Below are 102,620 nucleotides of genomic sequence, written 5' to 3'. Positions count from 1 at the left end.
AAAGTGCAAGGAAGGGTCACGGCATCAAAGTCTAAAAGGGACCTTCAGGATTAGAGAATCACAGCATTATAGAATTAGAGCCAGCAGTGGCCTTAGAGCTCAACCCTATCATTTTACAGATAGGGAAACTGAGGCCCAGAAGGCTTAAATAACTTGCCCAAGGCCACATAGGTAGCAAGCAACAGAGATAAGGGATACTGAGTGGTGTAGTAAAAGAACAACAGGGGCAACTAGGTGGTGCAATGGCTAGAGCACCAGCCCTGCACTCAGGAGGACCTGAGTGCAAAGGTAGTCTCAAACACTTACTAGCTGTGTGACCCTGAGCAAGTCATTTAACCCCAATTGCTGAAAGAAAGATAGAAAGAAAGAAAGAACAATAGACTTAGAGCACCTGAGTTCAAATCCTGCCTAAACCTCTTTATCTTTTGGGGGCTCACTTTTTTCATCTGTATAATGAGAGGTTGGAATAAGTGTCCACTAAAGTCCCTTTCAGTTTTAAATCTATGGTCCATAATCCTGTCTTACTTGAAGAACCCAACAGGACAAAGCAGGGATTTGAGTCTAAGGCCTCAGCCTACCAGATCCAAAACTCTTTCCATTGTACCTCCAGTGTCTGGAGGAGGAGAGAGGTCATTTCTGGCTGTGGGGATTTGGGAGGATCTTTTGAAAGGATCTTTGGAGACACGTCATGAGAATGAGTCATGAGACTCTGGCTCTAAGAACAGTAATTATATCTATGATACCATAATGGACATTTCAGTCCATTGCCTTAAGTCTCCCCTTACCATCTCTCTGACTTCCCTGTCTAGAACACCTCTTCTTGGCCATCTCCCTCTGTAAGGGCTGTCTTCCCTTATCAATAGATAAACTTGAAAACAGGAACTGTCTTGCATTCCTAAATTTTGTATCCCCATTGTTTAGCATGGCACCTGACCCGTAGCAAAAACTTAATAATATTTTTTTCCCTTTCCTTCAAAGGCAGAAAAATTCACTTGACCAGTCTCTATAACCCATATAAAGCACTTTTAAGTAACACTGAGGCCAAGAAATGATCTGGGGAAGCATCAGATGTTTTATATGGAGGTTAGTACCTACAAAACCTCCTATACCAATTGAGGGGAAAATGACCCAGTTTGTTTTATGGAGAACTCTAAAGAGGTGGAGTCCTTTTCTTTCATTGGAATGACTTATTGCTGTGGTGAAAGGCATGATAAAGAATATTGATTACCTGGATAAAAACACTCGGGATGCAGGCGATTTGTCCCTTTCTGAACAGACAGAATCCCTGAAATGCCGTTTGTCACAGGGAAATGCTCAGTTTTTCTTTGCCCAGTCCTACCTCCGATGAGGAAGAATTTGACCCTCAGCACTCGGGGGTGCAGGAATGTAACAAATGTCTAAGGGCAGAGAAGTCTGAGTGGTCAGGGCACAGGCAGTGAGTGGGCTCTTTACAGTTTTGCATACCACATTTTGGTAGGTAGCCCAGAATTTTCTATTTAGAAAGCTATTTTACAGAGCAGCACAGAGTGGGTCAATGGTATCAGACTCAAATAGAAACAGGCCACCATTTTGCACAGAAGGATCCCTGAAGGTCACATATTGGCTTAATTTTAAAATGTGATGTGATCTATTTTTTAAAAATCATATTTTTATTTATTATGTTAAACATTTCCCAACTACATCTTAATCTGGCTCAGGCCCCATTGAGAGTGTGCTGTATGTTTGACATCTCTGGAGTAGGGGATAGAATGTTGTGTTTATGTATGCTAAAACATGGCATACATACACAAATACACACCACAAACATAGGAGACAAAGCACCACGTAATAGATTGATAGGTAGTCTTGGAGATCTGGCTTGAAGGGTTGACTTTGACACTTTCTGTGTGATTCTAGGCAAGGGATTGTCCAGCCAACCTCTGAGTGCCTTAGGGAATTTCCTGAGACTTACCTACCAAGTCATATACCATCATCTTTTTTTTTAAAAAAAAATATTTTCTTTCCTAATTACATGTTAAAACAATTTTTAACATTTAAAAAAAGGTTTTGAGTTCCAAATTCTATTTCTCTCTCCCCCCCTTTTCTTTCCCCTCCCTGAGACAGTAAGCAATCTGATATAGGTTATCATGTAAATCATGTAATCATGTAAAACATTTCCATGGGTTTTTTTTTTGTACAAGAAGACTCAAACAAAAAAAAAAAAAGAAAATTAAAAATACCATGCTTCGGTCTGTATTCAGACAGCATCAGTTCATTCTCTGGAGGCAGGTGGTATGCTTCATCACGAGCCCTTTGAGATTGTTTTGGATCATTATACTGCTGAGAAGAGCTAAGTCATTCACAGTTGATCATTATACAGTATCGCTGTTGCTGTGTACAATGTTCTCCTGGTTCTGTTCACTTCACTATGCATCAGTTCAAGTAAGTCTTTCCAGGTTTTTCTGAAGGCATCCTGTTTGTCACTTCTCATAGCACCATAGCATTCCATCACAATCATACACCATGGTTTGTTTAGCCATTCCCTAAATGATGGACATCCCCTCAATTTCTAATTGTTTGCTACCACAAGGAAGAAGTCATAATCTTTGAGCAAAGCAAGTCTAGCCAGAATTTTGTGCTATAAATCTCCGTGTAGGAATGAGCCTGTTAACTTAAAGAAATTGGAGCAGGAAGGGAGGCCCCTTAGGGTTCCTCTGTCCAACTCTTTGCTTTGTAGATAAGGAAACAGGATTCCCAGATGGTTAAATGACTTGTCCCAGGTCACAGGAGTAGGAAGTAATAAGCTTAATATTGAAGCCGCCATCTTCTGGCTACTCCAGAGTGCCAGGATTGGACAGTGGAAAGAACAATGGATTTTGAGTTAGAGTATGTGGATTGAAATCCTGACTTTGCCACTTTTTAGCTCTTTGGGGCCTCAGTTTTTTCACCTATAAAATGAAGAGTTTGGATTCAATGGCCTCTGAGATCCCATCCAGCTCTGAATCTATGTTCCTATAACCCCACACACTTGCCCCTCTGCCATTTCTTCAAGTTGTTTCTTTTGGAGTCTGTTAAACCAAATCATACTCACATGCCCCTTCATTAACATTGCCAGGTTTGTTAATGTTTAGGTTGTAAACCTTTATGAGGCATCAGTCTATTTCTTATATTTAATTTTTTTCCTCTTTATCTGCAGCAATCAATGGTTTCAGCGGTGGTTAATATGTATTAAGTGTGTCTAAGGTGGAAATGTAAGTGTCAAATCATTGGATCACATGGAAAAAACATTTATTAAGTGCCATTTGTATGCCAGGCACCATGCTAAGTGCTTTACAGATGTGGTCTCATTGGATTCTCACCACAACTCTGCATGTAGATGCTATCATTTTCCCTATTTTACAACTGAGGAAACTGAAACACACAGCAGTTAATGATCTTCCCAAGATCATCAGAACCAGGAAGTATCTAAGGCCACATCTGAACTCCCCCCAGTCCCAGGGTCTGTCCACTATGCTAGTGGGTTGCCAGTGACATGACATGAAGGATACATTTCAGGGAATTTTTCATATCTCTAGCTTATCGTCTCCTCCAAGAATATTGGAGGATCTTGCTATATGACACCACCCAGATTTGCTTTTGTTGTTGTTCAATTGTTTTTTCAGTCATTTCCAACTTTTTGTGAACCCATTTGGGGTTTTAGTGGCAGAGATATTGGTGTGGTTTGCCATTTCCTTCTCCAGCTCATTTTACAGATGAGGAAACTGAGGCAAACAGCGTTAGGTGGCTTGTCTAAGGTCACCCAGATACCAAGTGTCTGAGGCCAGATTTGAACTTAGGAAGATGAATCTTCCTAACCCCAAGTCCAGTGCTCTATCCACTGCACCACCTGGCTGCCCCAAGAGTTGCTACCGGTTCCCTTCACAAGCTCAGAGTTCACAAAGCTTAAATGATGAGGAAAAAAAAACAGTTAACTTACAAGTCAAAGAAAACAGACATAACTCTTATCAGAGCTCATAGAAAAATATCCAGCATGGCAGAGGAGGACTCCTTCCCCAGAGACTGAATGGTCTCACTCATAGTCATTCACTCAGTAGGGTTTGCTTAAGGCACTGTCTCGTAGTTCCTCAATGTGTTCATTTTGCCTAAGGAAGCTTTTTGCTGCTGCCAGCAACCGGAACCCATCACACAATTATTCAACCAACAAGTGTTTATTAAGGGCTTACTATATTCCACAATAACAGCTAGAGGTAGCTAGATGGCTCAGTGGATAGAGCACTAGGCCAGGAAGACCTGAGTTCAAATTAATCCTCAGACACTCACTAGCTGTGTGGCTTTGGACAAGTCACTTAATCTCTTTTTTTCCTTAATCCACTGGAGAAGGAAATGGTAGACCACTCCAGTATCTTTGCCAAGAAAACCCCATGGACAGTATCTACATACTATGATCCTCAGGGTCACAAAGAGTTGGACACGAATAAACAATTGAACAATATTTCGTGTGCTGGACTAGATGCTGGCAATAGAAGTACAAAGAATAAAGCAATCCTTACTTTCTCAAGGAGTTTACTTTCTATCTGGGTAGAAACATCTGCAGAGAGGTCAAGAAAGGTGAGGAAAGAGAAAAAAGCCATTCTGTTTGGCAATTGGGATCATTGGTAACTTTGGAAAGAGCTGTTTCAGTTGAATAATAGGGATAGAAGCAAAATTGCAGAGGATTTTTTTTAATATATTACTTTATTTCATTAAATATTTCCCAATAACATGTACATTTTTAACATCCATTTAAAAAAAAAATTTGAGTCCCAAATTCTCTCCCTCCTTCCCATCCCTCCCTTACCCATTGAGAAGGCAAGCAATATATGGCATCAATTATACATGTGAAGTCATGCAAAACATATTTCTGCATTAGCCATGCTTGCAGAGGATTTAAAAGAAAGTGGGATAAGAAAAAGTGGAAGCATTGACTGTAGGTGGCTTTCTCGAGGAGTTTAGCCGTGAAGAAGAGGCTATGTTGGATACTAACTAACCGGGATGGTCTGAACAAGTAAGGATTTTTTAAGAGAGCCTTGAATCAGCTCTGGATCCAGCTCTCTGTCCTGTGGCCCCTTCATTCCAGAGGCTTCCCAGAGAGCCTTGTGTTAGGCCCAGATACTACTGAGAAGGCCTTTTTCAGATCAGACCCACCCTGAATCACCAGGTATGGCCTTCTGTCCAGACTCTCTCAGCTGGTACTTTTTTCTACTCCTGCCTGTTTTGATTTTGCCCTCTTGGGCCTCAAAGGAATTAATATCTCCACCAGCTACCACAAACCTGGGATTCAAGTAAGAGCCTTGAACAATCTAATCTCCATTTTTCAATGGACCTCTCTCTAGTCACTGATAATCTGCCTGGATTTATTCCTCAATGATTAACATATTCCCATCCAGTCACAGTCCCTTCATTCCAGTGATTCTAAGCCCCTATTATACAAACTCCATTCCTTACCATTGGCTTCCTAACTCTCAGTCCCCTCAATTCTACTGCCCTGCTTCAACCCACAATGTCCCACTCCAAAGCTACTGATTCCTTTCTGCTGTGCTCTCTTGGGATGCTTGTCTGCTCCATAGTAACACAATTGCTTTCACCTTAAGAGTGTTCCTTTCCCATTCCCTCCACCTTCTGATTCTCACTGATTGGTGCTCTTTCAGCCCTGGTTGTACTTTCACTGATATTTTCCAACTCCCTGGTCATGGTGGGGGAATCAAAAATACTCCTTGCTCTCCAAAGCGACTTCCAGACTCTCTACTACTACCACCACTCATTACCCTTTCCTTCTAGGTTCATTCAATCCAATTTGATCACCCAAATTTATCAAGATTCTGATAATTGTAATCCATCTGTCCCCAGTCACTTCCCTTCTTTCCTCAATGAGTCCGGTACCTGGATCACAGTCTTTCTCTACCCAATTTCTGTCCTTTCCCTGTGGGACTTCAGTGCATATATTTACTGTGCCCTCAAATCCATATTACTCCACCCTAGTTTCTGAGTTTCTCAGTCTACTCAGTTTTCATGACCTACTACTCCTCCACTCAACCTTAGCTACACATAGAAATGTTCATACCCTTTTTCTTACCATCATTCACAGTATTATACCTCCTTGTTTATAAACTAATTTCCATTATCTGATCTTACTCTTTTACGTTCTATCTTTCCCAGTTCTTAGTCCTCACAGTGCCTTTCAGTCCCTTCCATTCCTCAGTCTCTTCCCACCCCACTACCCCTACATTGGCTAAACTTTCTTGCCTTCCTTAACTTGACCCCTTTGTGAATCAGTTCAACTCTACATAATTCTCCATAATTGAGTTCATTACCCCCCTTATCCAGTTACCATCATGCCTTGCCAAGCCCCAGACTTGGATTACTTCCATCATCTACTGCCTTCCTTTTCATTCACATGCTGCTGAATAGAGCTGGAGAAAACTGTGAAAATGTACTGACTAGGTCCACTACAAATTTGTGTAACATAATCTCAACAGGAGGCTCAAAGCTCCCGCAGCACCCCTGTTCCCCATGTCTAGAATGCTTTCCTTCCTCATCTCTGCCTCGTGGCTTCCTTCAAGCTCAACCTCCACTTTCTGTAAACAGCCTTTGTCTGCACCCCACTCTCTGCCTTCCCTCTGAGATTGCTTCTCTTTTGTCTTGTATATATCTTATATGTATGTAGCAGTTGGCATTTTTGTTTTCCTCCTTGGAATGCAAACTCTTGAAGAGAAGGGACCATGTGTCTACTTTTCTCTGTATCCCCAGCATTTAGCACAGTGACTGGTATATAACGAGGAAGACATGGGCATGTTTGCAGGCAGCTGGGAAGGACTCAGTAGTTAGGGAGAGAGTAAAGATGACAGCGGGGGCAATCTGTTGGAGCTGTTGGGAGGAAATTGGATCAAAGGCAAATGTTGGCTTTGACAGCCAAGGGCCAGCTCATCTGAGGCCAGAGTGAAGTAGAAGGTGGTGGGGGAATATGTCTAAAGAATGTGAGATGAGGAGGAGGAGAGAAGGGGAAATTCTTGGTGATTTTTTGGGGGGGATAAAATATGAAGCAAAGGTTCTCTGCTAAGAGAACCCCAAGTAGGTGGTGCTGTGGGAGCCTTGATGTGAAATGGGAAGGTTTAGAACAACATTTGTGGGGAGTTGGATAGCAAATTGATTTGTGAGGGATAGAATGTTTGTCTTGCCCAGCTGAGATTGGATAACATAAATTGGTCCATCCATCCTGGAAATTATGTAAGAAATTATGTAAGAAAGGCAACTAAATTGTGTGTAGCCTTTAACCCAGTAATGCCCTAACTGGGTTTATACTCCAAGGAAGTTAATGAAAATAGGAAAAGACCCTATTTAGCAAAAATATTAGTAGCAGTACTAATTATAATAGCAAATACCTGGAAACAATACGCACACAAAGATTGGGGAAACGCTTGACAATTTGTGATAATCAATGTAATGAAATATCATTGCACTGTAAGGAGTAATACATGTAAAGAATTCAGGAAACATTGGAAGATATATGAAGTGATTCAGAGTGAAAAAAAGCAAATCCAAAAAGACCAACGGGCAAGGAAGACAGCGACTTAATTACCAGTGGAATAATAGGACAGACAACTGTTACTAGGCCCACCCAGTCTTGCTAAATCTCAAGGTGACTGGCCAGATTGGGGGGGGGGGGGCTGTCATGGGTTTGGATAACAACAGAACTGAGCTAGCCTCTAGAGCTATGAGCTAAAGTAACACACACTCTGCCCCTTGAAGCGAGCAGGCTGCAGAGCGGTGGCAATTCAGCAGAGTACCAGCAGATGGCAGCAGAAATCAACAAGCCCAGCAAAAATATACTGGGAGGCTAGAATTGGCACTGTGTTCAAACAGCAGGGGATAGTAATAGGGAGAGTAACCTACATCACCATCTTTCAGCTTGATAACATTACCAGACTGGCATATAATTAGTAGCTCTGCAGGTGAAATAAGTGTCAGTGTCCGAGTCAGAGCCAAGATTTTGTTGTCCTCGGTTGTGTGCATTCACTTTTCGTGAGTTTTCTCCCATGAATATTCCTGTCCATGTGTATTTCCTCTACCACTGGTGATATTAGAATCAGTGGGACAATATACCCTTATGTGTAAGAGAGATGGGAAGGGCAATTGTGCTTGTGATTAATTTTGCTTCATCACTATTTGGGGGGGGTGTTTGAACTAATGTATTTAAGAAAAGAAACATGGTTGGAGACTTTTTAGATGGTTCTTACATAACGTATGCCTAAAATCTAGCATCACTTTTTTGGGGGGGGAGGCATGGATGAGGGAGACTTGAACTATATATCCAATGACTGAAATAGTATAAATGAAGGTAATGTTAAAAAGCAATGAAATTCAGGTTGTATACTGATGAGGTGGGCACCAAATTATGAAAATTAAAGTGCCCCCACTTTTCCTTTCTGGTAATAAACAACAAACTCTAAAAACGGAAAGCAGCAAGTATTATCCATTACTCTCAGGCAGTTTTACTTAACTGTTAAGAATGTTGAAGGGGGGGCGGTTGGTTAGAAGTGTCAGCTGTGTCAAAGCAAAATTTATCAACGAAAACCAATAATTTTTATTACATTATAAAGGGAAAAAAACCAAGAATTAGGGGAGAGTGAGCTACATTTTAGAGCTAGCCCAATGTTTTAACAGCTGCTCAGTGAAATTGGGAGTACAGGGCCTGATGGTAAACACAGCAAAAGAGGTGAAGAGGAAATCTTGGAAAAGACACCAATGGATAAAAAACAGTAGGTATGTCTATGGGCTATGACATATGGAAGAGGGGTTAGGTTTGTTGTGTTTAGCCACAGAGGGCAGTTCCGAGAGTAATGATGGAAGCTCTGGAAAAAAAAAACATATTTAAGTTTGATACTGGGAAAAATATTTTGACAATTAGAGCTGTTTAAAAGTGGAATGGGGGGAGGTGTTTCCTCATCAGAGGTCTTCAAGCAGAAGCTGGTTGAGCGCTTGCTTTTCCACTTATTTATTCATGTTATAATGGGGATTCTTTGTAGGCGTGGGTTGGCTTAGATGGCTAGTGAGGCATCCCTTCCAACTCTTAAATTCTGTGATTCTGTGATTCTGTGATTCCATTGTCTTTGACTTTTCATCACTTGTTTTTTTGATCTGTCCCTGCCGGGCTGTAACCCAGCTGTACCATAATCTTTGGAATCATCGAAATCAAACTCATTTGTGCAGAGGGAAAGGAGGCTTCAATGTCTACTTAAAGAGGCGTGTCTATTGTGTCTCAAGGAATGGGTCCATGTACACTGTTTCCATAGAAATGCGTCCCTACTTACATAATGAGGAACCATGGAAAAAGTGGACAGATAGAATTTCATGTTGTGTACAACTTTCCCGAAACATAAGTGTTCCATATGTTGAGAGATTCCTGTATCTCAAAGACTGTCCTCAACATCTGGAAATACTGCCACACTTTAGAATTTGGGTTGTTAGGGGAGACACGCAGAATGACAAAGAACAATGACCGCATTTTAAGATTATTACAAATGTTCCACATGAAATGAACAAAGGATTTATCTTGCTTTCTTGGTCAATAATTTTTTTTGAAGTTGTAAGGAACTGCTAATGACTTTATGGTAGCAACTATTATGTGTTTGTAAGCTGGGGATTACTGTGTAAATTTTTAATGTTTTTACTATACTGTGGTTTCTCAAAGAGTAATCATCGATTTTAGATACTTATGCCTAATTTAACCTCATATAGTTAAGCTGAAAATAATAATAGCACCTCCAGGTCTGCGAACATTTTTATTAGAATGCAAAATTTTCTTTTTTTTATTCATTTATTTTGATTTATCAACAATCACTTCCATATGCTTTTGAGTTTAAAATTTTTCTCCCCCTTCCTCCCCACCACCCTCCCCAAGATGGCCCACAATCTGATATAGGCTATACATATACTTCCCTATTAAACATATTTTCACATTAGTGATGTTGTAAGTAAGAATTAGAACCAATAGGAGGAACCACCAGAAAGAAGAAACTAAACTCAACAGAAGAGAAAAAAATAGTATGCTTCAATCTGCATGCAAATTCCATAGTTCTTTCTTTGGATGTGGATGGTATTTTCCATCACGAGGCCTTTGGAGATGTCTTAGATCCTTGTATTGCTGAGAAGGGTTAAGTCTATCAACATTAGTCATCGCACAATGTGGCTGTTGTTGTGTACAACATTCTCTTGCTCACTTCACTCAGCATCAGACCATACAAGCCTTTCCAGGTTTTTCTGAAGTCCACCTGCTCATCATTTCTTATAGCATAATAGTATTCCATTACATTCATATACCACAACTTGCTCAGCCATTCCCCAATTGATGGGCATCCTCTCAATTTCCAATTCTTTGCCACCACAAAAAGAGCTGCTAGGAATATTTTTGTACATGTGGGTCCTTTTCCCATTTGTATGATCTCTTTGGGATATAGCCCTAGAAGTGCTAGTGCTGGTTCCCATTTTAAAGCCCTTTGGGTATAGTTCCAAATTGCTCTCCAAAATGGTTGGATCAGTTCACAACTCCACCAACAATGTATTAGTGTTCCAATTTTCCCACATCTCCAACATTTATCATTTTCTTGTTTCGTCATCTTGGCCAATCTGATAGGTGTGATATGGTATCTCAAAGTTGTTTTGATTTAGAATGCAAAACTTTCAACAGCGTATTTTGCATGGCTGACATTTTTCCAGATCTATATTGCAGGGGCATTCCAGTCTCTTATCTTGGTTTGCAATCAGATCAATTTAAATGCACACACATTAATTAAATACAGGACAAGAAAAGGTGTGGCATATTGGACAGAAAGGCCAGTCTTGGAACTGGGAAGACCTGAGCATCTCAGGATACACTTTAGCATAATGGAAAGATCACACTGTCTTCAGAGTCAGAGGACTTGTATCCAAAAATCCCACCTCTGATATTTATTATCTCTACGGACTTGGCCAAGTCAAAATCTCACTGGACCTCAGTTATCTAAAATAAAGGGTTGGTCTCTGAAGCTTCTTCTCACTCTAGATCAATGATCCTGGGCCTCTGCCTCTGTTGCCACAGATTAATCATCTCACTTGTCAAGTGCCTATGCAACTTTCTAGGGCTATAAGTAATAGGCAAGTCAAAGGTTTTCATTGATGGAAAGAGTGTCTGTACTGAGAGTTGTCCTACTCTGATGAAATCCTAGGGCTGCACAATCAGCCTCCACACCCTCTCACTCCCCCCTAAATATGCAGATTACTATGCTGAATACTGGGGAAAGATTTCTTTAAATGATGATCCTTTCTCTTAGAAAACCTCATGATTTAGATACATTAAAAATTTTTAACTGTGAACCTTAGAGAGTCCTTGGTACTTTCTTGTAGGAAAGTCCTTTAGTTTGTGTGAAATGAGATGTTCTTTGTTGGAAGTGTGGCTTGAGCCCCGGTCTTCCTGGACTCAAGGCTAGTTTCTGCCCACTAGTCCTCAGTGTCTCTCTGATTTCTATTACCTGTATAATCCTAGTTGCAGAGCAGATGACCATATGCATTAGTGGTCCTGTACTGACCAAACTTTTATTTTCCATTCCCATCACGGTGGGGTTTTTTGTTTGTTTGGTTTTTTTGGTAAGGCAATTGGAGTTAAATGACTTGCCCAGAGTCACACAGCTAGTATGTGTCTGAGGCCAGATTTGAACTCAGGTCCTCCTGATTCCAGGGCTGGTGATCTCTCCACTGCACCACCTAGCTGCCCCTATGGTGTGCTTTGTAACACTATAGGAGTCAGTCTCATTCAGAGCTGGACTCAGACACTTACTAGCTATGTGACGATAGGCAAGTCACTTAACCTTTGCCTGCCTCAGTTTCCTTAACTGTAAAATGGGGATAATAACAGTACCTACTTCCCAGGATTGTTGTGAGGAACAAAGGAGATATATTTGTAAAGTGCTTATCACAGTGCCTGGTGCTTCATGAATGTTTATTTCCTTCTTTATTTCCTAAAATTGGTCTTCAAACAGCATTGGATTTACTAGCTTAGGGAAGGGTACAAGAGAGAGGATTGGAGGATGATTTTGGTAATGCATTATCAATACATACTCAGGCAACTTTGATAATCAAACAGACATTTAGAAAGAAGGAAAAGAAGCTATGGACACTAGGATTTTACATACAGTATTTTACTTTGGGGACCACTTTTCAAGAGTCTAAGTGTTCAAAATATTGAGTCTCTCCCCTCTTTTATTCTATCTTCCACTCATCTGCCAAAACGATTTTCCTAAAGTATTGATCTGACCTTCTCACCCCACCACCTACCTCAATATCCTCCAGTGGCCCTCTGTTGCTTCCATGATAAACTATACAGTTCTTTTTTTTGGCATTTAAAGCCCTTCACAACCTAACCTGGGATGCTTGGCTTTGATAAGTGAGTTTTCTCCTTTTATTGCGATGATGCAGACCACCACCGCACTTCAGAGTCATTTCCACATCATTCTGCCTTTCCTGCCCCTGCCTCTGCCTTACTCTCCTTTCCTCCTGCCTTCTCCCACTTCCTCTCCTTCTACCTTTTCCCCTCCCGGCGTTCCTTAAGATGCAGCTCACGTGCCACCTTTCTCGGGAGGCCTTTCCCCATCCTTCCAGCTGCCAGAACCTTCATCTCTAAGGTTCCCTTCCATCTACTCTATATGTCTCTTATTCGTGCCTATCTATATACATTAGAATATAAGCTCTCTGATGCTAGGACATGTTTTTGCCTTTCTTTGTAGCCCCAGCACTTAGCACAGAGCCTTACACATAGTAAGCATTTAATAAATATTTGTTGATTGATTGAAAGTATGACTCTTATCTACTGGTACTGTGACCATCATACTTAGGGGAAACTCCAATCAAATTAGTCCTGCAAATAATCAAATGAGATTTATTTATGGGCATAAAGAATGTTGTAAAGGGCCTTCTCCTATCTGGGGAAGGACACTGATTGAAAAGCTGGAGACTGTCCAGAGGAGAACAACTAGGATGGTGAAGGACTTTGAATTCATGTCTTAAGAGGCCTGTTGGAGGAACTGGGGATGTTTAGCTGAGGAAGAGAAGACTTAGGGAGCCCTAAGAGTCATCTTACACCTGGCATAAGAGAGAGGAATCGGCCTGGGTTTGCTCGGTCCCAGAAGGCAGTGCTAGGAGTATTGCATAGATGTTACACCAAAACAAATCTAGGCATGGTGTTTAAAAAAACAACAACAACCAATCAAAGTTATCCCAAAGTGGAATGCACATCCTCAGAAAGCAGTGGATTGTCTTTCAACAGGTAGTTTCAAGTGAAGGCTCTATGATCACTTGTCAGGTGTTGCAAGGGAATACTTTTTTTCAGTTATGTGCTATAGAAGGCCCTTCCAACTCTGATTCTATGACTGAAACCATGGACCAGTTGATAGAAGTTCATCCATTCAAACCTATTACTAAAAAGAAAAAAAGAAAAAAGATATTTCAGAGGAATAGACAGAAAATTATGATAGGCATTGCTTGGCTGGCTATAGTTGCAAGTCTAAGTTCTTTGTGTAGGGAGATGAGAAGGAATTCTCAATGACAACAAAACATCTCTCATAAAGTATCCTACTTCAGGATAACAAGACCTGAAAGAAACTTATAGCCATAGGCTTTGAAGGTGATCTAGTCTAATCTAAACCCTATAAGTAAGTCACATCGACATGAATCCTATCATTTACTATTGTAGTAAATACTCTCAGAGACTGCTCTATTTCCGCCTCTGGGTTCTAGGGACACCCTTGAGAAGCTGGGGTGCTTTTTTAAATGCCATCAGCTGGTGCAATTCTTTCCACTATTAGCCACCAGGGACTAGCATCTGTGCACTTTTTAATGAATTAACATCAACTAGTTTTTACAAAGAAATATTTACTTTAAGGTTATAGTAAGAGCGGAGTTACAACACTCCCCCCCAAACCCCTCAAGTGCACTCTATCTCCTATTCCATTTCAGTCTCTGGGTTGAATGGGCTTAGAATGAGCAGAGTTTCTACATAGCCTTGGATCTCACCACATTCATGTCCAGATTTGGCATTGGTACTAGTCTGGCTAGGCTGGTACATGAGGTTGTTCTTAGATCCCCAGGGCATCGGCATGAGGCCAACTGTACGACCTGGCATGGACTCATTTCCTGGGCTCCTAGACCTCTTGGACTTCCAGATGGCATGCTCTACCGATCTTTTGAAACTCACAAGGTCACAGCCTCCAGCTTCCATCACATAAAAGGAAAGAAAAAATGTCCAGGCAAAGAATCAAGGCTCAGGTTAATGGAATCACATGTCAGCGTTAGAGGGAGAAGACCCACTCCCCATACAACACTGTTTCTCGATGAATGCTGCCAGGAAGGAATTGAACCAAGGAAGAAGTGCAACCAAGACCCTTTTGAATGCGTCTGCAGCTAGCTAAAGAGCCTCCAATATGCCACGTGAGTTGTCAACCAGAATCAGAATTTCTACAGAATATGGATTGTAGAATATCTATCTCCACATGCTCCTAAGTCTCTCCAAGATGCTTCTATTACTTGCCATTACAACTCTCCCCCAAGTGGGTTCTCCAGTCTTGTTGCATGTGAGGAATCGTCATAGTGGCAGTTCACCTAGCTACATGATTTCAGAAAACCATTTAATCTTTCTCTGTCTTACTTTCCTCATCTATGAGATTAGGATAATACCTTCCTTGCCTACTTCACAAAGTTGTATGGAGAACCAAATGGCATTTTGTATATGAACATGTATGGTAAGCTGTTACATAAAGGTGAAATCATCAGGATTAGAGGATTATCAATTATATTATTATTATTTATATATTTATAATAAAACACTACATTTTTACATATTAGTTTATATTATTATATCATTTATAATAATTAGTATTATATTATTATAATTTATTATTAATTTAACATGTGAAAGGAACTTGGAGATCCTCTAGTCCAATCTTTCCTTTTCTCAAATGAGGAAAGTGAGGTTAAATGTTTCACAGGTGACCCAAGGTGACACAGTAGGTAAGTATCAGGTAAAGACAAAATTTGCCAGATCCCATATCTCCAAATCCATTTCTCTTTTATCATGCTGCCTCACCAGGTATTTTTATCATTATTGTTGTTACTGTTATTGGGTGATGATCACACTCTGAGAAATCTCTACAATGGTGATTCCACATTGTCTTTATCAAAATCTACTAGTGTTCAATTAACCATGAATTTCTTCCATTTGCTTGTGTTAAATCCTTCATGCTTTAATCCTCATCAGTCTCCTTCATCTCTGTCTTCTGTGGAGACAGAAATGACTGGTCACTAACCCCTCGAAATACTCCTGAAGACCACTGAAAACCTCATGACATCTGTTAAATTACCCCAGCTCTCATCTTTCCTCTTTCTCTAGATTAAAAAACTTGAACTAGGAAATTTCCTCAGAAGCTTTGTTCTTCATATCTTTGTACATTTCAGAGGCTTTTCCCTCCTCATTTCTCAATATATCTCTTAAACTGCAGAAACGAAATCTAGACATGATAACCTGAATAAGTACAGAGCACAATGGAAGGATTATTTCCTAGCTGTTTGATGTAATAGCCCAGGCCCTCCTAAGAGCCAGGCTCCCACAGACAAGTGACATGGGAGCCAAAAAAGTAAATGCAATTTTAGTCCATCTTCCAGGAGGCTGAGTCAACCTAGTCGTGAACCCCTTGTCTCTCTGAATATAGCCGAAGTTTGCATTAATGGTTTTTTTTGGCTCTTACATCACACGTTTGGCTAGTATTGAGTCTGTAGGCTGCCCAATTCCCCTCTATCTTTTTGAGGTGATCTGCTGTCTATGGTCATGTCTCTCCCCCCCCATATCATACTTGGGAAGTTGACTTTTTTAACCCAATCATAAGACTTTGCATTTATCACCATTATCTTTGTCTTATTTTTAGTTAGCCAGGGCTCTATCTCATTGCGATTTCTTTGGATCCTTGCTCTATCATTCAAAGCGCTAATTATCCTTCCCATATTTTTGTACAAGACCTTCTATTTCCTGACTCTGGGCATTTTCATTGTCTGTCCCCCTCACCTGGAATGTTCTTCTTCCTCATCTCTACCTTGTGGCTTCCCTGCTTCCTTGGCTTCCTTCAGGCCCCAGCTAAAATTCCACCTTCTATAGGAAGTCTTTCCTTTATGCTAGTGCCTGTACTCTGTGATTACATATTAATCTTGTACATATCTTACTTGTATGCAGTGGTTAGTGTATTATCTCCCTCATTAGACAATGAGCTGCTTGAGAGGAAAGACTGTTTTATGCCTTTCTTTTTACCCTTGGCTCTTAGCACAGCACCTGGCACATAGAAGGTACTTAAATAATGCTTATTGACTTGACTTTCATTCTCTAATTTTGTAATGCCTTTCTGGGTCTCCATGATAATTCAAAGGTCAAAGGATCATAGACTGAGAACTGGAAAGGACCTGAGAAGCCCTCTGGTCAAACCCCTTCATTTTATAGATTAGGAAACTGAGATCAACAGAAGCCAAGTGACTTCTCTAAGGTTACACAGATAGTAAGTATCAGAAGCAGGATGTTAACTGAGATCTTTGGGCTCCAGATACAATGCTTTCCCCTGCTATACTATGGACTCAGCACACACATCTGTCCCTTCTTTCAATACCCAAAGGATGTAGTTCACTTAAGCCTGATAGAATATGCCTCTATTAAAAAAAAAATTCTAGCAAAAGGCCAAATAGGCAAGATTTACACATGAGGACTGCTCACTAGACTGAAAAGAGGTAACCAGGGATGGTGGCCAACCCATATGGATAAATAATAATACCAGATGACATGACTGCATTGCATGTATCCTAGTAACCATGGTCTCTCTGTGATGAAAGATTACCCTGAAGTGTTATTTATAACTTTCTTACCAAGAGGGATGAGAGTGATTTATTTCTATTTAGTGACACGTGATGGGAATGTCCTGAGCCACCACCTTTAAATGGGCATGGGTTTTATAGACTCAACTGCTAAGAATTGAGAGGATGATCAACCCACTGTCATGGACAGCTTTGTCCTGGTTACTAACAACAAAGGTCACATATAGCAATTACAGACTGTCAGATATAAATAACAGATGGTGTGTGCAGGCTGAGGAGGGAGCAGATAGATCCCTATTACCCACCACTGACAAAGGCATTATGAAAAAAAACCTTTCCGCACTTTGTTCATTACTCCTACATCCAGCAATGAACCTGACTTTGTGAGTTTTTCCTACTTCGTTGTGCCCCAAACCCAGAGCCCTCCCCCCAATATGATCTGCTTTTCCAGATTGACATGGTTTTATCCACCCCAGAGAAGATCTGATAATTTTGATGTTGAACAAAATAGAAATAGCCTATCCAAAGAGTGGAGATGACTTCATGAATCCCAAATCTGCCGACAGACTGATAACACGAAGATGGTGACTGAATTTGGCCATAATCATTGAATTTGCTGGGAGGGACATGGGAGATTCTCTAGTCCAGCATTCTTATTTTAAAATGAGGATGTTGAGGTCAGTCAAGTTAAAATAACAATGCAGTAGAAGGCATTCTGTGTTTGGAGTTGGAAGACCTGGGTTGAAGTCCCAAGCTCTGCCACATACTGACTGTGTGATCTTGGACAAGTCACTCAAAACTTGCTGGGCTTGAGTTTACAAGAGTTGGACTATATCAGAGGTTCTTAACCTAGAGTCTTTGGGCATTCCTTCGCCTCTCCACCCAAGGCATGTGTAGATAAATTTCAGGGGGTATATGAACTTGGATAGGGGGAAAAAATCATATTTCAGTTTTCACTATCCTCTAACCAGAATCTATCATTTCCTTTAATTGTGAATTTAAAAAAATTATTCTGAGGAGTCCATGGGCTTCAGCAGATTGTCAAAGGGGTCCGCAACACCAAAACAGGTTAAAAACCAGTGGAATAGGCTATTTTTAAGGTGCCGACCAGCTTCAAATCTATGTCTGTGGCTACTTAGCAAAGCTAGGACTAGTTTCCAGTGCCCAGTATAGGGTTGTTTCCACTTCACATACCATCCACTGGTACAGTGTTTATAAGATGATCTCCATATGCAGCAAGTCAAAGTATTTACATCTTTTTACAAATGCAATTCTTCCTTTCATCCTCCCAGCCCCCATCTCTGTTCAGGAGGCAATATGATTAGTGGAATATTTTTCAGTCTGTGCAATCAGACGGCATTGCCAATATCCAAAGGCCCTTAAGAGAATTCCATGAAAGCTCCCTGAGGGCAGGATTCAAGTCTTATTTATTCTGTATCTCTCCCAGCACTCTTTATATAGTAAGTGCTCAATAAATTTTGCAGACAGCTGGCCTCGAAACCAGGAAGAGCTGAGTTCAAATCCAACTTCTAACACATACTGGTTTGTGACCCTGGGTGGGCCTACTTTGCATATTACCAGCTGTCTACACAAATATTCACTTAGACACATACATGTGTACACAGGTGAATGCAACTGGAAAAGATAAGGATGCCAAAAAGGAAGAACACGAAGAATTCAGACACCATCGACATCAGTCAACAAAAGAGTAGGATGAGGGGGAGAAACTTGAGGATTGGAGATGTGGATCATGTTGACGTGAGTAGGAGAGAGGCTGGGAGAGAAAGCTGCTGTCAGATCACCTTCCTGGGGCATGGCTTGAATGAACTCATCCTTATTAAGTGAAGGGCAGCCCTTTCACCGAAGTCACAGGGCATTCTCAAATAGCAACAGAGGTGCGTCAGATGATTCTGGTGATGAAAGTCCCCTTCTGCTACCAGGAAGAGGGAAACAGACCTGGGACGATTGATGAATAGACTTGGATTCCCTGGGGCCCAAGGATTTCTTGGAAGCTCATTGTAATCTCTCTCTCCCTTCCTCAACTCTGATCCCAAGACGATGAATGTGTTCACAGGTCTAAGAGGAGAGCCTGCACCATCTCACATTGAAGGCAAAACATACCGGGAAGTCGTCTTTGCATTTTGATTCTCTGTCTCCACATCCCCTTGTTAGCACTCGATTGAAAATGCAGCCTAGAATTTGGGAAAGAGCTCATGTGTCTCTAGACAATTTGTTGCCCTGTGATGTAAATCCCTATAGATTCGTGTAGTTAAGGTGTTGAACACAAGAGAGGGCGGTGGATATTTATCTCATGCGTATCTCATGAGATACAAATCTTTAATGGGATTTCAAAGGGCAGCTGGGTAATGCATAATAGAAATATATTAAACCATGATCTCAGAGTCTTTAATTTTCTAAAAAATATAAATGTCATATTGGTGCTTCCAAAAAAAAGATCCTGTCACTTCCCAATGACTCCCTTTACCTTCTCCACCCTAAACTTCTCTTGGAATAAAGTACAATTAAGCAAAACTAATCAACATATTGGCCGTGTCTTTCACCTCCTTGCAGTATATATGTGCCTAGTAATGGTATCATTGAGTCAAATGGTATGTATATATAATTGAGTGAATTTTTAGTATAATTTGACTCTCCCTAAGACAGGCAGTATGACTCATCTGACAGAAAAATGACTCAGGCTGACAAACACTGGCTCAGTTTTCTGAGACTCTGAGTTTCAGAGAAGGTACAAACCTGAATTGGTAGAGGAAGTTTTCTTATCCAGGAGTTTCTCATATCAATTAAATCATGTCTAGTCCCTAGCTTTATCCAAATTCTGAGTCTGTCAAAGAAATATGTTTCTGCAGCTCCATACTGTTTGGATATCAATACCAGGCCAGTTAGCCCGTCTTTTAAAAATCAAATTAAAATGTTTTAGTTAATTAAAATCAGTTTTTTTCTCTCTCCCTCCTTACTTCCTCCATTGAAAAAAGAAAAGAAAAACAAACCTTTGGAATGAATAACATAGTCAAACAAAATTTCCCACATTGGACACATCCAAAAAATGTATATCTTATTCTGCACCCTGAAACCATTCCTTCTTTGTTAGGAGGTGCAATCATTGGTCATTTGGCCAATAAACATTTATTAAGTTCCTGCTATGTTCCAGGCACCATGCTAAATAAGTGCTGGTCCTCTGGAATCATGAAATTGATCAGAGATCATAAGTCTTTCAAAGTTGGGGGTTTTTTTTTTTGGTCATTATAACGCTGTTGATATATACTTTGTTTTCTTGAGTCTGCTCACTTCACTTTGCATCAGTTCATATAAATCTCACCAAGTTGCAATGAAACCATCCCCTTCATGATTTCTTATAGCACATTAGCATCTATTACATTCATTTACCATAATTTATCCAGCCATTTCCTAATCAATGGGGATCCCTTTAGTTTTCCATTCTTTGCTCCTACAAAAAAGAGCCACTGTGTTTTGTAAATATGGGTCCTTTTTCTCTTTGCTTGATCTCTTTTGGGTATAGGACAAGTTGAGGCATTTCAGGGTCAAAGGAATGCACAGTTTAGTGACTTGTGGGGAAACAGTCCAAATTACTTTCCAGAATGGCTGGACCAATTCATGAATCTGCCAATGGTGCATTAATATGCCTGCTTTCCTGAAAGTCTGCCAACATTTGTCTTTTGTCTTTTCTATCACCTTTGCCAATCTGATGAGATGAAGTAGCATCTCAGAGTTCCTTCAATTTACATTTTTCCAATCATTAGTGATTCAAAGCATTTTTTTTTACCCATATGGCTATTGGTGGCTTAGATTTATTTCTTCCTTAGAAAACTGCTTGTTCATATATTTTGATAATTTATCAGTTGGTGAATCAGACCACCCAAATTCACGAAACTCTAATCTCATGCTGCATGAGCAGAACTCCAGCAATGCTTTTTCTTTGCTTTATCCCAACAGTGATTCTTTTTCCTCTCAAGTCTGGAGTAGTATGGGTATTCGAGGAAGGGGTGTTGGGTAATACAGGACAGAAGAGGTTTCCTAGAGAAGAGGGGCAGGAAGTTGTTGGAATTTGGCCTGGGAGAGAGATGTCCGATTGGGCAGGCAGGGCAGAGCATGTTTGCAAACAAGGGTTGAACAGGTGGTGACAACTCCGGAGTGTGTGTGTGTGTGTGTGTGTGTGTGTGTGTGTGTGTGTGTGTCCTGTCTGCACAAACAGGCATACTTTCATTTGAGGGGCTGGTGATCTGGGCTATGCGGCAGGCTGCCCACTTCCCTCTCCTTTTATAGCCGACCATTTTAGTAGATGTTACTAAATACAGGATGGGCACTTTGGGCGTAAAGCAGTTGACTGACACAGCCAGGACAGACATCTCTGAATTAGAGAAGCTCTTTCCACAGAGAAAGTACATGAAAACCCGTAACGTGAGACGGCTGCAGTAACGGTCAAGGATTGCTTGGACTGTGCATTCCTGCTTGCTGGTGAACTCAGAAATGGCATTATTCCCGATGCAGAGCCGGATCTAGGGACAGGCAAGGTAGGCAGTCTCTAAAGCCCAGCAACACACAGCGATTCTGTTGGGGGCAAGGCATGATTTAACAAAGGGCATGATGTAATATTACTTTCTATAAATGGACCTGTATGTAGTGCCAGATAATTTCACTCTCTATTTGTTCTAACCTAGGCTGAGTCTTATGCATTTCTTATGGCAAAGTCTCAATTCTGGAGGTCTGTAACATTCCGGGGGTATTATTTTAAAATCTCTTCTGCAGCATACAAAAACGCTGCCTTAGTCCTGTACCACCAGAGTCTGCAATTCCTCATGGGTATCAGCACCTTCATTCTATCTACCCTCTATACAAAGCTGCCTGGCGAAAAGAATGAACCCATCAGTGATGTTCTGATTCAGCTTGTCACTTCCCAATCAGATTCTCAAGTGACAAGGTAATGAATATATATTCTTCCAGCCCTGTGAAGCGCTAACTGAAGGATGTTCCAGAAGTGAGGAGAGGAGCACAGACGGGGGTCTGCCCTCCCTCTGGGCACTTAAGTTAGGATGGGTTTAAATGCTTCTGGCCAAATTCCAAATAAGGAAACAAAACACCTCGGACCTTTGGCCCTTTTATCTCCAGATGACTTCTACCATAAGAGTACAAAAGGTTTTGTGTGGTCTGGAAAGTGATTTTGGTATTCTATGATTTAGTCTTGCTTTAAGTTTTTTATTTCATTATATCTTAGCATTTACTGGAGAAGGAAATGGCAAACCACTCTAGTATCTTTGCCAAGAAAACCCCATGGACAGTAATGGCATGATATGGTCCATGGAGTCACTACAAGTTGGAGTTCTAAACAACAATGTATCTTATATTGACTATTTATACAGAGCTCTAAGACAGAAGTAATTTAATGTGATGGAAAGATCACCAGAATGTAAATAGAAGGAACAAAAATAACAAAAAAATAGAAACTGAGGGCTGTGTAATCATAAGAGGTAGCTAAATGGCTCAGTGGTTATAGCCTGGAGTCAGGAAGACCTAGATTGAAATCTGGCCCCAGAGGCTTATTAGCGATGTGACCTTGGACAAATCACTTACCCTCTCCCTCAGTTTCTCATCTGTAAGATGGGAATGATAAGAGCACTTACCGCCCAGGGTGGTTGTGAAGATCAAATTAGGTCATATTTGTAAATCACTTAGCACAGCGCATAGTAAGTGCTATAGAAATGTTAGCTATTATTATTATTAAAGCACTTAGTGTAGTCCCCAGCACATAGTAAGCTCTTAATAAGTGTTTGTGAGGATCAAACGACTTAATATTTGTAAAGCACTTAGCATGTAGTAAGCTGTGTAAATCTTAGTTATTATTACTATTATTATAGCACATAGTAGGCTCTCAATAAATGCTTCTTCCCTTCTCTTCCTCTATAATGACCAGGCCTGGACCCAATAGAGAAATGTGAGAACTCAACTTTTTCTCTTCTTTGCAGAGATGAGGGATTATGAGTACAGATCTTGGATATACCACAACTCTGTTGATATTCTTGTTAGTTTTGCTGAACTCCTTCCCCTCCCCACACGTTCACTCCTCTTCTTTATTCTTTGCTACAGGGGATGGCTTTCTGGTTGGTGGAAGGGTGATATATTGGGAGATGAAGAGAAAGTTTGGAAAAAAAAAAAGGAGCATCATTTTTAAAGAAAGAAATGTTGATATGTATAATAGGTATCATATTGCTTGCCTTTTCGATGGGTGGGGGAGAGCCTGGAGGGAGGGAAAGAATTAGAACTAAAAACTTTTTTAAAAAAATGAATGTTAAAAAAAAAAACCACCTTGGAGTCAGGAGAATAAGGTTTCAATCTCAGTTGTAGCAGTCACTATCAGTGTGGACAAATTGGACAAATTGTGTCACTTCTTTGCACCTACTTTTCCTTTTCTGTAAGAGAGGAATAGTAATCCCTCCACTGCCTGCTCCACATACTGAGCCTAAGGAAGGTATTTGGTAAACCATGTATCATCCGCTCAAATGCGTCAGTGTTGCTTGTAAATGAGGATGGTGGTCCCTTAAGGAAAATTGGGAGGGTCTGGTCTGCAGAATGGGACCATAGGATAGTGAATTGTCATGGCTTTTCAAAGGAATGGTAGTTTTGATTTCATTGGGTGAGCCAGAAAATGAAACACGTTGTGGTCTAAATACAGTAGACTTGCTTCATTTGTACTCACTCAACCAGATGGGACATGTAAGCCCCAAGATGAAGTACTGAGGTTCAGTGAATTAATTTCCTCACAGAATCAGGGTGGGACATAGTCTTTGGAGACCTGGTCCAAAGTATACTTTCCTAGGTGGGAAGAGGAGTGGATGCAGCAGGGCAAATGGCAAGATTTTAATGGATGCCTAAGACTCAGGAAAGGACGTGTGTGTGTGTGTGTGTGTGTGTGTGTGTGTGTGTGTGTGTGTGTGTGTGTGTGTGTGTGTATGGAGGATAAGAGGCAAATCCAGGACCAAGAAGTGTCTCCAGGAATGTTATACCATCATCTTTAATGAAGCTGGCAAAACCCAGGAATCAAAATTAATTTAAATTCATTTTAATTGAAAGAAAAACATAACCCAAACTATTCCATGCAGCACTTTTAGGAGTTTGGGGTGAGTGGAGAGGGCCTAAAACCCCAAAGGAAGATTAATCACTAGGCTGAGTAGTTGAGGGGAATATTCCATTGTAATAAAGAGCAGCTTTAACGTGGGACAATAGTGAGGACCCTTCCTACCCTTATGAGACACCCTGTTCTTGCTTCCTGTTCCTGGTAACCCCAATTCTAACCTGTGGACAAAGGCCAGGGGAGACACAGCTTCGTGAGTGCTGACTGTGGGACCTAGAGAGAAGGAGGGCTTCCTGGCCTTTAACAGCATCCCTTAGGACCTGGGGGTGGTGGAGGGAATCTGTTGAAATCTGCCATTGTTGATCCTAATTATAAGAACATCTGTCCTCCTCTTCACAGATGTTCTGTTGCTCTGGGAACAGGTTTGTTTGTGTGTTTGTTTGTTTGGGCGCTAAGCAGGCAAATGTAGGCAAGACTGCTTAGAATCCAGAAACTGAAACTGGCCCATGTCCTGGGACAGTTTCTTGTTTGAGAGAGAACAGTTTTGCATCTTAGTTGTTGAAAAGGGAAGAAATTAAGCTCAAACTGGCTAGAAAATGTCTGGCATAAGCTATGCCAGAAGTCGTAAGGGAGTAGGTAAAACCGGTACCCAGGAACTCTGGTCTCTTTCACATAGTAATGTACGTGTTTGAACTAGGTAGCCTCTGGAAGTAAAGTGCTAGAGCCAGCAGCTTTAGAAAGCCAGTTGTTAAATTTTGAGTGTGAGCATTTACACCTGGGAAATTAAACACTACAAAAAACACTAAAATTTATTTTAAAAATTAAAAACCAGGCGGAGGGCCTGATTCAGCCCATTGGCCATATTTGCCGACCCTTGGGTTATAGGATGAAATACAAGCACTTTGGTTTGACCTTCAAGGCTGTTCTCAGTTTGGCTCCCACTTACCTTTCCAGTCTTATTTCATACTTCTCTCCTTCATGAATTCTCCATTCCAGCCAAAAGAGACATAAGCTATCTCCTCAAATCAGCACACAACCTCTCGATTTGTGGCAAAGTATCCCCTCTGTGCCTGAAATACCCTGCTTTCTCGGCTCTAATTTTGAGAATTCTTGTCTCCTTCCTTAGCTCAATGGACCACCTTCTTTGTGAAGCCTCCTCTGATATCTGAAGAATCTTGTGCTCTCTCTCCCTCCTCAGGTTTCCTTGTAACATCTTCATCTGTGTACCTGAGGCCTCAGTTTTCTCATTTGTAAAAAGAGGGAGCTGGACAAGATTTCTTGACAATAATAGCAAGGATAGGGCACTTTAATATCTCACGTGCAAAGCTCTTTGCTTTTGTGATTTGGTATCATCCTCGTGAAAACCCTGGGAGGTAAGATCTATTCTCATCCCCATTTTACAGTTGAGGAAGTTGAGGCAAACAGGAGTTACATGTCTCCCTCGGTTTCCTCATCTGTAAAGTGGAAGTACCTACCTCTCAGGGTTGTGAGGATCAAATGAGATACTTACCCTAAAACCATAAGGCACTATATAAATGCTAGCTATTATTATATGGGCTTCATCCTAATAAGCCCAAAGTACTATTTCTATGGGGTCTAATGTCCCAAGTATTTTTTGCCACCCTTTTAACCCCAGTCTACCCACTTGGCCAGCACTGTGACTTGGTGAATGGCGTTTGTTTTAATTGCCGTGAAGGGATCTGCCCACCTTCCCCCAATGTTTGCTCTCCAAAAGCCAGCAGGGGGACCTCTACCCATAGGAGAAGACCAGTTGGCTCCATGGGGTGGGGAGAGAGGCCATCGACACTTGGCTCACCTAGCATAATGAATGCAGAGCCCCAGCAATGCCTTTGATGGCCACACAGAAGTAGCCAGGTGAAGCTGCAGCCCAGAAACCCTTTTACTGGAGATAAGTGGCAGGGCCATTGGAGGGGGGCTGTGTTTTATCCTTCAGAAAAGAGAAAGAGACTGCTGAATTGCTGCTCTCAAGAGTGCCCCGATTTCAGCTCATTCATTGGATACCATTGGCTGTGCCCTCCGTGCCCCTCCTAACAGCTGCATCTGGGCAAACGTTGTTAATTTCCTGAGGGGGGCCTGCTCATTAGGTTTTAGCTGCATCTATTGAGCTTTCTTTTCTATCTCTCCTTTTCTTAGATAAAGAATTAAAAAGAACAACCAAACACTTGTTTTCCAGAGGAGAAAGCCCATGGAATTTTTCAAACCCCTTGGAAGAGCGAGGGAGGTCAGAGAGCCCTGGTGCACTTAGCAGTTCTGTGACCCCAAACCAATTATCCAAAGCCAAATGGATGATGTGATTTCTTTATTTCCTTTTTGATTTACAAATGCTTCTGCCCAGAACCATTTCTGTATTGAAATGCTCACCCCAGCCAGCCCTACATTTAATTTTGTTTCATTACCAAAATGAACCCCCCCACCACCCCTCCAAGTTTCATGCTTATTAGAAGCATGTGGCTTACTGGATAGAGTGCTGGACCTTGAAGACAAGAAGTCCTAGGTTCAAATCCTGTCTCTGAGAGTTCCCACCCCCAAACTCTTTGCTTAGCAGAGGCGCATGGCTTAGTGTATAGAGTGCTGGACTGTGAAATCAAGAAAATCTGAGTTCAAATCCTGCCTCCTATGCTTCCTAGTCCTTTGGCCATATGCAAATCCCTTCACCTTTGTAAGCCTCAGTGTCCTCATCTAAGAAATGGGGTTGATACCTGCCACACAAAAAAATGAGCTAATGAATGGGACTTTGACAGCTTTAAAGCATTATACATACATATATTACATAACAAATAACGACAACAAGCTAAGGATTTGGGATTTCAGCAGTACGGGTTATTCCCTCCAGCCTCAGGTTACGATGCTGATGTGACTTAGTTCATCAGAGGATCATAGCTTTAAAGATGGAAAGGGTCTTCAGAGTCCTTGAGACCAACCTCTTCCTTTTGCAGCTGGCCTGAGAGGTTCAGCATCTTTCCTAAGGGATGATTTTTCAGAATTGCTATGGATGAAGAAGTCATTGTCCTGTGGCCAACCTCTCCCAACATGGCAAGGCTAGTCCTCAAAGGAGAGACATCTAACCTGTTGCCTCTACAACACACAGTCAGTCTTCCTCTTATCAGACTCAAGACAAGTGGCCTTCCTTCTCTGTGCCTCAGGCTCCTCATCCGTAAAACAAGTGGGTTGGAACCAATGACATCCAACGTTTGCTCCTAACTGTCTATCTATGACCCCATGACCTGGATTGGGATGACCAGAACTTGTTCTCCATTTTGTGAGGTAGTGTCAGAGAGGAAGATGCCAAGGGAAGAGTCTTACTGATGGGGATTAGAAAAAGAAATGAATAAAAAGAAAAAACAGCCAAAAAATGAAAATCCCAGCTATGGTTGCTATTTCAGTTGTCATTGTTTCTTGGATATTAGTAGGGGCAGCGAGGTGGCAGAGTGGATCGAGCACTGGTCCTAGAGTCAGTAAGACCTGAGTTCAAATTTGGCCTGAGGCACTTACTAGTTGTATGATCCTGGGCAAGTCACTTAACCATTGCCTGCCTCCGTTTTTTCTACCGTCAAATGGAGATAATAGCATCTACCTCCCAGGGCTGTTGTGAGTATCAAACGAGACAATAATTTCAGAGAGCTGAGCACAGTGCCTGATACATGGTATGATTGTTGCTGTTCAGTTGTTTCAGTTATGTCTGACTCTTCGTGACCCCATTTGGTGTTTTCTTGGCAAAGATATTGGAGTGGTTTACCATTTCCTTCCAAAGCTCATTTTACAGATGAGGAAACTAAGGCAACAGGGTTAAGTGACTTGTCCAGGGTCACAAAACTAGTAAGTATATGAGGCTGGATATGAACTTGGGTCTTCCTCTCTCCAAGCCCAGCACTCTGCACACAACCACCTAGCTGCTTCATGGCACACAGTAAACACAATGTAAATGTTGGCCTTTGTTATAATTATTACTTCATAGAATTGTTGTGAGGGTCAAATGAGATAATATTTATAAAGCACTTAGCACAGTGCCTGACACATAGTAGGTACTGCATAAATGCTAGGTATTATTATTAGCCCCAGCTCTTATGAAATGAAACCTTATTGCATCTTGTTGGTACCTTTTTGGCAAACAAGTATCACTGAGGTTCAGCTAATTCCATGTGAGACAATAATACATGCACTGGAACTTGCACTGAATTGGGTTTAGCTCTTATTTCTGCTATAAGACTATATTTTAGGCACATCATCTCACCTTTCTGGGTCTCTGTTTCCTCATTTGTAAAATGACGGGGTTAGACCAAATGACCTTGAAGGTCCCTTCTAGGTACAAATATTGGCTTCTGGAGCTGAATACAGTCTCACAGCATTCTAGAGACATACATTTCATACTTGGATAATCTCAACACATATTCCATTGCATAGAACTTTTGCAAATCACTCCCACATATTTTCCATTCTAAAATGGAATGAAAACCTGTGGATGAAGCTTTTGTAGTTTATGACGATATGCAAGAGTCCCACTATTTATCACCTTATGAACTGCGATCTGAACCCACAGACTAGGTGAGGAATTCCTATAGATACATAAGAGGGCACTGAAATAATTTTCTCTTCCCCTTCTCCCTATTAGTGACTGAAGAGATAAACAACATTCTCAGTTAGAGGAATGTCTGATGGAGAAGTGGGATCACCAGTGGGGAAATGCCATCAGCACCTGCGGTGATGATTCCAGTCATTCATTAGCCCTGATTTCCTGGGTGGGGACTATGAACTGAGCAAGAGAAGTGAGGAAACCCACCAAATGGAATCAATCCCTTCCTGACACAAGGATTGTATGCCATTTGGTTTCTTTTTAATAAACTAATTAGAAAAGAAAAACAAGATTAATTTTTAAAACCAGTTGTCTTCAAACAAATATGACCTTGGGGGGTATAGGGGAGTGTCGTCAATGAACTGGAACATATGGTCAGTTATTCACTGGTATGCCCTTTGTGGAATGCTGCGATTATAGCTATATAATATATATCATATGTGATATGATATGATGTTATGTTATGGTGGTGTGATCTGAAACCTGTAATATGGAGATTTCCCACTAATTTTTTGACTCATTTTTCACTAATAAATCAAAACCATTTGTAAATTGAGACAACATCTTAGTTTGTTTATATTATAAGATTCTCAGATGAAAAAGAAGTCTACAAAACACAGTGGCAGTATTGTAAGTTCAGAATTTAACTTAATGATCGTTTGACATATAGAGGTATCTACAGCTTGTGATAGGATTCAGTACTTTGTTTGAAATGGTCCCTAACGAGTCATTTCCATGAAGACATTGTGGAAAATGTGCTGGCTTTGTAGCCAGCAGACCTGGGTTCAAATCCTGCCTCTGATGCTGAGGCAAGTGGTTTAGCCTCAGTTTCCTGATTTGTAAAAACAAAGGGACTAGTTTAGATGGTCTCTGAGGTTTCTTCCAGATCTAAACTTTATTAGGATCTTCGGTCAGTTCATTTCATCTGAAAAATTAGGAGCTTGGACTAACTGATTTCTAAAGTCCATTTCAGGGCTAGCATGTGGTAGAACACAGAGTAATAGACTTGATCTGCTTGGTCTCAGGGGGCTGAATGAGAAGTAGTGGGCGGAAATTGCAACTTAGATTTAGCCTTGTGGTCGGGGAAAAAATAAGCAAAAACACTTCCCAACAGAGCAATCCAAAAGTGTAATGGGCCACTTCAGAATCCTGGGGGCTTCTCCTCTTGGGAAGTCTTCAAGTAGAAAGTGACGGCCATTTTTCCTGGAAGGGGCAAAGGGGCTTTCTTGTTCTGGCATGGTTTGGAGGAAACAGCCTCTCTTCCACCTCTGAGACTCTCTGATTCTAGACATAAGTCTAGATAAATTAGGAGTCCCAGACACTGTCCATCAGTTTAAAAAGAGAGTTTTCATCAGCCTTTGATTTATGCAAAGAGCATCCTTTTTTGTGTCTTGGCCTCATGGAGGGAAGGAGAACCTTGGCTTCTTCCTTCTGGTCTTTTTCAGGGTATGAAGGCTCCAAACCAAAAAGCAGGGTAACTGAATTAGCAGCAATCCAGACAAATTTTGTCAAATCAGTTGATATATTTTTCCCCCAACACAGAACATGCTTCTTTACTGTACGGCTGTCTTTAAAAAAAAAAAAGGTTCTCACTCTCTGCTCTGATTGCTGGTACATGCATCATCCGTAGATTGCCCTGATCAAAAAACAAGTTTCTGTTCGGCATGTGTCTTCTCAAAGCAGACATCTTCTGACCCCCTCATGGCAAAAGAGACTTTTCATCAGCCTTTGATTTATGCAAAGAGCATCCTTTCACCGATTCCAGTTCATGATTCCCTTTGAATACCTGGGGAAAAATGGCTTCCTGCTGTTTAAAGCATCCCTTCTCCCCATGCCAGGTTCTTCCTTCTGCCACCTTTCTTTTCTTCCCTTGCTGCTGCAGAAAATAGCCATTTACCCCAAAAGTCCCCAGTCAATATATATTTTCTTATTTGAATCTATTTAGATCTAATTTTGGGGCAGAATTGCCAGGAGCCGAGGATGCCTCCTTCCCTATGTGGACGATGATAAAAAAAAAATTCATCTTTTAGTACATTAGATCTGCTGCTGCACTAGTAGTGTCAAAGTCTTTAGATTTTGCAAAAGGGAACTGAAACCCAGCAAGCCGGATTAAAAGCCCATTCAGAATGTGCACAGAGAAGCACATGAAAATGATCCAGAAGGAGGTGGTGTATTTTTCACTATGAGTTTTGTATATGAAAGTCCCTTCTTTATAATTTGCAATTTTCTCTGAGAGATGGTGCATCTTCACTTCAGAGGCAAACAGTATCATAACAAGACAACCACAGGAACCTAAAACAAAGAGAAAAAAAACAAGAGGAGGAGATGAGCAAATACTTCTCAATCCTAGTGTCTGGCTGGGGCCAAGAGAAATGGGGAGGGAGAGTAAAATTTAAGAAAATATTTCTTGTATTTGTAATGATGCTCAAAAAGTCATGAAACCTTGCAAACTCTTTAATCCAGCAATACCACTACTAAATCTTTACCCTAAAAAGAGAAAAGGAAAGGAAAGGGGCCCATATGCACAAGAATATTTATAATAGCTCTTTTCAAAGCAGCAAAAAACCTGTCCACTAAAGAGTGCCCACTTCTTGGGAAATGGCTAAACAAATTACAGCACATGAGTGGAATGGAATGTTATTTTGCCATGAGAAATGACAAAACGAACCATTTCAGAGAAAATTAGGAAGACATCTATGGAACTGATGCAGAGTTAAGTGAGCAGAATTAGGAGAACAATTTGTACAAAGAAAACATTACACAGAAAAAGACTTAGAAAGACCATAGAACTCTGACCAGTGTAGTGACAAACAATTCCAGAGGACCAGAAATGAAGTCTGTTACCCATCTCCTAAGAGAAATGTGATGGATTCACAGAGATATAGATTTGTGGACATGCCTAATGAAGGCATTAGTTTCTCTTTACTGTGCCTATTTGCTATGAGAGTTCTCTCTCTCTCTCTCTCTCTCTCTCTCTCTCTCTCTCTCTCTCTCTCTCTCTCTCTCTCTTCTTTCTCTCTCTCTCCTTTTTCCTTCTCCCTTTCATTGTTTCTTTTCCTTTCCTTCTTTTCTTCCTTCCTTCTTTCCTACTTAGCTATCCTTTCTTATGAGCAGTTTTAGGTAGGGAGAATTGGGTACATGAAGTCTGAAGATACAAGATAGCAGGAGGGCCCAGAGAAGGAAAACTGCCAAAAACAAATCTGTTACTTTGCTATTAATTCTATTTAATCAATCGCAATTTTAAAAAATATAATAACCAGATAATAAAATTTCTTTGAATCATAGACTCACAAAAACTTGGGGGTTGGAGCCCTTAGTGGCTATTTAATCCAACCTATACCAAAAAGGAGTTCCCACATCCTTTGCATTTGACTTCTATTTGAAGACAGCCAAGGTGGTGGCTCTAGGCAACCCATTTCCTCCTTTGAAAATTTACTTTCCACTTCTTCAGAGCATAATTATATAATTCCTTGTAAAAATGGTTTAAACATTTTGTATTTCATTCTGAAAACCAGAGTTCTCCCTGAATTAAAATTACAACTAACAATAACAATGGAATGCTTTCTCTTCTTTCCTTTGAAAGTTGCCGAAAAATATCACTGCCTTCTTTCTACAAATGCTATCTCTGTGCCATGCAGTGAGGGCACATCTTTATAAGGATGTGAAATCCTGGCACTTACAAAGAAAATTCAAGCTTGGTTTCCTTTTCAAGTTGTTAACTATTTCAAAAATGCAACTTTATTAAGGGAAATGTCTCTACATTGAGACTATGCTTTGAACTAAAACAAGATTGGTTTTGAAGTCTTGAGAATCAAAGCTTTCCCAAATTCATTTGGCCGCATCCTTCTCAGATATGATGGGAGGAGGGAGCCACTGAGTACAAGAGACAATGCTCTCCCTCTTTCGGTTTCAGTTTTAGCAATCAGCTGGTGAGCAACCAGAGGAATCCACCAGGATGATAAAAGGCCTCAGATCCATGCTATGGGAGGGTCTGTTGAAGGGACTGGGAATGTTGAGCCTGGGGAAGCCTGGGGCGCATGTGTGTAGCGATGGGTAGTAGGAAGAGCTGTCCTCAGGCATTTGAAGGCCTGTCATATGGAAGAGGAATTAAGCTAATTGTGATTGGCCCTAGAGAGTAGAATAGGAGCAATGAGTGTGGGGAGGCTAATTTAGACTCAGTGTCAGGAGAAATTTCCTGTCCATGAAAGCCATGGCAAAGTGTGATGGGCCGCTATGGGAAATGGAGAATTCCCACTCCCTTGGGTCTTTGAGCAAAGGCTACATGAACGTTTGTCAGATATTTTGTCAAACAAAGGAATTCTTTTTCATGTATGGATTGGATTGGAGGGCCACAGAAGTTTCTTCCAACTCTAAAACTGGTGATTCTCTGAACTGACCATTGGCTCATTGAAGGCCTTGAAGGAAAATGTATTAAAAGTAGAATGATTTGGATTCCAAGGGACTGGGGAGAAAATAGGGGTCCTATGCCCTATTTGTCCCAAAATCAACAAACATTTTTCAGTCAACCAAATTACAAAGTAGTCATTAAATACCAAGTATGTGCCAAGCACTGTCCTGGGTACTGAAGTACAAGTGCAAAGAATGAAGTAATCAGTATTTGCAATGAGCTTAGATTCTAATGAAGACAAGTGTGTGTGTGTGTGTGTGTGTATACACATATGTATACATGTATGTAAATGTATGTACATAACCTATATAATATAAAGTTAAATACATTCAGTAAGGTCTTACTTGGTATAGAGCAATGGACTCTAGTCTATTACTGGGGGGAAAAGACTATGTTTAGATAGATTAGACCATTGTTCCAGAAGTCAGGCAAATAAAGGAAAAATACCTATGGCTGAGGTCTTGCTTTTTTCCTTTCTCTGCCAATGATGCTTAGGGGGGCTTAGATCAAGGTAAAGGTGTCAAAGGTGGCATGCAAACTCGTTTATAGTGGTTCTTATACTTGGGCAGAGAAGAATCCATGGACGGATGTACCAGTGAAGGATAAGAAGACCTCCATCTTCCCTAAGCCCTGTGGCACCGCTTCAGAAAGGTTGTCGGTTCCTGCTTTCCATAAAATTCAGGGAAAACAGAGGCACATGCTCTCGACTGCCTAGACTGAAAGCCCACTCCCTAGCAAAGGAGATCTTTTGCTTCATTTGTCTTGGACCTGACATGCTTTGAAGCCTGAATTATAGGGTTATACAGGCAGAGCTGCAAGGCAGCTTGGGGATCACCTGGTTGAACTCCCTCATTTTACACAGGAGGAAACTGAGGCCCAGAGACGTGAAGGAACTTTCCCAATCTCACACAGACGAGGTGGCAAAGCTGGGATTTGAAGCCAGCGTCTGACTACAAAACCAGGGTTTTTCCATCATAAGAAGCTGCCAGGGATTGCTGAATTATGGGGTTGCCACACGGTGACATACAATGGCTTTGGATCCATGTTTATTAGTTTTTAGGAACCCAAGCAGGGCCCTAGGTCACATCTGGATGTGGAATCATCCCAGATTGTTGTCATTATTGTTGAGTCTCTCTGGTGTGACTCTGGAATGTTGCCATGTTTCCTTCGGGTCACATCATCATCATCATTATTATCATCACCAGCATTTATATGGCACTTGAAGGTTGGTAAAGCACACTTGTAAGTACAACCTTGTTTGCTCCTCCCAACAGCCCTGGGAGGTAGGTGCTATTATTATTCCCCATTTTACTGAGGAGGCCATGAAGTGACTCCTCAAAGTCACATAGCTCTTTGGTGTTTAAGGCTGGATTTCAATTCCAATCTTCTTGATTCAAGATCGAGCCCTCTATACATGGCATTACCCAGCTATAACAACATCCATAGCCATTTTTGTATTTCCTTTTATTCTATTTTATTGATGCTTTTTGTTTTTATATATTATATATTGATTTTTAAGTATATACTTCCACACTCCCCTGCCTGAGGAGCCCTTCCCTTGTAACAAAAATTTGAAAAGAAAGAGAAAGGCAAGCAGTTCAGTAAAAATAATCAACAAACACATTGACCACAGCTCACAGAATATGGAACATTCCATGCCCATTAGTTTGCCACCTTTGCAGTGAAGGGAGGCATTCAGCAGGTGCTCACTGAGCCCTCTTGCCTGTCAGCAGGAACAACACATACATTCTGCTCATCTGGCAATTGCTCAAACATTTACAATTGGAAACCCTGGCTCTGGTGTCTGAAAAAAAAAAAACCACACAGCCTTGAGTTGGTGGCAACCGATTTAGTTGCCACCTACAGCATTCCAGCTTTTCTCAACTGTCTGGGGAAATAGTTAAGAATCCTGTGGGTGGTCCTACCCTCAGATCCCTGGATGTGGAGGAAATTGGGAGTCAGGTGGGTCTCCATCGCTATGGGCCTGGAAAAGAGAGGCAATCTCTTTTAAACACTGTGTACGTGACCAAAAATACTGCCTGGTTTATTTCCGTAGTGCCAAGCCAAGCACATTTTGATCATCATTTGGTCGGGGTCAGAGGCAAGATTCAACACCAAGCCTTCTTGACTCCAATTCAGCCTCTTGCCTCTTGCCATTAAGCTCTCCTCCCTGCCATGGTGAATGCCTTGGCTGGAGAAAGAAATATCTGCCTGTGGTGAGCTCTGATTTTCTGTAAAATTATGCAAAAATCTCTTGAAAAATCAGTCACTGAAGATTATGTAGTCAACAGAGAATTCCAAAAATGGAAGATGTTATCTTCTCCTGGGGCTTCATTTCAAATGATTGATGGCTGCCACATCTATAACATGCAGATAATGAGCAATGGAAAAAAAAGAGAAAGGGGGTTCATTTCTTCAAACTCTGCTAAAATAGGTAGATGATGGCAGGTGCCTTTGCTGTGGGTTCCCAGGAAGGCTGTGGTCAGGGAGCAAGGACAGCGGGTTTGGGTCTTACTTTTATTTAAGGAAACGAAGAGCTCAGGCAGGTATATTTAAATCACAGCAGCAGCTACCACTTGGCGTCAGGAAAAGGGAACAGCTCCATGTAGAAGAGGGTTAGATTAAAAAGCAATTTTTCTAAGTTGATGAGATTGTTAGAAAAAAATATAGTCTAATTTTACCAGAAAATATTCAGTCATACAAACAGTATACAGGGGAGGAAAATTAACACTGCGGCTATGGCATGAGGAAGGGCTAGCTTTCTATAATTATGATAGAAAATAATATGGGGCCATAATGATGTGCACATAATTCAATTCAATTAAAAAAATAATTTATTAAATCCCTATGATGTAGATGGCCATATACCCCACGAAAGAGATACAAAAATGAAAAATGACAAACTCTAAGCCCTTATAGAGCTTACATTCTACTTAAGGGATGCAACATTAAAGCCAATGAGATATAATAACTTGAGTGCTAGAACTGGAGTTAGGAAGATCGGAGTTCAGATTCCTTATCTGATGTTCTATGAGTTGTGTGAGCACAGAGACTGGGTAGCTTGATGGTACAGTGGATAAAGAATGGGATTTGGACTTAGGAAGACTTAAGTTCAAATTTTGATGTATGACCCTGGACAAGTCACTTGACCCTGTTTGCCTCAGTTCCCTCATCTATAAAATGAGCTGGAGAAGGAAATGGCAAAACACCCCAGTATCTTTGCTAAGAAAACCCCAAAAGGGGGTCACAAAGAGTTGGATATGACTTTCAACCTCAGTTTCCTCATCTGTATAAATGGAGATGATAATAATAGTACCTACCTCCCAGGGTTGTTGTGAGGATCAAATGAGTTGGTACATGTAAAGTGCTTTGCAAACCTCAAGTAGGTATATAAATTCTAGCTATTCATATTATTTACTTCTCTGACTTGAGGTTTTGCCATCTGTAAAACGAGGATAATTTTAGCCTCAAGGGGATATTTAGAGGCTCAAAAGGGATAATATATGTAAAAGGCTTTACAGACTTTTAAACATTGTGCAAACATCCACTGTGATTCAAGAGTGTCATGTAAAGGATGCGTTCAATAGGAATTTGTGGTGAATAGAGATTACCTTGCTCATTTACACCCTTCAGAAACTGACTGACCTTTTCTGGACTGAGGTCTTACCAAAAATAGGAGGAAAAATATGGATCATAGATTAATAATTAGTTATTGATATAATAGCATAATATTAATTTCTCTCAGAATAAAGAAGAGCTACAAAGTACCCTACGAAAATCTGAGTTGGTAAATAATTCTTTCAATTTTAGCAATTAGGGAAGATTTCATTAAGGAGGTGGAACCTGAGGTGAGCTTTGAAGAAAGAGAAGGATTGGCCAGCACAGATGAGGAGGGAATGCCCACTGGGCATAGTAGATGGCATGTGGAGTACAGGGAAGAGCCACTGGTCCAGACTGGCTAAATAGAGTGTATGACACAAGACTGGAAAGATTTAGTGGGAGGCTTTAATTGTGACTGGTCTTCCATCAGGCCCTCTAAAAAGTTAGCTAAGCTTTCAAGGATAGTTCACAGGATCATTGACTTTTTGATCTGGAAAAGGGACCCTAGGGATCATCTAATCCCATCCCTTCAATAGACGGCTGGAAGGAAATGATTTGAGTGCCCTCTTCTGAAATCCAGCATCCATAGCCTAGAATTGTCAGTCTCTAGCCCTGCAATTGGGCCTCATATCCAAGCATGAAATCCCTTCTCCTCACCTCCACGGCCTCACTTCAGGCGAAAAGGCTTCCCATCTCTTCTGTTAAATGCTTTCTCGCAGCAAGGACACCTCTGGGCTGTTTTTTGTTTGTGATTTTGCCCAATTTTAATCTATCTTCTCTCATGTTGTTCTCTGGTCACTAGGCACTGCCCTTCCTTGTCCGCCAAGCACACAAGACCTTCTGTTATCCACCCTTCCCAGCAAAGCCCAAGAGGAAAGTAAGATACAAATCTTCATCCCTCCAAACTCTAAAATAGTTATCTAGGAACGCAGCTTCATGCTACCAAGGCCTGGTTATTGCGGACAGCATCACTGACGCAAAAGGTGAGCTTTCTTTTAAAGTGCCTTATTTTCTTGTCTTTTTTTTGTCAATTATATTTTGTGGCATATTCAAAATTAATTATACAAATGTCAAAAGCATCCATTTTTAAAGGACAAGGGAGAACACATTTGTTTAACCCATTTTGTATAGCTCATTATAGATACTTCTAGTCTCCCCTCCTTCCCAGAGACTCTCCTACCCTGTATGTATAAGCAGTAAAGTATAAGTCTATCCTGGTATTACAGGAAAGACCCCTGGATGGGGAGAGTCAGGAGACCTCAGTTCAAGTCTTGGCCCTTCCATTTACTAGCTGTGTGACCATGGGCAAGTCAAGTAACCTCTCTGTCTACCTTTCTAAAAGGGGATAATGATATTTGTACTGCCTGCCTTGTTGTGGGAAAACCTTGCATTAATGGGATGGACTGTTATGATCTGTGAGATACTCTGGGGAATTCTGTGTGGTGAAATGGATCAACGGCCAGCCTTAGAAACAGTAAGTCTGAAGATCTGCCATGGACACCAGATATGCATATGTATGTTTGCATGAATATGTATAGAAGTAGGTAGGTAGGTAGATAGATGAATGGATGGATAGATAGATATAGATGGATAGACAGACAGATATAGAGAAATATTCATATATATACAGATAGATGGAAATATATATATATATATATATATATATATACACACACAATGGATAGACAGATAGATATAGATATAGAGAAATATATATATATATATAAATGCATACACACATCTATGTTATATTTATATCTGCATATACATATATACACAAATACACAGTATTTTGTGTTTATTTGGGAGGAGCGGGGAACACCATACTTGTAATTTCATTGGTATAAGGAATGTCTTTTGAGAAAAAGTAGCTCAGCACCTGCTCTGTTACTGTGAATGGTAAACATTTGGCTAATGTTCTGAGAATTTAGTTGGGAGGTAGCTAGTTGGTGCAGTGGATAGAAGACTGCATGTGGAGTCAGAAAGACCCGTGTTCAAATTTAATCTTAGATATTTACTAGCTGGGTTATCCTCGGCAAGCAACTTAACTTCTGTTTATGTTTCCTTAAATGTAAAATGGTGATAATAATAGCACTTACTTCCCAGGGTTTTTGTGAAGATCAAATGGGACATTTGTAAGGTGCTTTATAAATCTTAAAGTGCTCTATAGATGCTAGCTGATGCTATCACCACCACCACCACTACTACCACTACCACCACCATCATCCCCATCACCATCAGTACCATCATCCCAATCGCAGAGTCAGAGTCAGGATTTGAACCCAGGTCTTCCTAGACCCATAGCTGCATTGATATTTATATATGAAATATGGAGTATACCAAATACTGTTGCTTCTTGACACCAAACCTTATCATATTAACACCACTGCTCAGAACAAAGTGTGGTATAGTGGATAGAGGATTAGTCCTACAGTCAGGAAAGACCTAGGTTCAAATTCTATCTCTGTTTTACCTGTGGCCAATGACCAACCTTTCAGGACAGCTCCTACCCCCCCCCCCACAATATTTTATTATAAATTACAAATGAGTTGCTGATATGTGTGGAGCTGGTTCCACTAATGAAATCACACTTCTAGAAACCACTGTCCCTATCCCCATCCCACCAAGTACAGTTGCTAACATCTTAAACAGTTCGGATATGTAAACTTCCACTGAAGTCCTATTCTGTTGTTAATTGTGGTGTGAAGGTGAAGGTGCTAATTTCTTTATGCCTATGTTAGTCAGCAAAAGCTCTGACAACTCTTATATCATCTTGGAATGGCTCTGAGTGTGGGTTTGGGGTGCATCAGTCATCAGAAGACCACCAAGTGACTCCCTCTGGCAGTCAATCAGCAGGTATTTAGTAAAGGTTTACTGTGTGATGCTATCTACCTCCTGACCAAGAGAGATGGTAGATTCAAGACACGAGATGGAGATCCACATTTTTGGACACGAACATTGTGGCTATTTGTTGTACTTGACCATGTGTATTTGTTACAAGGATTTTGTTTTCTTTTTTCGCCTTCCAAATTTGAAGTGGGGGTAGGCAGAATGGAGAGTAAATAAATGCTTATTAATTGAAAAATAAAATAAAATGCAAAACATGCATTCTATGTGCCAGGTAATGTGCTAGGTGCTGGAAGTGGCTTATCACTACATATATAAAATCCAGGTAATAGATTTACTGGCCACAGCAATTCATTAAGAGAGTCTACAAAAGGCAGATAAGGGGTTGAGACCTACATTATTAGAGGGAGGACCCATGCTTGTGGAATCCTGGCTCTTTCGTTGTCTTGAAATGTGTTTTGGTTTGTCTATTTGATAGGACCTTTGTTTTCATGGGTGTAGGAAATTCTTTCTAGCAATTCAGAACTCTGCCTGAAGCTTTGAATGAATGAATGAATGAATGAATGAATGAATGAATGAATGAATGAATGAATGAATGAATTGGGCAGCTAGGTGGATAGAGTCTGGAGTCTGGAAATGAATGAATGAAAAAGCATCAAGTACTTATCACTGGAAATACAAACACAAAAAACCTCCCAAAGACAGCTGCAGCCCACTGGAAGTTTATATTCTAATGGCGCAGACTTCACACAAAGGGGATAGGGAGGGGCACTGTGTTTTGGAAAGCTGGTGGTGGTGAATGGGGCCATTAGGAAGTAGTTTGACGCACCCCTTCCAGGAACAATGGCAGAACTGATTTGATAGTTCAGAGTTCTAGAGCTAGAGGGTGGAACCAGGAGGGAAAGAATGCCATGCCAGGGGTAAGGTGACCACTGAGGATGGACTGAAGCATAGCTGGAGGCCTTTTCTGAAACAGTGAGGAGTTCACCAAGACGGAAATTTCTTCAGGTTGGGAAGGAGGCTATCCAGGCTAATGATGATGATGATGATGATGGTGGTGGTGGTGATGATGGTAATAACTAGCATTTTATATTGCACTTTAAGTTTGCAAAGAGCTGTACATGTGTCATCTCATTTGATCTTGGCAGTTAAGTACTATTATTACTCCCATTTTACAGATGAGGAAACAGAGACTGAGAAAAGTTAAGTGATTTACCTAGGGTAAAATAGCTAGTAAGTGTCTGAGGCAGAATTCAAATCCAACTCTTTTTAGTTTCAAGTTCAACACTCTATCCATTGCCCTCCAGATGCCTCAGGGTCGAGAAAGGGTGGGAAGCTAAAGCAAGGTTGAAGCTTTTTGACTTGGTCTTAGGGCAGCTAGGTGGAGCAGTGGATAGAGTGCCAGATCTGGAGTCAGGAAGACTTGAGTTCAAATCCAGCCTCAGATACCAGCTGTGTGACCCTAGGCAAGTCACTTTACCCTGTTTGCCTCAGTTTCTTCATCTGTAAAATGAGCTGGAGAAAGAAATGGTAAACCATTCCAGTATCTTTGCCAAGAAAACCTCAAATGGAATCACAAAGAGTTGGACATGACTGAACAACAACAGCAAAGACTTGGTCATTTGGAGTTGCTTGCTGTACTGAAATAGTAAGTTACTCCTTCCAGGTATATAGCTAGTACATGCTATAGGCAGGGATGGAACCCAGCTCTTCCTGACTTGTAGGTGGTATCCAATAGGCTGTACTGTTCTTCATGTTTGTGTGTTTGCATTTGTGTGGGTATGTATGTATATATGTATGCATGTTGTTAAAAATGATTTCTCTTGGTAATCTGTGTCCTGGAGACTCAGAGTTCCACCCTGCCAGCTTTCTGTCCAAAGTTGTTCAGAAGGACATCTCTGACAATGAGATTGCATCAAACCTTCTCATTTTGGTCAAACTCCAACCTAGGCCTGAATTGGCTTTATCCTACCCAGGTTTGGACTTCCAAGACTGGGGGGTGGTATTTCCTTTGATGGGAGGCCATATTGGGCCCCATGGACTGAGTGATCTAAGGAACCCGCCCACCTCCTAGTTTGTCAACCAATCATGATGGATTGGCACCCCCTTGGGAACATCTGCTCTTCGCTGGGAATATAAGGCTGTACCCCAAAATCCCAAACTGAGCCGGTTCTGAACTGGGCCCCTTAGGGGCACCCAGTTTTGAACTGAACTCCCATGCAATGCATGCTAAGCCACTTTGAGAAATTAAACCGTGGACACATGTACCCCAATTTCATTTGTCTCCTTCTTAGAGCAGACTGTTTCAGATTAGGGTTCATGGTGTTCATGGGGTTTGGGGTTCACAATGTTTATCATTCACAAAGGCTACATACATCATAAATGTAACTCAAGGCAAACTCGTTTTTTCCAGTTTTCATGTCATACTCTACACGGTCTGAATAGTTGAATTTCATGTCATTATAAAGATGTATCTATCAAGCACTTAATAGAGTGTGGTCTTGTACAAAAGAAATTAACTCTTCCCTGCCCACTAAGGAGCATAGCATTGGAATAAAAATAGGCAGCCCCAGACTGTGGTCTTCTGGGGGCTGCTGGGTATCTTTCTGCAGATATTGGGCCTTGATAATCCTTTACCCTTGGAGGCACCCCTACCCCACCCTAGCATGTTGGCCCATACCCTGAAAGGGTCCCGAGTCCAGGACAGAACTCCTCCTAGGGCCTGGCACACAGGCTCCAGAGGTTGTGACACCCCTGACTGTGAATTCTGGGCTCTCAGGCACCCCATGGGGTGGCACGAAGCGCCAGGGATCTCAGATGTGATGATGAGGATGACTATGAACAGCAGGGGCTGTCTGGAGGATCAGCTCTTCTGCTCATGAATATTCATCCGACTTCATTGCTCACAGAGGGCCACCTTCCCACAGAGCTGCTTTTGCTGGGAAATTTTGAGAGTTTTCTTACCAACTGGTTTGTGCATGAGTGCATGTGTGTGTGCGAGTGTGTGTGCGCGTGGGGGGAGGAGGGGGTGTGTGTGGCTGTGGGTGTGGGTGTAGGTGTGCGCATGTTCATGGTAGATAGGCCCTGGCCTTTGGGAGCCAGGAAAACCTGGGCTTAAATTCTGTCTCTGACACTTAATGGTCATATGCTTCTGGACAAGCCACTTTACCTCTGTCTACCTCAGTTCTTTTATTGGTAAAATGGGAATAATCATAGTACTGGCCTTCCAAGGTTGCTGTAATGAGATTATGTATGTAAAGCACTTTGAAGACCTTAATTAAGGGCCATTTAAATATCATCTAAGATTATTAAACACCACTGAGTCTGTTTCTAACCTTAGTCTAGAGGTTAACCTATAGGCCTAGGTGTGGTTGGCCTCAGATGTTAGCATGCATGGCTCTGACTACAATCAGGAAGGCAGGAAGGAAGGAATGGAGGAAGGAAGGAAGAAAAGGAAGAAGTTAAGGAGAAAGGGAGGGAGGGAAAGAGGGAGAGATAGAAGGAAGGAAGGAAGGAAGGAAGGAAGGAAGGAAGGAAGGAAGGAAGGAAGGAAGGAAGGAAGGAAGGAAGGAAGGGAGAGAAAGAAGAGAAGGAGGGAAGAAAGGAGGAAGAGCTGGAAGAAAGAAAGGGAGGGAAAGAAGGAAGGAAGGAAGGAAGGGAGAGAAAGAAAGGGAGGAAGGGAAGAAAGGAGGGAGAGATGGAAGAAAGTTAGGGAGGGAAAGAAGGAAGGAAGGAAGGGAGAGAAAGAAAGGGAGGAAGGGAAGAAAGGAGGGAGAGATGGAAGAAAGTTAGGGAGAGAAAGAAGGAAGGAAGGAGGGAGTGACAGAAGGAAGGAAGGAAGGAAGGAAGGAAGGAAGGAAGGAAGGAAGGAAGGAAGGAAGGAAGGAAGGAAGGAAGGAAGGAAGGAAGGAAGGAAGGAAGGAAATAAAGAGGGAGAGAGGGAGGGAAGGAAGGGAGGAAGGAACCAAGCATTTATAATGCAACTGCTATGTGCCAGGCACTGTGCTAAGCATTTTAACAAATACTTCTCCATTTCCCTGCGATTCTCTTCCTCTTCAAGTCTCTGAACTGACTTTGAAATGTCACTTTGAGGCATGACCTATAATTCTTCATCCTTTGGACTTTCTTCCTTTCTGATTCACTCTAGGGATTAATTCACACTTCAGAGAGGGATCACTTGGCCTGACTACATCTTTTACAGTTGGTTTGACTCCTCCTTGTTTGATCTCTTTTCTGTGATCAGGGCTTGGGCTTCCGGCAACACTCTCTTGAATAAATCTAGATGGAGTATATACAAAATGAATCTAAAGCAGTTTGCAGAAGGAGCGCACTAGCCCCTAGGGGAATCAAGACAGGCTTCCTGATAGTTAGAATTTGATAAAGATAGTAATGATAGCTAGAATTTAGATAGCCCTTTCAGGTTTGCAGGCACTTTACATATGTCATGTCATTTGAGCCTCACAACACTGCAGTGAGATAGATGCTAGTATTATCCAGGATCACCCACAGCTACTGTCTGAGATAGGATTTGAATTCAAGCCTTCCTCCAAGCCTAGAACTCTGTCTACTGTGTCACCTAGCTGCCTAAGCTTCCTGCATCAAATACATTTTCTCTGAGTGTTGAAGGGTGTCAAGGACTCCAAGAAGCAGAGATAAGGAGGTAGCACTTTCTAGACATAAGGGGACTCATGTGGGAGATGGAATGTTGTGGGTGTGTGAGAGTGGAACTGTGAATATGGTAATATGGTGAGATCACAGCGTGTGAAGGGAGTAGCAAATAGGTAAGAAGACTTGAAACGTAGTGAGGGCCCAGGTTGGGGAGGGTTTTAAAAGCCAGGTGGTGGAGTTCATATTTGATCTGAGTGATAATTGGGAACTGATGGGGTTTATTGAACGAGGAGGGTAATCAGACTTGTGCTTGAGAAAAACCACCTTTGTGGCTGTGTGGAAGATGGATTGAGGGGCGATTAGGAGGGGGGATGTTTGAGATAATTAAATAAGTCAGGGGACCATTGCAATCATCTAGATGAGGGGCAATGAAGGCCTGTAGTGCAACTGGGTGGCGTGGTGGATGGAGTGCCAGTCCTGGAGCCAGGCAGACTCATCTTTCTGAGTTCAAATCTAGCCTCAGACTCTTACTAGTTGTGTGACACTGGGCAAATCACTTAACTCTATTTACCTCAGTTTCCTCATCTGTAAGATGAGCTGGAGAAGGAAATGGCAAACCACTCCAGTATCTTTGTCAAGGAAACACCAAATGGGGTCATGAAGAATCAGATAGGACTGAAAATGACTGAAATGAAATCAAGGCCTGAACTAGGGTGATGGCTCTGTTATTGGGGAGAAGTGAATGTATTAAAGAAGTGTCATGGAAATAGAAACAACAAGAAACAACTGGGAAAAAAAAAGACACTGGATTTGAAGTCAAAGGACTTGTGTTCAAACCACATCATAAAATTAGAACATTGGACTAGATGAACTCTAAGGCCCTTCCAGCTCTAGATCTCTGGTTCTGTGCTCTGTGGTTCTATGATCTAATGACCTATTCAATGTTGTACAACTAGTAGGAAGCTAAGGTCTGAACTCAGGTCTCCTGACTCCACACTCATTGATCTTTCTAAGTCACAGTGCCTAGCTCAGTGTTGGACACATAATAGGTATTCAATAAAGACCACTGATTGTTGATTGATAAAAACTAATTCCCAGGTCCCAAGTTTAGGGTTACCAAGATATATTGGTGCAAACTCACCTGAAGTGGCCACAGTCTTGAATGCACTATCACATCTTAAAATTAAACTTACATTTTAATGGAAAGGAGGAAGGCAGATTTGTCTATGAACCTAAAATGGAGTACTTACACGAAATGAAGCTCCAGAGATACAGTCCAAGTGGGCCAAGAAGAGTTTCATAGGGCTTGCCAAAAGCATTGTACATGAAAAAGGCTGTCCCGGCCATTGTCAACACAATAAGAATTGTTGAGAATAGAATGATATTCACATGGATACTCACTGGGATGGCTTTGACCAAATCTGGAAAAACTGAAGATTGAGAAAAACACAAAGGATTAAAAGAAGTCTTGTTTTCAATGGACTAAAAATAGATTTCTTTGTAAAATCTTCCGTCCTCCCCTTCTTCCTCTTGGGGACCATTTCAAGCTTGTGCAGGGCACTCCATCTCTCAACTCTGTGTATGTTCCCCATTCCTGCAGCTCTCTCCCTCTCCTCCTTTGCCACCTGGCTTTCCTGGCTTCTTCCTTCATGTCTCAGCCAAGGTCCCACTTTCTGCAAAAGCCTTTTCTAGTCCCCCTTAGTGATTAAGAGAAGAAAGGAAATCTAGGACTAGTGCCTTGGAGTCTGTGTTTGGGGGTGGTGGTGAAGATTTCAGCCTGAGATTAGCTCCAATTTATTCTGTATGTGTCTTATTTGTACATAGTTGTTTGTATATTGTCTTCCCCATTAATGAGATAGTATTTATAAAGTGTTTAACACAGTGTCTGGAGCACAGTAGGTGCTTAATAAATGTGTCTTCCTTTCCCTTCCTTTCCTTTTCTCTTCCCTTCCCCATTCCCTCTTCCCTTCCCTTCCCTTCCCTTCCCTTGCCTTGACTTCCCTTCCCTTCCTTAATAGAATATGAGCCCCTTGAGGGCAGGAACCACATATATGCCTTCCTATCCTCAATGCTTAGCACAATGCTTGGCACATAATAGATGAACATAAATTCTTATTGGCTTGACTTCAAATAAATGAGATGCTCTTTTCATTGTAATTATAAGCAGATTTACAAGAATATTTAAGGACAGTTCGAAGAATTCAGCACTGAAAACTGGCAAAGAGTGCCATTAGAAGAAGAGCTTTGAGGGAAAAACTGATGTGACCCTGAACATACCTTATGTCAGTAAATAATTGCTCCCTTTCCCATCTCGGTCACTATGTGTGATGATAAAAATTTTAATGGCATTTCTCAGTAGTTCACTTCATTTTTCTAAAATTAAAATTCTGGCTTAAGCCAGAATCATTTCCAGTGTATTGCTATTCAGACACTAAAGGAGGGTTTGATCTTGCCCTTAGCTCTGTGGAAACATATTTCTTGACCACATTGAAAGCCCAAGAAGTCCTTAGCAACTGTCAATTTTTTTTTATGTAACATGGATCTATGGAAAATGAATTTATGTGATTGACACAAGAATAATTTGATTTTTTCTGCCCAGAAGAAATAGCAAATTAATTCCTAATTTTTATATTCATGGCAAGATTTAATTGTTAGTGGATATAAGATGATGAATGATCAACCAAAACTCATTCCTGTGACCTGACAAAAATCCACGTGACATTTGCACAAGTTGGTAAGACTGTTCATGGAATGTTGGGTATGTCCCCAGTATTGAGATAGGAAAAAAGAACTGAAACGCAGCTCCTCACCACCAATGAGCATGAGAAATATTGGCATTATTCATTTCATAAGGAGTCATCTCTTGATTTGTCTATTTGTGTCTGGTTGAATCACTTGGTTAATCCATGGTGTTAATGAGACTAAAGTTTTATGGTTTTCATTCCCGCACAAACTAGTTGCCATTACTTTGTTCCATGACCACATGCTGTGTCTCTGACCATGGCCACCCATCTCACAAGTACATATCATTGGCTATAAGGAGAACTAGGTAAGGAGGTATGGACAGAGTAGTGAAATCCAACCCCACTGCTGGGAAGTCTTGTTTTCTTATGGAAAAGAGAAAAGTAAAGGAGAGGATAATACAATTAGGTGGATTTGGAACTGGTTGAATGGTGAAGATCCCCAAGAGGAACCATTAGTAATCTGATGACACTTAGAAGGAGATTTCCAGTGGAGAGCTGTACTTGGCCCTGTGCTGTTTAACATTTTTTTTTTAAAAATCAGGCCTAGAAAAAGGTGGCATCTTTGGCAGATTTGCAGATGACACAGGCCTGGGAGGTATGGCTAGCTAATACACTGGGTGACCAAGTCAGGATCCGAAAAGATCTTGATGGAATAGAACAGAAGACCAGATTGAATAAAATGAAATTTAATAGGGGTAGTTGTAAATGCAACATGAGGACCAGTGGATCACGTGCAATAGGCTCTCTCTTGTATCAGCCCATTGGAAGGACTGGTGAGCCTGTTTGGGGAAGTAGGCAAGCAGGGAGGGATTCAGAGCATGTGCAGGTATTCTCTCTCTGTTTCCTCGCAGCTTACTCCATGGTGGCAAAAAGCTTTTTAATCAACTGCCTCGCTGGAACCGAGTGTGCATACAAAAAGCATGAACAGATGAAATTTCTCTGCTCCCTGATGGCTGTGAGTAAGCAGCTTGCTCAGGAACCTCTTCCCTATGTGGTCACCAGATAGCCTTGCACGTATTGCTGTTACATTTCTTTTTGTCTGGTTGAGTTTATTCTTTCCTGATATTCAGAGAATGAGGACCAGAGAGAGAATGTGGACTTCCAAAGGCTCCAGGAGCCGCCTGGTCATGGGCTCAATACCCAGAACCCACGAATGATTCTGCTCATAGCTACAGCAGCCCAGGCCAGTGAGGAGCTACCTGAATGGTTTGGCTCATCACTGAACCAACACAGCACCTGAGACACCCTGACTTGCAAGCAAGGGAGTTATTTACCCATCAGCTATACTCGATCTGGAAGTGAACTGGGTGGGGAAAATATTGATAGTTACCTCTTTTTTTTTTTTTTGCAATTGGGGTTAAATGACTTGCCCAGGGTCACACAGCTACTAAGGGTAGTTACTTCTTGAAGTGTGAGTCCACTCTCTTTGAGTGTGAGTCCTGGGTCCCCAGAGTTTGGCTACTGCTTCTCCCTTCAAGGTTCTTGGGCTAACTTTAAGGGATTGTCTGGGTTTCTCTAGTATATTTGCTCATGACACCCCTTCCAGAATATTTCCCTCAATGACACTTCCAGTTAATATTTCCCCAATATCACTAATAACCAATTAATACAAATTAGCATCTATAAAAGGATGTTTACTAAGAAAGTATAGCAAAGACAGAACCATAAAAAGATCCCTCCCCCAAAAAACAAACCAACACAACACTGGGGCATGTTCTTGTCTGCCACTTCAGAACCTGAAGAGAGTGGATTCCCACTTACAGTAGTGGCTATCCACATCTCCTCCTGGTTGCCTTTAGGGTGTGACGTAACCAATGGATGAGTCGTTCCCTTGATTTCCAGACAAGTTGTGCTGGCTCCTGGGAAAATCACTGTAGGGCTAAGTCAAGCGGGCACTCCTCACTGGCCCTGACTTTGGTCCCTTCTGACCCTGAGATTCTGTGATTCTTTAAAAAAAAAAAAATCAAATGGGTTCTATTGATTTGGTACCAATAGCATCATCTTCTCCTATGTGTTTTTTGAGGCCCTACATCTTCTAACCCCATTTCAGAGAAATGGCTAACCTGAGGCCATCATTGCCATCTAGGAGGAAGAGTGGTAGGCTAGCTCAGCTTCAGGCACGCTCCTCATTCCTGAATCCATTGATCTATACCAACTCTATCCAAAGGTAAACCACTGGCTTTATTGCTCCCTATGGCCCCATTCCTGATCTCTAGGAGCATACAATTTCTGAAATGATGCCAATGGTTTAATATGGAATTCTTCTCCTGGGCCAGCTATTAATTCTCCCTATACCTCTACCTGTGATGATGAGTCAGGCTACCTCTCTTTGTCCAATAGACATCCTATGCCACAGGAAGGATCTTACTTAATTTCTTACTTAACTTGTGATTTGTTACTTAAAGCTGTACAAAAGTTGAGGGCGTGTTAGTAAACTGAAGCAACTTAGAAAGATGTATGCCCTCTTACCATACAGGAAGTGAATGCTTAAAATATATGTACATACTTGTATTTAATCCTCATGAAGGTTTCATCATCAGAAAGTTGTGCACCAGGAGACGAATTGCTTCATGTTATGCTTACTTACCAGGCTGCTACTTTGTCTGATGAAAAATACCTGGATATCTAATGACTATCTACATGTATTAAAACTAATTTGTCTTTTCCCTGACACGCCTTTTTTGCCTGAGGCTAGATAAGGAACATCCAGAGAAGCCCTGGGAGAAGTCATGTTAGCAAGCTTGGTCTGGGGTTTTAGTTTATTGGCTATTTTAGAAACAAGAGTTGGGTGGCTTTTCCTTTTTTGTTTCACCCCCAGCATGCGAAATGGGCAGGGGACTTGGGGCTTTCCCCATGTGTTTCTGGATCTTTTATAATCCTGATCATTCCTATCTGGTCTTCTGCTCTAATCATCTGGTGAGCTATCTGTAAGGCAAAGGAAGGTATTCATTCTTTAAAAAGGGTGAACAATGTCACCACTGCCATATTGTATTTCTCTACATGGTATATTTTCCCCCTCTGCTTACCAATGTGCTCATCTCTCTTTCTAAAAACAAACCCTGCTTCTCTCTTGATTTCTATCTAAGCGAATAGTTTATCCTTTGGGTACTAGTCTCTAATGTAGGAATGGAGGGGCTGGGGAGCCCCAGAAACATATCCATCACTTGCTTACTAGTAGAGTCTGTGGCCTGCTTCCTCATTGCCTCTGTCTCAGGGGACGGGGCTAACTCAAGATCATCCCTGAGATCTCCCTCCCTTGCCTAGAAGCAAACAGTGACAGTTAAGTGGCTCACTAGATAGAGGGTTGGATTTGAAGTCAAGAAGACCTCCCTGCGACTCAGCTTTCTCATCTATAAAATGGAGATAATAGCATCTTCATCAAAGGTTTGTTGTGAGAACAAAATGATCTAACACTTATAAAGTACTTTGCAAATCTTAAAATTATGTGATATAATAATATAATTATTATTAATACACTATATAATACTCCTAAAGTACTTTGTAAACCTTAAAACCATATAATTCTGCTGCTGCTGCTGCTGCTGCTACTACTGTTGTTGTAGTTAATGGAACCTCGACCAGAGAGGGATCATTGGCCCAGATCCCAGAACAATAAAAGTAACTCACACAGAAGAAAGGGTGCAGAAAGACATGTTTATACTTATAAGGAGTAAAAGAGAGTCTCCCCTCAAGGATTTGACTAGCTTTTAAATCTATTCAATACAAAACTCAAAATGGAAAATACCTCTCCTGCCAATTGATGCTGATGAGAAGGGTTGTCTACTTGATGATAAGAGACCCTCCTTAACTACTGCTCTTATGGCCTGGCCTTTAATCAGCCTCCAGGAGAAATTCATTATTACAACAGAGGTCCTTAACCTGAGGTCCAAGGACCCCACTTGGGTAGGGAGAAATACTTCAAGGGAGCAATAGGGTTGGGGGAGATGAGCATATTGAAGGGGAAAAAATACCACATAGAGAAATACAACATGGCAATGGTGACATTGTTCACCCTTTTTAAAGAATGAATAACTTGTAGACCTACTTGTAGTGGGTCTGTGAACCTGGACGGGAAATATTTATATCTATATTACTATCAATATCAATCTAGATACATTTTTATTTTCACTAATCTCTAATTGAGATTTAGCATTTGACTGTAATTTTTAAAAAACAGCACTAATTTGAGAAGGGATCTGTAGGCTTCATTAGCTTGTCAAAGGGTTCCATGACCCAAAACAGGTTAAGGTCTCCTGTCTTGTAGAGAGCGGCATCTTGCTGCCGCATTGAATCATGTCTGCCTTCATGATTAAGAGCTCATCTATTAAGGCCCAAGGCTGATACTGCCTGCTCGTGAAGCCATTTCTATTCAGGAGAACTGAAAGTCAAATCAGTTCAGGTACCATTAGTGCGAATATCAACGGTGCATTCTTTTCTATCTCATGACATTTCTCACATACAGATAGGTCTCCGTTGACGCGACTAAGGAATCCAATGATGTGACCCCAAGTATTCAAACTCACACTATTAAAAGTTGTGATTGTGTAAAAACATGCTATTGGTTCCAACTCTGCGGAAATAAGCAATGTGAAATAAAATAATTCAACTATTTCATTATTCACACTAATGGGGACGGAAGCTGTAATGCTGTATAACACAGTTATTTGAATAACAGTGTTGTCTGTCCATGAGATCAGGATCACTCTTGTAGACCCCCATCATGCTGCAGTGAACTGATAAATATCTAAATTGACACTTAACTGAGGGCACTATCATGTAGGAGCTCCTATCAGCAGAGGCATCCTTCACCTTTAACAATCAATCAGTCAATCAATTAAGCAGTTACTATGCATTAGAACCTGTGCTAAGTGCTGGGGACTTCGTTGTTGTTCAGTCCTGTCCAACTCTTGTGACTCCATTTGGGGTTTTCTTGGCAAAGATACTGGGGTGGTTTGCCATTTCCTTCTCCAGGAAACTGAGGAAACAGGGTTGAGTGACTTGCCCAGGGTCACACAACCAGTCTGAGGTCAGATGAGTCTTCCTGACTTCAGGCGCAGCTGACTCCAGGCCCAGCACTCTAACCACTGTACCACCTAGCTGCCTCCCCCCCCCCCCCCCGGGGACTTAGACAAAGACAAAAGCAAACCAGACTTTGCCCTCAGGGTACTTCTGTTCTATCAGGCTGGAAGGCAGAGCAGGGACAGCATTTATGTAATTAAATATATTTGGAAATAAAGACAAGGTAATCTTAGAGGGGGAAACCCTAGCATCTGAGGAAATAAATCTGGAGGGGCCTCATGGAGAAAGCATCCCATGGGCTGAGCTTTGAAGGAAATGTGGGATTTGAAGAGATTTTAGGAAGTACATTCCAGGCATCAAGCCCAGAGACCAGAGATGAAATGCAGAAAGGAGGAGGGAAAGCCAGTTTGGCTTGGCAGTAGTGTGCATAAAGTGGGGAGGAGAATATAATGAGGCTAGGAAGGCAGTTTGGGACCAGGATGACAGGGGTTTAAAATGCCAGAAAGAATTTGGATTTGAACCTTTAGGTAACAGGGAGCCCCTTGAACTCTTTTGAGTGTGGGATGGATATGGTCTGATTTGTGATATCACTTTGGCAGTTATGTGGAAGGGTATGGATTGGAGAAGGCAGAGATTAGAGGCAGGGAGACTAAGGTGACAAGACCCTGAATCAGGCTGGTGTGCCTATGAGTAGATAGGAAGGGATCCATGTCAGAGATGCAGCAGAGGCAGAGTAGACAAGGCATCGTACACAAACTTCAGGACAGAAACTTCAGCTTTCTGTTCCTCTCTCTTCCCATTCTCTCTCTGGTCTTTCCTGTCCCCATGCAATTAACTGAGAAGATTCCATCTGGGAGACACTTCTGGCCCAGGCTTCTTCACACCACCAGCCTAATTAGAACCTCAGGGATAATTTACTCTACAAGCTTTTAAGGACCGGTAATTCCCTCTCCCCTATGGCTGGCAGATTCTTCCCTCTGGCTTTTCCCATTGTCATTCAGTTTTCCTCTCTGGAGAAAAAAACTCTTTTCATCTGTTACCCCTCCAGTAAAGCACTGTCCCTCTCCAGATCATCTCAGCTTGACCCCACTCCTTGTCCTGCCTTGGGTTTCACTGTGCCTTCTGGAGCTCCCAGTCTGTGTCCAGCTTCCCTTTGACCTCTCCCTGTTATAGGCCCTCCAGTTGCTGGCACTGGCTTTCTTCTTCTAAAGACCCTGAATCTTCAATACTGGTCATTCTGTCTCTCAATGTTCCTCATCCCTGAACCTCCCCACCCAGGGCCAAGAGGAAGAACCACCATACTTCTTGTTCATCCCTGCCATTTTAAGACCTTCCCTCCTCGATTATGCTCAGCAGCTTGTCCCCGTTTGCTATTCACGCGATTTTTCTTCTCTCTGCTGGGTGGATCCTTGTTGCTATTATCTACCAAACTCTAGCATGCTCTCCTTCCTTCCTCAGTGAGTTCAGTAGCTGCTTTGTTGCCTTTCTCTCCATCTCAACCATGGCCCTTATTATTGGGAACTTCAATATTTCTAATGATTACCCTTTTAGCATTGTGGCTACACAGTTCAACCTCAACCCCACTGACCTTGGTGACCTCTCTACCTCAGCCACCAATTAAGGAGGTAGGACCTAAGAACCTATCATTGCCCCCAACCTCATCCTGAACTCTGAAATTTTCCTTTCTGATACAGATTCGTCTTTTTTCAGTTCCTCCTACCATCTTATTTCTCCTAAACTGTAGTGGAGAGGGCACAAGATTTGTATTAGTCGTGATCTGGGTTCAAATCCTTCCTTGGACATTTACTAGTTGTATAATTCTGGACAAGTCACTTAACCTTTGTATGCCTCATTTTCCTCATCTGTAAAAATAAGGGTGTTGGACTCAATAGCCTTCTATTTAGTCCTATCATGGAGAAGCAAATTTAAAAAAAAACACCCTTATTTGCAATCCTGAAAATATAATAAGATAATAGTTTCTTTAGCCTAATAAAAAGCTCTTTCCTTAATTTTCTGGTTTGAAGGTAGGATAGATCTGAACAAAAGGGGGAAAACTGCCTTTTATTAGGGAAGAGAAGGGAACACAAATTTATTAAGTGCCTACTATGTGCCAGGGTTGTGCTAAGACTTTACAAATATTATCTCATTTAATTAGGTGAATAGATTAAAGGTGATAACCAGAAATTTAACAGAGTACATCGTGTTTAAATAAAATCATTGTCTTTTCCCACCCCTCTGTGAGCCCAGGATATGGACCTATCTAAGGACAACCTTCTTTCTCTGATTCTGGAAGGAAGGAAGAGATGAGAAGAAGGTTGAGAAGTAGTTTCTTCATTGCCCCTCCTATTCAACTTAAATTCTCAATATAGGTCTGAGGGAGGAACCCCATTGATTCTTCAGTGAGAGGGTTCCAAAGGAGAGAGAGGGAGAGGAGGGGTTATGATATGTTAACCAAAAATTATATTGATTTTCTTTCTTCAATTCCTACAAATATTACCTAAAATTGTCTTGAGGCAGAGACATATCAGAGGGCAAGGGATAACTCTGCCATACTAGACAGCTCTCCCTCCAAGTCAGAAATGACTTGGAATTAGGTTAATCTAAAATTAAATAAAATTGTTTCTGGCAGACTGGTGGCAAACTAATTCCTGACAGTATTAATATTTTTCTTTAACACAATGATCCTATAAATGAATACATACATGCGTGTGTGCATGAGTGAATGAACAAATGAATGCACAAATGAATGAAAAGCACATTGTGCTAAGTACTCAAGATTCAAATACAAAAATTAAACAGTCCTTGCCCTCAAAGAGCTTCCATCCTAATGGAGGAGACAATATATTTGGAAGCATGTTGGCCTGGGAAAGAAGTGATGGATTGGGAAGTCACAAAGATTATGAATAGAATAACAGAGCAGTCCATTACCACTCTTTCCAGGGGCAGTGGTAGTGGTGATTTGATTACAATTCTTTGAGAAAGGCAGGGTTTGCCGTGGTATCATGTGGTGAAAATGGCCAAGGCAAGATGCACTGTTCCAGGGAGTGTAGAGTATAGAACCAAGTGGCTTAACACCTCTCAAGCATGGCTCTTGGTGGTCCAGTTTAGAGAGAGAGGCAGCAGCAGCAGCACCTGCAGTAATTAAATGGTCTTGGTCTCTCAGTACCCTCTTGTTCTCCTACAGTATCATCCCTGTGGTATCCTCATATTTGCCCCTTTGTGGTCTCAAGCCTGTAATTAGCTCAACGTGGTACCATCTTCTGCCCTCCAGTTTCTCCTGCCACTTCATCTTTATGCTGTTCGCTTCCTACCAAGGCTGAGTCCTGGGTCACTCCCACCATCTGCCTTTTCTACTCTTATTCCCTGGCTGCTAGTCATGCTAGAGGAAGTCAAGAAACCATGCAACAAATTCATGTTATTTAATACAAGTTGGCCTCAAGGCTCCATGTGGCATTCCTGTTATCTATCTTTGATTGAGAATCACAATCTTTCTGGCATTTATGTGAAAACCCTTCAAGCCTCCAGCTCTACTGACACCACACAGCCTTGGGAAATGACCTTCCCTCCATCTTAACTGAAGATTAAGGCTGTTCACCATGAGCTCCCCTTCTCTATGCCTCAAAAACCTCTTTCCATTTTTATCTCTCCTCCCAGAGGGTGAGCTGTATGTTTTAATTCAGCTACATATGGCCTTGATCTCTTCCCCTCTCACACTCTTTAGGATCTTGCCCTATTGATAATTCTCTCTCTCCAACTCCAACTTCTTCATAGCTGCTGTTCCTTTTTTTTGCTACCCATAAACATGTTCAAATATCCCCTCCCCTTTAGAAAATGGGTGAATTTTTTTTTTCCCTTTATGCTACCATGGTCTCCAAAACCATACTACTTATTTACTCTTCAACCCCTTATTGGCCTCTGGTCCCACCACGTGGCTGAAACTGTCTTCTAAAAGATAACCATCGACTTATGACTTTTTCTCACTACTCATCCTTCTTGACTTCTGTAGTGCACAACAGTACCAAACATCCACTCCATGGATGTTTGGGTTTCTGTGACACTCCTAGTCCTTTGCTTCTTCCATTTTGCTTCTGTTTTCTTAGCCAAGAGAACGACCTTTGCACTGGAAACATCAGAACAAAAATAGCTTCTTGGAAGTTGTTACCCAATATAAATAAGTAGATAACTAGAGAGAGCCTAGCTGCTCTTGATGAAATCAAACCCCCTGGGTTCAATGAACTGCATACTGGGGTACTGAAAGAACCAGAGGATGTGACTGCTGAGACACAGTCAATGGGAAAATCATGGACAATCAATGAGGTTCAAAGTTATCTAGATTTTCAAGAAAAGGTATGGACTTATCTGCAAACTGTAGTTCATTAAGCCTGACTTCAATTTCTGGCAACATTCTAGAATGTATTATTAAAGGGATGGCTAGTGAACATCTAGAAAAGGAAGCAACAATCACAAAGAACTGACTTGCCTTTATTAAGCACAGTCCTGCCAGACTCACTTTATATCCATTTTTGACAAAATTCCTAAGCTGGAAGATTAGGACAATATTGTAGACAAAGTTTATTTCGATTTTTGCAAAGCATGCGATCAAATAGTTCATGTCAGTCTTGTGAAAAAGATGGTGAAATGTGCATTAGGTAACAGGACAGTTTGCTGGATTCAGAACTGATTAAATAGCCTGACATAGAGAATAACAATTAATGGTTCTATGTCAATTTGGAATAACATCTCCAGTGGAGCGCTTCAGGGATCTCTGCTTGACCAAGTGCTGTTTAACATTGGTTCCAATGACATAAAGATATCAATGACATGCTTATCAAATCTGGAGATGATACTAGGTGACAGAACCAGGAACCCAAAAAGTCATGAAAGCATAGAACATTACTGAATGAGAAGAATATTAATAGGAATCCATATGAACCTTTACACCTGGGCACAAGAAATGGACTTCAGAAATAAAAGATGGGGGAGGGATGGTTTGACAACCATTCGTCTGAAAATCTTTGGGGGTTTCAGCTGATTGCAACCTCAGTAGGAGTTTCCTACAGAAACCTCATTTCCTTTAAATATGACTTGGCCTCAATACCACCTCTTCCATGAAGCCTCTCCTGTTCACTTTAGATGAAAGTCTTTTCTCCTCACATTTTCTTAGAAGACTTCATCTGGGTCTCCCGTTCTCCATCACTATACTCCACACTTTCCATTACACCTCTTGGTATAGAGATTGTGTGTCCATTTTTGATCTTTGTATCTCCAACTCTGAGCACCATGATTGGCATGACAGGCCAAATGGCCTGATGGATAGAGGGTTCATGCTACGCCTTCAAATGAACTAGCCATGTGACTGTGGGCAAGTCGCTTATCCCCTCAGGATTCCAGGGAGTTCTCTAAGACTCTTATATTGCCAAGAAGGTATGATCTAGATAAGTAAAGGAAAGTCCTCACCAGAGCTCCTTACATTGATTGTTTGTTTGTTTAATAGCAAAAATAACAGCTTTTACTTACATAGCAAAGTCCTTAACATAATGTCACAGTGCCTGGTACATAGTAGATGCTTAATAAATGCTTATGAATTGATCAGTTGATTGATTTGATCCTTGCAACAATCCTGTGAGGTGGGTATTATTATTACGCTTATTTTGCTAATGCAGAAAAAGCAGCTTAGAAAGTGACAAGTCATTTAAATTCTCTACATTTAATTTTCCTCATCTGTAAAAACAAGGGGGTTGGAAGAGATGGACTCTAAGATCCTTTCCATTTCTGATTCTATGACCTTATGCGTTGCTCACATCACAAATCTAGTAAGTGTCAAAGGCAGGGTCTGACCCTGGTCTTATTGATAATTGCTCTAACACTCTTTGCACTATGCCAGGCTGCCTCCTAGGTGCTTAATAAATGTTTCTTGAACTGAATCATTTAATGAATAAAAATTATGAGAATGAATAATTCATTCTCATATGAATTATGTCTTTTACAAGAAATGATTGAATTATACCATGAAAGGTTAAATGAATCTGAAGGGGAAGGGGGCAGGTAACTAACTTTTGAGTTACTAAAATAAATGCCAGCGTTATATTCCTCCTCCTAGCTCTAAATCTTATCTTCCTCTGATCTTGCACCCTCAGATATCGATGTCCCTTTTGCACCTTTTTGGCAAAGCTTGTACTAATGTTTTCAAATCCCTCAGACCTCCTCCATTTCCTCCATAGTATATCTTTGCTACCATTTAGGTGACTGCTATGACTAATAATGGACCCACCCAGGACCCTTCCCCATCCTTTGGTGGAAACAGTCAGTTGTACAATCTCAGAGAGGGGATAATCCAATTATCTGAGGATGAAATAAGGCTACATCCAAGTCAAAGGCATTGGAGTCACAACAGAATTGGGATATCAGAGCTGAGGAGAACTTCAATGATTAATCCAATCCCTTCATTTAGCGGAATGGGAAAATGAAGCTCAGACAAGGAACAGACACTCAGGCACAGCTGCCTGTGAGAAACTATATTATCCTGTCTAGTTCAAGGGCTCTTAACTTGGGATCTAGGAACATTTTTTTAGAAAAAATTAATAACTTTCTCAGTAACTTTATAATTTTGATACACTCTCTTAAAAATTTTTAATATTCATTCTTTATTTTGAGGTTCCACTTTCTCTCCAGATCTGATGCATTTTCAAACATTATTTTGAGACAGAGTCATAGGTTTCTCTAAACTGCCAAAAGGGTCCCTGGCACACAAAAAGTCAAGAACCTCTGTCCCAGTTGCTAGCACTTTATTTCCTCTCTTGCACAACTATAATTATCAATTAATTATGATTAATTTTCTTGCACTATTATACAGGATCCAAAGACAGGTTGTTGTTCAGTCATATCCAAAAAACCCCATTTGGGGTCTGGTTTGTTTTTTGGATTTTTTTTGGCTGAGATACTGGAGTGGTTTGCTATTTCCTTCACCTCATTTTACAGATGAGGAACTGAGGCAAACAGGGCTAAGTGACTTACCTAGGGTCACCCAGCTAGTAAGTGTCTTGAGACCAGATTTGACCTCAGGAAGATGAGTCTTCCTGATTCCAACCCTGGCATTTTAGTCACTGCACCACCTAGCTGCCCACTTAGTCATCTTTGTCAATATTCTACCCTCTCTCCCAAGAATTTGCTCTCCTGGAGGGGAGGGAGGGAGGAGCAATTTTTCATTCTGTCTTTGTATTCTGAGCATTTAGCACAATGCCTTCAATGTAGGAATGAATTAATGAATGTATCAATGAAAACATATTTATTAAGTGCTTGTTATGTATGAGGGACTGTGCTAAATGCTAAGCATATAAAGCGAAATGCAAGACAACTCCCGCTCTCAAGAAGTGCACATTCTACTAGGGGGAGATACTCATACAGGAAGTCTCAGCCACAAACCAGATGGCCCAGCCCCTTGGCCCTCAGAGGGCAGCAGCCAAGCAGATAGCGATGTATCATTTAGAGAGAACACAATTTGTTTCCGATGTTGAATCAGTTGACGATACCAAGGACTTTGGTGACAATGAGTGTGTGTTGTGGGTCATCAGAATTTGGCACACTGGGTCCCCTAGCCGCTCAGGAAGCCAGTGCTGCAGACCTATAGAAGTGGGTGCCTCGGCTGATCGTCTATAGGGATTACCAATTCCCTGGTTGACGTCTGCAGGGGCTGGGCTACCTTGGGGTCAGTGAGGGGAAGGGTGCTCAGTTAGTGAGCACTGCCATTCCCAGGGAGCTTGGGACTGAACAAATAAAACGATTCACCCGAAGTCACACATCAAGCTAGTGGTAGGTTTGAGCTAGAACCCAGGTCTCCCACCAGTCTCTTCTTTCAATATAACATTACATTCAAATAAAAGAAATGCTCCGCAGAATCTGGGGCTCCATACAGAAACAGTCCGCAGGAGCCTGGTGTTCCTTTGGCAGAAGAATTGTGTTCTCAGTCACAAAAGCTCCTTTTGGACATTTAAAAACTGGCAGGGGTCCAGAGCTCTAATTTTTCATGGGGATCAGACGTGGGGAGGCAAAGAACGTTGGCTGATGGCTATAAATGAGCAGATGAGCTAAGCTGACCTCTAAGGCCTTCCTGGCCCTAACATTCTATTATTCTAAGCACTAACTGGTCAGAGGGCTACATGAATGTAGCCTATTTTCCCATTATTTTTAAACTCTCCAATTCTAAGATTCTTTGATAGAATTCTAAGCAGGCAATGATTGTCACCTGCATCCCTGCCTCTTCGGGTACATATACATATATTAATTTCTTATGTGATGCCTGTCGCAGACCTTTCTTCATACCTGATATATTATCCCCATTCCCTTTTCCATCTCCCTCCTGTAATTTCTTGGTCATTCTCACTAATGACCTGTCTGAAATAATCTGTTCACAGACTCGGACTGATGGCGTGCCTCTAGGAAGCACCCCTGTTAGTCTCTTCAAAAGGAGCACAGATAAATGATTAGGAGAGGGCTGGCCTCTGGAAATCCATTACAAGAAGAATCAGACTTTTGTTTGACCCTACGGGGAGAGGTGTCTCGCTGTACCATCTGTTCTGCTCTATTAACATTCACCCTTAGAGCTGTAGCTTCCTGGACATACCTAGGTAAGAGGCAACTGGGACTTTGCCTCAGAGTACCAAAGTTTACAAGGTGCTGACAGTGCTCAAGCCTTTCAGCATCACAGAAACAACGGAGCTCAGAAGCTAGTTAGCAAGAATAATTGGTTAAAATAGGAAACTATCAGATGGTGTCCTATCTCCTCCCAAGGGAGCTTCTTCTTTGCTCAGTCCTCGCCTGCCTCTCCCCATAGCTCCCTCTCTAGTCCAACTGTCTGGAAAACAATTGGGAATTACATGGAAAAAACTCACTCATGCCCCTCTGACCTAGAGATCTTATTGCTAGGCATATAATCCCTTCATCAAGCTGCAACTTGTTGGCCCCATGGGGTATCTGCTGCCACACATCCATTTTACTTTCCCTCCTGCCCCCACCAAAGGCATATTTGCTCCAGGCCCATATAATGCTACTTGCCTGAGATATGGTTCTGGAAGCCTCTATCCATGCCCTGAGCAGAAAGACTGATAGCAGAAAGTGGGGCCCACGCTGGAGAGTACTCCCTAGTGACAAAGGCAACTTTCCATTGTTCCCTGGAATCTATGGCTCCATGCAATTAGACAAGGACCTCAAGACTGAAGGATTACTGAGGGGCTTCATCTGAATGTGCCTGGAGAATTCCCTTCTAGTGTAGCCACCAGGCAGAGCCATGCTAGGGGGCAGAAGCACCTTTCTGAAGATTGGCTGCCCTTTTCAATAGAAACTCTCCCCTTGGCCTCCATTGAGATAGCCCTAGCAGGGCAAATATCTTGGTTGCTTTTCAAGCCCATCCCTGCACTGGCCTGCTGCTTTGACCCTGTGATCCCTCCATGCCCAAATCCCTCCAGGTGCAAGATGCAGGTAAGCTTATCTAAGCCTTCAGAACTTGAGGCTAGGAAAATATCACTGTCTGCTATAAAGCATCTTTTCTCTCAATTAAAGTGAGAGATGGAAGATTCCAGGGCTCTTTTTTCTCTTCTCCACTTTTCATTCTTCACATAAAGAGGCTTGTGGGTGTGCGGGTGTGAACAAAAGATTGTATTTGGTCCCTGGTGACTCCACGTTCACTTTCTTTTTGAGAGAATGAGGCCAGGATCCTTTTTTCTTAGAGGAAGCACTCTCCATCTGACCTTCAGCATAGACCATCTGTAGTTAGTCATTCTGAAAATCCACTAAAAGACATTCTCTGATACATGCTTATTGTATTTATCTTTTTCTGTATGTCTTCCCTAATATCCCATCCAGTTATTGAGTTCTACATGGTCAGGGGAAAAGGAATTTGGAACCCATTGAAGCAGAAGACCAGCATTGGCTTGGCAGAAGTTTCATATTGAGTTGTGAGAGTTATCTTTTCTGAAATCCTCCAGCCACAATGTGAGCTGATGTGTTTCTATCTACCTGAACATATATCTACAGCAAAGACTATTCAGCATAAGTGAGTGAGTCTTAATCACCTGTGGCGGTCTAGGGACAACAGATGCTTTGGTAAATATGTGTCTCTGATAATAGAACACACTTCACTGCTTCTAATCTGCAGGGGTATGATTACATTGGGGTAATAACTCCCTAGAACATCTTTGCCACAGTTATAGCACACTGGGAGAGCTAAGTATGAGCAATGCATAAATTAATCCACCCTGTAAAATGTTTACCAGCAATCAGCTCTACTGGTCATGCAATAAAAGCATGTTATTTGACAGCAAATTAATGCATTATCTATGTGATCCAATGAAAGGCCAGTTATTTATATTTTTGTTGGACTGCTGTATCCCCTCGTAAAATCTGCCTGTAATGTTTTTAATGTATCCCGCAGAATGCCATTAAGTGCACAAGTGAGTGTAGTAAAAATGATCTTTTAAACTCTCCAATCCCATTCTAGCACAGTGCTGAACTCACAGAGTGGGCACTAAATGAAAGCTTGCTGCATGGAGTTAACTGGAGGAGACATTCCCTATCTATTGCCTATGTCTAGAGGGCTGGTCATATTGTCTAATGAAAGACACGATCGTTTTGATAATTGCCTTGGTGACTTTGTAAGTGATCTTGGTTCTATTTTGGCAATATCTACCCTAGAGGTGTTTGTTAGCAAAGACTCTGGGCCAAGCTACTATAGTTGTAAGAGAGGGCTTTAACTAGGGTAAGGATAGCAGGCCTTTGCCTCAAGGTGCTGAATTTAGAGGGTACCTGGAGCGCTCACTATCCTTCAGAATGACAGAGCTCAGACTCTAGCTAGCTAGAATGATTAGTTGAAATAAGAAGCTAGCAGATAGCAGGCTGGGGGTAATTCTACCCTCTATCCGGCTACCCTGCCTCCCCAGAAGCAACCTCACCCCACGTTTGGATTCCCCCCATCCCACCTGAACGTTTGCTTTGTGCACTTGCCCAAAGTATGATAATATCTAGTTATAGCTGTAACATGCGGAAACGTATCCAGCCTCCAACATTAGTTATCAAAGTAATTTGACGGTATGATGGAAAGCTTTGCAGTAAGCCTTTAATATTTATTCCTTCAGTGATTCAGCAAATATTTCTTGAGCACCTACTATGGGCAAGATTTATTATTATTATTTTAATACAAACTGTAAACCATGCTGGAGCCGTCATTTGTCTTCATAGACACTTGTATACCTAGGCCAAGTAGGAGGCAGGGACTTGGGGGGAAAACATTACAGAAATGGGAAACCAAGTGGACCAATGCTATTTTCATTGGTTTAGGAACCTCCCAGTGTGGGAACTCCCTTTATTGATGAAGCCTGGCAACTTGTCTTCAAATTGCCGATGACAATTCAGTGACTGACTTGCTCAGGGTCACACAGTTCATTTGTGTCAGGACTTGAACCCAGGTCATCTGTGCCATGATGTCTCTCTAGTTGTGAGATTAAACCTCATTAACACTTCGTCTCCATGTTCCATGTCTTAGCACAGGCTATCCCTTAGGCCTGGAATGCTCTGCCCCCTCACTTATACCTCAGCAGAAGACGTTTGCTGGTGCCCCCTCACTTCCAGCTGCTGATGCTTTCCCCTCTCTGAAATACATGTATATGTCTTGCATCTACCTACAATTTATTAGCATAATGTCTCCCCCATTAGATTGTGAGCATCTTGAGAGCATGGGACTGTGTTTTCCCCTTTCTTCATTTCTCTGCCACTTAGCACAGTGCTGGCATATAGTAAGTGGTGTTGACTTAAATTTAGACCTCAATCATTATAAATTTGTGGAAAATCAGACAAGGGCTGAGATGGACACAGAGGTGAACATGCTATGAAAATAAGTATTGGTTAAGTAAGCAAATAGTGCGATGCAAGATCAGAATGGTAGTTAATCTCCTCAAGAGGAGGACTTGAACACAGATCTTTAAGATACCAATGCTGACCATCCACCCACCACAACAGGCTGCCTCTTCTTTTCTTGCTAAGTGTGAAACAGGCTTGCTTCTGTTTTTCTATGCCTTCTTCCTTTGGCTGCCTAGCCCAATAAGGTTGGATGGGATGGGGATCAAGGAAAAGTCAGCTCCAGAGATGCGGGAAGAAAATGGCCAGAGATTGCAGAGGGACTCCAGAAGGAGTCTGTAACCTGCCTCAAACTATGCAGCCAGTAGATAGCCTCCTTGATGTGCTCAGCTTACCTGGGACTTAGAACAAACACCTTTAGAACACTCATCTGCTGTGCTAGGGGGTTAAGGAGGTGCCAGAGTGCTGGGGCTCAGAACACAAGGGTGATTGAAACCATCTTATCTAGTGACCTCTGCGAATTGAGACGAATGGGGCATCTGCTCCTGGAATAGTGAAAGCTGGTCCCTTGGGGAGAGACTTAAGGGGAAAAAAACCCAGAGTAGAGAGAAGGTTCCTATCTTTTACTCACTCCCCCTGACCTAGGAAGAATATTTGTCATAGGTTTTTAGTTAACTTTTTTTTATAAATTTTTTTTAGTCAATTGGGGTGCTCTATCCACTGCACCACCCAGCTGCCCCTATTTTTTAGATTTTTTGTTTGTTTGTTTTTAGTTAACTTTGAGGCACGAGAAAAATGTCCAAGTATGGAAAACAAGGCAGAGGTGAAAGGAAAGTCGAATAAGAAGGGCTGCCCCAGACAAAATGGGCAGAACCTGTGCTCTGGAGAAGCCCCAGGAGGCTTCATGAGACTGTATGACGCTTTGGTGAAAGTAGAAACCTAATCTAGTCATAAGCAAAGCAGCCTGGAATGCCGAAAAGATCTCTGGATTTGGGGCTAGAAGCCCGGGATGCAGATTCCATCCCTGTTCCTACCTGTGTGATCTTGGAGTAGTCACCATGACCTCTCTCAGCCTCAGTTTCCTCGTTTGTAACATGAGGGCATTGGTCCGGAGCTTCTCTCAGATCCCAGCTCTAAACCATGTGATCGTACAGCCACTTTAGCCGTTCCTCACCTGAGCCTTCCCAAGAGGTGCACTCAGCGAGAGAGAATACTAAGGAAGGGAGACCGAAGGGAAAACAGCATCAGTTGCCATAGGCAACGGCTGTGGGAAAAGCCTGCAGCTCTAACAGCACCTGCAGCCTCCTCAGTGAAGCGGGGAGGGAGGGGGAGTGACCCTGGGAGGAGGACTAGCAGCTGAGACTCAGAGCATGAGACCTTAGGGTGCCTCCTCAGCAGCAGAGGGAGGAAAGACCATGATTCTGAGCATCCCCTAGTCAGGACCTTCCAGCAGTGATGGAAACCCCCTGGCCCACACAACCCCCTCTCTATCCCCTTCCCAGTAACAAATCAATCAACAAGGCTTTGTGAAACGCCTACTATGTGCTGCAGGTGCCGTGCTAGAATACAAAGGCAAAAATGAAACAATTGCCTACCCTCAAGGAACTTACATTCTATTAGTAACAGGTGAAAAAAGCCGGAGAGGGGGAGAAGGAAAAGGAAGAAGGTTCTTGTCAGCAATTCCAGGGATGAAAGGATCTCTACAATCTTCTTCTGAGTTTTATAAAATCAAATCAACTCTGAGCTGAAGGCAGCTAGGTGGCATAGTGGATGAAGGCCTCGAGTCAGGAAGACCTGAGTTCAAATTTAGCCTCAGACACTTATTAGTCGTGTGATCCTGGGCAAGTCACTTGACCTCTGTTTGCTTCAGTTTCCTCATCTGTAAAATGGGGATAATAATAGCACCTACATCCCAGGATTGTTGTGTCAAATTATAATAATAATTGCAAGCACTTAGCATGGTGCCTGGTACATGGAAAGTACTATATAAATGTTAGCTGCTATTATTATTATTATTATTAATTATTATTATTGTAGGCCTAGAGCTAATTACTACTGGGAAGGGAGGGTCTACAGTCTTTTGAAATTTTCACTGAAAATGTCTGTGATTCAGAGTCTCAGCCTGCCTATAGGCCTCAGATCCCTTCTCCTGCCCACCCCCACCCTCATTGCTCACAGTTCCATTATGCCTATCCATGTCAAACCTACCCCTCCTCCATCCCTTTTTCTCCCCCTCTCTTCTATTGTGTGCCTTATGAAACTCTTATTGTATTGTTAACAAATAATCTTGAATGCTCATCCCATCTTCTGGCCTTCATGAAAACCTGGCTTATCTCAGCAGACAGCGGCACTTTCTCCAGACATACCATCCCCCCACCCTACATTACACTGGGCCAGCAGGCTTCTTGTTCATTATTGCCACTCAGCTCCCCCCAAAAGACCCCCAAATCCACATATTCGGCCACTATCACTCTCCTGAGCCCCAGTCTTGCATTTCCAGTGGCTTATTGGGATTACCGCTGGATTGGACCCTAAGAATCTCAAATTCAACATGGGTTGTGTTTTGGAAAATAGGCCTCATCTTTCCCCATAAACTCTTCCCCTGCTGCTGGCTTCAAGGTTACCGCCATTTTTCCCATTGTCATCGTTTATAACTTGAGTCATCATTAAATTTTTTTCTCTCACTCACTTACAATATCCAAGAAGTTGCCAAATCCTATTATGGTTCTGTTTCCATAATATTTCTTGCCCCTGTTCTCTCCTCTCCTCTCACACTACAATAACCATAATCCAGGCCCTTAACACTCTTCCAGAGGCCAATGCAATAGCAGCCTCCTGTATTAAGCCTCTTTCCCCTCCAGCCTGACCTCCACAAGGCTGCCAAATTTATATCCCTAACGCTCTGATCTGATGACATTCCTCCCATCTTGCAGGAGCTTCAGTGCTTCACTCTTACCTCAAGGTGAAATACTAATTCCTCTATATGGCATAGAAAGCCCTTCATAATTTTGTTCAAATGTATGTTTCCAAGTCAATTACAAACTCCTCCTCCTCCTAGGTTCTACTCAGCCTGGCTTATTTGCTGTTCTCTGTATATAATGTTCATCTCCCATCTCCATGTCTTTCACGCCTAGAATATTCTCTCAGCTTCCTATACCTCCAGAGAGATGCTAAGCCTGTTGGACAGTAGTAACCCTTTGGTACTCCCATCAGGCTAACACTACCACCTTGCACTGATGACTTCGGCAAATGAAGAGGAGGGCAAGAGAGGGAAAGAGTGAGATGAGTGCCCCTGTACTTGTTAGGATAGGTCAGCCTTCTGCTGTCATCTCACCTTCCTCTTCTTTTCTCCTCCAAATCTCTCTATACCCCCAAGGAAATGCCGAGGGCTACTTCGACTTCCCCTACTCCCAACTCAACCTACTGCTTGCCTTGCACCATTTATTTATTTTACTTCTGAATAGAGAAAAAGATCTGAGATGGAGGAAAGAGTATTGAGGTATAGAGTGTCACCTGTAAATCTGATAAGCTTTCCATCTATGCCTTTATCCGAGTCACCGATAAAAATGCTAAGCAGCACAGGCTTTAAGGACGGATTCCCAGGCCAGTCCCCTGAAGACCTCCTTCTAAAGTTGACATCAAACCACTTATGATTATTCTTTGGGCTCAGTCATTTTGAATCTATATAATTTTGTACTATTATCAAGGCCAGAGCTCTCAAACTATTCATAAAGAATAACATGAAAGACTTAGTTAAGTACTTTGGAAAAATCCATGTATATCATATTTACAACATTCCCTTTATCTTCCTATCTGCAACTGATCAAAAAAGAAAATGAGACTAATTTGGTATAACTGGTATTGAAGGAGCTAGGTTGATTATTGGTAATCACTGATTCTTTTCCAGATGTTCACCAACATCCTCATTAATAATGTGTTCTCAAATGTTGTCCCTGGTTTATCATCTTTAGACTCTATTCTTGTCTTTAACCAAAAAAAAAATGCGACATTTGTCTTCCAATCTTGTGGTACTTCCTTGGTTCTGGGAATTCTGGGAAAGTAGAGTGGCAGATCTCTGTACCAAAGACATGGGCTGATTTTTTATTTTTATTTTTGGCCAGTGTGTCAGGTAGCCAGTCTGGAGGCAAAGAGACAGAAGAAAACTAGCGTTAGGCTTCACGTGGAAGGGTGTATTTGCAAACAAAGGTCAAAGGCTCTAGGGTAGACAAGACTTCTGGTCACATGTCAGTCATTTCAACCATATCTGAACATGTCTTTCATGTATGTTACGGCCAAAGACAGAATTTTTATTAATGTTCATAGGGAGGGAAGACACATTTGCAGATTTATACATGAAGTGTATGCAGCTGTCATGCATAATGAAATCAATAACATGCCTATTCTCAATCTAATTTTAAAAATCACAATTATTATCATCAGAGCTGGACACAGAGAAGGCACTTAATACTTGCTGACCAAAAAAAACCCCCAAAAAACAAGTGTTTAAAGAAACAAAGACTACCATTTTTTCAGGAGCATCATGGCAGCAATGGTGGAGGTATAGAGAGCTAATCTCAGAGTCAAGAAGCCCCTGGGTCCAAGACCCTCCTTTGACACATCCTAGCTCTGTGATCTTAAACAAGTCCAGTGCTGGGCTTGGAGTCAAGAAAACTTGAGTTCAATCCTGCTTCAGACATAGCGAGGTATAAAGGACAGCTCATACACAAAAACAAATTAGAATGTGGTGAGTTCCGTAAAACACTTTGAGGATTTGGCAGTGGGAGAGACCGCATTTTACAAGAAAGCATCACGGAGGAGTTGGCGTTTGAGATAGGCAGGATTTGAGGTGTCATGGGTGAAGAGCAGGTAGTCCAGGTGGGTGACTCAGGGAATGTTTCAAGAACATGAAGGTGACCAATATTAGTGGAATAATGAGAGATAACATGGGAAAAGTTGAATAGAACCAGAGCAGGAAGAGCCTAGAATACCAGTCTAAGCAGCTGATACTTAACTAGGCCAATGGTGAGCCACAAAAGATTTCTGGGTGGTGGGTGACCAGATGGGAGTGAAACATCAGGAAGATTACTCTCAAAGTGGATCAGGGAAAGAAGAAAGGTTGCTAGCAAGGCTTATGTAAATGGGAGTTTCTAAAGTGATTGCAGTTTGTTCTCCTGAACTGTGTATAATACCCCTTCGTGATCTTTCCACTATCGTTTAATAACTCAACAAAACTTTTTTTTTCCATTTACTAAACCTAGCCCCTATCCAAATTTCCACAAACTCTGAATTACTGAGGTTCAAATTCCTGAGATTTTTCTTGTTCAGCTTGAGAAGCAGAGTGGTGAGGCAGATGAAGGGCTCACTTTGGAGTTAGAAAAACCTGAGTTCAAAGTCTGCCTTTGACCTATACTAACTGTGATCATGGCTAGTCAATTTAACCCCAGACTCTGTTAGACTATTAGATGCAGACTAATTGCTCTCTGCACTGGTGGAAAGAACTTTTACAACAGAATTTCCCCATCCTGGTGGAATCATAGGAGCAGCTTCCCAACCCTCCCCCCAAAAAACCCAAACCTGACTATATAGCTGAAGTTGTGAGCTAAAGTATGATCATTTAAAACTTATTTCATCCACCTCAAAAATATTTATTTTTTTTCTGAAATGTTGAAATAACTTGGCTGCAAATAAATAATCAATTCAATTCAGGCATTTATAGTACAACTGCTGTGTGCAAGGTGAAGTCATGTGTTGGCCTCATAGGCAGGAAAACCTGGGTTGCAGGCCTGTCTCTGACTCAGACAAAGTATAACCATGGGTCAGTCAAATCATTTAAACTCTCCATGCCTTGGCAATTAAGACTGTCAGTTGCAGACAAGCCATTGATTGATGTGCATCAGTGGAGACAGTCTCTACACACAGATTAAATTACACATCTGGACCCCCTCAGAGTCTGTGAAAGCCCTGGGAACGAGGGGAGAAAGCAAAACAATCTTGATTTTCAAATTGCTTGCCTCCTACGGTTTGTTTAGGAGAAATCGACCTTATGCTTGTGAGTATCATATTTTTTACCATTTTCTATATTAGTGGATTTTTTTTAAAAATCCATTAAAAATATAACCCCTGCCTCATGCCCCTCACACACACACACACACACACACACTTCAGAAAGGGCTGTTTTTGTCCTTACAGCTCCATTTAAAACCTAGATATAATGTTCAAGTTTTTGGTTTGGTTTTGTTATTTTCTGGTGACATACAGGAAAACTAAGCAGGAGCAGTCGGTTGTTGGGTCTGGGAAGAAGAAGCATTCCTTTATCATAATGAATGGATTTGGGCGCTAAGTATGAATGCTGATGACCTTTTGAAAATGAAAGGCTGACCCAGAAACTGATGAGAATCAGCCAGATCAAACGAGGCAGAAAGAAGGCTCAGAGGAGGCTTTCCCAGCCCATCAGGGTTTGCTGGTGATGCAAATTCCTTTCATAATTAAAAGAGACATCATGGTCAGTGGAAAACAGAAATGGCAACAAATGAGGTAAATCGTTGGCCCAATCTCCTCAGCCGTTCTTCAATGGCACGTTATCCCGCAATGCTGGACGGTGTGTCCACAGCCACATCTATCATACATGTGCAAGGTTCTCAAATGTTTGCAAGGTCAGCAACCAATATAGATCTGGCTTTGGACGTAAGGATAGAGGCCAATGCCTTATCTCTTCATGAGGTGCCTCCTACCTGAAGAAAAGTTTGGATAGAAACTTGGTGTAGCTAACTACATAACTATATTAAAATGTAATTTTTTAAAGAAAATAGGAATAACATTATAGTTGCTACCAACAAATAATGAAAACTGATTTGAGAAAGATCAATTAGAGGAGCTGAGGGGAGGAGGGAGAGGGATCGAAGTGGAGGTTTCACTTTCCTACTCTCCTGTGGAAACTTTTTTGCAAAACCAAAATGTTGCAAGTTTTTCCTAGTAACTTTTTTAAAGGGAAAATTTAAAAAGGACTTCCAGTGAAATGAGCTGTGTTCCCTTCCAGATTAATATTGGACCAGCAATGAACCAAATATTTGTGAAGTGTTTAGCACAGTGCCTGGCATATACTAGGTCAAGGGTGGGGAATCTGCAGCCTTGAAGTCACAGGTGGACCTCTAGGTCCTCAAGTGCAGCCCTTTGACTGAATCCAAACTTCACAGAACAAATCCTTTTATTAAGGGTAGCAACTAGGTGCTATTATATATGTTTACTCCCTCCCCCATGGAAGGCAATCTCAGATGGTAGGCTCTCAAGGAGGGAGGGGGAACTGAAAAAATCCTTCTGCTTGAGTTGAGTCTTGAAGAAAGTCAGGAAGGCAGGAAGTGAGGTCCCTGGGCATTTCTAATTTTGTTCTCCAGCCCGCAAATTACTTATTTGTACATAGAGTCCTTCCAGTAGAATGTAAGCTCCTTGAAGGTAGGGACTGTATCATTTTTGTCTTGGTCTCCCTGGAACTTTGTACAGTGCCTTCAACATTGCTATGATGATCTCTCAATGAGGGAAACTTCCCCTTCTCAACCCCCCCATCCCCATGCAGAATGACATCTTCTAATCTTTGAAAACTGTCTGGGGTCATTGAGGCATTGAAGAAATTGCTTAATATAACACCAGTAGTCTGAGTCAGAGACAGGACATGAACCTAGGTCTTCCATATTTTGAGGACACTGTGCCAAGCTGCCTTGAACATGGTAGATGCTTGATAAATATCTATTGAACTAAATTAAAATGTCCATGTGTAAGAAGGCCAATTTGGGCTGATTTTTCTGAGCTTTTTTCCTCCCCTCCAGCTGATATGTTCATAACAACAACAATTCCACTGAAGTCCTGCTTTGATCCTTCATCATGTCATAGAGGGGACCATGAGTTCTTAAACGTGATGGCCAAGGGGCAGCTAGGTGGCGCAGTGGATAGAGCACCAGCCCTGAAGTCGGAAGGACCTGAGCTCAAATCCCGCCTCAAATCAAACACTTGACACTTACTAGCTGTGTGACCCTAGGCAAGTCACTTAACCCCAATTGCCTAAAAAAAAAAGTGATGACCAAAAAAGAACATGCTCTGGTCTTTCCAAAGGATCACAGATTTAGAATTAGAAGGGTCCATGGGAACCTAAGGCCTGGAGAGGTTAAGGGACTTGCTCAAAGTCACCAAGAGAGTAATTGGCAGAGACAAAATTTGAGCCCAGGGCCGCTGATTCTAAATATAGCACTCTTTCCTCTGAAACATGGTGCTGCTGATTTCTGCCAAGCTCAGAAGGGTTTGAACAGAGATGAAAAAAATATATACACATATACACATGCATACACACATGTATGTTTATATACATGCTTAGACATAGACATATATGCATACATGCACACATATACATATATACACAGAGATACATATACACTCAAATGCATACTGGTTAGGTTACATCAAGGGTACCACAATAGCACAAATGCTACAGACAGATACATTGACCAAATAGTGATTAAAACCAAGTGGATGAAGAGTGCCCATTGTCCAGAGTCCAGACTTGGATACCCAGATCAATGGACAACATATAGAACTCATTCATCAGTATGTGTGTGTACGTATGTGTGTATGCGTATATATATATATATATATGTATGTATGTATGTATATGTGTGTATTTATAATCTTTGACAGACACTATAAGAGGAAAATGAGTTGGGCTGACTATTGAACAGGAGAATGAGTCGGACAGCTTTGGGAAAATTACAGTCCTTTTAATGAACCCCTAAATTCTTCCTGAAACAAAGGCCTGTCTTTTTCATACTCATCTTTTATTGATATTGTGTGGTGTCATGTCATGTCACCGTATCGCAGTTGCCAAGGGATTGAAGTCAAGGGTATAGCTGAGAAGTGTAGTATTATGTGAACGGGTTACCCATTACTAAGAAAGAATTCAGTTGGGCAAGTGGAGGACAGATGTTCTTAAAGAAATGATTGAAAGAGAAGGTAGGCTGATTATGTGGTAAGCATGAGGGCCCACCATTGGACAGTACATGTGTTCCATTGGTATCTCATGACATCAGGAGGATGTGGAGCCCTTGTGTGGATTTGGGGGAGGACATGGACAAGAGAGGAGTGAGAGGAGTGAGAAGACTGAGAAGGCATGGATAGGTCGAGATTTGTAACATTGGAGGGAATACCACCCAACCCCCCACTGGTGAGAACACAGACCTATTTGAATATCTGAGTAATGGCATCTTGAATGGAAAGATAAGAACCTTATGTTATTGTGGTAATAATGAAAACTTCCCAGGTGCAGTGATGATAATCTGTGATACTAAAGCGATTAGAGACCATAAACCATGGGAAACATTTACTCAAATGAACACTATACTCTCCAGAGTTCTCTGAATCTATTTTGCCCTTTCAGTTTAAACACAGCAGCTCTTCCCTGTCCAATCTAAGATAAACCGAGGGCCCTCTTATTGTATACGGGTGAGGATCTCAAGCAGTGCACCAGAACAAACAATGGAAAGAGACTGGAGTCGGACAACCTGGGTTCAAATTCTGCCTGTTGCATGGTATTATTATTATTGTTCAATCATGTCTGTCTCTCTGTGACCCCATTTGGGGTTTTCTTGGCAAAGACACTGGAGTGGTCCTCCATTTCCTTCTCCAGCTCATTTTACAGAGGAGGAAACTGAGGCGAACAGGGTTAAATGACTCGACCAGGGTCACACAGCTGGTAAGTGTTTGAGGCCAGATTTGAACTCAGGAAGATGGGTCTTCCTGACTTCAGGCCCAGCACAACATCCACTGAGCCACTTGTTGCTCATAATCTTAGGCAATTTTATCTTCTGGAACCTCAGTTTCCTCTCTTGCCTGTTGCAGATTAAATAAGCCAAGTATGGGGGGAGGGAGTAACTAGGTGGCACAATGGATAGAGCACTGGCCCTGGATTTCAGGAGGACCTGAGTTCAAATCTGGCTTCAGACACATAACTATGTGAATGGGTTACCCATTACTAAGAAAGAATTCAGTTGGGCAAGTGGAGGAAAGGTGTTCTTAAAGAAATGACTGAAAAAGAAGGTAAGTTGTGTGACCTTGGGCAAGTGACTTAACCCCATTGCCCAGCCAAAAGAAAAAAAAGAAAAAAAAATAAGCCAGGTATGTAAAGATAGTTCTCTACAAAAAGTAAATTAACAAATTTCAGATTCTCTTTACTAGCCTGGGAAGAAAAAAAAAAGTTAGTAGTTACCAGAGGAGCATAATAACCCTGAGAGACAGGAAGAAAAGAAGAAACCAGAGGGAAGGCTAACCAAAAGTGAGGCCAGCTGAAGGCCAGACTAGGTGGGCAGCTACCATTGGAGGAGCCCAGGGAGCCTTGGAAGCATGTTATACCCTTTGAAGAAAAGTTTTCTAGGGCCATTTTATCCAAGCAAAATGCAAGAATCACACCTGCCAACTTTATTGCCAAACTTCATTGGAATTGCTGGTGACTCATACATGCTGTGAAATCATGTCACTTTTTTTTTTTAATATCGTTACAAATCATGTGCTACTAAGCTTTGTGCTCCTTGATCCAGGACAGCTTAGCATCTTTACCAATTCCATTACTTTAATGAGCCCCAGAATGAAATCCATTCAGTACCTTGGCTTGCTATATACTTCATCACGCAGTTCTTCATAATAATCTCTAGAAGGGCAGAAGACTAATTCTCGAGGATTGAGTGGGACTCTGAAAATTCCTATCACCTGATAACATAGGTGAGTTGAATACTCAGTGACATCCAGGAAAGTAATGAAGGTGGGGGGCAGCAGGGGGTTGGAAATATAAATAGACCATTGCTGAAATTTAATTAGAGACAGAAAATGTTAATAATAAATTCAATTAATTGTGTCCTTCCATGCAGGGGAAGAGACAGGATAATAACTCATTTAAAATGCCTCAATTAGCAGCCTTCTTTCCTGAAGAGTGATTTATGCCAATAATGGACTAGCAGAGTTCTCATAAGATTGCTCCAAATCACCCTTTCTTTAAAAAAAAAACACAATGATTTCCGAGGACATGTTCCGAGAGACACAGCAAATTACTCCTTATAAAATTCCATTTATTATTCTTGCAAATTTACTTGCTAATTGTTTGTAACTTCTTTTTGAAGCCAAAATAGTTTACGAACGTCTGAGCCACCACTCCTGAGACCAAACTTGAGGCAAAGTGATCCTTCTTTCTGAATCTTACACATGCTTTTTGAAGGTCAGTTAATTGCTACACTCTTGAATTTCAGAGGCATTCCACCCTCTTCCCTACCCCAGCTCAAGTGAGTGATTGGTCTTAACTTCTACAGTGTTCTTCCAGAAGAAATAAAAGCTATGACCCAGCCACCAATGGGTTTTAAGCATCCCCATTTAACCACATCAGTTTAAAGAGGTTTTTTTTTTTAGAGAGCGAAGCATAAACACAAAAATGAATAGTATTAATTCCCTCCATTTCCTTTCTTTAACAAGACCTGTGGTCTGAAATACATATTAATGTCTACAATGTAGTTTGATTCTAATTCCTGATAACTTAAGTAAGACCTTTCAAAGAGAAAGGATGCTCTGGAAGCAATCCCAGTATTTTGAGAGCATTTCACACCGGTTTATAAAGGCTAGCTTGGATGACAAAGTTAGGCTCCAAAGATCAGTCTTTCAACGGCCCCAAGGCACGTGCACAGGTATTAAATAATTCAGGCATAATTATTACTTACATGAGAACCGGAAAGGTCTCGCTCCCAAGCCACATTGTCGCACCCCTTCCCCGTGGAAAAGCCCGTACTGGAGCTCCCCAGTAAACTTCTCAAGCTCTTGTCCAGAAGCATTGACAAGCAGGGCTCCGGTCTTGCAGAGGATCTTGGCTTTGACCCACAGCTGGGTTCCTAAGGCTGTTATGACTCCAAAAGAACACGCAAAGCTCAGGATACCAGCAGTGCAAAAGATGACCTTCTTCTGTTGGCTGGGCATGATTGGGAGCCAGGGAAAACTTCAGAGAAAAGACGGCTTGGACAAAGGGTACCGTGCAACTCCTTTGATTCCCCTCATTGAGCCTGCACAACTGAACGCTGAGCTTTGCAGTCCACGCAAATTCTCTCCTGATTAGTTTCCTTGCATGCCGGCATTCAGAACATACCTCACCTCAGACTCTTCCCCTCCACTCTATTCCTTCTTGCCCTTCAGTTTGGGAACTTTGAATGAAGGATCATCGGTAAAATACAACTTTAAAGAGTCTCCTCCTCCTCCTCCTCCTCCTCCTCCTCTCCGTGTCACTTGGTAACAAAGGTTTAAGATAACAGATGGAGTCCTCTATGTAATTCGATGAATGCCTCCTCTTTTCTCACCCGCTTTTGTCTGATTGGATGAGTTGAAACCGCTAGAAATAGGGTTGGCTCTTCTAAGTTATCAGCAACCTGAGAAGTTTTTTTTTTTCTTTAATGCCGGTTTAATTGAGGGAAAGGCGAGATAAAGTGGTCTAGAGAATGCACATATTATTTTCTTTCCTATTTGTAGATGTAAAGTCTTACCCATTTAGACTACCTGAGGATTTTGATAGGCATAGAGCAGGAACTGTGAATCAGGCAACTAGCTTAATTTGCAAGAGGCAGCTTGGGGTGATGACAACAGGATTGGAATTGAAATAAGAATGAAATTTGCACCCCATTGCTGCTACTTCCTAAGGGGAGGCCTTGGGGTCAGTTAACTCCTTTGAGCCTCAGTTTCTCTCTCTGTATAATGGGGGACAAAAATACTCGCACGGCCTATCTCACACAATTTTTAGGGCACATCAAATGGGACTTCTGTCAAACACCTATTATAATTAAGAAAGTCAACAACATGAAGGGTAAAGCATCCTGGATTTGGCTTAAAGCATGAAGAATTGATTCCTAGCTTTATCGGTTACCATCAAGTCACTTAATCTCTGGATCTCTGTAAAAGAAGAGGGCCTTGGACTATATGACCTCGAAGATCTCTTCCAGTTTGAAATCTATTATTTTGTGAGTCCCAGCAGAATCTCTAGATCTGGTAACTTCCCTTTCCTAGAGTTCTAAGGGGAATGGCTAAAGGACCCTTGGTTCAGTGGCCAAGTTTTCATAGCATATAGTTGCTTGCCTTGGATTGTGACAAGACACACTTTCCTCTGTATTATCTGATTACTCGAGGTAAAATTCAGGGGTTTCTATGTGTGAGTGTGTGTGAATTCTCTTTCACTGGAATTTTTCTCCTGGCTCCAGATCCCCTGAGGTGGGGAGACCAATGAAGTATACCTTACCAGTCAGGGGATCGTTGGGAAACCTGCCCATTACAAGAGATGTCTGGGTCTCTTGCTAGGATCTAAAAGGGCCTTGCAGAAAAATTAGACAAGCTAGTCCATTCTAAAAGCAACTGGATCTTTTGTTGGAGCTGTTTAAGGAAGATTCCCTAAAAAGAAATCCATGAGGGTTAACTGCAGGCACTCGAGGAAGGTGGGGAAGGAGATCAGTAGCAAGAGGAGGTGGTAGGGTGGCCCAGTGAGCCCCTCTGTATGCTGGGGCCAGGAATGAGCCCTCCAAACAAGGGCAGCCTCACAGTGGAGTGAAGACTAGCAATTCCAAAGTGAAACTAAGAAGGGACAGATAGGGACAGGGGGTCCACGTTTAAGGACAGTTTTAAGGTCCATACAGCTTTCAAATCTTCATGAGTGTCATCACTATCACCGTTATCAGCAGCAGCAGCAACATGGCCACCATTTATATATAGCACCTACCATTTGTCAGGTACCATGCTAGACTCTATGCAAATGTTACCTAATATGATCTTCACAATTACCCTGGGAAGTTAGTAAGTAAGTACTATTATTATCCCCATTTTACATGTGAGGAAACTGAGGCAAACAGAGGTTAAGTGATTTGGCCACGGTCAAACAACTTCACACAAGTATCTGAAGCTGGATCTGAACTCGGCTCGTCCTGAATCAAGGCCCAGTACTCACTCCACTGAGCCAACTAGCTGCTAGGACTAGTCTAGGATCAGAGACAGTCAGTTGTTTTTATATGGAGGGGAAGAATCTTACCGAAGAGAGTCTAAGAATACAGGCAGGGAGCTTTTCTAGTCTGGAATGTTCCAAGGATAGGGGTGGGGTAGGAGGTTGGCAGAGGAGAGTCAGGGCAGAAGGAAAGGGGGTATTAGGTATGAGGAGGGGACATGACCAAAGCAGACAAAAAATAAGACAAGGCTAGAAAAAAGAAGGTTCTCTTACCTACTGTACAGAGATAGAAGAATTCAAACTTCAGATTGCCATTTCCAATAAGAATCTTCAATTATGTGTAGAATTTTCTTGTTGTAGGCTGATAAAAAAAAAATCCCCTTCAGGCTTATAAGGCAATTAGATGGTACAATGGATAAAGTATTGGATTTGGCATCAGGGAGTCTTAAATTCAAATCTGCCCAGATACGTATTAGCTTTGTGACCATGGATAATTCATTTAGCCTCTGTCTGCCTCAGTTTTCTCATCTGTAACGTAGAGATAATAATAGCACCTAGCCCCTATGAAAATGTAGGTGAGTAGCTTTTCTACAACATATGGTCTTAGAGAGTTGTCTCAAGCACTGGGAGAATGACTTGTCCAGTTACACAGTCACTATATGACTACAATGGGGCTTGAACCTAGGTCTTCCTGGTTTTGAGGTCAACTCTTTCCACCATGCCATATTGACTCTACTCCCTGAAATATTATGGTTTTTAAAGGATGGATTTTGAGATCATTAAAAATGCCACTCAGTTTTCTAAAGATAATTCAGTCTGCTGCCATTCTCTTATCTGATTTTGGACCTGATTTACTATTCATCTTCAGCACCATCTGAGGTCTATTTATGGATGAACCAACTTCATAGACAATCAAGCGCGTGTTATAGTGCAGATTTAGCTTATAGAATTAGAGTTAGGTGACGTCTCAAAAGACACATAGTTCAACTCTTCCTTTTATAGATGAAGCACCTGATGCCTGGATAAGGTGAGTAATTTGCCCCCAAATCACCCAAGCAGCAGGTGGCAACCATGGGGGTTCAGCCTAGATCTGGTTACTTCATGTCCATCATTGTTTCTACCATACCACATTGCCTCATCATTCATCACTAGTTTTTTTCCTGTTTGGATTATTGGATCATTAAGGAGGCTCAGCAAATTTGGGACTTGACAATTAGTACCATATCATCCACCAGGGAGAGCATCTGGAGGACGAGGAATCCACCCTTCTATCTGAACTCCATGTGGACACCATCCATGTGGACACCAAGGGATGCCTTCAATAAGCATTCATTTCCTAAGTGTCTTCTATGACTCGAGCACTGTATTAGACAAATACAAAAAAGGAAACAGACCTTATTCTTGAGGAGCTTACATTCTTTTGGGGATAGAAGAGTTGAGGTGAATGCAAGTAATATAAGATATTTTGGTGAGACTTCAACAACAGTAACTGAGGGAATCAGGTGGCTCTGAGTCTAGAGTCAGGAAGACCTATGTTCAAATCCATCCCTAGAAACTTTTGTGTTACCCTAGGAAAGAGACCTAACTACTGCCTGCCTCAGTTTCCACAACTGTAAAATGGAGATAGTAATAGCATCTACCTCCTAGGGTTATTGTGAAGATCAAATGAGTCAAAATTTATATATATGAAGCACTTAGCACAGGGCCTGGCATTCAGTAGACACTTAATAAATGTTTGTTTCCCTCCTTCTTGAAGAAATCTAGGGGTTCAAGAAGGCAGAAGTGAGGAGGGAGAGCACGCCATGAATGAGGCAAAGTCATGGAGGCGGGAAATGGAATGCCTTGTACAGGGAACACCACGTGATCCAGTGTGGCTAGAATGTCAAGTGCACGAAGGCAACTATTAATGGTTTACCAAGCCTGGAAAGACCAGATTATAATGGGTTTTTAATGCCAAACAAAGGAATTCCTATTTTATCCTGGTGGCTTTTGAGAGCCACTGGAGCTTATGGAGAAGGAGAGTGATAAGGTGCTTTAGGACCTGTGTTTTAGGAATTTTAATTTGGCTTGTGTGTGAAGGATGGAATGGAGGGGAAAAAGAGAGAATTCAGGGAGGCCAATTAGGAGGCTATTGAGATAGACTAGGCAAGAGGCGATAGGGACCTCAGCTAGGTGAGTAGAAAGAAGGGAATGAACAGGAAAGGTTTTGTGAAAGCAGAATTGATGAAACATGGCAATTGATTGACTATGAGGGATGAAGGAGAGGGCAGAATCAAGGATGGCTGCAAGGCTGTGAATCCGGATGAGAGGAAGGATGGTAATTTCCTCAACAATCAATCAATAAGCATTAATCATGGGGGGTGGAGCCAAGATGGTGGAGTGAAAGCAGCAACTTGCTTGAGCTCTCCCCCCAAACCCTCCAAATACCTATAAAAATGGCTCTAAACAAATTCTAAGGCAGCAAAACCCACCAAAAGAGCAAAACAAATTTCCAGCCCAAGACAATCTGGATGATTGATCAGAAAGGTATATTGCGCTAGGTCAGGAGCGGCACAACTGGAGCAGGCCTCAGAGGACTGAATCATGGGCAGCTGTGGCGGTTTCCAGACTCCTCGATCCACAAATGCCGAAGACAACTTAGAAGATCAGTGGGAAAAGTCTGTTTCTTCGGTGCTGAGAGAGGAAGGCAGGGGTGGGCAGCTGCTTCCCGAGCTTCTGGCCCACAGACTGAGGAGGAATAGAGTGGCTGATCAGAGGGGAATTGCAGGGATCACTCTGCCGTTGCTGAGGCAGGAATCTCTTGCTTTGCCGGTGCTTGGATCTGGGTCACAGTTCTGGGTGGCAGTCCTGGGGTGAGGAGGAGCACTGGCCTGGTGGAGCTTGTTGTGGTGGTGCAGAGGAAACCTTCCTCACAGTTCCAGGAAAGAAAAGAGAGCTTGTGGTCACTAATAGACCAGAGCACAGGCCAGGAAAGGAGTAAACACCTCTCCCCTTATCATAGCACCTTGTAAGAACTGAAAATTTATGGGTCCCTACAAGTATCTCTGAAAACAGCTATATAAACCCCCGAAGCTTGGGGCAGTACATTCTCCACATGGGAAGCAGACTCTTACCTTAACAAAGAGTTTAAAACTCAAGTAATTGGCTGGGATCATGAGCAAGCAGCGCAAAAAGAGTCAGACTATATTATCTTACTTTGGTGACAAAGAAGATCAAAATATACAACCAGAAGAAGACAAAAAAGTCAAAGCTCCTACATCCAAAGCCTCCAAGAAAAATATGAATCAGTCCCAGGCCTTGGAAGAGCTCAAAAGGGATTTTGAGAAGCAAGTAAGAAGTAGAGGAAAAACTGGGAAGAGAAATAAGAGTTGATGCAAGAAAATCATGAAAAACAAGTCAACAGCTTGCTAAAGGAGACCCAAAAAAATACTGAAGAAAATAACACCTTAAAAAATAGCCTAACCCAAATGGCAAAAGAGGTCCAAAAAGCCAATGAGGAGAAGAATGCCCTAAAAAGAAAAATTGGCCAAATGGAAAAGGAAGTCCAAAAGATTACTGAAGAAAATACTTCCTTAAAAATTAGAATAGAGCAATTGGAAGCTAGTGACTTTATGAGAAATCAAGACACTGTAAAACAAATCCAAAAGAATGAAAAATTAGAAACAATGTGAAATATCTCATTGGAAAAACAACTGACCTGGAAAATAGATCCAGGAGAGAGAATTTAAAAATTATTGGACTATCTGAAAGCCATGATCAAAAAAAGAGCCTAGACATCATCTTTCAAGAAATTATCAAGGAAAACTGCCCTGATATAGTAGAACCAGAGGGCAAAATAGAAATTGAAAGAATCCACGATCTCCTCCTGAAAGAGATCCCCAAAGGAAAACTCCTAGGAATATTGTAGTCAAATTCCAGAGTTCCCAGGTCAAGGAGAAAATATTACAAGCTGCCAGAAGGAAACAATTCAAGTACGGTGGAAACACAATCAGGATAACACAAGATTTAGCAGCTTCTACATTAAAGGACGCAGGGCATGGAATATAATATTCCAGAGGGCAAAGGAGATAGGATTACAACCAAGAATCACCTACCCAGCAAAACTGAGTATAATCCTTCAGGGGAAAAAATGGTCATTCAGTGAAATAGAGGACTTTCAAGCATTCTTGATGAAAAGACCAGAGCTGAATAGAAAATTTGACTTTCAAATACAGACTCAAGTGGAACATGAAGAGGTAAACAGGAAAGAGAAATCATAAGAGACTTATTAAGTTGAACTGTTTACATTCCTGCATGGAAAGATGATATGAGACCTTTGTCAGTATTAGGGTAGTTGGAGGAAAAAAATTATATGTATAGGTAGATAGATAGATAGATAGATAGATAGAGGGCACAGGGTGAGTTGAAGATTAAGGGGTCATATCTGGAGAATAAAATTAAGGGATGAGAGAGGATTATATTCGGAGAAGAAGAAAGGGAGAGGTAGAATGGGGTAAATTATCTCACAAAAAAAACAGAAAAGAAAAGCTCTTACAGTGGAGGGGAAACGGGGAAGGTGAGAGGGAATGAGTGAATCTTATTCTCATAGGATTTGGCTTAAGGAGGGAATAACATACACATTCAATTGGGTATGGAAATCTGTCTTACCCTACAGGAAAATAGGGGGAGAAGGGGACAAGAGAGCAGGGGGATGATAGAGAGGAGGCAGATTGGGAAAGGGGTAATCAGAAATACTTCTGAGGAGGGACAGGGTCAAAAGAAAGAATAGAATAAATGGGAGGGCAGGATAGGATTAAGGGAAATAGAGTTAGTTTTTCACAACATGTCTACTATGGAAGTGTTTTGCATAACTGCACATGTATAACCTATATTGAGTTGCTTGCCTTTTCAATGAGGGTGGGTGGGGAGGGAGGAAGGAGAAATTTGAACCTAAAGTTTTAAAAACATATGCTTAAAAAAATGTTTTCACATGCTACTGGGAAATAAGAAATACAAGAAATGGGGTATAGAAGTCTGTCCTGCCCTACAGGAAAATAGAAGGGGAAGGGGACAAGAGAAGGGGGGGAAAGATAGAAGAGAGGCAGACTAGGGGAAGGGATATTCAGAATGCATGCTATCTTGGGGTGGGGGGAGATGTGAGATGGGGTGAAAATTTGGAACTCAAAATCTTGTGGAAGTAAATATTGAAAACTGAAAATAAATGAATTTATATAAAAAATAAGCATTAATCATGTTCTCACTATATCACAGTCACTTTGCTAGGTGGTAATAACTGAAATAGGGAAGTTAGGATGTTTTGGGGTGAAAGATACTGAGTTCTGTTTTTAGATTTTGAGATGCCTATGGTATATCTGGTTGGAGATATCCAAAAGGCAATTGATAAAATGGATTTGGAATTCGTTAAAGAGAATTGGGCTGGATGTGTATACCTGGGAGTTGTCTGCATAGAGATGAGAACTAAACCCATGGAAACAAATGAGATCACTGAGAAAAAACTGAGAGAGAAGAGGAAAGGGCCCAGAGCAGAGACCTGGGGTACACTTGCGCAAAGCAATATGATGATCCTGCAGAGGAGAATGAGAAATATTCATACAGGTAGGAGGAGAATCAGGAGAAAGCAAAGGCTTGAAAACCGAGGAAGGAGAAAGTGTTTAAGAGGAGGGGATGGTAAACAGTGTCAAATGCTGTGGATTAAAAAGAAAAAGCTTGGAATGTAAACTCAAGTTGACAATGAGCAAATGCTGTCATCAGTAGAGATAACAAGGGTTATAACTGTTAAATGGTATTTTAACAACTGTTGGATTTCTGGCTTCCAAGCTGTTTGCTATCCTGCTTTTACTCCTTATGATGCCAGGGCGGGTTGCTTGTATCTTTCCAATAACTGACTTGTTCTGCTCAGTTGTGATGCCAGCTTCCTGGTCAATCTGTGTCTTATACTTTTTAGAGATAATTGGAACACTGAAGAAGAGAAATTCAATAGCAGGACAGGGAAAGGGCAGTTATGAGCTCATTGGACAGTGTTCAAAAGAATCACAAACTATTAAGAACAATCATGTTCCAAAATTCTAATAATGAGGGAAATGCAAATCATAACAACTCTGAGGTTTTATCTCACACCTAGAAGAGATTTTTGCAACATTCATTTTTAATTATTTTGTATTGGTTGTTCTTTTCACTTACATTGCTGAAGTCATTGGGTATACTGTTTTGTTAGCTTTTATTTCACTTGGCAAAGATGATAAAAGACTGGAATCAATGTTGGAAAAGCTACGGGAAGACCGGCTCACTAGATTATAGTTGATGGAGATGTTAATTAGTTCAATCATCCTGGAAAGCAATTTGGAATTATGAAAATAAAGTGACTAAAATCTCTATAATTTTTGACCAAGAGATTCCACCATATAGTGCAAGAAGGACAATAAATATGTTTATCCCAACATATTTATAGTAACAAGTTCATGGCAGTAACAGACTGGAAGCAAAGTAGATGCCCATCAACTGGGAAATGGCTAAAGATATTGTAGCACATGAATGCAATGTTATGACAGAAAAGCTTGGGAAAACTTACATGAACTGATGCGAAGTAAAGCAGACCCAAGGACACAATATACACAATGACTGCAACAAGATAATGAAAGAATAACCACAAAACAATTGAAAGTGATTATTACAAAATTATAAGGAATAAGCATGACCCTGTACCTTTTCTCTTTTTTAAAAAATTCTTTGCCTTGGGCAAGTCACTTAACCCCGATTGCCTCGCCTTTCCTCTTCCCACTCAAAAAAATAAAATAAAAAGGTCTTTGTTATAAAGAATGACAAGGAAGGGAGAGGAAGAGGGATACAGGGGGAACTGTAGGCAATATGAAACCAAAATTTAACAGTAAAAATTAATTGTTAAGCATTCTTTTACATCTTTGGACAGAATAGTTTCAGTTGAGCATGAGGTCAGAACCCTGCCTACAGGGAGTTAAAAAAGAGTAGGAGAAGGAAAAATGGAAGCCAGAGGAGTAGAAAACCTTTTTAGGGGTTCAGCTGTGAAAGGGTTGAGAGATATGTGGAACATTCTAATTTAAGGGAAGGGTAGAATCAAGTGAAGGCTTTTTAAGGGTAAGAGAGTCTGGGTATGTTTATAAGTAAGAAAGGAATCAGATGTTAAAGAAGGACTGAAAATTAGGGAGAGAGGAAGGATGATTGGAAGAGCAAGCTTTCAGAGGAGGAGCTGGAAGGAGAGGGGATCAAGGCACAAGTGGAAGAGTTGTCATTGGCCAGAAGAAGGGTCACTTTATTCTCTGAAACAGAAACAAAGGAGGAGAGAATGAGGGATGATGGTGAAGAGATTTAGTGTATAGTAGGGGAGAGAAGAGGGAGCTCTTAACAAGTAGCCTCAGGGTTTTTTTTTTAATAATTTATGAGGATAGGTCCTCTGTTGGGAGGGAGGGAAGTAGGATGATGTAGCTGGCTCAAAAAGAGAAGACGTAATAGAGCTGATCAAGGTAAGGGTAAAAGGATTGGCAGACATCATGTATAATAGAGTTTGGGATTTAAAATTTACAAAGCACTTTAACCATAATTCTGTGAGATACAGTAGTGGGGATGTTATTATCCCCATTTTATAGATAATAATAATAATTAACATATATATATAGCACTTAGTAAGTTCCAGGCACTATGCTAAGCACTTTACAGTTATCTTGAGAAAATAGGTTCTATTATTATCCTCATTTTATAGATGAGGAAACTGAGGTAAAAAGAGGTTAAATGACTCACCCAAGGTCACACAACTAGTAAGTACCTAAGGCCTTATTTGAACTCAGGTCTTCCTGACTCTCACAGCAAATGTCAAAAAGTTGAGGAACTTCTTGATACAGGCTCATTTGCTTAACACTTGCCTGGGCTTACTTCTGCTAGTGGTATAGAGTCAAATTGTGTCTCCTTTGGGAGACCTGAACACAGTGAGTGAGCATATAGTTATGGAATACAAGTCTCTGAATGGTCTAACAATTTGGTCTAAGAAATACTCAAAATCAGGTTTTGCATAAATGACGATGAATGATAAAGAATTTATTGAGTGCTTGCTGTGTGCCAGGCCCTGTGCTAAACACTAGGAAATACAAACACAAGAAAGCAAGCCCTCGGGGGGTTTATATACTAATGGGGGACGACAGCACATAAAGGGGAACTAGACAAGTGGGTTTGTATTTGAGGAGGCATGGCTTAGAGATGACGAAGAGGCCTGGTTCTGGGCAAGATAAATCAAAAGCTCACCAAACAGAGCCCAGGGTGGTTCTGGGGTCAACGTCCAAAGTTCTGATGGCCAGTAAATGAGAAGGTTGAGGACAACAGCTAGAATACATGCAGCATGGTATGGAAGTGGTCAAGAAGTGACATGGCGGCTTGGTTCTGTGGGAGCATTAGCCATGCTTGGATATGAAGTAGATTCTAATCCAAAAGGATCATGTAAGGAATGGAAGGGAAGGGGGAAGGGAAGAGATAAGGGAAGGGAGAAGGGAAGAGAAGGGAGGGGATGGTAGGGGAAGGGAAGGGAATGGAAGGGAAGAACAAAGGGAAGGGAAGAGGGAAAGGGAGAGTGAAGGGATGTTATGTGGTTACACTGTTTACCAATGTAGATTGCAATCCCTTGGCACCTTAGATCATACTACCATTTGGAGCTAGAAGGGATTTTGGAGTGTCATCAAATCCAACTCTATTTTATAAATGAGAAAGTTGAGTCACAGAGACCCTTTCCCAGGATCACGTAGCTAGTAATCATAAGAGCTAGGATTTGAACTCAGACCTTCCTCAGTCCAAGCCCAGTGCCCTATCCACTATTGTCTCCATGTCTCTCAGTTTCCTCATCTATAAAATGGTCATCATACATTGCTGCAACAACAAAAAAAATTCTCATCTGGTGGCCAGCTTTCCAGTAACTAAACTGGTTCTTGACAGATTAAGTTCATCTCCAAAAGGAATCAAATCTTTAACAAAAGAAAAAAAATACCAAATTGGGTACTCAACTCATTTATAACCTAAGTGTGGCCCTGCTCCTTACAAAATAATTTCCTGTCTTTGGTTATCTGTTCTATTTGTCATCTATTCCAGGCCACTAAAAGTAGACCCACTCGATGGTTTACTCAGTCAAATCTCTAAGCTTTAAGCACACTTAATGATTTCTTCTGATTTCTCACTTGTGGTTATAACTCTGCCTTTACCCCGACTCAGTCCTGTACTCTGAGACTTCCCCTGTAAAGAATCAAAAGGGAGAAAGAAGGGGGGGGGGGAGGTGATCAATTTCCCCATTCTAAGACAAGAGGCCTCTTTTTTTATCTAGTTCATTGTCCTCCTCTTTGAAGAAAAGCTTCCTGGCAGATTTGATTGAAGCTTCTTGACTGATTGAAGTCACTGGTATTCCTTAAATAGCTTTCTAATTCTCTAATGACAAAAGGGGATTAAAAAAAAACACAAAAAACCCCTCTACTCCACAAGAAAGAACGAATTGATTTATTAGGAGGAGAAATTACCACATGTGCTGGATCCTGATTGAAGCTAATATTTGTAGAGCTAATTGTTTGAACCAAAGGATTAAAGGAGGAAAGACTGAAGTTTGCTGGGGACTCTGGTGAATCTGGTCTTATTTGACCTGTGTGTTTCATTGGTTTTTCAGGGATGTTAATAAATTAGTAAAGACTTCTCGAATCGAGCTGGGGAGCATGGTTCAGGCCAAGTTTTGTCCATGCTCTGCACCACCTAGTTAACAACAAACTAGTACATAGGAAGCACTTAATAAATGCCCTTTGAATGCGGTTGAATTGAATTACTCCAGGTTCCTCTCACAGGATAATGGGATTGAGCTAGGCTGGAATCATGTCCTAGACATTCTTTCAAGTGAGATTGTGTATGAACCATTTCAATCTTGTCCAGAGTTTTCTGCAGATGTTTGATTCTGAGGCTCTTTTGAACCTGATTTCTCCCACTCAACCACATCTGAGAGCTAAGTTGGGGATTTGACTGTCCAGTTGAGGCTAACACAGTAGTTGTTCTGGGTTTGGAGAGAAAGCGAATAATGAAGACCAACTTCCCTCTTATCAGAGGAGCAAGGCTTAGCTTCCCCACTCACTGGATAGCTGTAGAAACACTGGTACTATACTCTCTCTTGATATTTTTTTTTATTTGAGCCTGTTTTTACTGCATCTAAACCAAAAGAAAAAATTTATTTTGGGTGAACTTGGTTCTGCTATATCCAGAAATCACATTATATATCTTTCTCAACATCTCTGTGGCCACATGTGTCTGTGATACACGAAAAATGGAAATGTTTCCCTGTGGGAGCCACATCCCAATGTCTTTTCTATGAGAATGTACCACTGCCATTACTAAATCTAACTCCACCCTTGTTCTGAAGAGAAGGAGGAGTGGTGTTGAGTTAACCTGGAATATTTTATTTCTACATTTCAGTAAAGCATTTGACAACGTTTCTCATGAAATCATAGGATCACAGACTATAGAGCCAAAGGAGGTTTGAGGTAGTATGAAAAGCTTTGGAAGAACTGTTATGGAGAGTGGGAGATGGAGAGTGGGAGACTGAGTGGATGAGGGAGATAGGACTGTCTAGCTATAGAGAGGGCCCATTTGTGGTTTCATAACATAAATTTGTAGTGGAGCCAGTCAAAATGGTTGTGTGATTTTCTCCAACTGCATTCAATAACACAGGGCTGGGAGTAAAGGTGGCAAATGGTGGGAGTGATTGAAGGCTGGGACTCGGCCAGGCACAGTTGGTGAAACTTACTCTTTACCAAGTGATCCCATTTCATCCCATCTCCTTCAACAGATTTCCCTTTCTGTCACCTCCATTCTATCACTTATTTTCAGTCTCTCACTCTCTAGTGGCTTCTTCCCTACTGCTCACAAACACACCCATGTCTCTGTACACTCCAAAACCCTCACTTAATCCTTCCAAATCCTCTATCATCCCACGTCTCTTCTGTCCTTTATGGCTACATTCCTTTAAAATACCATCAATAATAGATGCCTCCATTCTCTCCTCTCACTCTCTTCTTACCCCTTACACTGTGGCTTCCAACCTCATCATTCCACCAAAACCACTCTCTCCAAGGTTCTCAATGATCTCTTCATTGACAAATTCACCAACCTTTCCTCATTCTTCATTCTCCTTCACTCTCTGCAGACTTTGACACTGTTGATCACCCTCTCCTCCTAGATACTCTCTTCTCTCTAGATTTTCAGGACACCTCCCCTCTCTCCTGGTTCTCCTCCTACTTCTCAGATTGCTTCTTCTTAGTCTCCTTCTTCTGAATCCTGATCCAAATCACATCTTCCATAGCTGCCCCAAAGGGTTCTGTCCTGGGCTCTCTTTTCTTCTCCCTCTTTACTACTTCACTTGATGACCCCATCAGCTCCTATGGATTTAATTATCATCTGTATGCTGATGACTCTCAAATTTATCTATCCTGCCCTAATCTCTCTACTGACCTCCAATCTCACTATCTCCAACTGCCTTTCAGACATCTCAAATCAGATGTCCAGAAGACATTTAAAATCTACATGTCCAAAACCAAACTCATTACCTTTTCCCCTACACCCTTCCCACCTCCTACCTTTTCTATTACTGTAGAAGGCAATATCAGCCTCCCAGTCTCTCAAGCCTGCAACCTTAGTGTCGTCCTCAATGCCTCACCATCTCTCATACACATCTCCCATCTGTTGCCAAAATCTGCCGATTTCACCTACCATCTCTCCAATATGCTCCCTTCTCTCCTTTGACGCTGTCACTACTCTAATGAAGGTCCTCATCACCTCCTACCTGGACAATTGCAAGAGATGCCTGAGGGAGGGGGGGGATCTGCCTGCCTCAAGTCTCTCCCCACTCCAATCCATCCTCCATTCAGCCACCAAGGTGATTTTCCTAGAGCCCATGTCTGCTCACATCACCACCAGCGACTCCCTATTACCTCTAGGATCAATTACAAAATCCTCTATTGGGCATTCAAAGCCTTTCATAACCTAGTCCCCTCCTAACCCTTCCAGTCTTCTTATATCTTCCTTCCCTCCATGTACTTTTTGATCCAGAGATACTGACATTCTTGCTCTTCCATGAACAAGACATTTCATCTCTCGGCTCAGCTGCCCCCCCCCATGCCTAGAACATTTTCCCTCCTCATCTCTGCTTACTGGTTTCCTCCAGACTTAAAGTCCCAACTAAAATACTGCTTTCTACAAGAAGCTCTTTCCAATGCCTCTTAATTCTACTGCCTTCCCCTATTAATTACATTCAATTTATCCTGTATATATCTTTTTTGCACATATTTGTTTCCTTGTCTCTCTTATTAGTTTGTGAACTCTTTAAGGGTAAAAACTATCTGGTGCCTCTTTTTGTATTCCCAGCACTTAGCAGAGTGCCTGGCACGTAGTAGGTGCTTGCCAAATGTTTATCGACTAACTAATTCCAACCCCTCACTTTACAGATGAGGGAATTTCGGACCAGGAATGTCCAGGGTCATGGATCATAGACTTAGAACTCCTTAAATGCAGATTCTGGGAGAATCCTTCTGCCCTCTAATCAGAGGCAGAGGATATACCCAAAGCATGAGTTCCAGGGCCAGTGATCTTCCAGGAAGAAGAGGTTTCTCGGGCTTGATGGAGAAGCCCACAGGAGGGCAGCCTGATGGGAAATGAAGAAGAGGAGGAGGAGAGGATTTGAACTCAAGTCCTCTTAACTCCGGGGTCAATGTTCTCATGCTCTTTCCACTACACCAAATCCTTGGGGACAAGATGAGGAAGGTGGGTTGAACAGCTGATGACTTTCAACAGCTATACTCAGAAAGGGCTTGTTAATGACTTCATGGGGGAGGCAAGGTGGTGGTGGAAGAACTCAAGTGCGGAAATCTGAGTCTCAGTGAGCTGTGATTACAGGGACTAGCCTTAAACTGGTCTTGTTCAACATTTTAATAAACTACTTGGTGTCTCTGCATGTAAGCTACTGGAGGACATGGCATATTCAACTCTGGTCTTTGTGTCTCCAGCTCCTAGCTGAGTATCTGACATGTCATAGGCACTTAATAGACACTTGTTGAATTAATGACACTCTCAGTGTGTCCTTGGGCAGGTCACTTTAACTTTTTGGACCTCAGTTTCTCCATGTGAAAAATGTTCTATGATAAAGACACCCTAATCAAATTTTATAGATGACAAAAGAGAAACAGGTGGCTAGTTAAATCTATGCCAATAATTCAAAATAATCTTGACAGCCTTTAAGGATGGTCTCATGCTAAGAAAATATAGAGCAAAGGAATAAATGTGAAAGCCACCATTAAGTTTTAAAATAAAATTTTATTTTCTTTTTCTTTTAACCCTGTTAATTTATTTGGTGAGGCAATTGGGGTTAAGTGACTTGCCCAGAGTCACACAGCTAGTGAGTGTTAAGTGTCTGAGGCTGGATTTGAACTCATGCACTCCTAACTTCAGGGCTGGCGCTCTATCCGCTGCGCCACCTAGCTGCCCCACCTAGCTGCCCCCTAAAATAAAATTTTCAAATGAGTTTTAGCTGTATGTTTTGTTTCTATATTGCAAACAGTTATAGATTACTCACATTTCCTGAGAGGCCTCTTGTAGCAAAGTAAAATGGTTAAATAAAATTAATAATGCAGTGCATAGAACTTTTCATATCTATAGCACCTCCCCTATTTAGAAAAAGTAGAAATATATTTTCTCTCCCCCCTAACTCCATTTAAAAAAAAATAAACAGATTTCTTGTAGCAAATATGCATAAAGAAGCAAAACAAATCCCCTCAGTGGTGTATGCAAAAGATCAAGATGTCTCACTCTGTACCCTCAGTCCATCACCTCTCTATAATGGGTAGCATGTTTCATTATCAATCTAACCAATGCTAGACGTCAAGGACCTGGCTTGACACCAGTCCTTGTGGGAAAAAAAATCCACTAACACCAACACCTAGAAATGTTTAATTTGTGTTAAATTTTGGGTGCCGTATTTTGGGAGGCACTAGTTACTCTAATAATTGCTTGCATTTACATAATGCTTGAAATGTTATAAAGCATTTTACACACATTATTTTATTTGATCTTTACAACAACTCTGTGACATAAGTGTTACTATTATCTTCATTTTACAGATGAGGAAACCGATGCTTAGAGAAATTAGATGACTTCCCCAGGGTCACACAGCTAAGTGATGATTTGAACTTTGATTTTCCTCCCTCCAAGATTAGTGCTATGGTCATTTCTCCATCCTGATGATAGGTAGACAATCAGCATAGTAAAGGCATGGAAACCTTGTTATATGAGAAGTTAAAAGAGCTGGGGAAATTTAGCCCAGAAAGGAGGTTTAAGTGGGATTAATAGGTTATCTTTAGCTATTTATAAGAGGAAGTAGACAACTAATGTTGCTTAAACAGAGGGAAAGGAGACAGCATTGTACAGGAGAGGGAATGTTGGACCTGGGATGAGAGGACCTGGGTTCAAATTTTACCTCTACACTTTGTACATGTGACTTTGCGCAGGGGACTGAAACCCTAGGGTGTGTCACTTCTCCGCCTGCAAAATCAAACAGTTGGATGAGGCGACCTCTTAATTCCCTTCCAGTTCTGAATTCATAATCCCAGAGATTGCCGCATTTTGTTTCACTCATTTTTTCCAGACTTTATAAAAGTCCGAACCTTTGAAGAGCCGGGAACAGATGTGACAGGTCATTTGTGTGAAGTGTGGGCAGGGATGTGCCTTTGGACCTTATTATCTGTGATAAGTGCTTTCTCCCTTTTTATATCCTAATTATGCTTTAATAAATGATTCTTTCTTTCCTCCTTGCTGAATCCTTCACTCTCTACCCTCAAATCCTATTCTGAGAATGAATTTGCGAAGATTAAAAATTCTGTATGAAATGTGTATCCGGGCTTCTTCATTTTATTTGAATTCTGTCCTCTTCGCATCAATACTGTAGCATGATCAAGGCCAGGGTGTTCCGGATGAGGTATTGGCCTGCTGGGAATCAGGCTTGCTTCACCAAAGCTTTAAAAAGCCAGATCAATTGCCCAGCTATGGGTGCCGCTTAAACGGGAAAGATCTACCTACCACGTTCACATGAAATTCCTCCACGGTCTGGATTCTTTGTTCTACAGAGAGCAAATTCACTGTTCACACATCATCCACACATCGTTGCCCATAGCAAATAGAGCAGTTGTAGACAACACCCTGAGTGACTGCTCTCCCCTTCACAAGCTGAGCAGTATCAGAGATAATAAGACTGTGTGAGTCATCTTTGAGTTTTCCTTTCACTCACCTACCTTACAACTAATTGGTTACTGCGCCTTGTTGATTCTGTCTCCACAGCATCTCTGCCATCCACCCTCTTTCCTCATCGCCCACAGCCTCTGTCCTATTTCAGGCCCTTCTCCCCTGTTGCCTGTATCATCGCAACAACTTTCTGATTGGTTCCTTTGCTGCCAATCTCTAATATCCATTTTCCACATAGTTGCTGAATTTATACTCCTCAGACAGACCTGGCTGTGTCATTCCCCTCCTCCAGTGTTCAGTGGCTCTCTATTGCCCCCAGGATAGAATGCAGAATCCTCAGCTTGGCAACTGAAGTTCTCCTCAATGCAGTTCCTGAATCACCTTTTTAGTCTTATTACATATCATCCATATAATTACATATAATATTGTCATATATAATGATCCCTTTCATGTTCTCTCTATTCCAGACAATCTAATCTGCTACTACTCTCTGTACCTGGTATTCAATCACCTGAACCTTTATCTTTGCACAGAGAGCCCGCCATGTCTGGACCACACTCTACACCACTTCTACCCCCCTAGAATCCCTAGCTGTAAGGTTTGCAAATCATTTTACAAACGTAAGTATTACTCCTCCACACGTTAAAGGTGAAGAAACTGACAAAAGTTAAGTGACTTGCCCAGGGTTACACAGCTAGTATCATATGTCTGACACTGGATTTGAACTCAGGGCCTCCTGACTCCAGGGCCGGTGCTCTATCCACTGCACCACCTAGCTGCCCCCAGGTACCTTTTTCAGTCCCTGTCTTTGGAAGCCACACCTATTTAAATTTTCTGTGCTTGACTCTCAGTGCGAGGTTCTTGGATTCTTTACCCGTTAAGTGCTGATTAGAATAGAATTTAAATCAAGGACTCAGAAAATCCTTGTTGGCAGACGTGGGCTTTGCAAAACTATGCTTCCTCTGAAATAGTGGGAGACTTCCATTGTGTGGTGAGTGACCTTTGCTTTATGGTGAATGGTTGTGGATACTTTTTCAATTTAGTGAATGTTTTACTTATTTGAGAGTTGCCATATATCCATTACCATATATATGTATATGTATATGTATATGTATATGTGTATGTGTATGTGTATGTGTATGTATATGTATATGTATATGTATATGTATATGTATATGTATATGTATATGTATATGTATATGTATATGTATATGTATATGTGTATGTGTATGTGTATGTGTATGTGTATGTGTATGTACATGTACATGTACGTATATGTCTATGTATATGTCTATGTATATGTATATGTATATGTATATGTGTATGTGTATGTGTATATGTATGTGTATGTGTATGTGTATGTACATGTACATGTACATGTGTATGTGTATGTGTATGTACATGTGTATGTGTGTACATGTACATGTGTGTATGTATGTGTACGTTACGTGTGCATGTATATGTGTATACGTATATGTATATGTACATGTACATGTACGTGTATATGTATGTGTATATGTGTATGTGTATGTGTATTGTATGTGTATGTATGTGTACATGTATATGTGTATGTGTATGTACATGTATATGTATATGTGTATGTGTATGTGTATGTATATGTATGTGTATATGTACATGTATATGTATGTGTGTGTGCATGTACATGCATATGTATGTGTACATGTATATATGTGCACACATACATATATGTGTATATCTCCATCTATCTAGATAGGTAGATAGGTGGCACAATGGATAGGGTGTCAGACCTGAAGTGAGGAAGACTCATCTTCTTGAGTTCAGATCTGGCCTTAGACACTCACTAGCTGTGTGACTCTGGGCAAATCACTTCACCCTGCTTGCCTCAGTTTCCTCGTCTGTAAAATATGCTGGAGAAGGAAACGGCAAACTCTGCCAGGAAAACCCCAAATGGGGTCACAAAGACTCAGACACACCTGAAAAACTTTTATTGTATGTGTATGTGTAAACAACATATCCATATTTTCAAAAGATGACAAGATCTGGGTTTGATTCCTGGTTCTGACACTTACTGACTTGTGTGACCGTAGGCAGATTACTTAATTTCTTTGAGCATCCAATTCCTCATCTACAAAATGAGAAAAATACTTTACCGGGAAGTTCACCTTATACAAATGGCAGTTATTTTTGTCCTGTACTTAATTCTAAAACTGTCCAAAGCATAATTTAATCAGAACATTTCAGAGCTGGAATGGACCTCGGGGTCCCTCAGTCCCACCCCGTGAACAAGAATCCCATCAAAGACATACTCAACTTGTGTCTTTGAAAGGGAGCCTGCTGCCTCTCGGGGCTGCCCATTCCGCCATAGCATCACTCTAATCTTTAGGAATTTTCTCCTGCCTCACACTATAACGTTCCTCTTTGTAATTTCCACCCATCGTTCCTACTTCTCGTGTCTGGGTCCGAGGAGAGAGTGTCTGTTCCCTCCTCCAAGTGACAGGCCTCAGTTTCCCACCAGTCTCTTCTCTTTAGGCTAATTCTCAACTGGCCATCACACAATAGGACCTCAAGGCCTTTCTCCTTGTTTGTTTTCCTCTGAAGTGCTCTGCTCCTGGTTCTCAGTGTCCTGTTAAATGTTCTATTTCCTGCTCTGGGCTGACCTACACCACAGCACAGTGGGCAAAGCAAAGCCTCTGGGGTCAGGAGGCCTTGGGGTCACAGCCCAGTTCCAGTGCCTGCTACCCGCTCCATCTTGAGCGAGTCACTCAATCTTCCCCAAGTTTCTTCATCTGCAAAAGCAGAGGAGGGAAGTTGGACCACATGGATCCTTCTAGTTCCAAATCTCTAATCCTGGGATTCTCTTTGTCTCTACTCAATAATCTATCCTCCCCTCCCCTCCCCCCCATATTATTTGCTAACCTTGACTTTAATTTGTCTCATGTACAAGGATTTGGGAGGAGGTTGTGAGGAAAATCTTTTGGGGAAAGACATGAAACAATCTGGAAAAATGTCTTCTGAAATTGCCTTCTTAAGGCATAAAAAGTACAATGTGCAAAATTTACCACTAAAATTTAGGTTTTATTTGTAAGGGAATGAATAAATACTTTCCCATTTGTCAGTCTCTTTGACCTCCGGCTTTTGAAGTATGCCCTCATTTTAATCTGGCTTCTTTTCATTCTGTGTTCTTACTGATGTTTATGACCTAACCCTAACATTAAATTCCATGGTTTCTTGAAGCTGGGTATTGGGCAAACCTTACTAGTACACCGAGAACCAATACAGAAGTTTGAAATTGAATAATGTGGTCTGAAAATTATCTGGGAAAATGTAAACAATCCTAATATCTACTAAAGCAAACATATTTAGAGACAGCTCTTCCTTTAAAGAACTTTTGGGAGGAAAGAATGAATTGTCAATAGGCACTGATTTGGTTTGTCTGAAGAGGCATCTCTCTCTGTCATGGATTTCACTGGGGATCTTAATGAAAATCTGTTTAGGGACTTGTGCCTTTTATTCAGGTCCTGGCATTCAGCTCATCTCCATCAATCATACAAGGAAAGGCACTGGAACTATGATTCCATTGGTCTAGGGAGCGCCCAAGTAAGAAACTGCCTCTGCCGAAGCAAGTAAACACCTTCTTTGAAACTTGAAGTCTTAAGAGAGTGGTCTAGATCAGAGGGGCCAAACACGAAGCCTACTGTGGTCCACAACACTTCTGAGTGCCCAAACCGGATTAAAATGTTTGTTATTGTTCAGTTGTGACCCCATAAACCATAGCATGCAGACCCTTCTATCCTCCACTGTCTCTCAAAGTCTGTCCAAGTTCACATTTGCTGTTTCCATGATACTGTCTATCCACCTCATGCTCTTAACATTCCCTTTTCCTTTTGCCTTCAATCTTTCACAAATCAAGGTCTTTTCCAGTGAGTCTCATCTTCTCGTTATGTGGCCAAAGTATTTAAGCTTCAGCTTCTGTCTTTGTCCTTCCAATGAATAGACTGAATTAATTTCTTTAAGTATTGAATAATTTGATCTCCTTGCTGTCCAAGGGACTCTTAAAAGTCTTCTCCCGCACCACAATTCAAAAGCGGCCATTCTGCAGCCTCAGCTTCCCTTGTAGTCCAACTGTCACAAGCATACATTGCTACTGGAAAAGAAGAACCCATATCTTTGACTGTATGGACCTTTGTCAGAAGGTGACATCTCTACTTTTTAGCACGCCATCCAGATTTGCCATAGCTTTCCTTCCCAGCAGTGAGCATCTTTTAATTTCATGGCTGCTGTCTCCTTCTACAGTAATCTTGGAGCCCAAGAACATAAAATCTCACACGGCTTCCATTTCTTCTCCCTCTATCTGCCAACAGGTAACGGCACCAGTTGCTAAGATCTTGGTGTTTTTGATGTTAAACATCAAGCCAAATTTTATACTCTCCTCTTTCACGCCCATCAAGAGGCTTCTTAATTCTTACTTTCTGCATCACAGTGGTATCATCTACATGTCTGAGATTGTTCATATTTCTCCCAGCAACCTTAATTTTGGCCTTTGATTCATCCAGCCTGGCATTTCACATGATGTACTCTGCATGTAAGTTCAGTAAATGAGGCAACAATGTACAACCTTGTCACACTCCTTTTCCAATATTAAACCAATCATTTGTTCCATGTTTGGTTCTAATTCTTGCTTCTTGGCCTGCGTACAGATTTCTCAGGAGACAAATAAGATTCAAATATAGTTCCTATCAGATTGTAAGGTATTGATATATTAATAAAATAAATATATAAACATGGGTGGTTTTCTAAGTCAATATACAGCCTGCAGGGATCTTTATGGATGATTTAGGGGCCTCATTTCTATTTGAGTTTGACTCCACCGGCCTAGAGCACTGAGTCTGTGACTCAGTGAGAGTCAGAGTGGTCAGAGAATGTCAGAAGTGAGACTTAAACCCAGGTCTTTCTGCCAGCTTTCTATCCATTATACTGTGGTGTCTCCCCTTCGTCATATGTTTTCTGACAAAATAAGTGTTAATCTTGTTTTAGTAATTCAGAAGGCAGCTTAGGGTTTTCTTGCAGAGATCTCAGGGATTACTGTTTTCAGCATCCATTGGTATCTAATTCTATGGACATAGAAACTATAGAAGAGGGACCTGCATCTGCACACAGTCCGCGGCATTCCATCAAAGATGCAGCCATTTGTGTCCTCTGATCATCCACAATTTGTCTGTGTCCTAGAGAGAGAGCATAACAGACTTCTAGTTGCATAACTGCTAAGTTTCCTGCACTGGGGAAAAGAGGTGGAATTCCCTTTTAATGACTCCTTTTTGGAATCAAGTATACTTAAGCATTATCGCTAGGGTTGCAGAGGGGGGTCTTTGTCGCAATTCACCGAAATGTAGAGGGAGCTGACATCATTTATTTGTTTTTAAATTTTCTAAAATATTGTTATTTATTTTGTTTTATTTATTTATTTTGTTAAATATTTTAACATTCATTTTCTAAAATTCAGGATTTCAAATTCTCTCCCTCCTGCCCCTACCTCACCCCCAGAAGGCAAGCAATATATCGATTATATATGTAAATTCATGCAAAACATATTTCCAAATTAGCCATATTGCAAAAAAAAACAGACACACACACAAAAAAAAACCAATGAGAAAAATAAAGAAAGTGAAAAAATGTGCTTGAATATGTACTGAGAGTTCATCAGTTCTGTCTTTGGAGGCAGATGGCATCTTCCATCGGGGTCCTTTGGAACTGACTTCAATCATTGTCTTGATCAGAGTAGCTAAGTCTTTCCCAGCTGATCATCTTTACAATCCGAATCATTTATGCTTTTGTCAGCAGTGCAGCAATGACTGGGTTTAGTTTACCTGGTTGGCAAAAATAATTAAAATTAGAAGCTATTGATGTCCTGTCTTTCCTCCCTGTAGGCTTGAAATTCCAGGTAAGCTTCCCTCTGGACCCCACACCTCTCTCCAGCTGAATTTGGTTTTAAGTTAAATTTAAATTAAGCTGAAGGCCCTTTTCATGTTGCTCACCCCTTTCACATCTTGAGTCTTATGTTTTCTGAATCCTAATGCAGGTTTGGAAAATGCAAATAAGAGTTCTGAGTTAATGACCCATTACTGTGCATACCCATTTAGACACAACTGAGACTTTCTTCCTAATATTTATCCACACTGGGTAATGCCATCATCTCTGATTACAGTCTCCCCATAAGTTGGGAATATGAAGCAATCCCACTGAGTGGTAGCCCCTCTGAGCAACCAGAGGAATGAGGGCCAGGAGTGTATTATAGTGGAAAAAACATTTGATAAAAAAAAAATTGGGATACCTGAGTTCTAGTTTCTCTGGTGCAACACACTGGGTGACCTTAGACAAGTGGTTCTATCTCTGGGCTTCAGTTTACTGGTCTGAAAAATGAGGGATTAGTCTTAGATGATTTCAAAAGTCCCTTTTTCTGATATCCTGTGATTCCCTGAACCTGATCAAAAAGCCCTTCACAACTTGCCTCCAATTTGTCATTCCAGACCTATTACTCTCCTCCATGAGCTTGACATTCCAGATAAACTGATTTGCTTGCTATTTCCTGTTCAATACCAGCACGTCCCCCAAACCTGCAGTGCTCTTCCTCCTCATGTCTTCTTCCTGGAGTTCCTAGATCTCTTTGAGGCTAAGTTCAAATGCTACCTTCCACACTAGGTCTTTCCAGATTCATCCTAGCATCCCCCTCATTGCACACCAAAGAATAACCCTAGATAGACAGATAGAGATAGAAAAATAGGTAGATAGGTAGATAGATGGATAGATGACATAGATACAGAGGTAGATAATAGATAGATAGATAGATAGATAGATAGATAGATAGATAGATAGATAGATAGATAGATAGATAGATAGAGGAAAATAGACAGGTAGATAGATGGACAGATGCAGAGAGAGATGATAGATATAAGATATAGACAGACAGACGGACAAACGGATGGATGGACAGAGGGCCTGATTGACAGACAAACAGATAGATAGATAGATAGATAGATAGATAGATAGATAGATAGATAGACAGACAGAGAAAAATAAGTAGGTAGGTAGATGAATAGATGATATAAATAGATACAGATAGAAATAGAGATAGATGATAGAGATAATAGATAGAAATAATAGTAAAAATAGACGGATAGAAAAATAGGTAGGTAGATGGAGAGATGATATAGGAGATAAATGATAGATAGCTAGATAGATTGATTGATTGATTGATTTTGAATTTACTCATGTAAGTTTTTAGTCCCTTCCTCTATAGAAAATAAGCTTCTTGAGAGCAGAAACTGTTTTTATCTTTCTCATGGTACCCCCAGCACAAGGTCTGGCCCACAGCAGATGCCTAATGCTCATTGAACAGCCCAGGAGCACTGTTTTGGCCCCAAGGTGAAATAATTAAGAATCTACCCACCCCAAAGCATTGTTTATGATAGGAAGTGGTCACGCAGGTGTGAGATGTCACCCAAGAAACATTAATAAAACCTGAGTTAATGATTAAGGAAATCAATTAAATAGATGCTTAATAAAGACTTGGGTTGATTGATTACACTAGGAAGCCACACCTGCCATAAGTATCCTCCAACTGCCTTCCTGAAACTCTTGCCTGAGTGATTTATTTTGGGAATGGTGGGCTTAAAATGACTCAATATAGCCTCTCTTGCCTTCACCTTCCACATCTGTGCTTTCATCAGTTTGGAGCTTTCCTTTATCAATACAGATCACAACTCTCCCAGGACTTGGGAGATGTTCTCAGAGAAGGGTGGAGGGCTGGAAAAATGCATCACCACGGTGATGAGCCACTCCTATTGATCTGCTCTGTCCCTCTGACAATTGACACACATATAACCTTCACAGGAGCTGCCCTTTGAAGCCATTTGTAGCCCAGTAGGACCCATCTGAACTTGTGTTAACAGGGCAAAGTCTTCAAGAAACCAAGGTTCACCCGTACACCATGACAGGCCACGACCCAAATGGGCCGTTAGTATATTTGATTTTCATAATTCTTCTGTCCACCATCATTCAACCTCTAATAATCTTACCCATGAACACATAGGTAAAAAAACTGGAATCAGAAAGCCAAAAGGGGACAGTCTCTCTTGACTTTCTCAGGAACACTTGGTAATGGTTGGGATGGGAAATGTGAGTGGGTCTTTGAGAACTTGGATAACGGCCTCGCACATGTACCAGTGTTGGCTTTTGTGGATGCAAACAAGCCCTTTTCATTTCTCTCTGACACCCACATCCACAGCCCAGCATCAGTGTAGCAGCAGGCAAGCCACAGTCATCAGAAGCTCACGCTTGTGGTGCCTGGGAGAGGACTTTTGGACAGATCGGGGAGTCCCAGGGCTAGACCTGAGAAGGACTTCAGTGGCCTCATCCAACCCTCCCATTTTACAGGTGAGGAAGGGGAGGCCCAACGACGCTAAAGAGCTCACACAAGGTCATAGAGGTATTATCAAAAGTGCAATTCGGACTGCATACATTGTGCTGTTTTAACTATACTCTGTTGCTCCCCGTTATCCCATCCACAAATTATAGTCCGTGGCTTCTAAACGGGCTGTTTCTGAGAAGTTGTAAGATTTTGTGTGTGTGTATATATATATGTATATATACACACACACATACACACATATATATACATATATATGTATGTATATATGTGTATATATATATGTGTGTGTATATATATATGTATATGTGTGTATACATATATATGGAATTTGATTTCAGGTTCAAATGGAAGATAATCTGCTGACATATTTTGTTGAATGCAAAATTGCACTCTGCCAACCAAGCATGGGTAGTAGCAGGTGTTTGTTGGTGTCCTTCATTCTTGAAGAGGACCAAGTACATACGTTATACAGAATAAATATACAAGTAGTTACCTACAAGGTGGTTTGTGCTGGAGCAGCCAGCGTAGGGAAGAGGGCAAACCTTTACTGAGTACCTGCTATGTGCCAGGCACTGTGCTAAGAGCTTTACAAATATAATCTCCTTTGACCTTCACAACAATCCTAGGAGGTGGGTGCTATTAGTGTCCCCATCTTATAGTTGAGGAAACTGAGGCAGACAAAAGTTACATAGCTTGCTCAAGGTCACACAGTAGGTAAGTATCAGAGGATAGGTTTCATCAAAAGCATTCTCAATGCCAAGCTCAGTGCTTTATCCACTGAATTACCCAGCTATGTCTATCAGGAAGGTTTAATGTAGAAAGTGGGCCCTGAGCTGCATCTTAAATGAGGAGGAGGAGGTGAGGAAGGAGTTTCTTACAGGCATGAGGATTGGCCAGTGCAAAAGCACAAAAATGGGAAATGGAGTCTCGTGTGTGAGGGACAAAGAGAAGGCCATTTGAGAGGAAACAGGAGGAGTTCTGGTGAATGATGAGATTTGGAAGCCAGACTACAAAGAGTTGAGAAATGAATGAGCAGAGGGAAAGTGGAGACACTGAATGTGCAGAGCCTTGTTTTCTAGGAGTGTAGGTGATAAAGGGAGGAGAGATGTAGGATGATAGCTTGAGGAGATGGTGGGGTCTAGTGAAGATGTTTTCAGGATAAGTGAGATGGACGTGCTTGAAGGCAAAGGGAAGGAAATGGGGGGGGGAAGAGGGAGAGAGAGAGAGAGAGAGAGAGAGAGAGAGAGAGAGAGAGAGAGAGAGGAGAGAGAGAGAGAGAGAGAGAAGTTGCAATATGCTGGTG

The 102,620-nt window shown here is 41.5% G+C and overlaps 1 protein-coding gene across 1 annotated transcript; it reads right to left on the bottom strand.

The window, feature by feature from the left end:
• Positions 1-29,530: 29,530 nt before the first annotated feature.
• CLRN1 (clarin 1) lies at positions 29,531-75,989 on the bottom strand. The gene is made up of 5 exons (XM_078147255.1): positions 75,391-75,989; positions 57,034-57,067; positions 53,482-53,497; positions 45,300-45,479; positions 29,531-30,878 (listed from the first exon to the last, which is right to left on the bottom strand). The coding sequence occupies exons 1-5, from the start codon at positions 75,645-75,647 to the stop codon at positions 30,613-30,615; spliced, it is 753 nt and encodes a 250-aa protein (XP_078003381.1). The 5' UTR covers positions 75,648-75,989; the 3' UTR covers positions 29,531-30,612.
• Between the last annotated feature and the right edge of the window lie 26,631 nt (positions 75,990-102,620).

This window comes from Phascolarctos cinereus, unplaced genomic scaffold (assembly GCF_003287225.1).
Source record: "Phascolarctos cinereus isolate Bilbo 61053 unplaced genomic scaffold, phaCin_HiC Scaffold_7;HRSCAF=346, whole genome shotgun sequence".
NCBI classification, from domain to species: domain Eukaryota; kingdom Metazoa; phylum Chordata; class Mammalia; order Diprotodontia; family Phascolarctidae; genus Phascolarctos; species Phascolarctos cinereus.
This window is presented reverse-complemented; position numbering and strand designations above follow the sequence as displayed.

Coding starts and splice junctions, on each gene's coding strand:
- CLRN1 (XM_078147255.1), bottom strand. CDS start 75,647: ATGCCCAGCCAACAGAAGAAGGTCATCTTTTGCACTGCTGGTATCCTG. Junction 57,068..75,390: donor CCTTTCCGGTTCTCATGTAA/GTAATAATTATG, acceptor GGAGATACAAAG/ATCAAAAATGGACACACAAT. Junction 30,879..45,299: donor TCTCTGGAGCTTCATTTCGT/GTAAGTACTCCA, acceptor TCTTTGTTTTAG/GTTCCTGTGGTTGTCTTGTT.